This window comes from Schistocerca americana, chromosome 6 (assembly GCF_021461395.2).
Source record: "Schistocerca americana isolate TAMUIC-IGC-003095 chromosome 6, iqSchAmer2.1, whole genome shotgun sequence".
Lineage (NCBI taxonomy): Eukaryota > Metazoa > Arthropoda > Insecta > Orthoptera > Acrididae > Schistocerca > Schistocerca americana.
The window spans coordinates 568,768,159-568,912,337 of NC_060124.1; the positions used below are offsets into that span (position 1 = coordinate 568,768,159).

The 144,179-nt window shown below is 43.6% G+C and overlaps 1 non-coding gene across 1 annotated transcript; it reads right to left on the reverse strand.

Moving 5' to 3' along the window:
* Window positions 1-89,645: 89,645 nt before the first annotated feature.
* Trnas-cga lies at window positions 89,646-89,720 on the reverse strand. Its single transcript has one exon. It is a non-coding gene; the product is annotated as a tRNA-Ser (tRNA).
* Between the last annotated feature and the right edge of the window lie 54,459 nt (window positions 89,721-144,179).

Consider the following 144,179-nt stretch of genomic DNA (forward strand, 5'->3'; position numbering starts at 1 on the left):
TGAATTCATTGTCCCAGGAAGGGAAAACTTTATTGACACATTCCTGGGGTCAGATACATCACATGATCACACTGACAGAACCACAGGCACATAGACACAGGCAACAGAGCATGCACAATGTCGGCACTAGTACAGTGTATATCCACCTTTCGCAGCAATGCAAGCTGCTATTCTCCCATGGAGACGATCGTAGAGATGCTGGATGTAGTCCTGTGGAACGGCTTGCCATGCCATTTCCACCTGGCGCCTCAGTTGGACCAGCGTTCGTGCTGGACGTGCAGACCGCCTGAGACGACGCTTCATCCAGTCCCAAACATGCTCAATGGGGGACAGATCCGGAGATCTTGCTGGCCAGGGTAGTTGACTTACACCTTCTAGAGCAAGTTGGATGGCACGGGATACATGCGGACGTGCATTGTCCTGTTGGAACAGCAAGTTCCCTTGCCGGTCTAGGAATGGTAGAACGATGGGTTCGCTGACGGTTTGGATGTACCGTGCACTATTCAGTGTCCCCTCGACGATCACCAGTGGTGTACGGCCAGTGTAGGAGATCGCTCCCCACACCATGACGCCGGGTGTTGGCCCTGTGTGCCTCGGTCGTATGCAGTCCTGATTGTGACGCTCACCTGCACGGCGCCAAACACGCATACGACCATCATTGGCACCAAGGCAGAAGCGACTCTCATCGCTGAAGACGACACGTCTCCATTCGTCCCTCCATTCACGCCTGTCGCGACACCACAGGAGGCGGGCTGCACGATGTTGGGGCGTGAGCGGAAGACGGCCTAACGGTGTGCGGGACCGTAGCCCAGCTTCATGGAGACGGTTGCGAATGGTCCTCGCCGATAGCCCAGGAGCAACAGTGCCCCTAATTTGCTGGGAAGTGGCGGTGCGGTCCCCTACGGCACCGCGTAGGATCCTACGGTCTTGGCGTGCATCCGTGCGTCGCTGCGGTCCGGTCCCAGGTCGACGGGCACGTGCACCTTCCGCCGACCACTGGCGACAACATCGATGTACTGTGGAGACCTCACGCCCCACGTGTTGAGCAATTCGGCGGTACGTCCACCCGGCCTCCCGCATGCCCACTATACGCCCTCGCTCAAAGTCCGTCAACTTCACATACGGTTCACGTCCACGCTGTCGCGGCATGCTACCAGTGTTAAAGACTGCGATGGAGCTCCGTATGCCACGGCAAACTGGCTGACACTGACGGCGGCGGTGCACAAATGCTGCGCAGCTAGCGCCATTCGACGGCCAACACCGCGGTTCCTGGTGTGTCCGCTGTGCCGTGCGTGTGATCATTGCTTGTACAGCCCTCTCGCAGTGTCCGGAGCAAGTATGGTGGGTCTGACACACCGGTGTCAATGTGTTCTTTTTTCCATTTCCAGGAGTGTAGTTATCAGGCTAATATACTGACTAAAGTGGATACTGTTTGTTTTCGTGAAACGCGTGTTAGCCTTTGCAGTGTGTAGAGCATTACTAATATGCGAGGACCCTGAATCTGTTATAGCTTTATTCAGTTATTGTGTCATATTTTCAAGTGCACAAATGTTTTCAGAATAATTAACAGGCTTTGCACAAACTTTCACTGTAAAATTACTAAACCACTGACTCAACATAGGGAGTGCCCAGAAACTGTTCTGACTCAATTTTGGACTAAAACTTTTAACATGACAGATAAGCACAAACACACGAACAAAAGCGCTATTACAGACGTGTTGTGTAAATAACGTAGCTATAGACTTTTGAACTGTTATGGCCTATACTTGGTTTTTGTAACCACTGTTTTACTATGCAAAACTTAGCACCAATCTTAAAAATATTGAAATTCATCATTTTATTTCAGAATAGCTTTAAACGCTTGTTCTTTTGCTGTACTTTGACTTAGGGACTTTGATAACGACGTTGAGCACTTCACATATAAAGGTAGTCAACCAATTGAGGGAATTACTATTACAAGAATTTAGCAAAACTTTTAAACAATATTGATTATCCAGTACATCGGCTTTACAAAAAAACTCGGAATAGATCAGTAACTAGAAAAAGACTGTAAAAAGGAAAACGATTAATGACCAATCTGGCTTCACGACATAAAATTAAAACTGCAAAACTTATTATTTAAGAATTGGGAAAACTTCTGGTCCATGCACGAAAACATAAAGTTAGTATTTACTTCACCTGAAGGTGGTTGCACTGGTGCTTTTATGCGACATGAAAACAAAAACCATGTTTGTAATAATGGGTGTCGATATAACATGCTCTGCGAAATAACTTTTTGCCGTCGGGGTTCACGTTTTGGAGCAAATTAATAAATACTATAAATTCTACTGCAGTCCTTGTCTCACGTAGCACTCAGTATGTAAGCTCGTTGTATTATGGCCACAGACCATTACTGCCACAAAGTCCACTTGCACCACTTCGCACCAGACCACCTTCTACACCCCCGCCGATGGGTTTTAGTTGCAGCATTTACATAATCTACAATCCTACAGTCCTTAAGCACGAACCAGCTCTACATATGATAATTTAGTACATACATATGAAAAGAATACAGTTTTGAAAAAGACATTTACGAAATATTATGGTTGCATTTACAGGGAATGAAAAATTATTTCTATACGTTTCAAGTCGGAGAATTTGCATGACATAGATATTACAGTATCCATACAAGACATAGATGTCACATAAAGGTGTCATAACTGGTATCACAAATAAGTGTTACATATCTTCCCGACGACCACTTCTTTATCGATTACTCCACATTTTTTTTACAGCCATTTCGCCATGGCTTTCCTATATTTCCTATTTATTTGATTCTTTACTCATATTGCTCCATTCCTGTCGTTCCTTCTTTCGTCGGTGAATTCATGTATTTCTCCTGTTACCCAGAAGTTCTTTGCAGTTACATTTTATGCCTTTTACGCAGATAATATTCCCATACTTCCTCTTAGATTACCGCGACGAAGCGGCTTTGATTACTGCTCGCAACACGTTTGACCTTTCCACTCAACGCTCCGGCAGACCCCACACAAAACCAGTGATTCCAGCATCTGCCACTGCAGCACACAGCTATATGGCTGCTTTCACGTTTGACCTACACATTCGGTTAATTAATATTATATTGAACACGTTTGTGACGTCGCAGAGTCTAGAGGTACGGCGGATTTTAAGTTCCGAAGTTTCCTCTTCTCTCCTTCAGAAAACTCCGAAAGGAAAACTGGCTTACAACACGGTTTAACGTGGCTTTTGCGCTTCTTGGCATACAAATGTTGCTGGTTTGAGATCAGTCGCATTAAGTGCCCCTTCTGCGGAAGCCTACTCTCATAAGTTTTGCTCGGCGATATAGGAACACAATCATAGGAAACCTTCGTTCCTTGCTACAATATTCACATGATTCAGCAACTTTCTTCATCTGCAGTGTTTTTCTGTTTCGCCAGTGCTAGACGTTGTGTAACGCGTTTTGTGCACAGCTGGAACGTACCCCAGACTAATGAGATAAAATGTATTTATAAGGACACTTCTTTTTCAAAAAAACTGCACTTAGTTTACAAATATATCTATATCTAATTCTGCATTACTTTACTTTCTCATCACATTTCTGTGTTGGCACTCTTCGTAATTGATACATGAATCCTATATCAAATAAGGTAGAGAAATCAGATTCTTTGTGATCGTCGACACATGTATACGTAAGTATGAGCTCCTGTTACAGTATTATGGCTCAAAAGAAACAATATTTTTAAGCTGGTAACATTAAACTCGTTGTTATTGAACTAGCGTGAGTAGTGTCTCTGTTTGTATGTCTGTGAAGGACAATATCAATTTACAGAGCGACGTCGACTAATTACTCCACAGCGTACGTAATTTCGTACACGTAGACAAGTTGCTCTCGTGGTGTAGAAGCAGCTGCCGACACCGACGGTCGCCCGTAATATTCCTGAAATGCAAGAGAAAGAAAACTTCCATAGGATCTTCTCGAACTGGGATACTGCCATTCGCATTTGGCCATTCGATGACTTTATGCGAGTGACATGAGTTCGTTTTAGAAAACTTTCTCTATGCTTTTGACCATGTTACTGAAGAAACTGCAAAAAGGTGGGAATATAAGGAGATGGGACCTGGATAAACTAAAAGAACCAGAGGTTGTACAAGTCGTTCTCTTATCTCTAAAGGTCTCTTTAATTTTCCTGTAGGCGGTACCTATCTTACCCGTAGTGAGATAGGCCTCTACATCCTTACATTTGTCCTCTAGCCATTCCTGCTTAGCCATTTTGCACTTCCTGTCGATCTCATTTTTGAGACGTTTGTATTCCTTTTTGCCTGCTTCACTTACTGCATTTTTATATTTTCTCCTTTCATCAATTAAATTCAATATTTCTTCTGTTACCCAAGGATTTCTACTAGCCCTCGTCTTTTTACCTACTTGATCCTCTGCTGCCTTCACTACTTCATCCCTCAGAGCTACACATTCTTCTTCTACTGTATTTCTTTCCCCCATTCCTGTCAATTGCTCCCTTATGCTCTCCCTGAATCTCTGTACGGAATCCCAGTAGGTACTGGGAGATGAAAAGCTTGCACAGGATAGAGTAGCATGGAAAGCTGCATCAAACCAGTCTCAGAACTGAAGACCACAACAACAACAACTGAAGCAGGCTCTGAAGCAAACAACGGCCACCAAATGTTCGAATTCCTGTATAAGCATGTCGTACATTACAGTTGATCAGAGAATCTTTTGATCAAAAATAAATGCGCGAAATTACTTTTGAAATGCCCCAGACTGTAATAGCTGTTACTAAACTCCACATTAACGTTACATATCCTGTGAATATCGAAAAACACAAATTATACAATATGGCGACTAGCAATGAGTATTTCATTGCACACACTTCTTACACATCCTCTCGTTATCCTGTCTCGAAACGAAGTCCGGTCACATACCGATTTTCTTACATTTCTTCGCTCCCCGTTGAACACCGATAAGTCAAGGAATAAATATTTCGTTCGCGCAGCGAAACGCGCCACCTCGTTATATATTAACTGCCCAATCGTTGAACCGATCGATTTACGACTCCTAATCGGTAGTTCAGGCTGAGGCATGCTGTATGTGGGTGATAATAAATCAATATATTTGACAAATTGCAGCATGTCATACAACAGGAAATAACGTTATGAAACAGCATGTACAAATAATGCAGTCCACAAACAATGTCTTCGAATTTTTTCGGCGACAACGTTGAAAGGAAACACAAACGAAGCATTGTATGAAGTGTTACAAAGTTGTTCTGCTCGGTCGACAGCAAAAGGTAGCGGAGTGTTCCATGCGGCGACCACACGTGTCCGTCTTCAGATAGGCGAAATGCAGGTACAACGACTAGTATGGCTTGTCAGTCTACGACGTACTGAGGTGAGCAATGATGAACAAAGATGAGGCTGCAATGCAGAGAGGCAGTGACGGGTCTACGACAGACACTCCTGGAAATTGAAATAAGAACACCGCGAATTCATTGTCCCAGGAAGGGGAAACTTTATTGACACATTCCTGGGGTCAGATACATCACATGATCACACTGACAGAACCACAGGCACATAGACACAGGCAACAGAGCATGCACAATGTCGGCACTAGTACAGTGTATATCCACCTTTCGCAGCAATGCAGACTGCTATTCTCCCATGGAGACGATCGTAGAGATGCTGGATGTAGTCCTGTGGAACGGCTTGCCATGCCATTTCCACCTGGCGCCTCAGTTGGACCAGCGTTCGTGCTGGACGTGCAGACTGCGTGAGACGACGCTTCATCCAGTCCCGAACATGCTCAATGGGGGACAGATCCGGAGATCTTGCTGGCCAGGGTAGTTGACTTACACCTTCTAGAGCACGTTGGGTGATACGGGATACATGCGGACGTGCATTGTCCTGTTGGAACAGCAAGTTCCCTTGCCGGTCTAGGAATGGTAGAACGATGGGTTCGATGACGGTTTGGATGTACCGTGCACTATTCAGTGTCCCCTCGACGATCACTAGTGGTGTACGCCCAGTGTAGGAGATCGCTCCCCACACCATGATGCCGGGTGTTGGCCCTGTGTGCCTCGGTCGTATGCAGTCCTGATTGTGGCGCTCACCTGCACGGCGCCAAACACGCATACGACCATCATTGGCACCAAGGCAGAAGCGACTCTCATCGCTGAAGACGACACGTCTCCATTCGTCCCTCCATTCACGCCTGTCGCGACACCACTGGAGGCGGGCTGCACGATGTTGGGGCGTGAGCGGAAGACGGCCTAACGGTGTGCGGGACCGTAGCCCAGCTTCATGGAGACGGTTGCGAATGGTCCTCGCCGATACCCCAGGAGCAACAGTGTCCCTAATTTGCTGGGAAGTGGCGGTGCGGTCCCCTACGGCACTGCGTAGGATCCTACGGTCTTGGCGTGCATCCGTGCGTCGCTGCGGTCCGGTCCCAGGTCGACGGGCACGTGCACCTTCCGCCGACCACTGGCGACAACATCGATGTACTGTGGAGACCTCACGCCCCACGTGTTGAGCAATTCGGCGGTACGTCCACCCGGCCTCCCGCATGCCCACTATACGCCCTCGCTCAAAGTCCGTCAACTGCACATACGGTTCACGTCCACGCTGTCGCGGCATGCTACCAGTGTTAAAGACTGCGATGGAGCTCCGTATGCCACGGCAAACTGGCTGACACTGACGGCAGCGGTGCACAAATGCTGCGCAGCTAGCGCCATTCGACGGCCAACACCGCGGTTCCTGGTGTGTCCGCTGTACCGTGCGTGTGATCATTGCTTGTACAGCCCTGTCGCAGTGTCCGGAGCAAGTACGGTGGGTCTGACACACCGGTGTCAATGTGTTCTTTTTTCCATTTCCAGGAGTGTATATAAGACTGAGCATCCAGTGGAACCGTATTCGTCCGCCTAGGTTGACGGCCGAATCAATGCCATTAACACAACGTCCATTGCACACAACCAAATTACCCGCATACGGCTGTACACGGCCAACTGACGAACGGATTGCAGGGAAGTGGGATTGGTCGGACGTAGTTAGTGGAAACGATCGCTTATTGCTGTTTGTGACTGGGTGTTTCTTGCGCTGAATTGCCGACAAAGGACGTAGAGAAGCTTATTAAGTTCTGTGAATGAGAAATGAACATGACATTGACGCAAAGGAAACAGTTTCTACGGCAACTACGGTTGTGCACCTTTCAAATTTCGCCAACAGTGGAGATTCATGAAACAAACGTTTCACCTGATCCGTATGAAATACGTACAAATACTGCAATGAGCACTCCACTGTTAAATACTTTGCGTAAACTGTTTTGTAATACTCCTCAGGAACAAGAGTAACACTGTACAGTTTGTAAGTAGCCTGTTTAGGTTTTTATGTTGGTGACGCCATGTAGCGCTCTGTATGAAAATCACTGACTGTGCTGTGTGCAGTCTGTGGCTGGTTGGCATTGTTGGAATATTTGCTATTGTAGTGTTTGGCAGTTGGATGTGAACAGCGCGTAGCGTTGCGCAGTTGGAGGCGAGCCGCCAGCAGTGGTGGATGTGGGGAGTGAGATGGCGGAGTTTTGAGAGCAGACGATCTGGACGTGTGTCCGTCAGAAAAAGGAAATTTGTAAGACTGGATGTCATGAAGTAACTTTTGAAGACTATTAGGGTAAATACATTGTTTGTTCTCCATCAAAATCTTTCATTTGCTAACTATGTCTATCAGTAGTTAGTGCCTTCAGTAGTTAGGATCTTTTATTTAGCTCGCAGTATTGGCGCTCGCTGTATTGCAGTAGTTCGAGTAACGAAGATCATTGTTAGTCAGGGCCATTCTTTTGTAGGGATTATTGAAAGTCAGATTGCGTTGGCTAAAAATATTGTGTCTCAGTGTAGTGTTGATCAGAGTAAGTAAAGAGAGAAATGTCTGAGTACGTTCAGTTTGCTCAGCTGTTTGAAAATCAAATAAAGTAAGAGGTTTATCAGCACAGTAATTTATAAATTTTTCCAAGGGGATGTTTCAAGTTTTAAAATCACTACACATTACGACCACCTACTTAATAGCCTTTTTGTCCTTCTTTGGAACAAAATGTATCACTGATTCTGCGTACCAGTTCGTCGGTAGGTTTTTGGGGCTTTGTAGCATTAGATGTCCACCCACAGGTCGTTTAATTCTCGTAAATAACGAGCTCCCTTTTCGCATACGCGCTGATGGCGCCCGATAGCGACCCAGATTGTTTCCATAGGGCTTCAATCAGGCGAATTTGGCCTCCGAGACATCAACGTTAGTTCACTATAATGTTCGTCAAACAGCTGTTGCACGGTTCCGATTCCGAGACACGGACAATTTTGCTGCTGAAAGATGACATCGCCGGCGGGGAAGACATCAAGCATGAAGTGATACAGGCGGTTCGCAGCTGTCGACGTGTCTTCGGTTACTACCATAGGTCCCACGCAAGCGCAGTAGAATGTCTCGGATAGCATAATATTTCTCCCATCAGCCTACATTCGTGGCGCGCTGCACCTTTCCGGCTCTCGTTCAACCTCGATGACGGCGTTTGTCGAGACAATTAGAGATTTAGTGTAGGGAAAACATGATTCATCCGAAGAGCCCACACGTTTCTACCGATCGACGGTCGAATCTCGATGGTCCCGTACCCACTGCTGTCGTAATTGACGATGTCGTTGGGCCAACATGTGAACAAGTAGGGGTGGTCTGCTAGGGAGTTCCACGTTAAACAATGTACGATGAACGGTGTCCTCCGAAACACTTGTGCGTGCACCGGGCGAAAGCGGCAGAGATGCCACAGATCACCATCTCTCCTACATTGCAGAGCAGACAAGCTTTCGAACCACATACTCTATTAAGAGACCTGGACGTCCAACGATTTAGCGCCTAGAGGCAGTTTCACTGTTGTTCTACCTCTTTCCGTAGATGCTCACGCAGTAGCAGGTGAGGCGGCCGCCGTGGCCGAGTGGTTCAAGGCGCTTCGGTCCGGACCCACGCTGCTTCTACGGTCGCAGGTTCGAATCCTGCCTCGGGCGTGGATGTGTATGTTGTTATTAGACTAGTTAGGTTTAAGTAGTTCTAAGTACAGGGGACTGATGACCTCTGACGTTAAGTCCCATAGTGCTTAGAGCCATCTGAATCATTTGGTAGCAGGTGAACATTCGACCAGCTTCGCCGTTTTCGAGAAACGCGTTCACATGCTCTGCGTAATAATAATCTGCTCCTTGCCGAAGTCGCTTATCTCAATGGATTTCTCCGTTTGGAGCCCATATCCTAGCTATGGTGATCCGCCGTCCGTGTCTGCTCCTCTAACACAATTTTGTTACCGCGTCAGCCGCCCGCGCCGAGTGGTCTAGGGCGCTGCAGTCATGGACTGTGCGGCTGGTCCCGGCGAAGGTTTGAGTCCTCCCTCGGGCATGGGTGTGTGTGTTTGTCCTTAGGATAATTTAGGTTAAGTAGTGTGTAAGCTTAGGGACTGATGGCCTTAGCAGTTAAGTCCCATTAGATTTGACCCGCATTACTGAACAGCTGCCTGCCACCAGGCGGCACCCTACGTCAGTGTGAGGAATGGTCATGATGTTTTGGCTCATTAGTGTATGTGTGCAAATTACCTCAGCGTTAAATCCAAATGTCCGTAACAGTGTTTAATTTTCTCTAAAATTCGACCATCTGATAACACTAGTCAACAACCATTTTGCATCTAGGATGTGCTACATCAAATAAGTTTTAGTGTGTAGAATCCGAATATACCTTTCAAAATGTACTAGCACGTACCATTTTTGAGTTTTTAAAGGTATTTTACTTTTCCTACTCAGTATTTCGCTTTTTGCTGTTCTTCTGTTCTGATGTTTAATTGTTTGTTATTGATTTGCGGAGGAGAGTTTGAAGATCTACAAATCGTCAGTAAATGGTTGGTGTGATAATCCAGTGGTGTGAAAGAGATCCTCAGTGAGTGATTCCTATGAAAGATAATGCAAATTTTTGTGTTTAAAACTTACACTAAGAAAAATGGCAACTAGTAAATCTCGTTGATGTCTAAACCACCCCGACAACTTTTGTTATGTGTGTGGGAAATTCACGCCAAAAGCCCAAAGAAAACCAATCACTGATTTGGTTAAGAAGGCATGTAAACTGTATTTTGATTGTCCTGTTGGTGATCAAGATAATGTGGTTGAAAGGAAAAGGCCGAGCCAGGCCCTTCGCTGTTCCGATGATGTGGTGTGAGTTTCTAATGACCATTACTCAGACTGTTACTCCGTCTTACAAATATTTTGGGGCATTCAAGCAAAAGTAGACATAAAATAAAGTGATGTGGGGTTGCTTGTTCATGTCTGTAACTTGAAAGCCACGGTATCACACCATATCAAGGGAATCAAAACATACTGAACATATAGAGGAGAATTGCTTTCAATATCATGACACCTCGCCTCAGCTCTTTAATCAAAAGGAACTGAACGATTTGTTTCGCTATCTAAAACTTTCGAAACAGCACGTTGAACTCTTGAGGCCGAGACTGCAACAACGGTCAAAGCTCCACGGACGAAAATATCACGCTTCGGGTCAAAAGGTGCTTCCTTCGCTCAATATTACGATATGCAGAATTCAATGTGTATACGTAGAGATGTCAATGGTCTGATAATGCAGCTAGGTGTACTACATAATCCACAGGAGTGGAGACTATTTATTGACTCCAGTAAAACCAGCTTGAAAGCAGTACTACTACATAATGGCAATGCATTTCCATCGATACCTTTGGCTTTCGCAGTAGACATGAAAGAAGCTTATGAAACCATAGCTTTACTGCTAGAGGCAATCAAAGATAAGGATCATGAATGGCAGCTTTGCTGTAATTTAAAAGATGTTGCACACCCTACAGGTTTACAGGCTGGATTGGCGAAATACTGCTGCTTGTTATGCCTTTGGGATAGCCGTGACAGTCCGCGTCTCGTGGTCGTGCTGTAGCGTTCTCGCTTCCCACGCCCGGGTTCCCGGGTTTGATTCCCGGGGGGGTCAGAGATTTTCTCTGCCTCGTGATGACTGGGTGTTCTGTGCTGTTCTTAGGTTAGTTATGTTTAAGTAGTTCTAAGTTTTAGGGGACTGATGATCATAGATGTTAAGTCCCATAGTGCTCAGAGCCTTTTTTTGATAGCCGTCACACCAGGAACCACTATACAGTGAAGGAATGGCCTAAAGGAAGTCAAATGTTCCTGGAAACGTAAATGTGAACACTACCCCATTGGTTGAGCCCGATAAAATCATTTTGCCCCCTCTTGATGTCAAGTTGACTTTATCAAGAAATTTGTAAAAGCTCTGGTTAAAGAAGATGAGGCCTCCAATCACTTAAAATAAAAGTTTCCCCAATTAAGTGAGGGAAAGCTGAAAGAGGGTATATTTGTTGGACCATAAATAAGAAAATTGATGAAAGATCCAAACTTTGATAACAAAGTCAGAGATATGCAATTAGCTGCTTGGTCTTCTTTTAAAGCGATTTGAAGGGTTTTTTGGGTAACAGAAAAGACAAAAACTGTCACCATTGTGAATGATCTGTTGGACAACTATAATAACATGGGGTGTAGACTGTCGCTTAAAATTCACTATTTACATTTTCACCTAGATTTGTTCCCCCCTTTGCCGGCTGGTGTGGCCGTGCGGTTAAAGGCGCTTCAGTCTGGAACCGCATGACCGCTACGGTCGCAGGTTCGAATCCTGCCTCGGGCATGGATGTGTGTGATGTCCTTAGGTTAGTTAGGTTTAATTAGTTCTAAGTTCTAGGCGACTGATGACCTCAACAGTTGAGTCCCATAGTGCTCAGAGCCATCTGAACCATTTGAACCATGTCGAATAGGTGTAGAGATTACTGAAACGTTTCCGTGCTGAATGGCTGTAAGGATATACTGAAATGTTTCCATGTTCATGCTGTAGTAGTAGAAACATTTTCCCACGTCTCTCTTCAGATCTCCAAGCAAGTGTTGAAATTCTCGCAGTCTGCTTCGTTTGCGTAATATAGGAATGACGAAGAACTCCCTAAGCTACAGTTTGGTTCTTTGCTTAGTGAGGTATGCCCGTGCACTTCCTAGAAGGTTCAGATCACCGCCCCTTGCCCGATCAACCAGTTCAGTTGCCTCGGGACTCATTGATTGCCAGTCGCGAGTCGGATGTTACTTCCTAGTAGTGGACGGGCTTAGCATTGTGTCGTGGCCGTACGACGAAGCGTGGGACGAATACAGGGCCAGTGGACGTCCGGGCTAGGGTTGCAGCCGCGGACGTTGGCACAGCTGACTGCGTGCTGGTTGGCGACTCCAGCGGTGCGACTTTTCTGAACAACCCAGCTGTGAGGTGCGGTAGGTGGATACACGGCGAGGCGACACGATAGAGCCACAGGAAATTTGCTTGCAACTGTCTTCCTCGTGGTGATTTTTTCCACCATTGATAAACTCTAGGGATTGACCGATGACAGAATACGGAACGAAACAGTTCTAATGAACTTAAGACCGGAAATGCATGGTTTCCTTGCTAGTGACCGTTTATTCAAACATACTTTATTAGAGAGACTGCGGCCTAACACGAGCTGTGCCACGAAGCCACAGTTACAATGTGCGTGGTTTCCTCCTACAGGGTGGTACTGTTCCTCATACGTCATTCCACAGAGCCCTCTCCTGCCTTAGTCATTGGTAATGTTGTGTCCGATCCACTTCTGTTGAAGACTCAACTTGTAGCGGATGTGATACAGCATTGTACACAGTGGTTCCGTATTCGAATCCAGAGCTTGCCGACCTGGTGTTTACTTACGGAAAAGCGAATGGCAACGGGCAGCGGGCAACATGGTTGTATCAGGAGGCCAATCCCCTCCGACAACAACCACGGCATTCAGCGTTTGCAACAGTGTTTCGCCGTTTGTGTGCGACACGTTCGTTTCAGGAAGCAGGAAGTCATGAAGGACGTGCCCGAAATATTCGGACACCTGGTCTGGAGGAAAATAAGATTAGCACTGTGGAAAACGACCACCGTGTCAGTACCAGGCAGTTGGCCCGCTGGTCCAAGGTAAGCCAGACGACCGTGTGGAACATTCTCCATGACAAGTGTTACTACCTTTATCACTTACAGCGTGTGTAGAGCTTACTAACGACACACTAGGGTACTTGTATGACTGGTTTCTTCACTGGACAACAATGATTTCGTGATTCGTGTCATCCATCCTATTCACAAATGAGGCCATCTTTACGCGAAGTGGTATCTTCAACTTTCATAACAGTCATATGTGGAGAAGTATCCAGAACCCCCAGGGTATGGTGACTGCAAATCATCAGCATCGGTGCAACCGGAATGTGTGGGACAGGATAATTGGCGACCATGTCTTACTACCATTTTTCCTTCCACGTCACCTAATAAGGCGGAACTATCGGAGTTTTTTGCGGCTGACTTCGCCTCCCCTGCTGGAATAAGTACCATTGATAATTGCAGAGGTTATGTGGCTGATACATGAAGGTGTTCCAGTGCATTTCACCGTTTACGTCCGGACGCACCTCACTCGAGTCTTCCATGGTCAATGGAACGGACAAGGGGTCCATCTGCATGGCCTGCTCGTTCACCGGATCTCAACCTGCGCGGTTTCTGGTTATGGGGCCATCTCAAAACTATCGTGTATGCAGAACCCATCCCAGATGTGGAGTCACTGGAGGACCGTATTCATGCTGCGTTTGACATTGTTCGGATGCAGCCTGGCGGATGTAAAACAGTGCGACAGAACGCATGCTTTGAGCCTCGCGGAAACTACAGTACTGGCCTTTAAAATTGCTACACAAAGAAGAAATGCAGATGATAAACGGGTACTCATTCCACAAATATATTATACTAGAACTGACATGTAATTATATTTTCACGCAATCTGGGTGCATAGATCCTGAGAAATCAGTACCCAGAACAACCACCTCTGGCCGTAATAACGACCTTTATACGCCTGGGCATTGAGTCAAACAGAGCTTGGATGGCGTGTACAGGTACAGCTGCCCATGCAGCTTCAACACGATACCACAGTTCATCAAGAATAGTGACATGCGTATAGTGACGAGCCAGTTGCTCGGCCACTATTGACCAGACGTTTTCAATTGTTGACGGATCTGGAGAATGTGCTGGACAGGGCAGCAGTCGAACATTTTCTGTATCCAGAAAGGCCGTCCAGGACATGCAACTTACGGTCGTGCATTATCCCGCTGAAATGTGGGGTTTGGCAGGGATGGAATGAAGGGTAGAGCCACGGGTCGTAACACATCTGAAATGTAACGTCCACTGTTCAAAGTGCCGTCAATGCGAACAACAGGTGACTGAGACGTGTAACCAATGACGCCCCATACCATCACGCCGGGTGATGCGCCAGTATGGCGACTACGAATACACGCTTCCAATGTGCGTTGACCGCGATGTCGCCAAACACGGATGCGACCATCATGATGCTGTAAACAGAACCTAGAGTGATCCATTCGTGCACCCAGGTTCGTCGTTGAGTACACCATCGCAGGCGCTCCTGTCTGTGATGCAGCGTAAAGGGTAACAGCAGCCACGGTCTCCGAGCTGATAGTCCATGCTACTGCAAACGTCGTCGAACTGTTCATGCAGATGGTTGTTGTCTTGCAAACGCCCCGATCTGTTTACTCAGTGATCGAGACGTGGCTGCACGATCCGTTACAGCCATGCGGATAAGATGCCTGTCGTCTCGATTGCTAGTGAGAGGAGGCCGTTGGGATCCAGGACGGCGCTCCGTATTACCATCCTGAACTCACCGATTCCATAGTCTGGAAACAGTCTTTGGATCTCGACCAACGCGAGCAGCAATGTCGCGATACGAAAACGGCAATCGCGATAGGCTACAATCAGACCTTTATCAAAGTCTGAAACGTGATGGGACGCATTTCTCCTCCTTAGACGAGGCATCACAGCAACGTTTCACCAGGCAACGCCGGTCAACTGCTGTTTGTGTATGAGAAATCGGTTGGCAACTTACCTCATGTCAGCACGTTGTAGGTGTTGCCACCGGCGCCAACCTTGTGTGAATGCTCTGAAAAGCTAATTATTTGCGTATCACAGCATCTTCTTCTTGTCGGCTAAATTTCGCGTCTGTAGCACGTCATCTTCGTGGTGTTGTAATTTTAATGGCCAGTAGTGTATTTTCAACACATACTGTAACTGTGGCTGCATGGTATAGTGCGCTTCAGGTTGCAGTCTTTGTAGCAATGTGTGATTGAATTAATGCTCTCTAGCATGGAAACCAAGCACTTCCGATCAAAAGTTCATCAGATCTTTTTTGTTGTGCATCCTCTCATTGATCAATCCCTAGAGTTTGTACACGGTGGACAAAAATTACTCTATAGCCAGTGCTGTCCATCTGAGACTAACTGCGAATGAATATGTTCCGTAAGACAGCGTCGATTTGCCCAGTGGTTCTGCGAATACAGACAGTTAAAGGACAGAAAAAGGGTTCAGGTATCCACTTAAGTAGACTTATATGCGAAGTGTGCGAAAGAATGGTTAAAGGCCACTTTGAGGACAGTAGAAAATGAAAATAGAACCTCGAGATTCTGTGTCTGACACCATTTTGTACAGGATGGCAAGTGGGATGTGGGCACCGCAGGAACAGCTGGTTGTCAGGGGTGAATGGAGGTCATAAATACAACAGTTTCTGTTTACAATGGGATCCTCCATAAAGAAAATGATAAAACCTCGACAGTCTCATAAACCCAAGGCTGTGTGGCCAAATTTAAGGTGTGACTTATAGCTAAGTAAGAGGCCTGTGAACATTTCGTGAAATTATAAATTTTAAACAGAGTTATTATCGTATGGTCGCTGGAGAAAAAAGTTTTAGTAGTCACTTGATGTTCAGGAACTCAATTTTATTGTCACTTATCGAGTAAACTCAGTAATTAATTTCATGTTACAATTCATATTACAGAAGGAAACGTGATTCACACATGAGGCCATACGGGGTGTATTAGCACCTTGCCTACATCGATATTCTGAATATGAGTTCAGTCGAAACGCGTAAATTAAATTGATTTCCTGAACATCGAGTGACTGAAAATTTTTTCTCCGGCGAACGTAATAGCAGTGTTTAAAATTTATAACCAGCGCGGTCATTTTTAAAAGGCATTTGAAAGGAATTGTAATATTCAAGGGTAATAATTGAAGTAGAGGTAGGCACACGGTATCGAGTCGTTGTAATTAAAGTGCACCTACTCACAGAGGCCCATTGGGGCCTGCAATTATCGTTGGCACCGGAACTTGGTAGGTACAGTAATGCACTAAAGCGGAACCGAATTACACTGGAAAAAATTAGCTCCAATTCTGACCAACAGGCGCAGATCTGGCACTGTACATTGTACGATATCCACGATGTCATTTGATTAGCCGTAACGTGAGTGAACAATATGGCTATCGAAATGAGAGACTGTGCGCTGTTAGTTCAGCTCTTTTATGTGAGCGGCAGCCATTACACATCTGCATTTGGAGATTATCGCCGAATGAAAGGTCCGAAGAGAGGCATGATGTCATTCAATGATTTAAAGACGATGATAAGGTAATTTTAAAACACGGGTGATCTTGGCGTCGCAACTGGAGGAGGAAGGGGTCTTATCCCGGTGGAAGTAACTGACGAAGTTGCTGCTGCTGCAACTGATCCTACACCACGTGACCCTGGAAGTACTAATGCTCGTGCTGTGCCACGAGAATTTTCCATCCCATGACCAACAGTACGGAAAGTTTTGTCGTCTGTTTTACACTGGTACCAGCGCAAGATCCAGACGGTGCAGTGACTGGAACCTCATGATACGACGCAACGTTCTGAATTTGCTCTTCAGTTTCTGGCACGGATCAAAGCTGTTGACATGTGGCCGGTGTATATTCTACGGTATGGAGTGGCGAGGCAAATTTTACACAATGGAGTGCACTGGATACACACAAGTGCCGAACGTCGGGTACTGTTAAAGCGGGTGATGTGCACCAGGAAGCATTGCGCTCGTCGTATATGAAGGTTGCATCGGGGTTTAATTATATAAATATGAAATGCAAATACTTTTAATTTTTTTTAGTAGCTGTATGTCCGTAAACGGTTGGCCCTGACTAGTTTTAGTACGCAATCTGACTGCATAGAATAACAACAAAGAATGAAAGAAAATTTCCGTTAACACAATTAATTAATTAAGTCCCCAGCAACTATAAAACGTAAAAAACCAAAGCACAAGTGTAACTGTTCTGTGTGTGGGAGTGTGATTCAACGTACACATCTGGCACGGTTATTCTTCAACAAGACAAGAAATTTTAAATACCATTTATACTGAAGTAATTAAAAAAAATAGAAATACTTTAATTGCGTAAGGAAACCAGAATTACACTCTAATACAAGAACACGAGCCACATGGTTTGTTGACTGAACCTGTAATGACGCATTATTTAAGACACTGAAATAATAAAAAAGGGAATTTTTTTACCTTCATATATATTGACGAAAAGCACTCTGATCATTGCAATATCTCCATTCGAACAACATCTGCTGTCTAGCCCATCAAACAACTGCATAAAACATGGAACAAGCACTCCCTACTACAACATCTCAACACCGACTCACTACTACCACATCTCAACAAGCACTCTCCACCACGACTTCTCGACAAGAATTGCCAGTGGAGGCGGCTGAATAATACTCTTTGGCGCAATCTCTGGCGCTGTGGCTCAGTGTAGCCACCTTTCAAGGTGTGGTGCCTACATCTCTCTGTCCCTCTTGTAACACATCTGTCTATATCTCAGACATTACTTTCCCTTTATTGCAATTTTTTGTACTGTTGAACGATCAAATGAATCTACACCAGTGAAACTCTTTCGGCAGGCACGTCATAAGGGAAGTGAAAAACCTATAACATTTGTTTAAGCGTTTTGCAACACGCTTCATGATAGTAAATTCTGTACGGTGTGCACATTTATGATCTGCAATCGACCTTACACTGTGAAAGATAAGGTACTTCGCGTACCAATACTACGTCTCACGTGTATTGTTCAGTTTACAAATACACACATCAAAAAAAGTTTTGCATCACCTCGGTTCGGAGAGTTCCGGAACATGTACAGAAAACTGGAATAGAGGTCAACATAAACATCATTTCTGCCCTTTTTATTCCTCATGAAAACCACAATTGCATGTTGTACCACCATACAGCGTGACCTTTAGAGGTGGTGGTCCAGATTGCTGTACACACCAGTACCTCTAATACCCAGCACCACGTACTCTTGCATTGATGCATGCCTGTATTCGTCGTAGCATACTATACAGAAGTTCTTCAAAGCACTGTTGGTCCAGATTGTCCCACTCCTCAACGGCGATTCGGCGTAGATCCTTCAGAGTGGTTCGTGGGTTACGTCGTCCATAAACAGCCCTTTTCAGTCCATCCCAGTCACTATCGATAGGGTACATGTCTAGAGAACAAGGTCGCCACTTTAGTCGAGAGATGTCGTTATCCTGAAGGAAGTCATTCACAAGATGCTCGCGATAGGGGAGCGAACTGCCGTCCATGAAGACGACTGCCTCGCCAATATGTTGCCGATTTGGGTGCACTATCAGTCGGAGGATGGAATTCTCGTATCATATAGCCGTTACGACGCCTTCCATGACCACCAGTGGCGTAGGTCAGCCACACATAATGCCACCCCAAAACACCAGGGAACCTCCACCTTGCTGCTCTCGCTGGACAGTGTGTCTAAGGCGTTCAGCATGACCAGGTTGCCTCCAAACACGACTCCGACGATTGTCTGGTTGAAAACATATGCGACACTCATCAGTGAAGAGAACGAGATGTCAATGCTGAGCAGTCCATTTGGCATGTTGTTGGGTCCATGTGTACCTCGCTGCATGGTGTCGTGGTTGCAAAGATGGACCTCGCCAAGGACGTCGGGAGTGAAGTTGCGCATCATGCAGCCTGTTGCACACAATTTGAGTCGTAATACGACGTCCTGTGGCTGCACGAAAAGCATTCTTCAGCATGGTGGTGTTGCTGTCAGGGTTCCTCCGAGCCATAATCCGTATGTAGTTGTCATCCACTGCAGTAGTAGTTCTTGGGCGGCCTGAGAGAGGCGTGTTATGGACATTTCCTCTCTCTCTGTATCTCCTCCATGTCCGAACAACATAACTTTGGTTCACTCCGAGACGCCTGGACACTTCCCTTGTTGGGAGCCCTTCCTGGCACATCGTAAAAATGCGGACGCGGTCGAACCGCGATATTGGCCGTCTAGGCATGGTTGAACAACAGACAACACGAGCCGTGTACCTCCTTCCTGGTGAAATGACTGGAACTGATCGGAAGTCTGACCCCTCCGTCTATTAGGTGCTGCTCATGGATGATTGTTTACATCTTTGGGAAGGTTTAGTGACATCTCTGCATAGTCAAAGGGACTGTGTCTGTGATACAATATCCACAGTCAACGTCCATCTTCAGAGTTCTGGGAAGGGGGTGAGGCAAAACTTTTTTTGATGTGTGAAGTATGTATTATTAACTACACTACGTGAACCACTATATGAGCTCTAATTTCTCTTCTGGTACCGTCACGAACAGTTCGAGAAATATGTGTAGAAGTGAAATGTTGCTAGTCTCTCTTGGAATGTACAGTCTAGAGATTTTAACAATAAGCTGTCTTACAGCGTCCGCCAATGGAAGTGCAAGTGTTCCCCTGTTGTTCAAATGGTTCAAATGGCTCTGAGCACTATGGGACTCAACTGCTGAGGTCATTAGTCCCCTAGAACTTAGAACTAGTTAAACCTAACTAACCTAAGGACATCACAAACATCCATGCCCGAGGCAGGATTCGAACCTGCGACCGTAGCGGTCTTGCGGTTCCAGACTGCAGCGCCTTTAACCGCACGGCCACTTCGGCCGGCTGTTCCCCTGTTGTACTCTTGAATTTACGTTATGGAAGCCTGTCGCAATACTCTGTTCTTGGTTTGATATTCTCTAATTACCTAAAAATCCTACCTAAATAATGTGTCAGACGCTCGAGCAATATTATGAAGTCTGTATAACGTAGTTAACGTCTTTCGTAGGTGCATTACATCTGTTTGCTGTCCTTCGTGTCAATCTTAGTCCGCCTTCTGCTGTCCTTAAAACTCGATTTACTTAGTATCTCCGTTTTCAGTCGATATGTGTGCATACTTATAAGCATTTGACGATTGTGGCTTTCGTGTAGTAAAACAACATTGCTTTGTTCCAACTATTTATTCTCAGTAAACGTTTTTTATGCAGAGGGTCAATAAAAGTTATTTTTATTTTTTTTGTTTTATTGTGACCTCTGGGCATCAGTCACTCAGGCAGCCTCCATATATATGTTACAATCCTGCCACATTCATCACACATACATAACAAACAATCATATAGAATATTTACAATGGTTTTTTACATCATAGGTAAACCACGGTGCATTCAACTGCCAAAAATGACGATGATACATCATGCATTGCGAATAGTGACTTCACATAACTGTCGCCTGGTATCTGCATCTACATTCACAGCCCACAAGCCACCTGTACCACAGCTAGTCGCATCCCCTCTGTTCCTCTCGCAAAAAGAGCCAGGGAAAAACGAGTATCTATATGGCTCCGTATGAGCCCTAATTTCTCGTATCTTATCTTCGCAAGATGTATATCGGAGGCAACAGAATCGTTTTCCTGTCTCCTTCAGATGCCGGTTCTCTAAATTTTGCGTAGTACAGTTCCTCGAAAACAACGCCTCCTTCCCACAAGGGATTCTCGTTTGAGTTCCCGAAGCATTTCTGTAAAACTTACGTGTTGTTCGGACCTACCGGTATAAATATAACAGCCCGCCTCTGTATTGCTTTGATGTTTTCCTTTAATCCGACCTGGTGCAGCTCCCAAACACTCGAGCAGTAGTCAAGAATAGGCCGCACTAGCATTCTAAATGCGGCCTCCTTTGCAGATGAAGCACATTTTTCTAAACCCAAGACGGCCATTCGCCTTGCCTAACAGAATCCTCACATACTTGTTCCATTTCATATCGCTATGCAACCTAACGCGCAGATATTTAAGCAACGCGATTTTGTCCAGCAGGACACTACTAATCCTGTGTCGGTACATTAAGGCTTTGTTTTTCCTATTCATCCGAAATAACGTATCACATTTTTCTACATTTTAAGTCGGCTGCCATTCAGCACGCAAATTAGAAACTTTCCCTAAGTCATCCTACAGCCACTCATCTTCGACATATTCCCGTACAGCACAGAATCATCACAAAACATCCGCAGATTGCTGCCTACCTTGCCCGCCGGTTCATTTACGTGAGTAAAAAATAATAGCTGTCCTGTCACACTTACCTGTGGCACTCCTGACGATAACCATGTCTACGATGAACATTCGCCGTCGTTCTACATTCTGAGTCCTATTACTTAAGAAGTGTTCTAACGACTCTCATATCTGGGAGCCTGTTCCGTACGTATACCCGTGGACTACGTGTGGTATCGATAGCTAGGATGCCATGGCGTAGCTGCCAGTTAAGTTGGCACTACGATAGACAGCGACGACAGCACACTCCAGCAGGCGCTGTTCAGCTCTACGAGCACTACTGCAGATTCCGCCCTTTTGATCAAGAGCAGACGGCCGCGACACTTTGCTTCAGCTTCGCACCTCAGGGCAAAGTTACGTATTACTCTTGTTGCTAAAGTAAAGGTGATTTTAATTCACACTGCAGTACCGAGAGATTTTCACCTTTTCCTGCTCCTACCCACACGCCGCCTTCCAGGCGGGATACAAAACTACGGGTATCGTCTTAGACTAGTAATCGAAACGTCCTCAGTGCCGGGTTCGAATCTCGCCACTGCTTGAACTTTGAATAAAAATGATCATCAATGGCAACGGATAACTTCCGGCATAGACGCCTTGTCAAAGAGGGCGGAGCAGTGGACAAGGTTCTTGCCCTTGGTGTATGAGACTCCCCCTAAAGGTGGAAGAATCAGCAATGATGACGTGCATAAGGATGCAGAAGGCATGTCTGTCCATAGGATGAAAAGTGTCATGATGATATCTCCACTGGAAAAGGTTTCCGGAATAGTCTCCTATTCGAATCTCCGTGAGGGGACTGCCGATTAGGAGTGGTCGTGAGAAAAAGTATCGAATAACCAACGAAACGATAATGTTCTTTGAGTTGAGGGGTGGAATGTCAGAAGTCTGAACGTGGCATAGAAGTTAGAAAATCTGAAAATGGGAATTCTAAGGCTCAATCTAGACTTTGTGAGGGTCAGTGAATTTAAATGGAAAGAATACAAGGATTTCTGGTCAGACGAGTATAGGATAATATCAACAGCCGCAGAAAATTGTATAACGGGACTAGGATTCGTTATGAATAGGAAGGTAGGGCAGAGATTGAACTACTGCGAACAGTTCAGTGACCTACACCTACAAATACATAGATAGTACGCAAGCCAAAGCACGATGCGTACATGCCATTTCGTTTCCCGTTCCACTCACAAATAGAGGGAGAGGAATACGACTGTCTATATGCCTCCGTATGACCCCTAATTTCTCAAATTTTGTCTTCGTGATAGGGTTGTTCTCATCAGAACTAACCACAAATCAACTACGACAGCAATGGTTCAAGTATACATGCTGACGTCCCAAGCAGAGGATGAAGAGAGAGAGAACGTACATGAGGATACTGAACTGGTAATTCGGTACGTAAAGGGAGATGAAAATCTAATAGCTATTGGGGATTCGAATCCGATTGTAGGGGAGGGAGTAGAAGAAATGATTACGGGAGAATACGAGCTTGATATAAGGAACGAGAGAGTAGGAAGACTAATTGAGTTCTGCAACAAATATCAATCAGCTACAGCGAATAGTCTGTTCAAGAATGACAAGAGGAAGAGATCTATTAGGAAAAGGCTGAGAAATACTGAAAGATTAGGCAGAGGTTCCGAAATCAGATACTGAATTGTAAGGCGTACCCAGGAGCGTACATAGACTCAGATCACTATTTAGTAATGACGAACAGCTGGCTGAGGATTGAGAGATCAGTTAGGAAGAATCTTTGCGAAAAGAAGTGGATATGAAGAAATAAGGAATGATGAGACGCATTTGAATTTCTCCGATGCTAAAGATACTGCGGTAATGAATAGCTCAGTAGGCAATTCAGATGAAGAAGAATGGACCACTCCAGAAAGGGCAATCACAGAAGCTTGTAGAGAAGCTTTATGCACAAAGAATTTAACTGCGAAGAAACCGTGGATCTGTATCTACGTATACATGGATAGTCTGCAAATCACAATTAAGCGCCTGGCACAAGGTTAATCAACTCACAATAATTCTCTATTATTCCAAAGTCTTACAGCGCTAAAAAAGCGAACACCTATATCTTTCTGTGGGGGCTCTGATTTCCCTTATTTTATTATGATGATAGTTTCCCCCTATGTAGGTCAGCGCCAACAAAATATTTTCGCATTAGGAAAAGCAAATTGGTGACCGAAATTACGTGAGAGTATTTTGCCGTAACGTGAAACGCCTTCGTTTTAATGATGTCCACCCCAAATCCTGTATTATTTCAGTGGCACTCTCTCCCCTATTTCGCGATAGTAAATAACGTGCTGACCTTCTCTGAACTTTTTCGTTGCATTCCGTCAATCTCATCTGGTAAGGATCCCACACCGCGCAGCAGTATTCCAAAAGAGGACGGACAATTGTAGTGCAGGCAGTCTCTTTAGTAGATCTATTACATTTTCCAAGTGCCTTGAAAATAAAACGTAGTCTTTGGTTAGCCTTCCCCACAAAATTTTCTATGTGTTTCTTCCAATTTAAGTTGTCCGTAATTGTAATTCATAGGTATTTAGTTGAAATTACGATCTTTAGATTTGATTTATTTATCGTGTAACCGAAGTTTGACTGATTCCTTTTAGCGCTCATGTGGATGACATCACACTTTTAGTTATTTACAGTCAATTGCCAGTTCATGCACCATACACATCTTTTCTAAATCGTTTTGCAACTTGTTTCGATCTTCTGATGATCTTAGTAGATGATAAACGACAGCATCATCTGCAAATAACCTATGACAGCTGCTCAGATTGTCTCCTAAATCGTTTATACAGACAACAAATGAAATACTTCAGCTTTCGATGACAGAAGGAGGTACAAAAATATTCATGGAAATTGAGGAATGGAGGAATACAAGTCATTTAGGAACGAAATAAATGGTAAGAGAGGGACGTTAAGGCAAAATAGGTGCAAGAAAAATATGTACAAATAGAAACAGAAATGATTGTTGTAAGGAGCAACTGAGTGCATAGAAAAGTCTGAATAACGTATGGTTAAATTAAAAGCAACGGAGGTCACATTAAGAGCAGAATAGAAATTCCATTGTTCAGTGCAGAAGAGAGAGAGAGAGAGAGAGAGAGAGAGAGAGAGAGAGAGGGGGGGGGTTAGGTAGAAGGAGTACGTTGATGGCCTCTATGAGGGGGTGGGTGTGGGGTGGGGGATGGAGGATACTTGATGACGTGATAGAAGAAGAAACAGAAATTGACGGTGAGGAGTCAGGGGATTCAGTATTGGAGTCAGAATTTAAAAGAGCTTTGGAAGACTTAAGATCGAATAAGACGAAGCATAGATAACATTTCATCGGAGTTTCTAAAATCATTGAGGGAAAGCAGCGGCAAAGTATCAGACTGGTGATATACCAGCATATTTTCGGAACAGTATCATCCACACATTTCTGAAGATAGCAAGAGCCGAGAAGTGCGAGAATTATCGCACAATCAGCTTAATAGCTCACAAATCCAAGTTGCTGACAAGAATAATATTCAGAAGAATGGGGAAGAAAATTGATGGCGTGTGAGAGGACGATGTGCTTGCCTTTAGGAAAGACAAAGATACCAGAGAGTCAGTTCTGACATTGCGGTTGATAACGGAAGGAAGACTGAAGGAAGATCGCGACACGTGCACTGAATTTGTTGACCTCGAAAATACGTTCGCTATGTAAAATATTGCAAAATGTTCGATAAACTGAGGAAAAATAGGTGAAAAATATTGGGGAAGACGGGTAATATACAATAGGTACAAGTGGCAAGAGGGGAAATAAGACTGGAATTTCAAGAAAGAAGGGTTCTCATTAAAAAGTATGTATGACAGGGATGTAGTCTTTCGCCTCTGCTGTACAATCTATACACCGAACAAGCAATGACGGAAATAAAAGAAAGATTTAAGAGTGAGAGTAAAAGTAAGGGTGAAAGGAATCAATGATAAGATTCGCTGATGGTGTTGCTATCCTCAATGAAAGTGAAGAAGAATGACAGGATTTGTTGAATGGAATGTACCGTATCACGAGAACAGAATATGGCCTGAGAGTAAATCGAAGAGAGACTAAAGCAACGAGAAGCAGCAGAAAGGAGAATAGTGAGAAATTCAACATCAGACAATTTATCATCAGAACTGTGGATCACGAAGTACCTTGGCAGCAAAATAACCCATGACTGACATAGCAATGAGGACGTGAACAGCTGACTAGCACTGGCAAAAAGGGCATTCCTGGCCAAAAGAAGTCTTCTAGTGTCATATACACGGCTTAATTTGGGTAAGAAATTTCTGAAAATGTAAGTTAGCACACCACTGAATGGTGGTGAGATATTGAATGACTGGGGGAAAACTGACACAAGAGAGAATCGTTGCCTCTTAGATGTTGTGCTACAGACGAATGTTGGAAGTCGGGTGGAGTGATAAGGTAAGGAATGAGGAAGTTCTCCGTAGAATGGATGAGGAAAGACACAAATATAAAACACTGACAACAACCAGGGACAGGCTGATAAGCTTGATAGGACATCTGTTAAGACATCAGGGAATGACTTCTATGGTACTAGATAAAGGGTAAGGACTGTAGAGCAAGAAAGAGGTTGGCATATATCGACCACATAATTGAGGGGGTAAGTGATACTCTGAGATTAAAAGGCTGGCAGAGAAGAGGAATTCGTGGCGGGCTGCATCAAACCATTTAGAAGACCACCGACGCAAAAAAAAAAAAAAAAAAAAAAAAAAAAAAAGGACTGATTCGTGGACATAAACTTTTCGGTCTCCAGGAAATTTATTGATTGCATTGGAACTCATAATATGTTCTAGAATTTTTCAGCAAACCTATGTTAAGAATGTTGGTCTTTAACTTTCCAAGCTCATCCTTTGGCCATTCTTACAGCGCAGTGGGCAGGCAAAAATGATGTGGTCTATGTCCCCCTCTGCTCCGCAATGACACAGGGGTTAACTGTCAATTATAGTCGACAGAGGTGCTACCGGAAACGTTCATGGTTAAAGCGGAAGCGGAACATAGGAACTACAAACTTTCTGTGATACACACCAAGGGAGTTCCGTGGTTGTGCAGGGATATGTGGATCCTCTTTGTTGGTACGATAAACGCCACTCGCTGTTCGACAAGGCTGTGATCGGTTGCCGTACGTCTTTCAGTACGCCTTTGTTACGAACACAGTCGTACGCCTTAGTCCCGTGATGGATGGCAGTCTTAGCGAGATCGAGACTTTAATTTCATTGCCGCTGGTACCGTGGTGCCCCCTTACCTACAGCACGTAGGTTTTTCTGTTAGACGCAGTAGTGCTGCGATACTGTTTATGATCTGGTACACCAAGTAATTGTTCGTGTCCCACATGAACAGTAACTCTGATCTCGAGTCTGACGGAATAATGATTATATCAATTACAAGCCATCAGCATGTTTAAGACCCTCTACAATTGCGGTGAGCTCCACTGAAGTATCAAGGCTTCCGGAGGGAGCTGGAATTGGGCACTGTGTTGGGTCTTTCGTCATAATATGCGCTCCCAACGATATTTACAGTGCCTGACCGTGCACATGTTACCAATCAAGAATAACAACTTCGGGCTCATATGAGATTGAATATGTGGTGTATTCGTTCGAATGTCTAAATGTGTTATCGGATAATTCTAATTTGTCATAAAATTGAAAGGTGTGTGAGTGTTGCCATTCTGTGACACAGTGGTGAAACATCATAAAACACACAGTACTGTATATCTTCATAACCCAATATCTACAGTGGTGGAAATTAGTATAAAGGAACATGGTCATTTGTGGGCACACATCTTTATTTACGTATTTGGTACTGCACTCATTTTTCCCGTACTGTTTATAACAAAAACGTAAAACAAAATATATTCTCATTTTGCAATTGGCATTGGTAAAGAAATTTGTGGAAACAAGACAACTGTATGGGTAGAAATTGATATAAAGGCTCATAAAATTGTAAGAATAGATCACAACTACGAGTTTTTATCCAGCCGACCCTAGACGACTGCGAAAATCGTCCTAGGCATTGCTGTATAAGGGTAGTGATCTTTTCGTCTGACATTGAGATCCACCCCTTTGGATTTGCATTTTTCAGCTCGACCACAGTCACAAACTGTCGTCCACTGCGATAAACACGTCTTGCTAGGATACCGCATAGATTCTCCATGCGATTTAAATACAGACCTCTGCATGGCCACATCAGAAGTCGGATTCCTTCGTCCTGAAACCACGACTTCCACTTGGTAAACCTGTGAACTCCAGCGGTATCGTGTGGAATAGTAAATCATTGTCGTCAGTATATATAATACATACGAACCAATTCAATTTCCGACGTTCCTGTAGAATCATCGGCTTTTATTTTCGGGTGCGGCCTCGCTATGCTGGATGTGCCATTAGCACAAAATTCTGCCCATATCATAACGCCAAAGTTTCTACTCATTCTAACGTGCTTAAAATCACCTGTCCCATTCAAATTAAACTTCTACTCATAAATGAAAATTGCTTTGTTCCATTCTATCGCCTACCTCACGTTTTCTGGAAACTTTTGTGGAGCCTCCTTATGCGCATTGTTCAAATGTGGCGTACGGAGCCGTTTCTTGACTGCCTGATTCGCTTCCTAAGCCAGGATTTGTCTAATGCCTCTGGAAGTGACTGATAACTGCAGATCAACCCTGATTTGAGCGGAGCACAAGCGGTCGACTTTTTCTTTATGCAGAATCAAACGTTTATCTGATGCCGACAGTTTTCGTGTCTGGCCATATTTGCCATTTTTACCACATTGAGCACCCAGAATTATCGTTAACACAACTGGAACGCCCTAATTTCTTGACAATATGGGGATGAGAAGGGCCCATTTCTTTGAACGCCTAAATTCTTGCTTGTTCTTCACCGGACAGCAGCTTTTCACGCGACATGATCACAATAACTGCCGTACCATAGTAGTAAAGGTTACGAACTTGATATTCACCAATGTGCACATCACCTAGCGGATCTGCCTAACCAAAAGACCGTCGTTTTTTAAATTTTTAAGAAAAAAAAACACTCTGCCTTCAGGCCACGAGTGGCTTACTTGGACCATCCGACCGCCGTGTCATCCTAGGTGGACGATGCGGATAGGAGGGGCGTGGGGTCAGCACACCGCACTCCCGGTCGTAAGATGTTATTCTTGACCTAACCCATTACTAGTCTGTCGAGTAGCTCCTCAATTGGCATCACGAGGCTGAGTACACCCCAATTTTTAAGTACTCGGTCTAATTCTAAGGATGAAATGAGAATGTATTTTCTTTTGCTTTGTCGTAAATTTTACGGGGAAAACGCGTGCAATACGTTATAGGTAAATAAACATGTTTTATTCCACAAATAAGCATGTACCTTTATACTACTTTCCCCGTCTACCCCAGTAAATTATCTCTCTGGCAAGACTCAAATTTTCGAAAACAAAGGATATTGTCCAAATGGTGGGAGTTCGAGTAGATATTTAGTTTGTTAGCTTCGAGAAGAAGCTCATTCGTAGGGGTTAACTAAAGAGCATTCAAGCAGTAACGGATAGCTTTATGCTGGCATCTGTGAAGCGTTGATAAGGCAGAATCAGTGGCCGAACCTAGCAAAGGCAACTATAGTCCAGATAAGGCCGAACCAATGTACGTTATAAAGTCATACATACTACAGGGTCGACACCTCACCAATCTCCAGTAATTGAATGAATAATATTAATTGCCTTTGCACTTTTCTGTATGATGTACTTTCCATGCGTGGACCAAGTAAGCTTCCAGTCGAAGAAGAGGTCAAGGTATTTAACAACTTGTTAGACTGGTGTTCAAAAAGGACCCTTTAACATCGATCGTGGTGCTTTTCGCATAGACGGTTCAAAAAGAACAGTATGACGAGCGACCTACTGTCAATATAAACCCGTCCAGGCGATAGCAGCGCCACCTGGCTAGGAATGACTGCTAGCCAGACACACGCACAGGGCATGTAGTATCAGTGAGCATGCTGTCCGTGTGTAGAATGGTAGGCGCGCGGTCTGACTGACTTTGACCGAGGGCAGACTATGATGGCTCGGAGGCTCGGCATGAGCATTAAGGAATCAGCACGACTTGTTGGAGGTTAGCGGAGAGCTGTGGTGAGTGGCGAGTGACGAGTGGCGAAAACAAGGTGAGTCCACGTCAAGAGGTCGTTGAGATGGGCGGCCACCCCTCGTAACAGACGTCGGACGTCGTTGGCTGAGCGGACTCGTAAAACAGCAAAGGCGACGAACTTTAGCGGAATTAACATCAGACTTCAGTGCTCGGCAGAGTACTTGTGTCTCTGAACACACAGTGCACCAAACACTCCTAACGATGGGCATCCGCAGTCAACGAATCAAACATACGTTAATGTTAACACCACGACATCGACAACTATGACTGGAATTGGCACGTGATCATCGACACTGGATATTGGCGCAGTGGCACAGCGTTTCATACATATCCTCTATGGTCTATGCCAATGGGAGGGTCTTATTCCTTTTACTGGCGTCACTAACTTCCTGCCTTACATGCCCGTGAGTGGCAGCGGCAGCGGGTATCGATAAGTACACTGTCGTACCATCTCTGCAACGACCGAGATTATTTCCGGGTCGTCGTGTGCCTGGCAGTCAGTTGGAGACGGACCAGGAGAGCAGTCGGAACGCAGCAGCATTGAAGTCGGGGACGGAGCGCCGGTGAGGCGCCGAAAGCTTGTGCTCGCCGACCGCTGCCGACACACATGAACTGTCTGACGGTGGGAGATTGGAGCCGGACGACCGTTGGTTGGTCGTCTCATCGGCTGACGTATATTTGGTCCTTTCACCATTTCTGGGCCTTGGGTTGGTCGGTTGGCATGGCGCAGCGAGGAAATCTCCACGGCGCGTGGTTTGGCCGGGCCCGCTGGCGGCCTCTATGCAATGTCGGAGTGTGTGGTGCTGTTCCCATTGCTACGAGGTTCGTGGCTCACCGATCCTGGGCATGGAAGTTGATTTTTAACCTAAGTCACGACGGTTCACATTGTGTCGTTTGGAGTTCGTTGTTGGCTGCTGGGATATTCCCGCAAGCGACAACATGTGTTTTCAAATTGGCAAATTTTAGCCACCCGCCAGTGGAGTTTAACTGTACTTGGTTATTTGAATTGAAGTGCACCAGCAGAATCTTCTGCCTTGTGGCCGTTAACGTTCCGGTTACCTGTCCTAGCCATTGACGTAAATTCAGGTAGTGTATTTTCCTCATCGTGTTGTCGGTGTCCAGCATGGTGCGTACTTTGACAGCTCAATGTATAATTCTTTGTGGGAACCAATACCTTCACTGTTGTTTCATTGAACTCCATGTTGTGTGTTGGTCGGGTGTAGTGGAGGTTATCTTGGTGGGTCCATTGACTGTCTGCCGGTTGGGTTGTCGTCTGATCGACAGCGGTTGGGCCGACTCACCTAAGCGAGCGTTAGTGTCTGAATTTCAGGCCAAACCTCGGAACTTCTGAGTGCCCTTTGGTGTACTGCCTCTGTTGTTTGGTCCGCAGCTCGTGGTCGTGCGGTAGCGTTCTCGCTTCCCCCGCCCGGGTTCCCGGGTTCGATTCCCGGCGGTGTCAGGGATTTTCTCTGCCTCGTGATGACTGGGTGCTGTGTGCTGTCCTTAGGTTAGTTAGGTTTAAGTAGTTCTAAGTTCTAGGGGACTGATGACCATAGCTGTTAAGTCCCATAGTGCTCAGAGCCATTCTGTTGTTTGTTCTTGCACTTTGTACTTGTTTGGCTTCTAGCCTATTATTAGATTAAGGTTGTTTTGCCCTTAAGGCGTCAGATGGTTTCGGCCTTCAGCCTAATTTAAGAACTGTTTTACGTAAAGCCTTTGGCATTTTTAAAATCAATGTTATTGAGTCTTAAGTTTTGGGTCTTCAGCTGATTTTGAATTTAAGTTGTTTGCTCTTAAAGTGTCAGATTCTTTGGGCCTTCAGCCTAATTAAGGAACTGTTTTAAGATAAGGCTTTGCATTTTAATTTTCTGATTTTGGTTGTGCTTAACGTTATTGGCTTTCAGCCGTTTCTAAATTAAAGCGGTCTTGCCCTTAAGGCATGAGATTGTACGGCGCATTCAGCTGCTAATTAAGTTCCAAAAATAAAGCTGTGTTTTTTTTTTCTTGGCACTTGTAATGCTTGCTCAAATAAAAGGTTGTATGTTCGAGTGTAACCGACAGCCGCCTACTTTGGCCCCTTTACACAATTTAAACTACCTTTCCTGTCCTGCGGGTTTTGCAGGGCGTCTCACCATGGATTTTTTGGCGATATTTCCAAGGAATTCGGAAACAACCAACGTTGAAGTTTTTCTATAGAGAGACATCTGAAGTTTACATTCAGTGAGGTTCATGCTTCTAGTGTAGAGGCAGAAGTGATCTTGCATATTGTATCACTCTGACATTGGCAGAAGTGAATGGTGATCCGCATCATATAGAGGTGATAAGACCGAATCCTACGGCGAACCTTTGTTAGCATGCTGGGACAACAGGTCTTATAATTAACTCTCTGTTGTCAAATAAATTGATACAGATTGCAGATAAACACAGTAGGCATGCCAAGGTTCTTCAACTATAGCCATAACCGTGGGAGCAGAACACAAGCCAGTATAATCTACCAAAAGATACTTGTTGTGACTAAGTGAAATCTGTGTGTCACTAACAAAATGATAAGGCCATCAGAGGTGCCTCGACCTTATCTAATACCGTAGCGTCCGTTTGGAAGAAGATTCTAATGTTTTACCTAGCGTTCCAATCTGTGTTTAACCATGCATTCTAAACTTCTGTAAAAGCATGGCAATAATATTATTGGTCTATATAATATGGTCTCTTCCGGCTGCTTCTCACTCTTTTAAATAGGGAAAATGCGACCAGTATGAGTTAAACATACTGAATAATATAATCTGAACAGCAGCCTTTTGTTCAACCCCTAGAAGCAGCCGGATCGTAGTGTAGGATATGTTATCCGATCCGGTGGTGGTATTCATATCCCGCGCTACTGGTTCATTGAGAAAATGAGGTAGGTCATCCTCTGGTTGGACGTCTTCCGTATCGTTTGTAAAGTGGTGATATTTTACGACTTACATACCGCGTTTACATCCAATACGACATAAGTAAGCCCCTTCAGTGATAGAAAAGACAGGTTTGTGCCCTTTCATTAAAAACATGTGTGTGACTGACATCGTCCAGTACACTTAATTTATTGTATAATGTCTGCATGATGCGTAACTGCGGAACAAGCAGAGCTCTGAAACTCGTGGCAGAACGGAAGGACACAGGAAGCGCTCACATTCCTTCGGACAATAGGACGGCACAGCCGCTTGCGGCGCTAATCCCGGGACCCGCCCGTGAGCTGGACCACCTGCAATAGGGGAACGTGTGTCCGGCGGGCAGGCGTGAAAAGGTGATCTGGTCGCCCAAAAACACATGGCAGCATTTATTCACGTACTTTCCTAAGGACATAGAAAGAACTTCCATAAACTTCGATCTGGATTCTAAACTGCGATTGGTCAGTGTTCACAAACGAGCGCTTTCCGGAAAGATGATTCGCCACCCAAGTTTAAGGGGGAAAATAGACTGAGCAGCGAAAAGAGGAGAAAAAAAAAGAGGATTTTTTGTGGGGTTGTGGAGCCGCAGAGTCGTCTTGGAGGTCCGCGGCAGTCGACGGACGTCTTCGGCTGTAATTTTGGTGAAGTAGAACTTTGCTATTATCTCGTTGAGGCGAGAAGTTCTGTGGTTATAGCTTCTTATCATTACGGTGATCTTGCTTGTGCACCGGCGTGTAGGAAAGTGAATTTACATTGGTGAATCATGTGTTCCGCTCCGTTCCGCACCGGGGTTTCACACTGCTCATTGAGATAGTAGTTCCTTCTTGCTATTTAGTACAATAGGGGATGTCAGTTAATCACTAATCACTGATAGCGACTAAATTATAAGGCAGAGCCAGATAGTTTAAGGGCCAGTAAATAACGGAGCACCTGAGAATGGTAATCATTGTTTAGTCTCTTTAAAATGCGTTTATGATGAATAAATGTGTTAAAATCACGGCATTTATTCTTTAATAGATAGTATTTTCCTGTACCAGTTACGAATCCTGCCTCGGCATGGATATCTGTGATATCCATAGGTTGGTTAGGTTTAAGTAGTTCTAAGTTCTAGGGGACTGATGACCTCAGAAGTTAAGTCCCATAGTGCTCAGAGCCATTTGAACCATTTGAGCCTGTACCAGTTAATCTTGTCTCTTGTGTACATTTTATAACTTATTCGGTAAAAGGGGGGCTGGATTTTGTCGGCTTATCCTGACATTTTATCGTATCCACAGGATACGATTACGAAACGGGTACGTTATCACATGACAGTTTACATAATTAATGAGAATAACGTACTCCTACTGTGGGAAGTGTAAGTGTAAGGGCGACTTCAGTAGCGTTAAAATATTTATTGTGGAAATTATCGCTTGTACGTACTCATGGCAGGTCTCCGCCATCAGTAGCCAGTAGAAGAAGTGAAGGAACGTTAGACGTTTTCCAATGAGTCCTGCGCAACCCAATGTAAACTGGCAGTCAGAACGTGCCGTGAGTGTGTGAAGAATATTTCCGACCTGATGAGCGCTCTGCGGATATTATTTATATTATTCTAAATTCAGGTCATTGTTGTGGCTTAGTTGAGACTGCTGATGGAAACTTTTCGGGGTATAAGGTCGTGGTGCACGGAACTTTTCTGTTCCTAACGTTTTGTCCTGAACTGAGCTGGACATCTTTGGAGGCGTTGCTCCTCCGTCGAGTCTCCTTGAGACTGTGTTCTTGAGACTGTCAGAAAGAATTTTCCAGCTGGCCCTTTCTGTTCTTTTCAATGGGCGCTTCTGTTTCGCCTGTACACGATTGAATTGCATGAAATGTTCAAATTTTATGCGTCGCCAATAGCATTTCTGCAATAGCGGAAGCACACTTTTCGTCCCACCAAATTGGTAAACGTGCACTTCCCGGACCGAACACCGTACAGCGGTTCTCGGTATTTGCTGCGTGTTCCACCATTTGAAGTAATGTAATATTGTCTCCCCAGGCATCGTTACGTTCAGCACAGTCGGTCAGTTCCCACTGAATCTTGCTTTACAGTCGGCTTATATGGTATTCCATTTGCAAATGGGAGAGTGTTTTTTATCAGCACGTCCGTAATATGGCAGCGATATCAAAATTAGTAGGTGGTCCGAACCAAGGGGTACCTGTAGTACCTGCCACGTGGCGGCTATCGCAGTGTTAGGCGATGAGAAACAACTCTCCAGAGTACTGGCACGTTGTCGTGGTCTGGTGGGCTAATTATGTGTACCATCATTCACTATTCTAATATCGTCCTGTTCTGTTACGTCTGTTAGTAGTCTTACTATCCCGTCAGTACGTGGCAGATCCCAAGCCCAATTATGCGCACTTACAGTAGATTACCTATGATTATCTCTTGGTTATCGACAACGCAGACCAGTTCACGCAATTGTTCACAAGTTATATTCTTGTCTGGTGCTCTGCATACTGATAAGATGTTTATATTACATCCTGAAACCTTTGAAGTCAAAACTATCGCATCAGCAGTCTTCGCACTGAGACCTAAATGCAGCAGCGTGTAGACAGGTCCATATTTAGTCGAGATAATAGCAACTCCGCAGCCATTATCGCAATCTGTTCGCAGGAGGTGATAGCTCGGAACTGTCATATGCTGAGTCGGATGTAACCAAGTCTCTTCATCAACTGAGGCTCATACGTCTGGCCAAGCAAACTCTCTTTATCTAACCTCAGCGAACGATCATCCGACTGTAATTTTTGTTTAACAACGTTAGCCATTATGGACAGAGAATGAAGTGAGAGCTGAAAGAGTGAGTTCTTTGATATCAGTACCAAATGTGGACGATAACTGTAGCGGTGGGCTAACCTGCCGAAGTATCGTGAATAACGTGTCATAAATTTGATCAACCAGTGAATCTAGAATGGTGTCATCGTCCGGGAATCTGTGGTATTTTGGCGGGAAGGGATTACCGGAAACGAGTGTGGCATCACACTGGCTTGGCATCCAGTGGCTTTGGGCAGAGGAGAGAGCTGCGTCCTCGTTGCTGGCCGCTGTGGCTCCCTGCAGCTGCACTCCGCTCCAGGTGTGCCGCTGGGTGTTTGATGGGGCAGCGGCTGACGCTGAGGGGCAGGTGTGATGCACGTGGCTCCGTGAGCTGAAATGTCAGTAGCGTTCGATGCAGTCTGCATGTTCTCTGTCCAGCATGCTGCAACTGCTGTCGGAAGGGGTTCGAATAAGCTATTTTCCTGTGTTAAAAATTCGGTTCGGATTCTTTTTATCCCGATTGATAGAAATATTTAAACAGCATTTACGGTCAACATTCTCACAAAATATCTGTTATTTTAATGTAATGTAAGCTTAAAAACATTAAATATCAAGCTCTGGTCACGTGATCGAAAACGCTCTGTTCTACATCTACATCTACATTTATACTCCGCAAGCCACCCAACGGTGTGGGGTGGAGGGCACTTTATGTGCCACTGTCATTACCTCCCTTTCCTGTTCCAGTCAAGTGTGTTTTGCGGGAAGAACGACTGCCGGACATTCTCCGTGCGCGCTCGAATCTCTCTAATTTTACATTCGTAATCTCCTCGGGAGGTATAAGTAGAGGGAAGCAACATATTCGATACCTCATCCAGAAACGCACCCTCTCGAAACCTGGACAGCAAGCTACACCGCAATGCAGAGCGCCTCTCTTGGAGAGTCTGCCACGTGAGTTTGCTAAACATCTCCGTAACGCTATCACGCTTACCAAATAACCCTGTGACGAAACGCGCCGCTCTTCTTTGGATCTTCTCCATCTCCTCGGTCAACCCGACCTGGTACGGATCCCACACTGATGAGCAATACTCAAGTATAGGTCGAACGAGTGTTTTGTAAGCCACCTTCTTTGTTGATGGACTACATTCTCTAAGGACTTTCCCAATTAATCTCAACCTGGCACCCACCTTACCAACAATTAATTTTATATGATCATTTCACTTTAAATCGTTCCGCACGCATACTCCCAGATATTTTACAGAAGTAGCTGCTACCAGTGTTTGTTCCGCTATCATATAATCATACAATAAAGGATCCTTCTTTCTGTGTATTCGCAATACATTACGTTTGTCTATGTAAAGGGTCAGCTGCCACTCCCTGCACCAAGTGCCTAACCGCTGCAGATCTTCCTTCATTTCGCTGCAATTTTCTAACGCTGCAACTTCTCTGTATACTAGAGCATCTTCAGCGAAATGCCGCATGGAACTTCCGACACTATCTACTAGGTCATTTATATATATTGTGAAAAGCAATGGTCCCATAACACTCCCCTGTGGCACGCCAGAGGTTACCTTAACGCCGGCCGCAGTGGCCGCGCGGTTCTGGCGCTGCAGTCTGGAACCGCGAGACCGCTACGGTCGCAGGTTCGAATCCTGCCTCGGGCATGGATGTGTGTGATGTCCTTAGGTTAGTTAGGTTTAACTAGTTCTAAGTTCTAGGGGACTAATGACCTCAGCAGTTGAGTCCCATAGTGCTCAGAGCCATTTGAACCATTTTTTTTCTTTTTTTTTTTTGTTACTTCAACGTCTGTAGACACCTCTCCATTGAGAACAACGTGCTGTGTTCTGTTTGCTAAAAACTCTTCAATGCAGTCACACAGCTGGTCTGATATTCCGTAGGCTCTTACTTTGTTTATCAGGTTAAAGTGCGGAACTGTATCGAACGCCTTCCGGAAGTCAAGGAAAATAGCATCTACCTGGAAGCCTGTATCTAATATTTTCTGGGTCTCATGAACAAATACAGCGAGTTGGGTCTCACACGATCGCTGTTTCCGGAATCTATTTTGATTCCTACATAGTAGATTCTGGGTTTCCAGAAGTGACAGGATACGCGAACAAAAAACATGTTCTAAAATACTACAACTGTTATTGGCTGATGCTGCGATGACGTCACAGGCTAGGAGTGAGACGAAGCTATGACTGTGTTACAGGACCGTTAGCAGGAGTTACGAGGTTTTTACGTACTTTTACTCCAAACGGTTTAGCTATTTAGTGATGGAAAACGCAATTATAACTTTTAAGTAACAATAGAAAGGAGTTTTGTGAACGGTGATAGTGGAAGCCTTGGGAAAGCTGATGCGTCATATACAGCGGCGATATGTCCAATGACGGACAATCTTTTTCCTGCCCCCTGTAACATCATCAGACTCACTCAAAACCAAGGAACTGTAGAAAATTAGCAAATAGGTTCGTATTTATAACTAGATTGTCGACTGTAAGTCATGAGCTACGACGCAAAGCACAACAAAATTATTCTTGGTAAAACTTAGTGCTGATTTCCTATCAAGAAGACACTCAGCCATACACTCTATACAGAAAGCATTCGGTGGTGCAATGGATAGCGCACCCGACTACGGAAAAAAAGGTCACATTTTCGAATCCTGGAATAGTCATACATTTTAATAGTTTCACACGAAATACGTAAATAGCGTTAGCAAGAACTGACTGTAGCTGTTGTTTAGATTGTGGGATGTACTATATATAGCTTTACATTAATCTTAGTCTGAGACACGAACCACAAAGGATAAATTGATTTATTTTGCGAACAAACAATTCACTTTTTTGGAAAGCATTGCTACTAGTGAAGTCCACAGTACAACGAGGTGTAGGCCGATTAAGCTATGCCGGCCGAAGTGGCCAAGCGGTTCTAGGCGCTTCAGTCTGGAACCGCGCGACCGCTACGGTCGCAGGTTCGAATCCTGCCTCGGGCATGGATGTGTGTGATGTCCTTAGGTTAGTTAGGCTTAAGTAGTTCTAAGTCTGGGAGACTGATGACCTCAGATGTTAAGTCCCATAGTGCTCAGAGCCATTTGAGCCCTTTTTGATTAGGTTATACGGAGAGACATAAGGTGTGTACAACATGCAGATGACACAAACGTATGGGCTGTAATGTTTGTCAGTGTGAACTAACGTTAGTGCCTGAAGCAGACTTATCTTTATGTGAGATCATGAACTGCAAAAGTTTAAACAATAAGGATCATACCTAGACAGTAGGAAGATAACAAAATTGTTTCTAATAAAAAACGGGTGTCGTCACATTAACTAGAAAATATTTTTTTTTAATTATTCGTAAGAACAGCGATTGTAAATGTAAACGCATGTGAACAGCAAGGAATACACAGTAATATTACGTTTCTGATCGGTGTGGTGAAGTTTTGTAATTGTGATTTAGTTTTCATACGAGAGGACTCTCGAGTCGTTTTGCAAATAAGTTCAAATGTTCTTTCGGGTTATATTCGTAACAGCAATCTGTGGACATCGCGTTATAAAATTCGACGGTTTACCCCTGTAACAGCTACCGAATAACGGAGGTGTATTTAGGTGAAAATACAATTCTCGCTAGGAGTTTAATTTACGCTGAATGACGCTATCCTTCATTGTAACACTGGGAGAGCATATCTCGGAGATGAGTTAATGTTAACTCCGCAGTGCAAGACCCTGGTGACATCCATTCGTTATGGTTTTTCCAACTTTGCCGCTAGGGTATGATAACCAGACCTCCCGATCCTCACAATAGCTCCTCAGGCAACCATATAGCGGCCCTGGACACTCTTTCTCTGGCAAGCAGGAGAAGAGCGAAGGCCACCACAGATTGTCGAAGGCGCCACTGATGTCCACCATGATGGCAACAAAGTACTTGTACGGGGCTGAGCCACAGACCTCAGCCGCCAGGGCGATTGCATTAGTTGCAAATCGCCCAGGCCTGAAGCCGAACTGCTTGCTGCTCATCCCACACAGCACTCGGCGTGCAGTCAGTCTGTCAGCTAGCAATTTCTCTAGGAGTTTTCCAAACACTTCTAATAAACAAATGGGTCTATATGATTTAGCTTCAGCTGGGTATTTGTCAGGGCCTTTCTTAATAATTACCACGTTAGCGAATTTCCAGATTTTCGGGAATCTTTCTTGCCTGAAGCATTCATTGAATAGGTGGGTAAGTGGTGTTACCAGCTGAGGGGCTAAGAACTGCACCACCTCCGCCACAATGGCGCCTGGCCCGGGGGCTTTCCTTCTCTTTGGAGATTTGATGTTGGCTGCCACCTCCTCTTCAGAAAAGGGGTAGACTGGCCCATCATTAGCGTGTCTGTCGAGATCTTCATTCCGTAATTGGTGCTGATCTTCATCAGGCAGCAGGGACCGGAGGAAGACCTCAGCAGTCTCGTGCCAGGATTCCGTCATCCCGTCCCTATGCCTGATCGTTGATATCATCATTGGGGGGCGGATCTTTTCCCTAACTAGCTTGTATGGTACTCCCCATGGGTCCAAAGCTAATTGATTCAGCACAAAACACTCCCAGCCTTGTATCCCGACCGCCCCCGTTATTGCGCGCAACGTTGCTGAATTTCTCTTATTGTCAGTTTCAGCTTTGCAGCAACTTGATTATCTGTTTCTCTGTCTGAATCGTATCGCGGTTAATTTGTTGTTAAGATTTCTGATTGTTGCAAGTGAACTCAAAATAACAAAGAGGAAGTGTTCAATCCAAGGAAAATATTCAGAAGGTTAGTTTTTCATAAAATGACAGAAAAGTGACTATGAAGTAGTTGTGTAATTCTTAATTGTTATGTCTTCACCCACTACGTATGGGGAAAGAGCAAATACTAAGGGTCACTGCACTCAGAAATGGACTATTTTGTTTCAAATTCATTTAAATGGGACAAATTATTAACAGTAGAGGAATTAGCAACTGCTATCATACCGTTAAACCTCATATCTCTTTGAAATGCGTACGTCTAAGCTAGCTTCAAAGTTTTTAATGATTCTGAAGCAGCAAAAAATGTGACGCTGAGCAGAATAAAATCAACAGCAATTGCGAAATCAGTCTTAGCGTCCAACACTCTCAAACAAATATGCGATGATTTTTCAAAGATCCATTAATTTGATTTCGTAGCTACAGACGTTAGTAACCACGAAGCCGACAAAATATGTCCGTTAATTGTTCAGTAGTTTACACCGAAAAATAGCGTTCGAGTGAAATTTACTAAATTGACTTCTCTGGCAAACGAAATTGCCCCTTTAATAAGTAAGTTTTGCATCACTACCTTAGATGAGAGTGAAACTGATAAAAGCACGTTTCATCGTGACAGTGCCAACAGTAAGTTTGGAGGACTGCAACGAACTGGTACAAAGATGTCCTCACGAAAATGAAGAGTAAAGTTAACGAAAACCTTCTAGGAATTGAATGTCCCGTACACATATTACACAGTGCTGCAAAGACAGCCGCTGACTTGATGAGTATTGATGTGGAAATATTTTCAGGTTTCGGTTACTTCTTCATGTACACAGTACGAACGGAGCGACTAAAAGAATTGTGTTGGTATATTGACGTACAGTATCATGAATCGTTGTCACAAACGAGAACGAAGTGGTTGTGTTTCAAATGGTTCAAATGGCTCTAAGCACTATGGGACAACATCTGACGTTATCAGTCCCCTAGACTTTGAACTACTTAAACCTAACTAAGGACGTCAAATGGTTCAAATGGCTCTGAGCACTATGGGATGTAACTTCTGAGGTCATCAGTCCCCTAGAACTTAGAACTACTTAAACCTAACTAACCTAAGGACATCACACACATCCATGTCCGAGGCAGGATTACAACCTGCGACCGTTGCAGCAGTGCGGTTCCGGACTGAAGCGCCTAGAACCGCTCGGTCGCAGCAGCTGGCGTGGTTGTCCTTGTTTGTAGCTGTAGAGGAAATACTAAAACTGTATGATGCTCTTAAGACTCTCGGAAGAAAAAAAAAACACCCCATTTAATGACAACTCTCTTTGAGAATCCGCTGACTGAGCCATATTTATGGTTTCACCCTTGTCAGATGATTGTATTTCAGAGACAAATTCTTAAACTCGAGGATGCAAATACCAGATTGTAACAGCTACGATTTTGGAAGATGTCGGAGTGATGCGACGGCTTGAAGAGGAAAAATATGTACCATCTATCTTGGAGAAAATAGAGGCTTAATCAGAAATTTAATTCTGATACTGAACAGTTTTATGACACATGTGTACATTATTTTAAAATATTGTCAATGTAGTTGAAAGCCTTTTCCGTTTTCAAACCGATGTTGCTGGTTTCAGAGGCTGTTTGGAATGATGTGACAAGGACAATAATATTTCTGCAAGATAAAGGATTATCAAAAGACGGTAGTGCATCGTTCGACCAGTTCTGCTTCCTCAACCACTTTACTGCATCACAACGCAGAAAGAATAGCAAGAACTGATGTAGTAAATAGTGTAAGCAGAAACGCATCAATTTCTTTGAACGGTGTCTGCTGGTAGAGCAATACTCGCAATTATTTGGTTTGTGTGGGTTCATCTTTCGTGGCCCAGGATCCAATTCTAACGTGGAACAATATGATCTCTCATGAATGTCCAGTGGATTGAGGAACGAAATGCAGGGTGTTTCAAAAGGAATCTACGGGTTTTAAGGCTTTCTAGCATATATTACATTCACCCTACGATTATAAGTAATACCCCAAATGAAAGAGAAACACAGTTTTTCTGCCGGCCGCGGTGGTCTAGCAGATCTAGGCGCTCAGTCCGGAACTGCGCGACTGCTACGGTCGCAGGTTCGAATCCTGCCTCGGGCATGGATGTGTGTGATGTCCTTAGGTTAGTTAGGTTTAAGTAGTTCTAAGTTCTAGGGGACTGATGACCAAAGCCGTTAAGTCCCATAGTGCTCAGAGCCATTTGAAACATTTTTGAACAGTTTTTCTTATAGTTATTCAGTGTGAACACCGATCACACAGCGAGTCGATAGACGAGCTTTTCCGCAACCTTGAGCAATGTGTCAGGAGTAACTGTTGCATTAACACTGTTTCTGAAGTCGGATACATCAGCTGGTATCGGAGGCACATGCACATGGTCGCGTCAGAACGTGTGTGAATGTGGAGGTGATGCATAAAATGCTGTGTCAGCCGGCCCCTTGTGGCCAATCAGCCGGTAGCCTACAACATCGCTTAGCCAGTCTTGTACTGAGTTATGCCAGTGAGGCGGGAACCATCTTGCTTCCAAATAAACATGTGTTGTTTAGCTTCTCTCCATTGAGGCCCAGGCCATAGCTGTGACACATCAAGATAAGAGATACCAGTTACAGTTGATTCACCAAAAAAAGAAGTCCCATAAACTTTCCGCAGGGATATTTCTTGCGGCTAAGCGTGAATATCAAATACCGGCCTTACTTTGAGGAAGAAATTTCTGAGGATGTACGTCTGGAGTACAGCATTGTATGGTAGTGAAACATGGACTGTGGGAAAACCGGAACAGAAGAGAATCGAACCATTTGAGATGTGGTGATATAGACGAATGTTGAAAATTAGGTGGACTGATAAGGTAAGGAATGAGGAGGTTCTACGCAGAATCGGAGAGGAAAGGAATATGTGGAAAACACTGATAAGGAGACGGGACAGGATGATAGGACATCTGCTAAGACATGAGGGAATGAGTTCCATGGTACTAGAGGGAGTTGTAGAGGGCAAAAACTGTAGAGGAAGACAGAGATTGGAATACGTCAAGCAAATAATTGAGGACGTAGATTGCTAGTGCTACTCTGAGATGAAGAGGTTAACACAGGAAAGGAATTCGTGGCGGGCCGCATCAAACCAGTCAGTAGACTGATGACCAAAAAAAAAAAACAAAAAAAAAAGCGTGAAAGATCTGCACTGGTTCAACACGTTCCTCAGTCACTCTTTGTCATTCTGTACTCTTCCCATTGCACACAGGAGTACACACAAAATTGTTTGAGTTGCTCCTCATTTGGTGAACGTGTAGTGTAGTGGCAACTTCTGACACTGAATGTAACAGCAACACCAAATGTAGTGGGAAGAGGTAGAAGGCATGGTATTAAGACTCGTCCGAGCTTTCAAAGTGATTTATTGTTTCCAACTACAGTGCCACCATTCCTCTTGGTCTGCATCACCAGTTCCTGCAGTACTGAGGACAGCCCTTCACTGTCTGCGAAATGGCTTGGCACTGAATGGCTGCCTAAGCAACCCGTGCAACGCCCTGCGGTGTGTCGGTCTTGTACGGCTGCGGAGTTGTGTCGACATCAGGACGCCAGCAGTCGATTCAGCGGTCTTCTCCCCTGACGCCTCAGCGTCACTTGCTGGGACCCGCTGCATGCTTCTTTGCCACCCTGACTAAGATCGCAGTAACAACAAGCGCCCGTGATCGAATCTGTGGCACTCATCTCAGGATACCTCCAGAGTGTGTTGGGAGCCAACAAGACTGCCCGCAGTAGCGAGCCATGGCGTGGCCCACTGCTGGCTGGCTGCAGACCCTGTGTTGCCCTCAGAGGTTAGAATCAGCGACCCACCGTGGACTGGAACGCTGGCGCCCCATCTGCTGCTGCAGGTGGTCGGTAGTGTGACACGCCCCGCCACCCAGGAGAGCTGTCACACTTGAATGTCCCGTGTTGGCCTCAGAGAGTCGAACAGTGACTCGCCATGGACTGGAACGCTGGCGCCCCATCTGTTGCTGTGTGTAGCCGGTGGTGTGGTACGCCCCACCGTCCAGGAGAGTTACCACACTTGAATGCTTCGTTACTGAACCAGCACCTATTTATATGCGACTGTGCGCCTCTATTTTGCTAAACGCGCTGCACCGCGTCACGTACTCATAACACTTAGGTTGGCCAGTGGGTCCCTTCTGCCTGTGAATTGCGCCATGCAAGCCGCTGTGTGTACTTTTTCCAGAGGTTCTAGGCCCTTGAGGCCTCTGTTTTACTTGCAACTGCTGGTGAGAGTAACTCACTGTAAACAGGGCCGCGCCTGTCTGTAATTTCTGCACTCAGAAATATTGCACCAAAACTGACTTTTCCTATCCCAAACGGTAGCGCCGCTACAAACGTAATAAATGCTACAATGACTTAAAATCGGTATGTTCATTTTGAAACACAATGTAGAATACAAATATCAACAGATGAGGCAACGGTGTCTTTAATTAGGAAGTGAGCTGCTGTGACTTTTATGATTACCTCATTTAGCGGCAGGATTTTCTTTTTGAAGCTTAGAACTCTGATAAAAAACCAAGAGTAGAAGGATCAGAAGTTTTAAAATGGAATTTTGTTAGTTGTTTACAACCAAACCTCTGCATATCAACAAATTTAAATATTTCATGTTGTGTCTCATAACAGCAAGGCGTTAAAACAAAGTAACTCTGTGATTTATTATGTTATCAGAGGTTATTATAATGGTCTGTCTTTGATTTTATAACATTTATAATACGTAATATTAAGTGTTATTTATTTATTTTAGTAAACCAAGTAAAAGCACCTTTTGGTCTTTCACGCTAGAGAATGCTCGCCGGCTGCAGTTGGCGAAAGCGATTGTCAGTACACTGAATGGAACGGTAGCGTTCAGACCAGCGTGCATCAGGCAGTGCTTTGGCTCTGCAGCTGACTTCTCAGCTGTAAAACGAATCGCCTGACACTCGCATTACACCCGACGAACGAACTTGTAATCGACTGGTCACAAGTTGCAGTGGCCATCTGTCGTGTGAGATGGCTCACTAGTATGAACGCGCTGGCACGGAACAGCAGTAATTCCGAAAATATAAGAATAGTGCTAGTTCTAATTTCCGTGCTGCTGGGATAACAGACAAGTGTCTGCACTGCTTATTTACATCCATATTGAAATCAGAAAGTGTTGCCTACTGATTAGTTGGATGCCATCTGGTTTTTTGGAAAATGATTGGAAAAATACATGTAGGCCTACGAGCTTCCCTGAACAATTTTAAATTCGTGTATCGCAAGTTTGAGTGCTTCCAAGTGCAATTGACCGGCAAAACAATAAGTGTGAAGATTTTGACCCTTTTATTCAGCTAGATCCTTTTTTTTTTTTTTTTAAAAAAAATATCCTCCTCACTACAGCTACAACAGCGGCTACTTGCTGCCCCTCAAACACAGTATGACTCACTGACTGAAGGGCAGCTGTTACCTGAGGTGCCAGGGCAGAGGCCCTACTCGTGTCAGTCACTTCTCTCCTACCGTGAACGGCTCTTGCAACGGTTCGCAATCTGCCAGCTAATAGGGAATAATTACTCGCATCATTGACTTTTTTTAATCTTAAGAAAAGTGTCCCAGCCTGTCCCGGTTTCTGCTACGACCATTATTAATCATTTTAAGAGAACTGTTCCAGTTTGTCAGACAGAAGTTATGGAAAACCAAGTCCCGCTGCAACACCGAGAGAGCTGCGCGACGTCGACGGATGGGCGTTTAGTGATAGATGACATCATTACTGCTTGGGATCCCTCATTACTCAACAGTGAGTCGTAATCTGGAATTGATGATAGTGATGGCTCACTATGCAGACAACGTCATCAGAATGGGCAACGTCCATTCGTGCCTCATTACGCAATGAGCGATGGTGACACGTGCGACAGTGTCTGCCTACAGATATGTCCACATTTACGTCTATATGTAATGCATTGGTTGTAAGTAAGTACCAATATTGAGCATGTTAAGATGTAAACGTATGCTTGTCCGAAACTTCTCTTTGCTTATTTCCAGTGTAATTTGAGCATTTCATTATTATTATAACTACATTACATTACTATCTTTCCGTAAAACTGGTTAATAGCCTGCATTCCGTAACATGATACTCAGAAGTGGTGGAAACAATTTTAAACCCATAAATCTTGCTACAGCAGAATGAGTGTAATGGACAATCCTGAGCAACAATTTGTTCACTGGTTTGCGACACTAAAATCAGAACTGTTTGCTTACAGCAAAACAAACGCGTGTCGAAGAGTTAATTCTATGTTGCAAGAGAACGTTAATCGACCCTTCGCTCAATCATGGAAAAAATTCCTAGTGCCAGTTCATTAATATTTCCAGCCCTTAAGTAATTACTGCGTAGAATTTCAAATATGTTCATGAAATCGAGTTCAAGCGGTATAATATTTAATGACACATTTAGCACTAATACTTGTATACGAAATCAATTGTACATTATATCTTCACGAAAAAATGTTTATTTTGAGTCCTGATACATTTTTCCAGTAGGCTGCAGTTTGTTCATTAACAGAACTGGATTTATCCATCCTGAAAATCGAAGCAGAAACTGCTGAATAAAATAAGAAAACTCGTTGTCAAATTGTTACAGAACTTCAAAGTCGCCTTAGTTTCAGTGTCTTCGCCTACAGCGTTGCTTTAAAACACCATATATAGCAACAGCTATGGTCGTACGTCAACATATACGTCTATGGCAGCTCTCATCGTCTTGTGTATTTATTCACGTATCACAAACAGAAATAACATATGCCGGAACTATTACCACAAATTTTAATGTTTTTCAGTTCCTTTTACTATTAAATTTACTGAAATTATACACTCTCACTAACATTTAGCATCTATATAGACCAGAGACCTTCCGATTGAAAGCTGGAGCTGAAATCAATCTACTAGCAGAATTAATATCAATCTTCTAGCAATCAAATGTTCACACTTCATTGAATGAACAGCTTCAAATAGTTCTTTATTTCTCAGTGAGTTAATGTCTCTGAGACAAGTCTGCAACATACACGCCACATGCTATTTCGACTTGTCGTAAGAAAGGCAAAACCATAACAGTCATTTATATCAGACGCTAATGTTCATGATGTCCTTTTAATATTATTTGACGTACAGTTCCTCACTTACATACGTGATCGAACAGTTTATTAAAATTTTCAGAACAACGGGAGTGCGTCGTTCATCTTTGAAAACTTGATTCCTACTCTCAAATAATTATTCTATGTAATCAGTCAAAAGTTTCCAGAAAGTGGAGACATGCTACTTTTTCACTGTGAGTGGCCAATGAGCATATTTACTGCGGTTGTATAATCAGGTACTTCCCTGTCCATACAATCATAAGCCGCCAATTAATTTTAATTTTCTTCCGGATTACAGCCTGAAATAAAACCAGATGAACTTTAAATGTTCATAGGCTATAATTTTATAGTAGTTTGTTAATATTTCTGCGCATTTGATTCACGTCTTAATTTTACGTTTTTGTTTGTTATATATTTCTGTTTGCTACCGTACAGTAAACAATAAAGTAGTTAGTTGTCACAGACTTATTTCTTTTGTCGAAAGCTGATTATCATTGCATAATGTTCAGGATTACTTACGGAAACTCGTTCGCGAACACAAGCGAAAATCCTGAAAAAAAATGTCAGTTTTGTAAATAGTGCAGCTCAAAGATACCGTCTTTTTAAGATATTTTGGGGACATTTTAATTTAATTGGTCTCACACTTTTTTTCCATAATTGTCTTTTGCGTTGCAATTGAAATAAAGCACGGTTATTATTTGTGTGTAGAATTGGTACACATACCTCAAAATAAAAACAATGTAAAAGCTAATTTTTTGTGGAAGTTATTTGTACTATTACGTTTAAAGTAGACTTTAAAAAAGATATTGCTGTCTCAAATTATGGTTACAATTTTCTTTAATAATGATTATCAAAGATTTCGGTAATTAACCCACAGTTTTTGTTTAAAAAAGTCTATGATTTTCAAATTAAAATCATAACAATAGTCTCCTTTTTAGTTAAGTGTGTTTTAAGACAGCATATAGCCCTGTGTGTTTCACAATTTTTCAACAATGCTTTCTATAACATCATAAAAATCAACTTTTCGCAAATTCAAGTAGAAGATAAAACTTGTTTCTTTATCTAACCTGCAAAACACTAATGTATGTCAGGTCCTTATTCATCTTGTTTCTAGCGTTATTCTTCTTCAAACTTCTTGTTCTTGATTCTTAAATGCCTTATTTCTCTGCTTCGAAGCGCCGCCTGCCGTCATTGGCCATTAAAGCCCTTCGTGTATTTAGTTCAAGAGGTACTTCCATCAATTCCATAACATTAAACCTTGACACTGCACCTTCACTGAAACATAGTAGAGCATCCTCCACACCTATTTTCAAAATATTACCCAACTAAAACATTTTCTTGTATCCGTTCCCGTACAAAGTTGTCAAAGTCTTATTTGGGTCTTTAGTCCTGCTTCCCTAATAATATATATAGGGCTTACACCTTCCATTACAGCAAATGGCAAAGAATGCTTATGGTTGTAGATCATAACTTGAATAATAGCCACCTGGCAGCCAAACCATGACTCACTGCCAGATGGGCAGAGTACATGACACGCGTAATCTGTGGGTGTTTTATGAAAGAACGTAGCCCATACTGCCTTTCTCAAAGGATATATTTTGATAGGTTTTGAAAGATTTCCAACTAATTCCACAAATAGTGGCAAAATAATGACTAAACACTCTGTATACACAAACGTAAAGCAAACATGATATTCTCACAGGTTAGTCAACATTAAAGACCAAAAATACATAAAAAACAATCAAGCGATGACCAAATTCTGTTCTTAAAATAGCTGTGTCGATATCGGAAATCGTCATATGAGTAGCCACTTACAAAATTCCACTAATTTTCGGACTTCCTTGGGTGCAACATCCTCAAAGTAAACATCGTCTTGTTCAGGAAGCTGCCGAGAATTTTTAAGATAAAAGTTTAAAAACAGCTTTTTTGACAGCAATTAAACAGGAAGTAAGAAAATTTAGGGTGTAATTTTCAGTTGACAGCGGAGTAAAATAAGGGATTGCTGGACAAGGACATGGAAGACAATCAGCTACTTCCTTCTCAAGTAGCCTAGCAGCCACATTAATTCATGAAGGAATACCACTGACTGCCTATGTCTGAACGGCCAATTCGGGATTTGGAGTCTCTTAAAGCCCTTAGCATGTCCTTACCTTACCTCTTGCACTACATGAGACGGCTAGTCCTTTCGACTGATACCAATAAACACACTACGATAATATCCTCATCATTTGAATGGGTTCGCCGGCCGAAGTGGCCGTGCGGTTAAAGGCGCTGCAGTCTGGAACCCCAAGACCGCTACGGTCGCAGGTTCGAATCCTGCCTCGGGCATGGATGTTTGTGATGTCCTTAGGTTAGTTAGGTTTAACTAGTTCTAAGTTCTAGGGGACTAATAACCTCAGCAGTTGAGTCCCATAGTACTCAGAGCCATTTGAACCATTTTTTTGAATGGGTTCATAATCGGGCTGTTTTTAAAAATTTCGCTACTGCTGACACTTACCAGCTTCAATCAGCTACTCAGTGCAGTTATATTTGTTATCTTCGTGCTTTATGCACACAACTGACGAAGTGATATTCAGTTTTGTTTCACTGTCACTAGTTCTTCGAAATGTGCGTTGCTTCGAATGGGAAATAAGCAACAATCGCTGAGACAATCTGACTTGAAAAAGTGGATGAGGGACAAGAAATTAACTGACTCCTCGTCGCTTTCTGTTATTAGAGTCTCATGATGAGCAGCTTTTTATTTAACCTGAAGGAGATAACTGTTGTCTTGAAAATGAAACGTGTGACATGGTGAGAATCGCGTGAATGCGGAATATACAAACATGACTTTTGGGATCGGAAATTCGGAAGTAGGGACTGCAAAGACGATGACATCTATGTATAACAATAACCAGGACGTGTAACTATGAACAAAATTTTATAATAAGAAGCAGATTTTGTTTCTTAGTAAACACAGAGAGGATAGATATAGAACTTGTCATCGGGAACGTTTAACCACAGCACTGATACTCGTGTCCCTGAGATTTCTTTTATATGAGCATAAAATACGACCGATAGCAACCAAAAAATAAAAATAATGCTATTTGAGCAGCGAAAGGTATAGGACAAGAAACACAGTCTTCTTCTGCTGATTACATTTTGCTGAGAAACTAGTCGTTGCTCATCAAACGATACTCAAATATGCAAGTTACAGCATGACCTAAAATATTTCAAGTGCAGAAAACTTGGGAACAGATCTATCTACGACTAAAAATTCTGTCTTGGAGTCGTATTTTGGAATATACCAACCACAAGAATAAGGCATCGACGTGAGGAATATAGCTACCTCTTTTTTTATAAGTAATTTACATTGTAACTTGCAATGAATAATTTGCATGGTATTAAACAGAGCCGTAGGAGATAAGCATCGAAGGGTCAGAAATAAATTAGTTCAAGGAACACGTAATTGAGCCCATTGAGTGTAGGTACTGCTCGTGTAGAAACTGGCTCGTGAAAGAACATCGTATAGGTTGCATAAAACGTTCCAGAAGACTGCTGATCCGAAATATGGAGACTAAACTTCAATGTTGGATGAAGGATTCGATGGAGTGTTGCGAAAAGGGATTTTCGAAAAGCTGGTGTTGCAGTTACCGTAGGAGGGAATGATGGCGCCTTATTTACGCGAAAAAACATTACAAACGTTGCGCTGGCTAAACGGAATACTGTATTTCAGTGTTGATCGTTGTTGTTAAGTAAAACAACAGGCGAAAGCTGAATGTGTGCTACAGTTCAACTCTTTACTTTCCGTTGGTCACACGGAACATCTTATAGACTGAGACAGTTGTTCTGCCATGGGAATAAACATTTACCAAAAGTTGAAATTTATTAAAAATGGCCAATCGATGTAAACAATTTTTAACGTTTAAGGTCTCAGTAGGATCATACTCTTCCATTCGTAAGCAACATTAATACAAGTTGAGTGCTTGCCTCATATCATTTAATTCATATTTAACACCAGAGCTTTGGGAAAGTAAGGTCCGATGGGGTGCGAAGTGGAAACCACAGTGAAAATCCGATGAAGCTTTGCACAGATGTGTTGGGCAGTGTCTCTAGCACGCTCGTCGATCGTATCACGTCGCTCTTTTCAGTTCTGTGCACACAGTGAGCACGTAAAGATGCTTAGAACAATAGGGTCTCCAAAAAACTACGAAGGCCTGGCGTGAGATTTCGCCTGATATCATGCAGTCCACATAACATAACTGCCATACGTTTCCTTCTGCTTGACAATTCTTGGCCACACTCTGAAGGGGCAATGAAGATGCTCGTGCAGTGTGGTCGATGGGAAGTGTTTGATCACACACAATAGAGCCCGTAGTTGACTCTCCCTCAGTTTCATCTCTGCTATGTTCTGGCACAGACAGCGAGGTGTAGACCAGCGTTGAGAATTGTCAGGAAGCACAGGCGGCTTCCTTCTATGACGAGGGTATTGGAAAGTTGGTACAACGCTACGACAGATGTCTAAATCTGAGTGGCGTCTATGTGGAGTAGTAGCTGGAAGGTGTAGCTAACAGTTACAAATACAAATTTGTGATTTTCACAATGGTTTTCATTTTGCGACCGATCCGACCATACTTTCCGTATGGGCAGCGCACGTTTAATACCTGTTTGTTTCTTATAAATTCTCTAACAATGTAACCAATGGCCCTTCTCAGGGATTTCATTTCTGTTTATTCCATAGATATTTCGTTCCTTCCTCTTCAGAATTTAGTTTTCACAAACGTAACACAGCGTAGACTGTATCGTCACACTATAAAATTTTGCTTGTATGTACTTTCTTGTGTGGCTGGTGAGCGTTTTGCGTAAAGTTCAACTCATTAATTGCAGTTTAGCATTAAAAAAAAGACGCACCACAAATGTGTTATCCGAATGTGATGTACATGTGTACACACACATACACGAGTTATTACAGTTCAGCAACAAGGATGATTTATTCAAGAGAAACAGCTTCGCAAACGGAGCTATTGAGCAACACGTTCGTCCACCTCTCCTCCTCATGCAGGCCGTTATACGGTTTGGAACTGACTGTTAGAGTTGTTGGATGTCCTCCTGAGGGATACTGTGCCAAATTCTGTCCAATTGGTGCCTTATATCTTCAAATCCGAAGGTGGTTGGAGGGTCCTGCCCATTGTGTTTCAAACGTTTTCAATTGGGGAGGGATCCGCCGAACTTGCTGGCCAAGGTAGGGTTTGGTATGCACGGAGACAAGCATTAGAAACTCTCGTCCTCTGAGGGCAGGTATTATTCTGTTGAAATGTAAGCCCAGGGTCGCTTGCCATGAAGGGCAACAATAGGAGTGTAGCATATTGTCGACGTACCCGTGTGCTGTAAGGGTTCTGCGGATGACAACCGAGGAAGTCCTGCTACGAAATGAAATGAAACCTAAGACAATTCGGGCCGTATGGCGGGCGACAAACAGGTTGGTATCATAGGGCAGTCTGGGGCGTCTACAGACATGTCTTCACTGGTCACTGAGGTTCGTTCGAAGTGGGACTCATCACTGAAGACAATTCTATTCCAGCCACTGAGATTCCTGGCGGAACACTTACAGCGCAGTGGACGTCGGCAGTATTCTACGCCCCGTTTTATTGCCCTTCAGGGAAAGCTATCCAGGGCTCACATTTCAGCTACATAATGCCCACCCGCACATGGCGGAAGTTTTACTGTTTGTCTTCGTGCTTTCCAAACCCTACTTTAGTCAGCAAGGTTAACGGTTCCCTCCCATAGATAAGGACGTTTCGAGGATCTTGGGCACAGCCCTCCAACCATCTCAGAATTCTATCTAACGTACCAACTCCACAGAATTTAACGCAACATCCCACAGGAGTACATCCAACGAGACTAATAATCAATGGCAAGCCGAATAACTGCTTGGATAAGGGGCAGACGTGGACCAACGCATTACTGACTTACTCAATTTGAGAAGTTCTTTCTCCTGAATAAATCATCCAGTTTTTTCTGAAATTGGTTTGTCTGTACAGGAACATCACATCTAAGGATTTCCATCCCGTTTAGAAAATTCGTTTGAGGTGTGTCGATTTTTTTTTAGTCTTAGAGTGTATCTCACTTATTTCTCAAATCTGCGTCTATATCACAGAAAATTAAGCATCTGCTAATTTCATATATTATTGTTAGTCACAAGCTTTCTACGCAGTGACATTTCCCCTTTGCAACCTGTGCGCATCCGCATGGTCCCTGCATTGCTACGAACGGCGCAAGCGGCTTCGTCATTAGACGAGATACTATCGGATATCTTCGAAAATTTCAATCAGCTATGTGGAGACCATTCGCCACAGCTGCACGAACGCCAAGCGGATGAGGCACGCGCTTTGCAGTGCCCAACACCCCGCCCAAGTCTTGAACTCCTCCTTCCGAGAGACGGAATGAACCGAATGGAATGCACTGCAGTATTTAGAAACAAGAATCCGGCTGAGCTTGACGCAGCTGAAGTTTGGTAAGTGTTTTCGCATTAGCACACTGCACGCCTAGATGAACTCAGAATGGTTTTTACCGAAGAATGAAGCAGACTTGAGCGCAACATCTCGATCGCAATACCGACAGAATGAAGTGAGGGATCGAAGCCTGTTAGAAAATATTCATAGGATGATTTTTATTATCGTTTAAAAACATCCGAAGCGACGTAGACGCTGTTACCACAAGTAATTAAATATAAAATTCTTGGAGCCGACAATGTCGGAAAATACGCCAGAAGTGTATGACAAATGCTGAACATGTGACATCGCCAGATGAAGTACCTCGCCGCACGGGCAGCCGTTCGGCTTGTGTATCCTACACTCGCCGGTAGAGGGCAACGCTACACATTGCTACAAAACGGGGCATATTTCGAACACCTTTTGTAAATGTAATCTGTAGCACAAGCAAAAGTTACAAAATTACTGTCCTCGCTATAATCAAGCAAAAGCTGTTCTTATCTTGTGTTTCTTTCCTTTTGTCGATTGCCTTTTTGTTTACAGACGTTAATTAGTAAAGAAAGTTTGCGTCATTTACTGGTAATGATGAAATTCTAAAGCTTATACTCGTTTAACTGTGACGCAATATGGCAGGTTTCTACTGTAGGGCACTTTTCAATAAACAACTTGAGACCGTCAGACCGGTTGATAAAATAATAAACCTTACCCCAAGGTAAACACACAATTGCCAAACGCAGTTAAAGTGTCCTGCTTGCCAGACGCAAGACATGAATCCTGATCACCAGACGCTAAAGTCGCGCACGGCGATGTGAGTACTTGGATTGGGATGATGAGGTGCGACAAATAAGAATCACCCTTTACATTGCCCACTGTGATCTCGGTCTTCGTAGATTTCATTGTTGTTGTTGTGTCCTTCAGTCGTAGGACTCGCTCGATGCAGCTGGCATGCAGGTCTTCCTGCATACGTCTCTTCATCTCTGACCTACAGCCATTTGAACCTGCTTAATGTATTCAAGCCTTCGTCATCTCTATAATTTTTACTACCCTCACTTCCCTCCATTACGAGTCTGTCCAGCTCTTGACGTCTCAGCCTGTGTCCTATGAACCGATCCCTCCGTTCTATTTGCGAGTGGAACAGGAAAGGAATGATTACTAGTGATACAGGCTATCTACCGCCACGCACTATATGATGGCTCGAAGAGCGTCTATGTAGTTGTAGATGTAGATCTTATCATTTGTAAAAAAAATTTTTTAAGATCCTCGTACACTGAAAGTGTACAACTTGCTAGGCACTCTGGGTTTGCCACCAACTTGGTGACCACACAGCATGACTGAATCTTGGCTTTCAGCAGAAGCATATTTATGGTCTGCGTACCATGGTCCCGTCAGAGGTGTTAAGTCTTCTGATACATTGCTAGCCGTACCACTTTTCAGAAACAGAATTAAAAGAAGCACTGCTACTCAGATCTACAATCATTGGTATGAAATTTAATTGTGTGCATACTTTCATGCTGAGTTAGTGACTGAAATGTGTTGGGTATTCTCATCTGAATAATGGTTTACTAGTAAGCTTACAGAGCAGTTTGGTAAAACTGTTCCAGAACACTTAGTTGTCACTGACAGAATTATAATGTCTTCGGCAAAACTCCAAATATTAATTTATGCTCCCTGAACTTCAACACTTTTTCAACATTTCTGCTTTGTCTCCTTCTCTGCTTACAAACGTACAGATTACGTAACATTGGGAATAGGTTACAAGCATGGCCCAGTCCCATTTAAATTACTCTTTCAATAAAATTGACTCTTACAAACTGCTAAATTGTAAATACTCTTTCAGGCCACGTATTTTAAATCTACTAATTTCAGAGTATTCACACATGACAGCGTCTGTCTTCTTCAGAATTGAAATTAATGCCTCATCCTTGGAGTATGATGGTATTTCGCTTGTCTCGTCTATCTTCAATGCATATAGTTTTGTCATGGCTGACTCTCCCAGTGATCTAAATAATTCCTAGGAAATGTTGTCTGCTACACGAGTTTTGTTACCACTTTCGCTTTTCACTATCATGTCAAATTATTCTCTCAGCGTCATATCTCCAATCTCATTTGTAATAACTTCCTTTTCTCTTTCACGAGGCTCACTACTCATGAGAACTATTTATTCAGTCTACGTTCATTTTGTATTTCAGTCCACAAACGTTGACCTTATTATGGCATAAAGCCAAGCGCCGGCACGCCAGTCGGAAACGAAAGGGAAGAGAAGGCTGCGAAAAGAAGTCAGCCAATCGCACGCAGACCGACCTCCCTTCCAGGACGACAACGCGACAGCAGCGGCCCCTATGTGAAGAGGACACACGCACCGTACCCGACTGGTCGGACCCCACTTGGACAGCAGGTTCAGTGTTAGGCACTTCGTTAGCAGCGTCAACATCAGTGACTTCATTAGCTAGCTCTACGTAGCACATCTTGTATGGCTGTTCTGAAGAAGACTGAATTATATTTTATGTCACCCTTGCTAACGACACATCTAGCAAAGTTAAGTGTTGTAATTTTGCAATGAAACACATTAATACGAGTTGTTTGATTGTTTATCTAGCGAAGTGATTAGGCAGGACTCTTAACACAACAAGATTGATGACGAGGCTGGTCGAAAAGATTGGCGATGATGTGAACGAATACCATAGCGACAATCCAGAGACCAGCTGTCAGATTTTGTTTTGACATGTGCTTTCGTGTTTTACTGGCGCCTTAGTCCTACTCTTTCTTTTCCATGCAGGGGTGTGTTTACATGTTTCAAAAGTGTTCCTTACATTTTTTTCTCTATTCACTGTTTTTAGGTGGGTGTTCCAGAAATTTTTTTGCTCATGTGCTTATTTTTATTGCTGGCATTGTCTATTTATTGCATTTGCCTATTCCAAAATGAGCAGCCCATCTGTCCTATCCCTGCTCAGGCGCTTCAGCTGCAAGCGATAGATGCAACGCAGCTAACACAGATGTTTCAGTCTCAGACGCAGCAGATTGCAACCCTGCTAAATATGGTACAGCAGTTACTGGCGGACCAAACACCTAATGCAGCGCAACATGCAACAACTGTAGCTCCGAATGCCATACCCAGTGTTGTGTTGGCAGAAGAGCCAACACCGTGTTCCTCGTGGAGTCCGAAATCCACGCGTTTTAGCTCACGCAGGCTGGCGTGAGGAGGGAAGGACTATACTGGCGTGAGGTCTGGAACAAGGAATTAGAATTCAGAAAGCGGACGTAATTAGTTTGATACTTAACTTTAATCCAATAATGATGAACGTCGCTCTTGACTGTACATGATTCACAATATTATCTGTTCAGATTATAGTAACTGAATATGGCGCCTTGCTAGGTCGTAGCAAATGACGCAGCTGAAGGCTACGCTAAACTGTCGTCTCTGCAAATTAGAGCGTATGTAGACAGTGAACCATCGCTAGCAAAGTCGGCTGTCCAACTGGGGCGAGTGCTAGGGAGTTTCTCTAGACTAGACTTGCCGTGTGGCGGCGCTCGGTATGCAATCACGGATAGTGGCGACACGCGGGTCCAACGTATACTAACGGATCACGGCCGATTTAAAGGCTACCACCTAGCAAGTGTGGTGTCTGGCGGTGACACCACACCCAGTTTTCTCCAGTTTAACGAAAAAGTAGTGGAATGGCTCGAGTCACTGCCAGTATGAAGCCCACATCATTGCTCACAAAGTATCAGGCACTTCACTTTTTGTCAATGGTAGGAAGTGCAGTCTTTCCCCTCATTCAGAAATTGTTCCCTAAAGCCATTCCGAGTGAACATTCCTATGATCAGGTTGTAGATTCCCTAACTAACCATTATGACCAACAAGTGAGTGTGGTGACAGCTAGGTGCCAATTCTTTCATTGCAAGTTAAGGTCAGAACAAACTTATTAAGAGTGTGTAACAGAATCGCAGGGTATGACGAGGAAATGGAACTTCAGATGTGCTTGAGGTGCTTCATATCCCGATGTTATCTTGCATGATGCAATCGTGTACAATATAACAGATGTCAGATTTAGAGGACACATTTTGAAACAGCCGGATCCGTCACTTCATCACGTAAAGCAAATTCTGGATCAGTATGACGCGGGTGCCGTAGCTGCCTATAAATCTGAGTAACCACAAATTTTTCAGGTTGAGTCGGCTCTTGCTCACAACTGGCCCATTGGGAAGCAACAGCATGTGCATGCCAAGCTGCATAAACAGTTCTCTAAACAGGCGGCTACATCGATGAACAGAATTAAGCCATGCCCTCAGTGCTGTTCACGGCACAAATGCCATGACTTCCCCGATCAGACAAGCACAGTGTTATGCTTGTTGCAAGTAAGATCACATACAATCCATTGCGATGGAACAAACATAATAATTTTACCCATTCACAAAAACCTAGTCACAAGGCCCATGTCATCAATGCAGTGTATTCAAAGCCTGCTGCAGGTATTAGCAATACTAACAAGCAAACAGTTTCTTCAGTGCTACGCCAGTCCTACAAACTTTTCGATCATTTGCATCTTGATGGACATGGGTGCCTCTGTTACAATGTTGAATCGTATAATATATGAACTGTGAGGCTCCCCACACCTGTCTAAAACTAGCTAGCTTGCTGAAAGAACTCCCTGAACTTTTTTCTGGAGGTTTAGGCAAAGCTAACAATTTTGTTACACATATTACTATGATAGACAATGCTCACCCGAAATTTTGCCGGGCCAGAACTGTTCCCAGTGCATTACGGGACAAAGTGGCTGCTGAACGTAAAGAATTGTAAGACAGCAGAGCTATTGCGCCCTTACAAGCTAGTCAATGGTGCCGTCCACTGATTTTGCTTCCCAAATCTTCAGGTCGCATTCGCCTCTGTGTTGACTTTAAGTCCACATGAAACCACAAACTGTGACTGGTACTTATTTATTGCCACTCCCAGATGATCTCGTGGACAGATTACCTTCTGGTTGCTACTTTTCAGAAATTGATTTGCATGATGGACATCTGCAAATACCACTAGATTAAGAATCTCAAACCGTGTTTGTTCTGAACACTCATTTGGGAGTGTTTAAATATTTGAGTTTGCCTTTTGGCAGTGCTTCAGCATTCGCCATTTTCCAACGGCATTTCGAACAGCTGACTGATCAAGTACCAAATTGTTCAGACTATTTGGACGATATTATCGTAGCTGGTCGTATACCTGAATAACACATTGCTAATTTTCGTGCTTTGTTTCGTGTGTTATCTGATGCTGGACTAAAGTGTAGACTGGAAAAGTGTGATGTTTTTAAACCAGAGTAGCAGTATCTTGGTCATGTCATAAACAGTCAAGGTGTACATCCTCTTCAGTTACATTTGTTAGCCATACGCGCCCTGTCAGTTCCTCGCTATGTACTAGAATTGCAGTCTGTCTTAGGGAAAATAAACTATTATTTTCCGTTCATACCGAACGATGCACAAATCGCAGATCCATTGCATCGCTTGCGTCGCAAGAACGTCCCCATTTTTGGGCAGATGAGCGCCAAGAAGCTTTTCAAAAACATAAAAATACATTGCCCAGTGATCGACGCTTGGTACACTTTGATCCTGACAAACCAGTTGTGTTGCAAGGTGACGCTTCCTCTTACGGAATCGGTGCAGTGATTTCACACAGATTTGGTACTAATTGGTCCAAAGCTCAGTGTAATATTCACAAATACAGAAAGAAGCATTGTGTATGGTGTCACCAAATTCCACCACTGTCTGTATGGTAGAAAATTCTACTTAGTAACGGATCACAAACCATTGCAGTCCTTGTTTCATCCGATGAGTCTGGTTAAGGTACGAACTGCCCAAAAATTGCAAAGATGGACTTTGTTGTTTTGTCAATACCAGTACGAGATTGAGTACCGTCCGACAGCTCAATATGGTAATGCGGACGCTCCTTTACGTCTTCCGATTGGGCCTGATACGGACTTTGACGCTTCTGCTGCATCTTATTGTCACATCGATGCTCAGAATTAAAATTGCTTCAATCCTTTCCTCTGAACTATAGGAAAATTGCACAGGCCACGGAATGTGATTCAGATCTGAACGTTTTGCTAAAATACATTCGCACCTCTTGGCCCCGTTTATAGCGTAGCATGAAGAACTCTGTACTGCGCCGATACTTTGCACCTCGGCATGGCCTCGCTATACAAGAAGGTACGATTCTTGTTCAGAATGACAGTGGACAGTCACGTGTGTTGATTCCCAAAGGTTTGCAAAAAGGAATGTTGCAGTTACTTCACCAAGTGCACTGGGGGATTGCTCGTACGAAACAGTTTGCTCGTTGGCGCTGTACTTTACAGAGTATGTACACCCAAATAGAGCTGATTTCATCACAGTATCACGCATATGCGGAAAATCAGTCCGCAGTGCCACACAAATTCTCTGCTTGGAGTTGGTCACTATCACCATGGCAACGTGTGCACATAGACTTTTTTGGACCTTTTTGTAACAGTCGTTGGTTGATTGTTGTAGACTCTTATAGCAGGTTTCCTTTTGCTGTGCTCATGAACTCGACAACGCTACGTTGCACAGTTCAAGCGTTATCCTCTATTTTTTGTCTCGAAGATTTGCCTGAAGTCATAGTTTCGGACAACTACCCTCGGTTCACGTCGAGTGAATCTGAAACATTCTATGTACGCAATGGCATACAGCATCTAACTAGTGCACCGTTCCATCCACAGTCAAACGGTGAAGCTGAACATTTCGTCAGAACCTCCAAGCAGCAGATGGCCAAACTTCATACTGCCTCGTATCGTTCGCACCTACGAAATTGACCATCGCCGGCGGAATTGCTTCATGGCCGACACCATTGGACAATACTCCACCTGCTCCACCCACCTCAACATCCGGCGCCGAAGGAAGGCCGCAAGTACTGCCTCGTGCGTCATGATACTGTGTTTTTCAGAATTTTTAGCGGCAGCAGCCGAGACATCCTTTATCGACTTTGCGAATTCATGTATATCATTTGAGGCCCAGACAGACTGCAGAGCCGATATCACAATCAAATTGGCCACTGTCATGTGTATCGGTGATACTTCTGTATCTCTTCTTCCGGATATACGAATCCCGAGGATAGAGCGGCCACAGCAGCCGCCAGAAGGTGTCAGCTGTGTCTGCAGGGGACGTCAGAATTCCAGTCATACCCTGCCATCCAGCCATCACTCTGGTGGAAATGCAAGGCCGAGAAGCGTATGTGTCCACCTCTTGAGGACCATACCATGATGTGGAAGGTGTCGACCACTGTGGCGTGGGCGCGTCCTGCTCCATCGGTAGGACGAGAGAAGGCGGAAGAGCCGAAGGCTCCATTTGGTCACCCCTGCAGGACGACCCCATGGAGAGGCGGAAGAGGTGAAGGCTCCGTTTCCATGGGGTCGTCCCGCAGGGGTGACCAAATGGAGCCTTCGCCTCTTCCGCCTCCTCTCGTCCTACCGTTGGAGAAGGACGCGCCCACGCCACAGTGGTCGACACCTTCCACATCGTGGTAAGGTCCTCAGAAGGTTGACACATACCCTTCTCGCGTTGCGTTTCCACCAGAGCGAAGGCTGAATGGCAGGTTATGACTGGAAGTCTGACGTCCCCTGCAGACACAGCTTCCGGTCCATCAGAGCGCTCAAGCTCCTGCTTTCCCTCCCACTCCCCCCTGCCGTGCTCCGTATACGACGGCGGTCCGTTGCTTGGGGGGGGGGGGGGGGATGTTACGGCGTAAAGCCAAGCGCCGGCATGCCAGTCAGGAAAGAAAGGAAAGAGAAGACTGTGAGAAAGCCAATGGCTTGCTGACCGACCTCCCTTCCCAGATGACAACACGACAGCAGTGGCCCTACGTGAAGAGGACATAAGCGCCGTGTCCGACCGCTGGGACCCTACCTGGATAGCAGCTTCAACTTCAGACACTTTGATATCAGTGTCAACATTAACGACTTTGTTAGCCAGCTCTACGTATCACAGACCTGAATTTGTCTATTCTGAAGAAGACTGGATTATTTTGTATGCCGCCCTAGCTAGCGACACATCTAGCAAAGTTAAGTATTGAAATTTTGTTTTTGTAATAAAACTCGTTAATACGAGTTGTTTGATTGATTGTCTAGCCAACCGAGTAGGCAGGATTCCTAGACACAACGAGATTCACGACGAGACCGGTCCAAAAGACGGATGACGCAAAACCTATTTGGGCAGTTTATGTAGAAACGCAATGCATCAGAAGTTACTAACAAGGGAAACTCCCCATCCCACCCCCCTCAGATTTAGTGGTAAGATGGCCCAGTCGACAGCCGGTCAACAACCGAACACAGATCAAGCATGAAAACAGGAAGAAGTTGTACTGAACCGTGAAAGAAAAAGCAAAATGGAAACAGTGAACAGTCCAAGGACAAAAAAATGCAATATAAGGCAGCCTGAAAGAGCAGGGGCGTTGTGGTTTAGTGGTCACAATGTTGGACCGCCACACGGCCGGGGCGTTCCCAAACCTTCCTCGTGTCAACTTCGGTGTTCACCGTATTCAGATTTGTCGTGGTGTTTGATGATGATAATGTTTTGTTTGTGGGGCGGTCAACTGAACAGTCCTCTGCGTCCGTACAATGTCCTAATGTATCAACAGTCCAATTCTTTATACAGTCCAATCGAGCCACTATCACGAATGATGATGACGATGATGAAATGAGGACAACACAAACACCTAGTCTCCTGGCAGAGAAAATCCCCAACCCGGCCGAGAATCAAACCCGGCGATCCCGTGATCCAGAGGCAGCGACGCTAGCCGCTACACCACGACATGCCGACGTGTAGTGGTGTATCGTCCGTTTGCAACAGTGAGGTGTAAGGAAGGAACCCATGATGACAGTTGATTCTGCACAACTACTTTATCAGCAGCCGAAAGGAAGTGGCTTTCGAATGAAAACCGCAAGCATTTGATGACAAGGGGACAAGTCAACCAAATCATCCATCTGAAAAAGTGGCTGGTGTGTCATACACGACGTTAGTGACAGTACATTTGTCATATGTTAGGAATCTCTTATCGACGCACCTAATTTGTACGCTTGGTGAGTGAGTGAGATATGCCTCCTTGCCCGATTTAAGTGTTCGTATAAATGTGAATGCGATCAGTCCCAAGGAAATGATGAAAAGATAATAGTTTGTCACATAAGCTGCAAGAAATGAACACAACAGTTTCACAATGACACAGTTTCCCTCCTGCTTCAAAACATATGTTTTTATCGTTTTTGAAGTTGCATTTCGTTGCGGAAGTTTTGACTCTCGAGTTCCTTTGCTCTAACGTAGTTTATTTATTGTTTCAATTTCTGTGATAAGTCTGTGCGGTATCTCGCCTGCTCTCACTATTCACCACGTTTACTTGCAACAGTAACGTATTCTTACCACATGACTTATATTCTATAACCAATGTATAGTATGACAGCTGCCAAGACTGCACAAAGAGATCAAACATTTCAATGACCAAACAGACAGTTCATAATGTTATGAAAAATAAATAAATAAAAACAAATGACACGAGGGAGTTTTGAACAAGGCTCGTCCGCCTCACAGCAATGCAGTGACCACTTTTGTTATTTATTTCTATTTATTTATTTTTGTACTTTGTGTTTCTTTGGAGTGACAGTCAGCTACAGGTTGGAGGAGACTAAGGGCGCAGGGGTGGAATCCGGAGGCCTGGCCACGATGCCTTTCCCTTCCCAGTGCCGTGCTGCAGCCACAAATTGCGCGTATTTATTTAATTTATTTATTTATTCATTTCCGTTTTTGTGGACATATATACAGAGGAAAAGTAAAGCTAGTCCACCTATCCGGAACCCTGGAAATCCCGCAAGGTTGTAAAGGAAGGTGATAAAGGGTTGCGGCGGGTCGAATCCAAGGTGTAAGCTGCGTCGTGTTTCACTCCGAATCGGGTTGGTGCTTACGAGGCAGGGAACACGCCAACAAAGTGGAAGCGTGGTAAAAACGCTACTAAAATTATTGGCAAAATACGCGCGAAAACGGGAACTGCGCGCAACCTCTGCCTTTTCGAGTATCGCCAAAAATCTAGACGCGAATGATGAACATCATACAAATATGCCAAAGTCCAGCCCTTTATCCAGGAAACCGCCCCAGACGTTCTTGCAGGAAAATATTCCACCGCTGGGTAGGGAAAGGACTCGAGGTCAATAGTACGCGGCGCACTCGTTGACAACACTCGACCATTTGTTGCCTCAGCTACCAGACATCCGTAACGGCTACACATTTGAATCGTTGGTGATCATCGCCGACACAACGACAGACGGCGCAGAGGGAAGAGTCCGCCACTTCTACGGCACGGAGCCGCTGATTAGATGTATTCTTCCCGCACGTCGCATAGTACCAAGTCGATCTAATATGTGCCGGAAAGAAGCTGTGATGAATGTGGCGCAAAAATCACAGTCCACCGCAACAATGGGAACTTGTTTCCTACGACGTTACGGGCAACGCCACGCAGGAAAAGGACGTAGAGAAGCTTCGCCCGCAGCAGGTGCGTTTGTGGGATTTCGGCGCGAGCGTAACAGAGTTCCACAATGAAGTCCGCGATGTGTGCAAACGCGGGCCCGATGCTACCGACCGGGACAGCCAGGGACAGGGATACTTGCTCGGCAGGTAAATGCTGCGTAATGAAGGCCTGGACAGTACGCCATTGTTTACGCATCGTAGTCATGTGAAGTTCTGCCGCACAACAGCAGACGCGCGTAAGACCGAGCCCTCCTACACGAGGAGGGGGGGAGTATGTCACAGCGTACTTTGAAGATGCACCCGGCCATCAGAAAATTCTGAATACCGCTTGAATACAACATCCTATCTTAACCGGCAGCTGTAGAATATGCGCAATGTGAACCATTCTGGATGCTACTATAGGCATTCAGATATCTTAACCGCGACGCTGGTTATTGCATTTGTTAAGCTTGCATCGTTCACTGTTTCTATTTTGCTGTTCTTCACAATTCAGTAAACCTTGTTTCTGTTTTCATGCTTCATCTGTGTTGAGTTTTTGACGGGCTCCTCACTGGGTCATCTTATCACCAAATCTGAGTGGGGTGCGATGGGCAGTTTAGAGAAATAAATTTATCTGCAGAAGATGAAAGCCCTAAGAAACATCTTTCATTCATTTTATCACTACGTGAGTTACAAGTCACTAGCATGCCTCAAGGATCACGTATCCACTGTTTTTGCCTGCTGTGGGGCTCACATCTCTGGTTCTACGCTTTCCTATACTGTATTTTGACAGCAGAACCATGCCGGTTAATCAGATGACGGTTAGGACTCGTATTTACATGGTACAAGTTGACGCAGGGGAACATACTTCCAGTTTCGGTGTTTCTGAAGCCGTATGCTCACGCTTGGCAATGCTACAGTTCTTCACATGTTCGGCGACTGCTGCAACTCCCTTGTCCCACGCGTTAAATTCAGGCTGAAGGCTTTTGACACTGTAACACACAAGCAGCTCGTAGTGAAATTGCGTGCTTATCGAATAACGTCTCAGTTATGTGACTGGATCTGCGATTTACTGTCAGAGAGGTCACAGTTCGTAGTAATTGACGGAAAGCCATCGAGTAAAACAGAAGTGATTTCTGGCGTTCCTCAAGGTAGTGTTATAGGCCCTTTGCTGTTCCTTATCTATATAAACGATTTGGGAGACAATCTGAGCACCCGTCTTCGGTTGTTTGCAGATGACGCTGTTGTTTATAGACTAATGAACTCATCATAAGATCTAAACAAACTGCAAAACGATTTAGAAAAGATATCTGAATGGTGCGAAAAGTGGCAGTTGATCCTAAATAACGAAAAGTGTGAGGTCACCCACATGAGTGCTAAAACGAACTCGTTATACTTCGGTTACACGATAAATCAGTCTAATCTAAAAGCCGTAAATTCAGCTAAATACCTGGGTATTACAATTACGAACAACTTAAATTGGAAAGAACACATAGAAAATGTTGTGGGGAAGGCTAGCCAAAGACTGCGTTTTATTGGCAGGACACTTAGAAAATGTAACAGACCTACTAAGGAGACTGCCTACACTATGCTTGTCCGTACTCTTTTAGAATATTGCTGCGCGGTGTGGGATCCTTACCAGATAGGACTGACGGAGTACATCGAAAAAGTTCAAAGAAAGGCAGCACAATTTGTATTATCGCGAAATATGGGAGAGAGTGTCACGGAAATGATACAGGAATTGGGATGGACATCATTAAAAGAAAGGCATTTTTCCTTGCGACAGAATCTTCTCACAAAATTCCCATCATCAACTTTCTCTTCCGAATGCGAAAATATTTTGTTGACACCGACCTACATAGGGAGGAACGATCACTAAGATAAAATAAGGGAAATCAGAGCTGGTACGGAAAGATATAGCTGTTCATTCCTTCCGCGCGCTATACGAGATTGAAATAATAGAGAATTGTGAACGTGGTTCGATGAATCCTCTGCCAGGCACTTAAATGTGATTTGCAGAGCATCCATGTAGATGTAGACGTAGCGCTTTGGGCATTTCTGAAGCGGGCATTTCTAAGTTACAGAATACAGGATTGATGGTGAGCACGTTGCTTGCTAGCGTTACACGGGCGTAATTCTGTATTTGTTGCTTTACAGATGTGTCCTCGTTGTTTGTGAGATTAGATCTGGCCAACACACAGGGATCAGTATCAGTCTGTCACTAACCGGTCCATGAATTTCGAACGTGTCTTAAGCTGCTTTTCCACTCATTTCTCATCTCATAATACTACAGCGATTAGAGAATGCACAGTGCGAAGAAAAAGTGCAACACATGGGGATTGGCACACGATAATTCATCCCAGTTCAAGCCAAAACTGTATGTACCAAAACCTAGTCCCACAAATAGGTTCGACAGAAATTAGATTTACAAAATGAGGCTCTGACAACGCTATAAATGCGTGCAGCGTGGCATGAACTCTGCACTGTGACAGAGCTGTAGAATTAGAACAGTATGTCGGGTTCTCACATTATGTTTTCCGCCGTGGTAAATAATTCAGCTTTCCTCTACTGGGACAGAGATGAATGAGCGCGCTGCACGAGTAGTGGATAAGATCCTTGACTCTGTGTTTAGTTGTATCTGTGGCTCTCTTGATCGTCTGTCAGTTGTGCAGCGCTGGGCATTATTATTTGAGGCACTGTAGTGAGCAGTTCAGTTTTTAGAGAAGGAGATTTGATATTTGTGAATATGAGGGAAATCATCTAGAATACTTTTTTTAGGGAGATGAAAACTTGTCTGTAAACATATGATATTGATTCCATTGATGGAGAAGTTTCAGAATAAGCAGTGCATCTGCAAGAATGAAAGGTTTGTTTGTCAGAACTATGAATGGAAGGAAATCTTTGTGCCTCAGATAAGTAATAATATTCGTGATTAGTGTTAATTTCATCTGTTTGTTTTCATTATGCCAAAAAAAAACCTATTGGTTGGAAAAGTTTGTAGTTTTTGCATTGAGAGAATTTCGTATTGATAGGGACTTCTTCTGCTGTACAGAATTTTCTGACAATAACGGGAGTATAATTTTTCAAGAGCGACGTTTTTTAAAATAAAACGCTTCTCCATCATTCTTAGTAGAGTTTTGAACATTTTGTCGTGTGTGCGTTGCATCTTATGCCACACGAAGACACAGAATTTCTATGACAAGCAAAAAACAAATTTTGTACTGAGTAGTTTATTATTTCTTTAGCTGCTGCATCTGCTGATTTCTATTTGCTTTCGAGAAAGTCTGTGTACCAGACACAAAACAACATGCTGGGCAAGAAGTAAGTAACTTTTATTTCAGGGCAGATCTCATTTGGCATTCTTATGAGGAAAAATTTCGTAGTAAGAATTATCAGGTGTCGATGCTAAGTAAGCAGATTGGTTTACAGTGAACACTGTAGGTAATATCAAACAGTTACTTTTCTTCTGAGTAGAAAGAAATGGCTCTAAGCACTATGGGACTTAACATCTGTGTTCATCATTCAACTTAGAACTACTCAAGCCTAACTAACCTAAGGACATCACAGACATCCATGCCCGAGGCAGGATTCGAACCTGCGACCGTAGCGGTCACGCGGTTCCAGACTGAAGCGGCTAGAACCGAACGGCAACACCGGCCGGCCCTTCTGAGTAGAGCAGTATTTTATTTTTGTGGAAATTTCAAGTCACCAAATGCGCTTCATGTCACGCAACTGTCATAATGGACTTCAGTGTTGAGTTTCATTGAAATAGTTTTCACTGAGTGCACGATTAGCTGTTTTTGACATTTAATAAGATTAGTTATTATTGTTTCAAATTCAGTATTTCACTAACTTCAAAGTTTTGTTCCACAACACTCTTCACAGGCGAAATACAGGGCCAACCAACACTCAGCATTGACCACCAACTGAGTACAATAGCTAAAGCACATGTTACACGAGGAGATAGTATTTGAAGAACATTTAGTGTTTTCAGTTACAGATAAAATTTTATAGAAAGCTTATAGAGAGATGAGGAAATGCCGTGGAGAACAGATATGTAGATTGGCCGATGCTGGAGTTGCGTTCGTGCCATTCCTTTTTTTTTCAGTTAAAGCATCAAATTGAATCCAGTTTACACCACCACAATTAGGTATCTTGCACATTTCTATCTATTATTGTTACCTTTATTCAAACATTACAGACATAACATGAACTTCTCCCAGACCTAAACGACCACATTTTTCCTTCATGACACAAATAAAGCCACTAGAAAATAATATTATATGGATACAGTAACACCATCGGTATCCACTGAGGTGCAACGAGCGCAATAGGTAGGCTACATGAGACGGCACATTTTGCTACCCACAGCAACTCCAATTTGTGCCTCTGACGACCGGGCTTATCTCCACAGAGCCTGTGCATAAACGTAAGAACTACGTTAACTTTACAGAATATCAGCTTGCATCTGCAAACACTTCGCCACATGCCTGATCGCACTTTTATAGACCTTACGCTGTACACCTGCTTCCACCACTGCTGCAGTGGCATGCACGCGAGCTCTTAGGTCGTCTATGGTTCAAATGGCTCTGGGCACTATGCGATTCAACTTCTGAGGTCATTGGTCGCCTAGAACTAATTAAACCCAACTAACCTAAGGACACCATACACATCCACGCCCGAGGCACGTCTATGCATCCATGGGTGGAGTACTATAGACTTGTTCCCTTAAGCGTCCCCACAAATAAATATCTGGTGGATTAAGATCCGGGAGACGTGGAGGCCAGAACACCCTACCTCCACGACCAATCCATTTCGCTGGAAACACTTTATTTGAAAAGTTACGCACATTCATTGCAAAGTGTGGCGGCGCACCATCATGCTGAAGCCATAGGTGTAGCCGAAAGACCAAGTGGAACGTTTTCTAACGTATCGGAGAAAGTATTGAAAAGAAATGTACGATACAAGGGCGGATTTATACCACAACGTGCCTGAAAGCCACATTCAGGTGTAACATGTTGGTTGTGCCGCGACCAATAATGGCTGCTGTGGAGGTTGAAAATACATTTACGAGTGAAGCTAGATTCATCAGTCCATATCACGTCATTTATGAAATGTTCGTTATCTTCCACTTGGTGCAAAAACTATTCACAAAACTGTACTCGTCGAATGCGGTCTTCTGGCCACTGCTGTTGAGTTAACGTGTTGATATGAATGCCGTTACTCATCATGCAACGCTTCATCAACGAGTCTCTGAGATATCGAAACTGCCTTGCAATATCACTGGTACTTCGCCGAGGTGACTGGTGAACTGTTTCAAGAACAGTGTTCTCTGTTTGTAGAGTCCCGGGATGGCACCTCTGGGATACTGTGCAGCATATGCACGAGCAGCAGCATGGTTATTCGATGCACCCAACACCAGAAGCATATCGATGTATTCGTCGCTTGTTTAGGGAGGGAACAGTAGATGAACAGAGAATCAGTTACAGTTGTGCACTTCTTGTTTAGTAGACACTTCTTGGTTAGTAGACGCAGTTCAGTGTGATAGGCCATTATGTGAAAACATGATGCCTCACTTACAAACGCTACTAAGTTGGGAACGGACGTCTAAAAAATAAGGAAGAAACGTGGCGGGGATTTGAACCGTAGTCCCTTAATGGATGTGGGTTTAATGTCCCAGTAGTCTTGTCAGTAAGCTATGATGTCTGATATGCTTGTATGGGGTGATAGATGTTTCCCTGTACATTCCGATGTGCTGCATGATGTCACACTGTTGTCAGCTCCTCGTTTTCATATGCGTGTTTTCAAAATGGACCCAATTGATTTTGCTACATAAACTGTTGTCTTGAATCTGGATGAGGAAACGCATGCCGAGCTCAAATTGCGGCATTATTTCTTCTCCCTGTATATCTTTTTTCCAATTTGGTACTGTTTGTGATGCTGTACTTCCACGTAAATATTTTCATATTTATTACACTCGTACTCAATTATATGTTCTGGTTTGTGCTTTGACGCCGTTCGTAGTTAATGCATGGCCATCGACTCGTTGAAAAGATATGTGTCTTCAGCAGAATTAATACAATGAAAACTGCTTCTAGCTAATAACACACTGATCAGCCAGAACATTTCGACCACCGACCTACTATCGATATAAACTCGTCCAGGCTATAGCAGCGACACCTGGTGAGAAGTGACTGCTAGTCAGACACACGCACGGTGCTTGTGGTATTAGTAACCTTGCTGTCCGTGTGTAAGATGGGGAAGGCGCGCCAACGATCTGAGTTTGACCGAGGGCAGATTGTGATGGCTCGGAGGCTGGGGCACGAGCATTTCGGATCCTGCACGACTTTTTGGGCGACGGAACCAAGGTGAAACCACGTCCAGATGTTGTGGGGTCTGGCAGCCACCCATCAATACAGCTGTCGGGCGTCGTAGGCAGGAGAAACTGGTAAAACAGGACATGCCGCCAACTGTGGCGTAACTAACATCAGACTTAAATGCTGGGCAGACTAAAAGTGTGTATGAACACACATTGCACAGGCTGCTCCTAATGATGGGCCTCTGCAGCCGACGACCCATGCATCTGCCAATGTCAACACCACTACATCGGTAACGACGACTGAAAGAGGCACGTGACTATCGGCACTGGATGTTGGCGCAGTGGCACAGCGCTGCGTGGTCTGACGAATCATCATGTCGATGGGAGGGTGCGAATCCGTCGTCCTCCAGGGGATCAGCTCCTTGATACCTCTACTGCGTGACGGAGACAAGCTGGCGGCGGGACGATTACGCTCTGGAGAACATTCACATCGGCATTCATGGGTTCATTGGAGCTCGTAACAGGCACCATAAGGAGCAAGAAGTACCGCATACTAGTTGCAGACCGCGTATACCCCTTCACGACGAGCATGTTCCCCGGTGGCAGAGGCATTCTTCAACAAGATAATGCGCCATGTCACATGGCCAGTAGTGTGATGGTTCGAAGAACACAGTGGTGAGTTACAGTTGATGAGTTGGCCGCCCAATACGCCAGATCTGAACTCTATCAAACCGATGTGGTGCCAACTCCCTCCAGCGACCTATCAAAGCCTTATTGCTTCCATGTCCGCCCCCGGTAGCAGAATGGTCAGCGTGACGGATTGTCCAACCTCTTGGCCTGGGTTCGATTACCAGCTGGGTCGGGGAATTTTCTCCGCCCAGCGACTGGTTGGTGTGCTGTCCTCATCACGATCCTATCATCCTCATCGACTGCAGGTCGCCGAAGTGGCGTCAAATTGAAAGACCGGCACCCGGCAAACGGTCTGCCCGACGGGGGGCCATAGCCATACGAATAAATAAATTGCTTCCATGATAGACACGTTGCCACTGTTTTCAGTGCCAAAGGTGGACGTACCGGCTGTTCGGTAGATGGTCATAATCTACTGACTGATCAGTGTACATCTTTCTCCTTTCCATGCAGTTTTGTGGAAATATAAGGTGGGTTTGACCTGCTGAGAAATTTGATACCCATTCTATAGCTCTAGATACTTCAAGATTTATGTTATTTTGTTGTTCATGACTCCCAGTATTAGGGTTCATCAACAGAAAGAGCTCTTCTGCTTAGCACGGGTTTCCTCTTTAAGAAAAAAAAATGGTTCAAATGGCTCTGAGCACTATGGGACTTAACATCTATGGTCATCAGTCCCCTAGAACTTAGAACTTCTTAAACCTAACCAAACTAAGGACGTCACACAACACCCAGTCATCACGAGGCAGAGAAAATCCCTGACCCCGTCGGGAATCGAACCCGGGAGCCCGGGCGTGCCTCTTTAAGAGAAGACGCATGTGCACATATAGGTCGTGTTAGAATAACTGAATATCTTGAAACTTCCTGGCAGATTAAAACTGTGTGCTGGACCCGGACTGGAACTCGGGACATTTGTCTACCGCGGGCAAGTGCTCTACCGACTGAGCTACCCAAGCACGACTCGCGACCCGTTCTCACAGCTTCAAATTGTGCCAGTACCACGCCTCCTACCTTCCAGACTTCACAGAAGCTCTCCTACGAAGCTTGCAGAGCTACCACTCCGCTGCAGAGTGAAAATTTCATTCTGGAAGCACCCCACAGGCTAGGGCCGAGCCATGTTGGCACAATATGCTTTCTTCCAGCACTGCTAGTTCTGCAAGGTTCGCAGGTGAGCTTCTGTGAAGTTTAGAAGGTAGGAGACGAGGTACTGGCAGAATTTAAAGCTCTGAAGACGGGTCCTGTGTCGTCCTTGGGTAGCTCAGTGTCGTTAGAGCACTTGCCCGCGAAAGGCAAAAGTCCCGAGTTCGAGTCTCGCTCCGGCATACGGTTTTAAACTGCCAGGAAGTCTCACATCAGCATCCACTCCGCTGCAGAGTGAAAATTTCATACTGAATATCTTGCTTCGAATTCCACATTACTTTAACACATGTTGGTGGCTCCTTTACGCATTTCATTTTGCTATGGAAGTCCTCATGCTACCTAATCTATCATCAACAGAAGTCAGATAATGTTGCTATTAATTCATGAACCGAAGTATTATAAAGAAGCGGAATATTGTGAGGATATTAACACCTAAGTAAGTGTACGATAAACAGGTAGTTTGACGGCTTGCGGAGATGTTTACTTAAAGGTTGAGGATCACCCGTGAGCGAACACTGTGACGCGAAGGGGGTAACTATCGGAAGAGCAGCTTCGCCGCCCACCTGCGCGCTGCCGCTCACATATCGGCTTCGGCAAAATCCGGCATCTGCGGCAGGCAGACAGCCGCGGCCTGGAGTGGAGAGGAGTGGAGCGGTCGGTAACTCGGGCCGACAAGTAGCGTCCCAAGTCCTGCTAGCGTAATGACGGCAGTCGGCCGCCGAACGCTGCAGATATATTTTCCACAGGCCGGGCCGGGCCTAAGCAGCTTTGCCAAGTTGCCGGCAACTTTTCTCTCTGGCGGCGGCTGCAGAGTTGGCGATCCCCGGCCACCAGCCCGCCTTTGCCTGACCGACGACTCCGTTTCTCCCTAGAGTGCGCCGTCGCGTCATTCACCGATAAGAGAGAGGGCCGATGGAGTCACTGGGAAAGAGGTGCGGGCCAAAGCTACATGAAAAGCAGAGGTTCCAAATATTACGCGCAAGAGTCTCATATTCTCTCGCTTGCTACGTGCAAACTATTAGTAGAAAATTTAATGTAGTTAAATCTGTGACAAGAAGTCATCCAATCGCACTCTGACCGGACCTTCCTCCAGGACGACAACGCCTCAGCAGCGGCCCCTATGTGGAGAGGACATAAGCGCCCCGACAGACTGGCGACGCCCAGTTCAATAGCAGCTTCGAGATTAACGACTTGGATTGCAGCGTCAACGCTACTCACTTCGCTTGTACTCTCTATGTAGCACGGATTTCAGATTATCTATACTGAACAAGACTGATTATGTGAAACCACCCCTTAGAAAAATTTATAAATGACAGTGCTGCAAAACCTCTAGGTTATTTGATTTTGATTTTCAAACAGCTGAGCAAAACTGAACGTACTCAGACATTTCTCTCTTTACTTATTCTGATAAACACTAAACTGATACACATTTTTTTTATTTTTTTTATTTTTTTATTTTTTTAGTGCTACGCACTCTGACTTTCAATAATTCCTACAAAAGAATTGCCCTAACTGACAATAATCTATACCTTTCATGAATCGCTTACCTCACAAAAATCTTCGTTACTCAAACTACTGCAATACAGCGAGCGCCAATACTGGCAGGTAAAGAAAAGATTCTAACTACCGAGGGCACTAACTACTGATAGGCACAGTTAGCAAATGAAAGATTTTGATGGAGAACAAACAATGTATTTACCTTAATAGTGTTTAAAAGTCATAATATATATATCAGTTCATGACATCCAGTCTTACAAATTGCCTATTTCTGACGGACACACATCCAGATCGTCCGCTCTCAAAACTCTGTCATCTCAATCCCCACATCCACCACTGCTGGCGGCTCACCTCCAACTGCGCAACGCTACGCGCTGTTAACAGCCAACTGCCCAACACTACAATAGAGAATATTCCAACAATGCAAACCAGCCACAGACTGCACACAGCAGTGATATTCATACAGAGCGCTACGTGGTGTTACCAATATAAAAACCTGAACAGCCTACTTAGATATTTTGTATGTCGCCATTTGCTTGCGACACATTTGTGTCATGCCAAAGTCAAGTATTGTAGTTTTCTTGTTTGTAATAAAACTCATTAATACGACATGTTTGATTGGTTTTCTAGCAAACCGAGTATGCAGGTTTTCTAGACATTACATTTTCTACTGGGATAGCTTTTCACTAGAGGCTGCAGTCTTCAAAATATTCAAGAAAGACGTACAAAAGCGACCTAGAGCGCAAACGTATCTCTCTACAAAATGTAACTACATTACGTTTAATACAAAGAAGGTGCTGTTCATTTTTTTTCTGTGTGGCTAATGGTTTGCGCATAGCAAGGGAGAGAATATGAAAATCTCGTACGTCGTTTCTGAGGGCGTTGTGTGTTGCGTAAGACCTAGCGGTAGGGGCAACTGTATCAACCTGTGTTTAACAGGATACTAAAATTTTCATGCTGTATATGCTTCCCTTCCGCTTATAGACTATTTTCGTTCATTTTTAGCTCTCTCGGTTTCCCAGTCACACTTAACCTTTTGTACAAAGTAAACGAAACATTTCTGCTTGTTTCACAAAATTTTATCACCGTACAACCTAGGTCAGATTGTAAGCTTATTATATGGTACACAGCTTGCTCGAAAGATAATCAATCAATGATAAGCATATATCACCTACACTGAAGACCATAGAACTGGTACACCTGCCTAATATCGTGCAGGAATCCCGCGAGTACGCAGAAGTGCCGCAACATTACGTGGCAAGGACTCGACTAATATCTGAAGTGGTGCTGGAGGGAACTGAAACCATCAATCCTGCAGGGCTGTCCATAAATACGTACGACTACTAGGGACGTCCTCTGAGATGCATGTTGTAAGGAATCCCAGATATGCTCAATAATGTTCGTGTCTGGACAGTTTGGTGGCCAGCGGAAGTGTTGAAACTCAGAAGAGTGTCCCTGGAGCCACTCTATAACAATTCCGTATGTGTAGGGTGTCGCAATGTCCTGCTGGAATTGTCCAAGTCCGTCGGAGGGCACAACAGACATTAATGGATGCAGGTGATCAGACAGGATGTTTACGTATATGTCACCTGTCAGAGTCGTATCTAGACGTATCAGGGGTCCCATATCATTCCAACTGCACACGCCCCACATCATTGCAGAGACTTGAACTGTCCCCTGTTGACTTGCAGTGCCCATGGTTTCATGAGGTTGTCTGCATACCCGTAGACGACCATATGCTCGATACATTCTGAAACGAGACTCGCCCAACCAGCCAATGTGTTTCTAGTCACCAACAGTCCAATGTCGGTGTTGACGGGCCCAGGGGGACGTAAAGCTTTGTGTTGTGCAGTCGTCAAAGGTACACGAGTGGGCCTTCGGTTCCGAAAGCCCATATCGAAGATGTTTCGTTAAATAGTTCGCAAGCTGACACTTGTTGATGGCCCAGCATTAAAATCTGCAGTAGCCTGCGGAAGGGTTGCACTTCCAACACGTAGAAGAATTTTCTTTAGTCGACATTGGTCCCGTTCCTGCAGGAGCTATGTCCGGCTACAGCGATGTCGGAGATTTGATGTTTTACCGGATTCCTGACATTCAAGGTACACTCGTGAAATGGTCGTACGGGAAAATCCCTACTTCGTCGCTACCCTGGAGATGCTGTGTGCTGGCCGTTGTGGCCGTGCGGTTCTAGGCGCTTCAGTCTGGAACTGCAAGACCGCTACGGCCGCAGGTTCGAATCCTGTCTCGGGCATGGATGTGTGTGATGTCCTTAGGTTAGTTAGGTTTAAGTAGTTCTAAGTTCTAGGGGACTGATGACCATAGATGTTAAGTCCCTTAGTGCTCACAGCGATTTGAACCATTTTTTGATGTTGTGTCCCACATAAAAAGCCACGTTCAAACTCATTTAAATCAGGATAACCTGCCATTGTGGCAGCAGCAACCGATCTAGGAACTGAGTCAGACAGCTTTTGTCTTATATAGGCGTTGCCGACTGCAGAGCCGTATTCTTCCTGTTTCCATGTCTCTGTATTTGGATACGCATGCCTATACCAGTTTCTTTGTACATCTACTCCTTAATCTGTTGCTTCTTCACTAACACTATTAAAGTTATCTGATTTATGAGACAGTTGCCTGTGTATTTTACAACTACATACCATTTGTCAAGATATCATTCACTCTAACTGTTACCAAACATTCAATGGAGTAAAGCCATGTGCACAGGAATCGCTGGTTGTGTGATTAACTACTTAGGAATCAAAGCACTAAGGTTTCGAACCAGTTATTAGCTTCTTTTCTGTGTCGATGCGAAACCTGTAAAAACAGATGAATAATTGCATTGTGTCCCCTAGGTCAGAAGTAAGTGTACACATGTCTGTTGCTTAATGTCTGATATTTGTTAATCAGTTTAACATTCTGTCCATGAGGTGTAGGACTTGTACATTCGTTACATACTTGTGCTTGTGGTCTAACCAATAATATTCAAGAATGGACGTATTAGACTTAATCACCAGCTTCTGTGGGCTATGCGAGACTAGTCTAGATTGACCGCCCCTTTTCTTTCTTTGATTTAGTGTTGTGAATATTTTTCGTCATTGTATAGTGGCGACGGAGCTACACTCTGGGAATCCGCTGGGTCGTACCTGCTCTGGGTCGTCTAGGAGTTCCTGTTTCAGGATTTCTTTGTGGAACTGTTGGAGAGAAATCCTTTCTCATATTTCGGAACTGCATCGCAATTATTGGAATTGAAGAATTTGTTCAGGATCTCATTAGTAAACGATGTTTCTGGATAATATTGTAGTAAAGAAATTTAATTGTGGCTAATCACGTAAGAGTAATCGAAATTTATGTAAACTGAGTTTAGAATGTTGCTTCAGAAGCGTTTTGGAATGTATATGGGCAACAGAGTGTTCTATTAATGAATCTTAGCTGCTGTATGCTTACTGCTGTTTAGAGTAAATTAAATAATAGTGAAGGAGGAGACCGGTAGAACCAGACATGAAGAGGAAAATATAGCATTAAGAGTAAATGATACATTGGTGACAGATGTATATTGTGTTACAGAACTTCTTAACAAACATTTTATAACTGTTATTGCAAAGATGGGGTTGTCAGGTCCGGTAGATGCTGCTATAGAATACCTCAGACCAGACATTTCAAGTAACTTCCATAATATGAATTTGACCATCACTACCCCAGCAGAAATAATGTCCATCATAAAATCTTTAAAATCAAAAACATCTAGTGGGTATGATGAAATATCAACAAAGTTAATTAAAGAATGTGATTCTGAGCAAAGTCACATATTAAGCTATCTGTGTAACCAGTCGTTTGTCAGTGGAATACTTCCTGAATGGTTGAAATATGCTGAAGTTAAGCCACTGTTTGAGAAGGGAGATAAAGAAATTGCATCAAATTTCCATCCAATTTCACTGTTGCCAGCATTCTCAAAAATTTTAGAAAAAGTAAATTACAGTCGGCTTTGTAACCATCTTATCTCAAATAACATACTGTCAAAGTCACAATTTGGATTTCTAAAGTGTTCTGATACTGAGAAGGCTGTCTACACTTACAGTGAAAATGTGCTTAATTCGTTAGACAAAAAATTGCAGGCAACTGGTATATTTTGTTATCTGTCAAAGGCATTTGACTGTGTAAATCGCAACATCCTTTTAAGTAAATTAGACTATTATAGTGTAACAGGAAATGCTGCAAAATGATTCAAATCTTATATCTCTGGCAGGAAAGAAAGGGTGTTATTAGGAAAGAGACATGTATCAAGCTATCAGGCATCACCCAACTGGGAACTAACTACATGTGGGGTCCCACAAGGTTCCATTTTGGGGCCTTTACTTTTTCTTGTGTATATTAATGACCTTTCATCAGTAACATTACCAGAAGCCAAGTTCGTTTTGTTTGCCAATGATACAAACATTGCAATAAATAGCAAATCAAGTGTAGTCTTAGAAATATCAGCTAATAAAATATTTGTGGACCTTAATCACTGGTTCCTAGCCCTTTGTCACTAAACTTTGAAAAAACACATTACATGCTGTTCAGAACTTGTAAGGGGTGCCCCACGAGTATACGTCTTACATACAATGACAAGAAGGTAGAAGAAGTGGACAGTGTTAAATTCTTGGGATTACAGCTTGATAATAAATTCAACTGGGAGGAGCACACAACAGAACTGCTGAATCATCTTAACAAATCTCTATTTGCAATGCGAATTGTGTGAGACATAGGGATATAAATCTTTGTTCTTGAGCAAAATTGCTATAAAATTAACGTTTAGGAGAACATTACCAACTACAGATTTTAAATCACGTTGAATGTCTCTCTGTCGTAAGAATGACAGTTATAGTGTTAATAATGTCATGCATCCTTACGGGTGCCTCGAATTTTGACGACCACAAAACAGAAGAAACGTCACCGAAAACTCCAAGGACCTGCGGAACACTGTGCCATCGCAGCCTGTGCAGACGGGCATATACAGAGCTGTACCTTTCTCCCCAAAAAATGTATGTCAGTTATGTACTTATACCTAACGTTAGACACATATTTTTGAATCTTAACCCCCCAGTGTACAAAGTCATATTGACTAAAGGTTCCATGAAAACGTGTACCCTACTGCTAGAACAAAAATGCCCATTTTCTCATTAAAACAGCGAGTTTTGTGTTTTACATTTTGAAGTATACACTTGGTCCCGGAGAACAGCGAAGTATGACAGTCAGCTAGAGAAACTGATTAACTGACGGGACCACAGAGAAAACTGCTAGTGAAATGTCCATTCCCAACATATATAGTTCGAGCAGTTGCAATAATATAACAGCTGCCATATACCATGTGAATCATTGTTAATTTTTATCTCGAACAAGCTGTGTTACATGAAAACCCAAGTGCCCTTTACGTTTTGCTGTCGTTCAGGTTTTCCACAACCGTCATACATATCATACTTTCACAACTACTTGTACGAATACTTCGAATTTTATATTTCAAGTCTCCATTCCATTTTTTGTTTCATTCTCTACTTCGCAGAGTCATACGCGGGAAACATATTCCTGCATGTGTGCCACAGTGAGAAAGCGCAACACATACAAGAAAGTCAATCAGAAAATTGAATGATTAACTATATCTATTGAAGACATTGCGAGGTATCGGGTATTCTGTTGGATATCAGTGTCGTTCTTGCACGACATTTCGTCAACGTGTGTCGTTATTTTCATTAGTCTGTGGCATATCTGCCCTATACAGGATCTATTTCTGTCAAAACCAGCAGGATTCTCAAGAAGCACAACATCAACTATAAGAGGGCTCTGGGAAATGTATAAGACGACCTGGAACTACCTTACCGACGAGGCATGTCATACATTGGCCAAAGAAATAGGACAAAGGACATCAGATGCTAAGGACATCAGGGGCGCACTCGATTAACACAGGAACTAAATTAGCCATTGCCGAGTACTGTCTGGAACTCATTCCATGAACTATGATGAAACGAGGATTCTGGCACAGAGTCCAGATGTTGGGACAGTATTATTAGGGAATCTATAGAGATAAAGGTGACGGAAAACTGCATAAATCTGGGCACTGGACACCAGATCATTAGAGACTGGCTCCTTGCACTAGAGTTGCTGAAACGACGGGGGAAGAAGCATAACACCACAAAAAGATGGTGATGGTGACATTTGGTTTGTGGCGCGCTCAACTGCGCGGTTATCAGTGCCCGTGCAAATTTCCAGTCTTTCCGCTGTCCAGTCTCACTTCTTTCGCGAATAATGATGAAATGATGCTGTCAACACAGCCATCCAGTACCGGGGCGGAGAAAATCCCCGTCCCGACCGGGAATCCAGAGGCGGCAACTAGACCACGAGCTGCGGACTCGACAAAAAGAAGAACTGGGGGTGTGGATATGGGAAACGAACCCCAGACAGAGCGCCGGGCGCACAGGACCCACGAGGGAACGACGCAAATCACTTCTAATGGAGCGGATCCTAAAGGGAGCACAACCGCAGCGGATCGAAAATGGAACGTCAGCACGCAGTTTGGTGCGTAGGACCGAAGACGAAAGACAAGCGCTCGGCCGGTAGCACCAAACCGAAGACGGAACGCTTAAAGGACGCTGCTAGCTGGACTGGACCGCAGGTGCAGCGCCTGGAACTGACAATGAAGGGGGGGGGGGGGGGGGGGGGAGAGCATAGTAAAAACACCGCACACGTTCCACTCGACGAGCAGCCTCACTTAGCAGTTGAGGAAGGTAACGACTCATGTTGTCGAAATTATTGTGCCAGAAAGATTCTGATATCCACAAGAATACCCGACACCTCAAGATGTCATGGCATGATGCGATACGCGTGGTTAGCTGCCAAGGTGTGTGATGAGAGAGAACCTTATAATAATGTAATCTAAGTCTTTTTCTTTACAGAAATTTTAAAATAATCATGTTATTTTTAAAAATTGCGGTGTTGGTAACGTGCGAAAGATTCCGGTGTAGAATACCAACGTGATTGTCACCCGTCATACGGCCTGACGGGCAGAGTGATGCTCTGGAGTGGCATTTCATTTCATAGCAGGGTCTCTCTTGTTGTCACCTGCTTCACCCTTATAGCACAGCGGTACGTCGACGATGTTCTGCGACCCGTTCTGTTCCCCTCATGGCAAGCGTCCTGGGCTTAAATTCGAGCAAAATAATGCGCGCCAGCGCTCGGAGAGAGTTTCTACTGCTTGTCTTTGTGCTTCCCAACCCTACCTTCCTCTCTGAAAACGTTTGGAGGATTATGGGCAGGGCCCTCCAATCATCTTGGTATTTTGACGATCTAAGGTGCCAATTAGACATAATGTGAAACGATATCTCTTAGAAGGGCATGGCACAATTCTGCCAATAACTGCTGACGTAAGGGCCAGAGGTGCATCAATGAGTTAATGACTTCCTCAATTCGTGAAGCAGATTTTCTTGAATCATTCATCCAATATTTTTGTTTGTCTGCACATGTACAACACCTCTACCGATTTTCGATACATTTAGATAATACCTCCGTGTTGCGTCGGTTATTTATTTATTTTTGTTTTAGGGTGTACAGGTATCGTGTCAGTTATGACACTCTATCGCTGAAACAAGTGTTCTTGTTGCTGATAGCATAACGTATCAGACTTGTTATGTAGCTGAGAGTGTCAAATGCGATAATCGCACCTAATTTGCCCGCTTTATCTATACATGCTAAGTAAAAAAAATGTTTTATTTGTACTTCCATTACTATCTTTCTAGCGTAAGGACTTTTTTCTTGTATTATGTCCTCCGTTTGATGTTGGCCATGCAAGACGGCAGCTGTACCACGTACACCACGAGGAAGTTCCTGCCGACCCATGGAAATTGCCGATAGACCAGCGCGCAGATTCAGTCTGTGATCGCGTGAAGATGGACATCGATTGACTGTTTCAACGGTGGAAGTTATTGCCAAAGTTATTAATTACTTAAATGGAAATAATAGTTTTAGTATGACACATTTTAAATCGGAATAAAAAGTGTAAAATAGTTTATTCTAGCCTTATACAGATTCCTAACACCTTTGAGACAGTTCTGAGAGTTCGTGATTGTGAGATTTTAATAGCTACGAAAATTTTTGAAGACTTTTAACGAAAAACGTGGATCGCATCCAGAAATAATAGTAAGGGGTGAACTATTCGTGCATCAATTAGGTATCATACGTGCATGTTAAATTAAAATTTTATTTCATTGTCTTTTCATCTGATAGTATCTGACATAGAATAGTACACTACTGGCCATTAAAATTGCTACACCACGAAGATGACGTGCTACAGACGCGAAATTTAACCGACAGGAAGAAGATGCTGTGATATGCAAATGATTCGCCTTTCCGAGCATTCACACAAAGTTGGCGCCGGTGGTGACACCTACAACGTGCTGACATGAGGAACGTTTCCAAACGATTTCTCATACACAAACAGAAGTTGACCGGCGTTGCCTGGTGAAACGTTGTTGTTATGCCTCGTGTAAGGAGAAGAAATGCGTACCATCACGTTTCCGACTTTGATAAATGTCGGATTGCAGCCCATCGCCATTGCAGTTTATCGTATCACGACATTCCTGCACGCGTTGGCCGAGATCCAATGACTGTTAGCAGAATATGGAATCGGTGGTTTCAGGAGAGTAATATGGAACGCCGTGCTGGATCCCAACGGCCTCGTATCTCTTGCAGTCGAGATGACAGGCATCTTATCCGCATGGCTGTAACGGATCATGCAGTCACGTCTCGATCCCTGAGTCAACAGATGGGTACCTTTGCAAGAGAATAACCATCTGCACGAACAGTTCGACGACGTTTGCAACAGCATGGACTGTCACCTCGGAGACAATGGCTGCGGTTACCCTTGACGCTGTATCACAGACAGGAGCGCCTGAGATAGTGTACGCAACGACGAACCTGGGTGCACGAATGGCAAAACGTCATTTTTTCGGATGAAGCCAGGTTCTTTTTACAGCATCATGATGGTTGCATCCGTGTTTGGCGACATCGAAGTGAACGCACATTGGAAGCGTGTATTCGTCATCGCCATACTGGAGTATCACCCGGCGTGATGGTATGGGGTGCCATTGGTTACACATCTCGGTTACCTCTTGTTCGCATTGACGGCACTTTGAACAGTGCACGTTACATTTCAGATGTGTTACGACCCGTGGCTCTACCCTTCATTCGATCCCTGCAAAACCCTACATTTCAGCAGGATAATGCACGACCGTATGTTGCAGGTGCTGTACGGGCCTTTCTGGACACGGAAAATGTTCGACTGCTACCCTGGCCAGCACATTCTCCTGATCTGTCACCAATTGAAAACGTCTGGTCAATGGTGGCCGAGCTACTGGCTCGTCACAATACGCCAGTCACTACTCTTAATGAACTGTGGTATCGTGTTGAAGCTGCATGGGCAAATGTACCTGTACACGCCTTCCAAGTTCTGTTTGTCTCAATGCCTAGGCGTATCCAGGCCGTTATTACGGTCAGAGGTGGTTGTTCTGGGTACTGATTTCTCAGGATCTATGCACCCATATTGCGAGAAAATGTAATCACATGTCAGTTCTAGTATAATATACCTGTCCAATGAATACCCGTTTATTATCTGCATTTCTTCTTCGTGTAGCAATTTTAATGGCCAGTAGTGCATTATACCTACCAGCTAATAATCTGTGTACTCGTTGTTTCCCTAAAACAGTAAACAAAGAAGCAAGAAAAATTAATTTGTATGAGTTTTATTTTCATTGTTGGAAGATCTTGCGTCCGGAGTCTGAAAAGGATTTGGAACGACACAAAGAACCATTAGATACTTGCTGAGCAAGCAGAGGCCATCAACAGTGGCTAACTGAGTGTCAACACGAAAAAAACAACAAAAGGAAAATTGACAATGGAAATGACACAACAGGATGACAAATTTAAAACATCCAAAATCGAAAACATACGTGTAGCGAAATCTGAGACCAAACCAGTGATGTGTGATGAGAATGGTAGGATAATGAAATGAATGCACAACTGGTGCAGAGCTGCTGTGTGGATAGCTGTATAGTGCGGCTGTCAACACTAATTGCCTGCCAAGTTGGGCGTGGACCTGAAGCGCAGCAGAGCCAGCGCTGTCGAGGCGGTATTAGCGCTCACAGATGTAGCAGTGCTGTCTAGCGGCCGTCATCGAGTTCCTCACGTCCTGCATGGCAGGCACTCCAATGCTACCTGCGCAACACGCCGATCTTGCAGAGCAGCCGAGACGTCACGCGTTACCAAACAATTTCACTCCCACCCTTCAAGAAACCTAGGTGGATGAGACGGAGAAGAAATCGAGTTAAATCGCACTGTCATTCAGTTCTTAGCTCATTGGGAAGTTACTTTAAAATCAACTGAAAAATTTGTAGCAAACAAAACACAAGAAAGTTACCAAACAAAAAGCGACTTAAAAATCATTGTAATTGAAATACTTAGTTTTGAGTCGTTGTTGTGCATTCTTCACAGTAACATTTACACCTGAACTCTGTACAAAGTAACGTAAAGGGTGTTTTGTGACGATACCGCTAATGCATGAACAGTGTGGTACTACATACAAAATAAACTTTATATTCACTACATTTGATTGAGTTAAGCAGAAAGTGTGTCTTAAATTGGATTACCTCAACGTGTGTCACTGCAGTGAAAAGGTGTGTAAATCATATCTTATCCATTTAGAAACTATTTTATAATGTGAAAACCCTTACTGCAGAAAACTTGATTCGGGTTTACTAAGTTGGCAGCATTCAGAATATTGGAATAATGGTTTATCGAAAATCTCGACCTCCCCTCTCATTAACTGAAAGAACAGGAACTGCCAAGAACAGTTTAACAACACTGAAAGTAATTAAAATAAAATTGTGTAGAAATATGCAAGCCTGTTTCAAAATTGAAAGAGGAATATATTCCTGAGTTTCACAGACTCTCTGAAACGTTACCATAGATTGCTGTGTGTACTTTATACATGACTCAAAACTGAATGAAGATTTTATATTACATGCATTAAAAATTAGCGGAAAGAGGTGACAGTTATTAAAATCTATTTACAATATTATGAGGTTGTTTGGCGTATAAAGAAGGGTCGTACTGCGTAATGATGGAAGCATTGTTGAATTAACAAAGCAACAACTATTAAACGCGTATTGTGTCATCAAGACAGTGCCTGTACTTTGATGGATTATGAAAATTTCAATATTAGACTGGCACAGCGCATGTGTAGAAGCACATGTTCCCTCACAGGAACTACTCATTCACCAGCTCTGGATGTGTTGTCTGTTCTGTAGAATTCACAACCAAGCATTTATTTATTTTCAATTATCGGCCTTGAAAAACTTGAGATTTTACTGAATTTATTACAGGGGACAGTACTTCGTAATTTGTGCAAGACACGGAGCAGTCAATCCGAGTTGACTTAGTCGCACTGAATACAGTAATTTTAATTCAGAGGCGAAATTTGAGTAATGTGGAAAATAATAAATGAATGTGAAGACGAAGAAAAAATGAGGAAGAAGAAAAAGAAGGAGAAAAAGTGTGCGAAAGAACGTATGAGACTGTCATCAACAGAAGCTAAAACGGCACAGACTGTGATAATTTAGATACATTAATTTCTCTCCTTCTCTCTTCTCTGCTCTCTCTCTTTCTCTCTCTCTCTCTCTCTCTCTCTCTCTCTCTCTCCCTCTCTCTTCCTCTCTCTTTCGTCGCGATGGTAACACATTCGAGCGGTGTTCGAGAGGACGATGATTCACGCTGCCACCTGACCATCTGGATTTAAGTTTTTCGTTTTTTTTTTAATCTCCCTCTCTCTTTTAGCTATTGAGGTAGCACCGTGATAAGACACTGGAGCTGTACTAGAGAGGACAAGGGTTCACACAGCCATTTGGCCTAAATCGCTTGAGTAGAAGAGTGCTCTGACGATTTCTTTTCCATTTCTTTTTTTTACCTTTTTTCCTTTATTAAAACAACCATATATGTACATAAGCACAAAAACAAAATATCGAAGTGCTGGAACTGATTCAACACGAATTGTATTCTACAATAGACTGAAGAACACATTTCAATATAGTGCCATTTGTAAGCTTACAAAATAGCTTTTTCGGAGCTTAGGCAACGTCCTTTGGGACGTCGTCAGTGATGGAACACTACACACTGCCGCTCGTAACTTCTCCATCCGCTTCATCTTTCTCTGTGTGATTCCGCTGCACTTTCAACGGTGCAGCTTTTATGACGATGCGAGGTAAGTATGGTTACCATGATCCTCTTCTAGAATAGAAAACGAAGATTTAATGAAAGCAAATGATGTGTTACAGGAAACCAGTATCTTCTTTGTATTCAGTCTTTCGACTGGTTAGTGGCTCACGCCCTGCAACTGTTAGATGGTAATATTTTTCTGTACTGCATAATCAGAAAACCCTTTATAAAGTACAGCTCGTTCTAACGATGCCATTTGCTGTCTTCTTCGACCCATCTTCCTTTGTGATGATCCTTCTAGGTCGTTTACAAGGAACTGTCTGTGTCGTTTTATGTAGTCAGTCCATTCGTGTCTTCTTCGCTCTGTTGTTTCCCTGACTAAACTTTCATTGCAAGTTCTTTGCAGTACTTCCTGATGAGTGGTTTTCTCTGTCCAGTTTAATAAGCGTCTCCAGTACCGTACCATAAATGCTTCAAGAGACGACATTTCATGTTTGCCTACTGGCAATGTTTAACAATGTAAGATGCCCCACTTTTACCAAACCTCCAGAAACGTCTCATTTTAGTCCGTGAGTCCACAGAGGATGGTTTAAGAGCCGAACAGTTGACTGGCCATGCTTTCCGATCAGAATTTTGCGGAGATTAAAACAATATGTCCTTGGACTATCTCACAGAGTCAACGTGTAGGACTCTTTCTACCTGTTTTGCCGAGAAGCTCTTGAACTTTATGTCGCTGTCAGAAGCCGTCGGATTCTCTGTAAAGTGCAGGACTATCTTAAGTGATTCTAAATGATGAAACGGCAAGCTGTCTCATTCGGAATAGCGTTCAAAAGGAATCCCATTGTGATGTATTTATTTACTGAAAACCATAAATTGATAATATCTACACAGTTAATAATGGTTAACTGAAAACAACAATTACCTGAGAGTATGGTCGTATGACAGAATTAGATCGGAAGGAGCCCTATCAGCGACTGACGGTTATTACGCGCACCCTTTACCTCGTACCTACACTCAAGACAATTCGTAGCCGTTGGCACATTATCATTAGCTTGGAGATTATCCATTTATTTATTAAGATAACCCTTCTCTCACATTATGATATTGTCGTAAGAAAGTACTTAGGAACTGTAGGCTTGTCGTTGTATCAGTTTTGGAGAGGGGGCCTTTTATTAACAAATTTTTATTGAGCAGGAAGATTACTTGCTTCGCGCTTTCGTAAGCACCTCACTGCTGACCTAACAGACGTTATCACTTTTAGCCACAGCGCACCACCGTCCAGTGGCAATGCCATACGCTCCATAGGCTCTTTCAGCCAGCGAGAGACCTGAAATCTTACTCCCGACTGCGTGCGTTCTGCAGTACTGTTTCACTCAGTGAATGCTGCCGTGAAGTCTGCAGACCCAATACAGAATTGTAAAACCTTAAAATAAGGAAATTAAATGTGGCTTGAACATAATTGGTACCTTACAACAGCTATACAGTGCTACCGAGAAAATTCAGCTCTTTCTCCTTATTTCGATGGTTTTGTTATTTGAAGAAGGTTTTTTTTTCTTTTACTCATGAACATTGATTTCGCTTCTCTGATACTTTGTCTCAGTCTTCCTTGCTTCTTCCATCTTCAGTTAGCTTACTTTGTGAATAATTGTATGATCTTGTGTTGTTGTTGTTGTTGTTGTGGTCTCCAGTCCTGAGACTGGTTTGATCCAGCTCTCCATGCTACTCTATCCTGTGCAAGTTTCTTCATCTCCCAGTAACTACTGCAAACTACATCCTTCTGAATCTGCTTAGTGTATTCATCTCTTGCTCTCCGATTTTTACCCTCCACGCTGCCCTCAAATACTAACTTTCTGATCCCGAGATGCCTGAGAACATGTCCTACCAACCGATCCCTTCTTATAGTCAAGTTGTGCCACAAACTCCTCTTCTCCCCAATTCTGTTCAATACCTCCTCATTAGTTATGTGATCTACCCATCTAATCTTCAGCATTCTTCTGTAGCACCACATTTCAAAAGCTTCTATTCTCTTCTTGTCCAAACTATTTATCGTCCATGTTTCACTTCCATACATCGCTACACTCCATACAAATACTTTCAGAGACGACTTAAATCTATACTCGATGTTAACAAATTTCTCTTGTTCAGAGACGCTTTCCTTGCCATTGCCAGTCTACATTTTATATCCTCTCTACTTCGACCATCATCAGTTATTTTGCTCCCCAAATAGCAAAACTCCATTACTACTTTAAGTGTCTCATTTCCTAATCTAATTCCCTCTTGTGTATTTGTTTTTATTTTCAGTAATTTTGTTGCTTATTTTTTCTGATTCCTTAGAGCACAATAGGATTCCTGTGGTTTTCGAGTTAATTTGTTTTTATGACTTAATTCGTATTTAATGTGCATTATTCTACAACTAAATCCTTAAGACAGCACTCGCAGAAGAGGTGATTGGTAGTAAACAAGACGAGATTAAAAATAGAGCAAGGGCCAGTAATATTATAGAATAAAATGTGTAGTAGATGCTTTAAGTGCCACACTTTTCGTTCGTACGTAACTGCGGCGCCCACAGAAAAAAACTTGATTTTCCAATATTTTTAGTGGATCTCTCACGAGGAGAAACCGGGAGAGCAGCGGCTGCAAGAGACACTCTTGGAAAAAAAAACTGGAGCAAAAAGTACGAAGAAGCTAATCTTGGGAATTTATTGAGATTGAAACTGGGATAGCCTGAGGTTGGTGTTGCCGTAAGAAATGGGATAACTTGCGTGAAGAGAGGGGAGGGGAGGAAGAGTGGAGAGGAGTAGGAGGAGGAGGAGGGGAGATATTAAAACTCGTCGTGGAGACGAGGCGGCTCGGCTGGCCGAGTTCCTGCTTAAGAGAATTAGCCGGCGCGGTCGCTTAGCGTCTTTAATTCGCCGAGTGCGTTCCGCGGGGGTGCGCCCGGGACGCAGGCGTCGTTGGTATGGAAAACATGGCCTCCGCCCCCGGGGAAGAGGATGGGGGGAATGGGGGTGGAAGAGCGCGGGTAAATAAAATTATAAAGTTGGAATTAGGGACAACTTAATTAAAATACTAATCTATTTTAGAAGCTAACTAACGAATATGCCAGAAGAAAATGCTTCTCGGCTGAGAGTTGCCCGCTGCCACGCGCAGCAAGTGGGAGGTGGCGCCCCGGTTTGTGGGCGGGGTGCGGCGGTTCGCTGTGGGGCAGTCAGGGGCGTATTTTTAGAGGCTAACCCTCGAGACGAGGCGTCCCGGCGTCGTAAATGTTGTTCGGACGCTAACGAGAAGGGCGCCCGCCGGTGGTTAAAGGCCGAGAGAACTTGGCCGCGCCGCGGATGCTGCGCTATCTCGGCGAGAATCCCTAACAAGGCAGCGCTTTTAATCCGACCCTCCAGCGCGCCCGCTCTCTGAGGCCGAACCCAACTCTTGGAGCGGAGGGCGGAGTGAAGTTTTGTACAGTATATTGTGTGGAGAACTCTCTCACTAAATATCCCGCTCTGTAGCGGCCGTCATTTGCGTTCGGTTCGATGTGCACCTACACGGAAGACGTAAAGAAACTGGTACACCTGGCGAATGTCGTGTAGGACCCCGGCGAGCACGCAGAAGTGCCGCAACACGACGTGGCATCGACTCGACTAATGTCTGAAATGGTGCTGGAGGGAACTGGCAGGGCTGTCCATAAATCCGTAAGAGTACCAGGGGTTGGAGATCTCTTCTAAACAGCACGTTGCAAGGCTTCCCAGATATGTTCAGTAATGAAACTTCCTGGCAGATTAAAACTGTGTGCCGGACCGAGACTCGAACTCGGGGCCTTTGCCTTTCGAGGGCAAGTGCTCTACCATCTGAGCTATCCAAGCACGACTCACGCCCCGTCCTCACAACTTTACTTCTGCCAGTATCTAGTCTCCTACCTTCCAAGCTCTCCTGCGAACTAGCACTCATGAAAGAAAGAATACTGCGGAGACAAGGCTTAGCCACAGCCTGGGAGATGTTTCCAAGAGTGCTAGTTCTGCAAGGTTCGTCGGAGAGCTTCTGTAAAGTTTGGAACGTAGGAGACGAGATACTGGCAGAAGTAAAGCTGTGAGGACGGGGCGTGAGTCGTCCTTCGGTAGCTCAGATGGTACAGCACTTCGAGTCTCGGTCCGTCACACAGTTTTCATCTGCCAGGAAGTTTCATATCAGCGCACACTCCACTGCAGAGTGAAAATCTCACTCATGTTCAATAATATTCATGTCTGGGGAGTTTCTGACCCGTGGAAGCGTTTCATTTCTGTTCCTGGAGCCACTCTGTAGGAATTCTGAACATGTGGGGTATCTCTTTGTCCTGCTGGCATCGTCCAAGTCCTTCCGAATGCACAATAGACATGACTGGATGCAGGTGATCAGACAGGACGCTTAAGTACGTGCCACCTGTCAGAATCGTATCTAGACGTATCACCGGCCTCATAGCACCCCAAATGCACACGCCCCACACCATTACAGAGCCTACAACAGCTTGAATAGTCCCCTGCTAACATGCAGTGTCCATGGATTCATGAGGTTGTCTCCATACCCGTACACGTCCATCCGCTCGATACAATTTGAAACGAGACTCGTCCGAACACGCAACATGTTCCCAGTCATCAGTCGTCCAATATCGGTGTTGACTGGCCCAGGCAAGGAGGAAAGCTTTGTGTCGTGCAGTCATCTGGGGTACAGGAGTGGGCCTTCGGCTTCGGAAGCCCATATCGATGATGTTACGTTGAATGGTTCGCACGCCAACACTTGTTGGTGGCCCAGCATTGAAATCTGCAGCAAGTTGCGGGAGAGCTGTCGTTCTGTCTCGTTAAACGATTTTCTTCAGTCGTCGTTGGTCCCGTTCTTAGAGGATCTTTTTCTGGCTGTAGCGATGCCGGAGGTTTGATGTTTTACCGGATTCCTGATATTCACGGTACACTCCTGAAATGGTCGTACGGGAAAATCCCCACTACGTCGCTACCTCGGAGAAGCTGTGTCCCATCGCTCGTGCGCCGATTTCAACACCACGTTCAGACTCACTTAAATCTTGATAACCTGCCACTGTAGCATGTAACAACTGGGCCAGACACTTGTTGGCTTATATAGGCGTTGCCAAAGTCAGTGCCGTATTGTGCCTGTTTACATATCTATGTATTTGAATACGCATGCCTATACGAGGTTCTTTTGCTCTTCAGTGAATTAGGTTTCATTCCTCGCGTTGTCACTGATTTTCGATAACAGTACAGGGCTATTCACAAGTACCTCTCGGGTGTCATAAAAAGACTGCGCGAAAACGACAAGACATATGGAAAGAATACACATGGGAGTGTGTAGAGCATCTGTCAAAGTCTCGATTCGTAATACGCAGGGCGTGTCTATAGGAGTGACATTGCTCAGAAATCGTTTCTCACTCACAAAGAAACATCGACAACTTGAGCTCATATTTTAAGGTGAAAACGGCACAAATGTAAGATACCAGCCACAGCAATTGATCTCGCCCGAAAATTTGGGCTATAATTGTAACTGTATGCTGTTATGACCTTATGAAAGAATAGCTTTCAAACTTAAGCGAGCTGCATTTGTTTGTCACTCGCTCTGCCCCCCTGCAGCCGGATAACGGTCGAGCAAAAGTTGTGTACATCGTTGTGAGTAGGAAGTTTGTGAAATACTATTTTGACATTGTTAACACGGTTTGTCCATTGCGCCAAACTGCGCGGTTTCCGACCCGTAGCTGCTGCCAGAGATTTCGTTGCGTTAAACATTTTTAAGTAGCGATTCCCAAATTGCAGCGTAAATGAATGACACGAATGAAAGTGACGTCATACAAGTATCGAAGGACTATTTAACTATTAACATTGCTGTTGTGCTTTCTTTTATTTTAAATCTGCCACTGTTGAAGTGAATTACATTTGCAGGAGATTTGTTATCCTTCAGCGTGATGGACATGATTAAATTGTAAATTAAAAGTCATTAACTCCGTTTCTTAATAATTTTTCGGTTCCGTGTGTTTATTCATCTTGATTTGTAGGCAAGGCAAGTAATCTATATGTCGTGGCCCAGAGAAAGACACCGAAAACGCTTAGTATGTTGTGTGGGAAGGTAAATTGATCGGTTTGCGCACTAGAGGGCGTCGAACTTTGAGGACGGACGGCTGTGACGATTTGTTCCGATCTTCTGTTTTGGTGTCTAAATGCGGAGGGTATACCGAGCAAGTTGGTGCAGTGGTTAGCACACTGGACTCGCATTCGGGAGGACGACGTTTCAATCCCGCGTCCGGCCATCCTGATTTAGGTTTTCCATGATTTCCCTAAATCGCTCCAGGCAAATGCCGGGATGGTTTGTTTGAAAAGGCACCGCCGATTTCCTTCTCCGTCCTTCCCTAATCTTATGAGACCGATGACCTCGCTGTCTGGTCTCCTTCCTTTAGTCATCTATGTGTTACCTAATAGCATTCCTACGCATGCGCTACATTTCTCCATACAGCCTGTCGGCTCATCCCGCTGCGGATCTCGTGTGGTCTGCCAGTGAAATAACGTTGTCGATAACAGAGCGACATGTACCAGCACACGGCTGCGGAAATGACCAACGCGGTTCTTGCGTACGGCAAAGCGGATAGCAATGGAAGGGCTGCAGTAAGGCTGTATGCGGAACGTTTTTCAAGCTGACGTGCCCCACACCATTCCACGTCGCGGTGATGAAGAGGCACCTCAAAGAAGGCGGAAATTTGCACGTATGTATTTTCTGCCTGAAGTGTGTACATCGTACAGTAAAGTAGCAGCACTTTGAGCTTGGTATTTGCGAATGCTGTCCCCAGTCTGCAGTTTCTCCTCGAGTAGGTGCCTACACGTGATTGAGGGTCGTCCATGCTCGGCCCGGAGGAGGACGTGCTGACAATATTTTGAAGAGTCTCCAGCCACCAGCACTGGTGAATTTCGTGAAAAGATCGCTTCACAGCGAAAACCATTTTAGTTTTAGCGATCTCTACCCAGTCCCGCGTACCGTATGCGTGACATCAACTCCCCTGTTTCGCGATAACACAAAAGGAACTGCCCTTCTTTGAACTTTTTCGACGTCGTCGCCATTGCTACCTGGTAAGGATCCCAAACCACGGAACAGCACCCGTTTGGTAGATTGGTTGCATCTTCTAAATTTTCTGCCAATAAAATGCTGTTTTTGATCAGTCTTCCGTACTTAATTTTCTATTTGATGGTTCTAATTTAAGTATTTTTTTAAAGGAACGCTTGCTATTTTTCCCACCATACAGATGTCGGATCAAAATCATTTTTCAGTTCGTTTTGATCTTTGATGATTTTTCTATACCGTAAATTACAGAATCATCCGCAAACCATCTGAGAGAACGCCACGTATCACTTCGGTTGAAATGCGTGATTTGCCATATATTACCACCAGCCGTGAGGTTTCTGACAGGAATCAGAAATCCAGTGCAGCAAATGAGACGATCGTCCGTAGCCACGCAGTTTGGTTAGGAGCTGCTTGTGGTGAAAAGTGTCGGCAGTCTTCTAGAGCCGGCCGGAGTGGCCGTGTGGTTCTAGGCGGTACAGTCTGCAACCGAGCGACCGCTACGGTAACAGGTTCGAATCCTGCCTCGGGCATGGATATGTATGATGTCCTTAGGTTAGTTAGGTTTAATTAGTTCTAAGTTCTAGGCGACTGATGATCTCAGAAGTTAAGTCGCATAGTGCTCAGAGCCATTTGAACCAGTCTTCTAGAAATATGAAATCTACCTGAGATACCTTTTTGGTACCAGTCATTGATCTGTGAGAATAAGAGCCAGTTGCGCTTCACGTAAGAACGATATTTTTTTGAATCCGAGCTGGTTATGCGTCAATAGATATTTTCGCCGAGACATTTAACAGTGTTCGAACACAGTATGTGTTCCAACTCCCGCTGCAAATCGACGTCTGTGAAATGGATTTACAATTAAGGGGACTACTTCTATTTCCACTCTTGTGTATTGGTGTTTCCCAAGCAACTATACAGTCTTCAGATACAGGTTTCCCGTCAAGGAACCGCTTGTAAATGGTTGCTAGAAATGTTGTTCTTTCTTCAGAATACACCGAAAGGAACTTTCATCAGGTATAGTCAACATCTGTATACTTCATTTGGATTCTGATGTACTGCATCTTCTTTGGGAAAACCATCAGTAGTAAATATGTTTAATGGCGCTCTCATCGCTAATATTGCCAATGCCATCACAAAGTCAGGCAGTATAATACCACGAACAGCGAAAATTATGTAAGCATAAAACTTTTTTCTTATAACCATTTTTTGGGGAGTGCAAGTGATAAATTTTTCAAATTATATGTAAAGTTAATTGCAAGTCATTAAGTGCTCTCTCATAATACTGGGTGAGTGAATTTTGGGTATGCGTACGTCATGGCCTACACGTCTTTTTCATCCCCACCATTACTACGCCTTTGATAGGTAGGTGTGTTCAGACACACAGAGAAAAAAATTTTAGTACAACTTTAATTTACGGTATCCTTTTTTACGTGATCTGGCTCCGATGAATTAAAGCTCTCAAGCTTTGCTCAGTTTACCTGGAAAAACCCTGTGAAATTTCGTCCGCTTGCTTTGACATTAGCGCTTGCAAATAAAACAGACAGACGCAACAGCTGTACAAATTTGTCATCGGAGTAGATTATCTTTATGTTTGTTAGAAACTGCCTTTGTAAGCAACTTGAGAGCTGGTGTTCAAGGAAGGCAGGATTCGGGATTCGGTTACGATTGTGGACGGGGCCGTAGTCAGCTACTATTGGTTCGATTTTCTTTTAATCACACACAAATTATTTAAAATCAACAACAAATTAAACAATGTTAATAATTTAAGAATTGTTACTTACAAGTACAGTTACATTTATTAAAATGTCCGCTCCCAGTAGCTGAATGGTCATTGCGACAGACTGTCAATCCTAAGGGCCCGCGTTCGATTCCCGGCTGGGTCTGAGATTTTCTATGCTCAGGGACTGAGTGTTGTGTTGTCCTCATCATCATCATTTCGTCCCCATCGACGCACAAGTTCGAAAAACTTGCACCCTGCGTACTGTCTACACGACGGAAGGCCATAGTCACACGACATTTACATAGTTATTAAAATGTAAAAGGCAAGTGACCAAGGTCATAAAGCTCGATGCAATAATACAATTACCAAATTAAAATTTTAAGACAAGTAACGACATTCACGGCTGAAGGCCTTAATGGCAATAAATTAAAAATCATTTCACGGTTGAAGGAATTAGTGGCAATAGATTAAGAATTGTTTAACTTGTTGCCACTTACAAAATGGTTCAAATAGCTCTAATCCCTATGGAACTTAACATCTGAGGTCATCAGTCCCCTAGACTTACAACTACTTAAACCTAACTAACCTAAGGACATCACACACATCCATGCCTGAGGCAGGATTCGAATCTGCGACCATAGTAGCAGCGCGGTTCTGGGCTGAAGCGCCTAGAACCGCTCGACCACGCAACTTACAAGCTACAGTTATTAATATATTGAAAACAAATCACCAAGGTCTTAAAGGTTAACTGCCCAAATACAATTCCCACATTAGAGTTTTAAGACAAGTGGCGACAGTCACGGCTGAAGGGCGGTAACGCCAAGAATGGCAATTATTAAAGAAATTAACAAACATACTGTCAAACAGCAAGGCAATAGCAAAAGTTAATTTAAAAGACAGGCAACTGATCACCAAAGAGGTGAGACAAAATGATAGTAAACTTGGTAGCACAACTTGAAACTTGCTGTAAAGCCAAGAATGGCAATTATATTAAAAAGAAATGTAGAAACGTAAACTAAAACAGCAAATATAATAACAAGGCTAATTCAAAAGGACAAGCATCTGGCCGCAAACAAGTGAGGCAAATGATGGTAACTTGGTAATACAATAACACAATAATAAAACACTAGTGCTAGTCACAGACGGTGCTCCAGGAAAGGACCTCTGACTAGGTTAGGGTGAAAACATTTTTCCGAGCGATGAAAAAGGCAGCCAAGAGTTGCATTCACTTCACAAGATAATTACTCAGACTAGTGGCAGTCTAACGAATGACTAATGATAATCTGCTGAAGCTAACAAGGGAACCTCCCCATCGCGACCCCCTCAGATTTGGTTATAAGTTGGCACAGTGGATATGCCTTGAAAAACTGAACACAGATCAACCGAGAAAACAGGAAGAAGTTGTGTGGAACTATGAAAAAAATAAGCAAAATAAACATACTGAGTAGTCCATGGCAAGATAGGCAACTTCAACGACGGAATGAGTTCAGTAGTGCCGTGGTCCCCTGGTTAGCGTGAGCAGCTGCGAAGCGAGAGGTCATTGGTTGAAGTCTTCCCTCGAGAGAAAAGTTTAATTTTTTTATTTTCAGACAATTGTTATCTGACAAACTCTTATGTTTTCATCAGTTTTTGGGAGTGATTATCACATACACAAGAAAACCTAAATCAGGCAAGGTAGAAGAATCCCTTTACCCATTCGCCAAGTGTGCAAGCTAGGTGGGTCGACAACATATTCCTGTCATGTGATGCACGTGCCGTCACCAGTGTCGTATAGAATATATCAGACGTGTTTTTCTGTGGAGGAATCGGTTGACCTATGACCTTGCGATCAAATGTTTTCGGTTCCCATTGGAGAGGCACGTCCTTTCGTCTACTAATCGCACGGTTTTGCGGTGCGGTCGCAAAACACAGACACTAAACTTATTACAGTGAACAGAGACGTCAATGAACGAACGGACAGATCATAACTTCGCGAAAATAAAAAAATTAAAATTTTCACTCGAGGGAAGACTTGAATCAAGTGCCCCTCGTTCCACATCTGCTCACTCTAACCACGGAACCAAGGCGCTCCTATGATCACATGATCCTCAATGTTGCCTATCTTGCCCATGGACTACTCAGTTTGTATATTTTGCATATTTTTTTCATAGTTCCACACAACTTCTTCCTGTTTTCTCGATTGATCTGTGTTCAGTTTTTCAAGGCCTATCCACTGTGCCAACTTATAACTAAATCTGAGGGGGGTGCGATGGGGAGGTTCCCTTGTAAGTAACGTCCGATAGCCAATGCAGCGATGGAACACCACGCCAATGCCGGTCAGCACTACGTCCTCAGAAAGCTGTGTTTAGAGCGTCCGAAAGAAGAAAGGAACCACTACTACCAGAGTAGAAGAAACACTAACCGACCTAAAAAATAAGGAAACTGTCAAAACTACAAGCCTTATCGATCAGCAGCGTGAAGGCGACAAAACGTACACTGCTGTTACAAACGCTAACCTCCAGGGCAGGTCTCTGGCCACGAGGCTGAAAAAATACCGCTGGTTGAACTTAGCATATAGTAACACATAGAATGCAACAATTAGCAACAAGAGGTCGAGGAAAGCTAATTAGATCCACCTTCCCCAAGCACTCCACTCGCTGCTCTTCGTCTCGACGACACAGCTAGTAGCAACACGAACCCAAGTCACTGCAGAATCGCGATATCTCACAATGGTAGAGGTTTCACTACTAGGAATGAATTCCCCTTAACTTAAAGCTTGCTGGATCCGGATGACGACTAGGTCGTGTATCCTCGCGACCACCGCCCTTCCATCCAGCAGTGCATACGTGCCGCCAGTGGTCCCGGCGTGTTCGTGCATTGCCTTCTAGGCTCTTCCAGAGTCCACAACCGAACTGCTCACTCGCACGACCCAGAAGAACAACAACGTCACGCTAAAGATAGGGCCACAGTTACTACGTCGATAACGCCGCTGCTGCCACTAGCGGACAGGCAACGCTTGCGAAACCAAGTGGCCCCAGTCAACACAAGAAGAATACAACCAACCGCAACCATGTCAACTAAACGATACAGTCTGGCCTCCAACAGAGAACGGAAACCTACATCAGCACCAACGCGAGCCGCAGCACGGCTCACAACTGTTTGCAAAATAGCTATAGTAGGTTCTTTTTCTAGTAGCTGTATTTTCTAATCACCATCAGATTATCTCATATAGGCCTCTTTCCACCACCGGTTTTACCACTCATCCAATAACAGGTTCCTGGCAAACTGGGAACAGATAGGAAAACTCATTCCAATCCATCTGACTGCAGTCCTTTTAAACTCGAGTATCCCCCTCTTTGCTATCTCATCCTTCACACAGAATCGTAATAACTAAAAAAATTACACATTTTCAATATTTATCCATCATCAAGAGCCTTTCCTACTATACTTACTGTAACATTTCTGTAATGGTCTCATATCTGAAGCTATCACCTTTTGTTTCACAGCCGTGATTGGGGGAAAAATTGCTGATGGTGGCTGTTCACTAGCGCAACGGAGCAAAAGCTCTGACAGAGCTGTGGTGAAGAAAATCACGGTGACCATCCTGATCGCCGCAGGAGTCGGTGTTTACCTGCTCTTCTGTACTTTGACGGAGAGTAGTATGTTAGAGTCTTACTTATCTGACCACCCAGACAAATAGAGTTTCACGTAGCACATTAACTACACATAAGGGAGTAATATTTTTTAATCGGGAATGGTTTACGTCTGTTACCAGTCCCAGTCAGGAAATATTTCTATCTGAAGGCATTGTTCCTGGATTAAGCAAAATATCTTTCTCCTACTTTAATATAGCAGTAGTGTATAATATTAGGTCGTCTTTGTTAGAGTCTTTGTTAAGAATCTCCACGTTGTTTACATGTAAATTGTTAAAACCATAGGCACACAGAGCACATTTTATAATCTTTTCTCAGGCTTGATTGTCTGGAAGTTTTACCAGCGCGCTTGTCAATTTTCAGGCTTACCTGTCAGCCCACTGAACAAATTATGGAAAATTGTTAATCACCACACAGCAGGTGTTCTGTAAGTTATTCCGTAACTGATATCACATGGTAGTGATTGGCACTGCATACAGCGCAACAGATTTTAAGTATTACGTATTAGCGTTTAAAATAATTACAGTATACAGTCTTGAGCAGGGTTAAACACACGATCCGTTTTCTGTGGTTGGATATTGTAGCCTCCAGCCTGGTAATCCCATAGTCATTGGGCAAGGAGGGCGTCAAAATTTCACATAAATGTGAGCCGTGGCTCATACTGTCAATATTCTTCTTTCTGCCTCTAAATAAAATTGTAACAAAATATTTCGAGGGTGCTTTTCTGCTTATAAATTTTAAATCTGTTTTGAAAAAACTTTTATGAATAAAATTCCCATTTGTTAAAGGTAATATCATTTTCATCAGTTATTCCCTGGTAACTACTTCCACGCTCACCTAGTGTGATTAAATGTGTTAATGTTCTTGATGAATCGCTAGAAAATAAAGTAAATTCTTTAATAAAAGATTTTGAAAGTAAATTCACAGTTCAAGATGCTTGTCGGGAAAATTTATGTACACAGTCGGAGCTCATCCACGTTAAACAGACAATACCAATGATCTTCAATCACAGCACTGTTTTCCTGGCAGTCCCCTTCAATATAGAAGTCTTGTTTTCGCATTAGGGAGTCACAGATTTCTGTCTGATTAAAACTCTCAACAAAATCTTGTGCTACATCCAGGTCCACTAGGTAATAATCATCTACACGAAGCTGTTGCAATATCTCAGGCAGCTCTTCCATTACAACATCCACTTAAGCGTCAGAGAGTTCTGTGAGAAAGCTACATTTTTGTAGTTACTCGATGCTTTCAGTGCATCCCTGACAATTTTTTCCAACTTTTCTCTTGCTGCCACAAGTGTCCATGTAATAGAAACGGCAGCTTCACCTTGATGCCAGCCTTGGAAAGATGAATTTGGAAAATGTTCCTCACGGATAGCTGTTGAGTCCACCACAAATGCATTTTCAAGAAACTTTTACGTCTTCCTTGGCTGAAGAACATGGTATTACCGGGCTGGGGGCTACGAAATACAGTTCCAGAATGGATCGTGAGTTTGACCCAGTGCCGGATTGTGTAAGTGATTTAAACGGTAATAAACAGTACTTACAATGTGCTTCACGGTACTCTGAGCCAATCATTTGCATATGATGTCAGCTAAATATAACTTACGGAACGGCCACTGTGTGGTAGTTAACAGTGGTATGTAATCTGTTTACCAGCGTTCTAAGAAAACCTGAAAATTGACTGGCGTGCAGGTAAACCCTCCAGATTTCAAGACTGGAAAAACATTATAAATATGCTCTCTACGTCTATGGTTTTAATGTTTCACCTGTAAACAAATTTGAGACTCTTAAAACACACCCCAAAAAAGATAACAGAAGTATCATACAGGAGCGCCATATTAAAGCAGCAGAAATACATATTTTTCTCAATCAAGAACATTGTTCTCCTCACTATCGTCAGATACAGATATTTCTCAATTGAGACTGGTTCTTATGAATATTGTGATTCCACAGTTCTTAAGTAAATGAACCACTCCATCGAACCGACTTAATCCATTGCTAGTTTTTAAAAAATATTCCCTTAATGGGAGATAATGTGTTATGAGTACGAAAAATGAAGCTGGAAATGGATGTGTCTGAATCCAGAAAAATGAAAACTAGAGTTAATGGAGAAAACAATTATAGTGAAGGGCGAATATAAACATCAACTGAAAAAAGAGAAAGCTATTGCTGATGTGCATCAAAGACTTACATACTACTTTAAACACAGTGGATGGAAAAATGTGGATACAATTTGAGAATATAAAATATTAATTTTAAATGTAAACAGCAGTGGTAAGTGGCGATACAATGGAGTACTGAACGAAAACGTCGTAATCGTGGATGTTTACAACATTGAAGGACACACGGAACATTTGATTATAAAGCTCCATTGCCATCTGGATCTGCTTAAGAAGGATGTTTACATTGTACCTAAATATGGAGGACTACACATTGTGCATCTAGCAACAGAAGAACAGTTTCCAGATCGTAAACCAATACAATAACAACATTTAATTAGTTTACATGCATAAAGATCTACCTGGGACTTCTGCAGGACTCTGGAGCGGAAAAATTGCTAACGTATACGCAGGTAGATGTGGAGTTTCTCAACACTACTGTTATTCAGGACGAAAAAGGTAAAATTAAAATCCCCAAATTCTCTCATATAGAGGTGTTTCAGGAATAAACAGGGTTCATTTTTGAAACCACAAAGGAGATATTTTATTGTAAAAAATTTAGGTACGCATTGGAGTTCGAAAAAATACCTTCTTTGTACTTGTTAAAAACTGGCTGCAGAAAGCACTACATGATTCAAATGTAGTTTTAAGCTATAAGTTAAAGCTAAACTAGTATTTATTAAAACTGCAGTTAACAGAAATTAAGAAAGAGATTTTATCTTTGTGTAAATTTCTATGTAGACATTAATAAAGACTTAGCACCAGAAAATTCGTTTTCTTGTTCTCTACCTAAAACAAGTCCCGTCTTTCTGATGATCTATGTTTGTGTATGGTAAGTGGATCGTTGAGTGACATTGTAAAGGAGTTGAAACTAGCTAGGAGAAAGTGCAATAACCATCGTTTCTAACTGATATGAAGGACTAGTTACGGTGGAGACGGCTAATAATTCAGTGGAGTCACGAAATCATTCTATATCGTTATGTGTACTCTGGACCTCTCCAAACTCAACATGTACTGACTTCACCATGACCTTGCGAAGCCAAACATTCCTCATCTCATGCTACTTCATTTGGGTACAGACAGTGTCATATACAGAGTGAAACACAATGACCGTTACACAATCCTCATGCATTTGACTTGTCTGGATATGCAGCTGATAATCCTTATTACATAACATCTAAGAACAAGAAAGTTATGTGTCTGATTAAGGACAAGCTGACTGGATCGCGGACAGTGGTGTTTGTAGGATTCAGATATAAAATTTATGCATACCATATAGATGCAGGTGCCATCCAAAGGCGGGCTAAAATTGTGCAAAGCGCAGCCTCAGAGTCTCTCGTGATTCAGAATTGCCTGCTCAAGAGCAGTGGCAGTGCTTGGCATATGGTTTTCCATTTGACTGCGAGGTCATCTGGTACATACTACGTTGCAAACTGAAAGTTGACATCTTGCATCATGATGTCAAATGTTTTATCTGTGCAGATGGGATTAGTAGCCTCTGAGTCTCACAATGTTTGCTTGGGTGATTCAGAGTGTGTGTGTATACTTATTTGTAAACAGCAGTTGTGTGTGAGAGCGTATGCGGAACAGGTGGTTGAGCCATTTGACCTAAGTGTATATGCATGTGTGAATGACTGTACACTGTGAATATGTGTATGTTACATGTACTATGGACACAACTGTACATTGTATATGCATGTATATATGTATTTGTGGTTTTCATTCACTTTCTACTGATAGTCTACCCACTACCCATGTACTCTAAATATTTCATATAGGGAGAAAAATTTTAATAGTATAATGATTCAATGGAAAATATAGTATACATAGATTCTTTATCAGTTTTTGTGTAAATACATTGTATCTCCGTAGCTGCTAGAATTGTTCTGACTACAATGTATGTAGTTGCCCTTAAAGTACAAGAAAAGTAATTCAAAATAACTTTGCAGCATCTGAATATCTTGGCATCATATGTGTTAGGCCAAATTGTACCACCGATTAGTGACATGTGAAAATTTGTACTCGTTGAGACTGGAAGCCACAGTTCCTATTCATCGTGACTGGCTATCCGTGAAAGCCTCCCACACATATTCAAACTTCCACACATCACATTGTCTATATTCCAATACCATTGCCCCCTACATTCAGCACCTAACGCCAGCAACCTTACACTGCATTTCAACACCAGTGAGAACGAGACTGTCAGTAATCGAGATACATGATTGTATCTTGTGCCTGCCTTGGCCTGTAATATTTACTTGGATGTCCAGGTGAACAGACATTAATGACGATTGACAGCCATCCATTATTAATTCAAAATAAATTCACTAAGTGCGAATACCTTGGCATCAGCTGTGTTACGTATAGATGCACCACCTGTTAGTGACATATGAAAACTTTAGCCAGACGGGGATTAGAAACTGGCTTTCCTGCTTATCCTGAGTGGTCGCCTTAATCACTTCAGCTATCCATGCATGCCTCCTGGGCCGGATTACATGCCGAGATAGGCACAGGACGGTAGTATCAGGGCCGTCGGTTCGTCATATTCTCACTGGAGGAGGAATACAGAGGCAATCTAGGAGTGTTCTGTGATGAATTTAGGGGAGTGTGGTATAGTGATGTAGACAGTGTGATATACTGAAGTTTGGGTTAGTCTGGGAGGCGTGCATGGATAGTCACACAATGGTTAAGGCGACAACGCGCGATCAGTGGGGAATCTTGGTCTATATCCCTGTTTGTTACAAATTTTCAGATATCACTAATAGGTAGTATATCTATACCTTAAACAAATGATGCCAAGGTTTTTGCATTTGGGAAATTTATGTCGAATCGATTTGGAATGACTATCAATCGTCATTAAAGTGTGTTCATCCAGACATCCGAGTAAATACAAAAAAACTTGTACAAAGTGATATTTCACTGTTGTATAGATCTGTATAAGCCATCTTTAAAGAATAAAGAAAGATACTGCTGAAAATTATATTCTGTGTATATGATTATCTAAATTGTCCTTTAAAGTAAATACGAGAGATAGTTGAAAATTACTGCTCACAAAAATTTTTATTGTTAATAAACCTTTATTTTTTGCTATACCGATGTTATTATTTATAACAGAGCCCGAGCCCTTCTATAATGACTGCAAAACATTACACCCGCACATTTGCTCAACGTAGGATGGACGATTGGGTTTAGCGTTCCGCCGAGATCGAGGTAATTAGAGACGGAGCATTTGCTCGAAAGGAGGAGTTCGGATTAAATTTTTACAGAAAATTGTACGTGCTGAAATATGAAGGCACACATCCAGCGTCAGATAGCTAATTACTTACAAAGTGCAGTTACATCTCCAACGCACGTGTCGTTTTCGACAGCAGCGGACGCATTTACACATGGAACAGGTGTAAACCCACATAAAGTGTTGTGAGATGATGTGCGACATGCATTTGACGTGTGCGTGACATTTGGGTGACATGCATGTGACGTCGTTACGACATGCATGCAACATAAGTACGACGTGTGTGCAACATCAGTAAGATGTGCATGTGATGTTGGTATGGCATGCGCGTGATGCAGAACAGGATGAAGTATTCAATTTTTGGATACATACATCTGCCTTTTTTACATACCCTGCTAATTTTACAAACATGTTATCAAATTATTTACCTTCCCCTCACAAGAGAGCAAAGACCTAGAATGTATGGCATATTGCCCAAAACAGTGGGGCCCTGAGGTGATTGGCTCACAGAAAAATGGAATGTGGAGAAGTTAATAACATTGAATGCAACAAGCACAGTTGCCTCAGTACCGGGAAAGCTGACTCCAGAATGTGCTGACATGGCCCGTTTCCGGATTGCTGACACTGAAAAGTCCTGATATCATTGCAGTTCCTGGAATGTTGGCGCCAAGAAGTGGTCACACCATCGGCTTTTGTGCCAGAACCGGTACTCCTCTCCTATTTCAGAAAACGTTAAAGATTATTTCTCTGGTCAAAATCTGGTATAAAAGGAACATATGTTGTTGGCATTTTACTGAAGTCACATATTCTCATGTTCTTAGTTAAGTCAAACAGAAAGGTCCGAGTGTTGCAAGTTCAATACATAAGTGTTGGTGTTGCTAAATTCAGTTATTACGTTACTGTTTACACCAGAATTCAACACTTCCGCTGGTAATCGATATTAAAAACACTGTCGTCTCTAAAAGTAATAATTTTCCGCTTAGTACAACGGCTGATGCGCGTAGGTGGAGGTATCGCTTCTGTAAATGATGACAAACTCGTAACTGTGCACCAATAACTGTGCCATAATATTTCCTGGGTGTTCTTAAATACTTTGACTCCAATAGTTGTTCACAGTTATGTGTAGGGTGTTTCTTCCGCCAGGTTTAACTTTTCTCCGCACGTTGGGCTGCAGCAGAATCTTCGCATTTGTAAAAACCAGAGGACTGCCGCCAAATAAACCCTAATGCACCAACCCCCTGAACATTCCTCAGCACGAACGATGTCGTAGATACTGGAAGTGAGGAGCTTCGTTAATCGATAGTAAGGTTGTCGACAACAGTACGTTTACAGACCTTTCACTCCTAAGTTCCCTGCTGAAAATCTAGAAGTAAGTAAATAGCTTTCTTCCTTAGTCGATAAAGATCTTGTGAAATGAAAGAACTAAGTTTACAGCTACCGACGACTGAGGTGCGTAATCGTCCCCTCATTAGACTCCAGCGGAGTAATGGCGAGAGCAATTTGTTGGCTGCACCCAGTCCTACACTTTAGCGCTCCTTTCGTATCCGCGTGTATGCAAAATCTCCGTCTAGATCTAATAACGAGGCCTGGAAGTTAACGACTGGTCCGAAGGCTTCTGGAGCGTTTCCAAATTGGCTGCAGTAAAGTTAAGGCGTAGCTGATCGAGCTTACGGAAAACTTCTTCCCGGCATTATCGGCCTCCGATAAATACGCCGGCGTTAAAGAGTGATATTTCAGCAGCCCGCTCTGAAAGTGACATTGCTGCAGACGACGCCACGAGCGGCCTGAAAACTACGGATGTTGCCACATAGGTTTTACGCGACGAGGACCGACCTCCACAAGTTCAACAGTTCCTACCAACACACGTCAACTGTGAAGTGTTACTTAGCATCTGTTTGAAGAATTCTTAAACGAAAGCATGAAAGTGCTACAGTCATGTTGCGACCTAGTGATCCCTTTCAGCAGCTTCAATATAAACTCAAAGCAAGATAGACAATTATTACATTGCATTTCGAAGCTCTCAGCAAGTACCTGTCTGACAGTAACTCTGGTGATCTAGGAAAGATAAAGAGACAGTAGTTCCGTAACTGAATGGGGAACTCGAAAAATTTAACTTTTGACTGGAGCATATAGTGGAACCATCGCGAGAGGCACATATGAAGATTGGTATCATGTAAACACAGTAGAACAGTGCATGATCTGAGGAACATATCTGGTATTCTTTCGCTGCAAAGTAATTGGAAAGAAACAGCGGTTACTGCATAATGGTGTAAAACAAAGGGCTTTAGTTGGGGAAATGCAGAATAAAATGCATTTGCCGTTATAAGGTCAGTGGCTATAGAAGCAGAACTTTATCGTAAGCCCTCCCACAAAACCCAAAGACATTCTTATCATGTATATTAAGGGGAGTGAAATGAAAACGAGATATATGGAAAAGAGTAAGCGAATCGCCGTAACTGCTAATACATTCATCCCCCTGTGAGCTGGTCACAACGTCTCCACGGAAAAATGTTTGAGGTTTCCTTCGGAAATATAATTGGCATGCACCTCTTTGTCCGAGGCAAATCGAGGGCTGTGTTTGTCCTTCTTAAGGGCTTCAAAAATATGAGAGTGATATTTCAGCAGCCCGCTCGGGTCGTGACATTGCTACAGACGACGCCCACGAGCGGTTTGAAAATTACGGATGTTGCCAAATAGTTTTTGTTGTGGCGTAACAAGACAGCTACGCCACACTGAAGTAGCCGAAAGGCACGCGTAATCTCACGTATGCTAGATAGAGGTCTGAAACAGGATACGTAATGAATGGTAGCAAGAAAAGTACGTAGCTGCTATTATACTTAACTTTTAATCCTTGTTGTATACATCGTTCTTGATGAGACATTTCATACGATAACTATCAAACTTTGTAAGGCTAATGGCGCCTTGCTAGGTCGTAGCCATGGACTTAGCTGAAGGCTATTCTAACTGTCTCTCGGCAAATGAGAGAAAGGCTTCGTCAGTGTAGTCGCTAGCAAAGTCGTCGTACAACTGGGGCAAGTGCTATTCCGTATCTCGAGACCTGCCTTGTGGTGGCGCTCGGTCTGCGATCACACAGTGGCGACACGCGGGTCCGACATGTACTATATGGACCGCGGCCGATTTAAGCTACCACCTAGCAAGTGTGGTGTCTGGCGGTGACACCACAGTTTTCACGCGACGAGGATCGGCATTCACAAACTCAACAGTTCCCACCAGCATGTAGTAACTACAAAGTTATCTGGGCTGTAGGGAACATGCGTAAGGGCTTCCCAACAAAATTTCTGCAACGTACACTTTCATGATCTCTCTCCATGCGATTTCCATATTTTCCGAGCCCTGAAGAAAGACATTCGTAGACGTCGATTTGCTTCAGACCAAGAGGTTCACGCTGGGATACAATCACGATTCTACAGGCAAGCGCAAACATTTTTCACTGAAAACACTGACCAGCTTGTCTCACTGTGGGTTAAATTTATTAACAGTTATGGCGATTACTTTTGAAACGATAAACAGTTCACTGACTTTATTCCATCTGTCTCGTTTTCATTTGACTGCCCGTTGTAAATGCTCTCAGTCGCTACAAAGTTAGTGTCAAGTCACTCACGAATGACGCAGTAACTCAAATACGAGCTAGCAAACCTGGTCCCTCTGCGAACAAAAAAAGAAAAAAATTGTAAATCCACATAACTGTCTTCAAAGTGTGTGTGGTCTACGTTCTGTTCCCACTTCTTATCCTTCGTGGACAGTTACCAAATAAGGTGGCTGCGTCATGTGACTCTCCTGTGGACCTCACTAAAATGATCATTTGCACATAAGTTGACGCTTTCCTTATCATGGCTTCCCCCCCCCCCCCCCCCCCTCTATTTTCTTTTTTGCTTCTGAGATGTATGAAGCTACGTGAACCAAATACTTCACATTTCTAATTCAATGAGATATGGAAATGAGCGTATGGGGTCAGTGGCCAGGAGCTCCCAGGCCGAAAGCTCGGCCGCCAAGTGCAGGTCTTACTGAGTGCGTCGCCACACTGGCCGTTTTGCGCGTCGACAATGGGGATGAAATCGTGATGAGGACAGCACAACACCCAGTCCCTGCGGGGAGAAAATCTCCCGCCCCAGCCGGGAATCGAACCAGGGCACCAGTGCGTGGCATTAAAACGCGCTGACCATTCAGCTAATTGGGCGGACGCAATGAGATACAATACAGTGATCAGTCATTGCGGGCATAACGGTGTTCATTTCTGCACTACATTAAATTCTGCGCCTTCCATGGGAAAGAAACCGTTTTATACCTGCTCCTGGTCGACCTATGATTCCGTCCTTTGTTTCGTGTGGTCAGAACTAATGGCGCGCTGCACTCAGTGTGCGATAAACGACGTCTGTAGCGAGAGACAGACAGAGCAATAGTGCGATCGGCTTGCACACTCACTGAGACGTGGGACGTTTACAGATCTCTCGCACATCAGCAACAACAAGGTCAGAGCACTATCCTTGTGGGGACCAAGCACTTTAGGCTCGAGTAATACGAGCTCCCATGGCGCGGATACATCAAAACACCAACGAAAAAACAAGAAATAAGAGAAAAACACAGGTATAGATCCTCAGTAGCCTGGCCACGCACACTCTCACAAAACGGAATACCAACCACGCCGACTAGAAGCGAAAAACGACAAAGTCTAGTCCTTTGAGCTCGTATCGAATAATACGCACATCCCTGGCGTAGACACAACCGAAGGCACCAACGCCTCAGTGGCGTGGCCAAACGCAGCCATGCGAAAGGAACACAGCGTTGTCTCTACAACCAAGGCAAGGCACCTAAACGGTTTGGAATATGGAATGTGGATCACAGCAACAAATTATCTCATGCAGCACGAAATGTGAGCAAAATGTAATAGTCCACCCCACTTTCCTGAATCATCTCTCTAGAAAAATAACCAGAATGTTGTCTCATTCTGATTTCTGCAACCTAACTGTTTCTGTTCTCTACATACAGTGGACGACCTAGTTAGCCACAATTGACATCTACAGTGCTGAAATTAGTGCACTGGATGAATACACAATTCATTAATGACACACTTGCATGCTGTCATCCTTAGTGCAGTGAAAAGGAATCTCATTTTTTTTTATCTGATACAAGCTTACAAAACAATAATCTACACTAGAACATACCTTAAAAATATTCATCCTTTTGCCTTGGCCTTCATTCTGTGAAATGTTTTATGTGACTTACACGGTGGACGCCGATCGATTTCCTGGGTTTCAGTGTTTCAGGGTCAACAGCCTTGTAGAGCGCAGTTATTTTGATGCCTACTGTTCCACTGTAGACAGTAAGGAATTTGTGACACAGCTGGTTGTGCTTGCTGGAAGGGCGATACGCTTTAATGAAATCTTTTTGACCAGAGAAAAATTGTCGCTCTCGGGCTTTCCTGTCAGAGCGTTCCTTCCTTCTGCTTCCTGCAATCTGTATCTCGCGCACTGTATCCTCTACTATCTACTTGTGCTGTTCTCGGGTTCCTGGGTGGGAGGGGTGGGGAGGGGGGGGGGAAAGTCTACGATTTCTCGTAAGAGGTCCTTAGTGCTGACGATTCTTAAGTACAGTAACGGGGGACATCATTGTTATTCCATGGGGTGCATTGTTCACTTATCTTGAAAATTTTTCAGGAAGATATCCCACAACGTGTGTTGTCTTGCGCAATACATCCGACATAGTTTTCCCAATTCCTTCGTCACGCGTTCTGCTAGGTTTGAGCTCAGGTGAGGTGATGATACATAGATCGAGTCGATCCGATGTCTTTTCAGCATCACCTATCACGTCTTGGTTCGATATTGTGGATCGCCGTCGGAATTATGCTGTCCATATGCCCTACCTCAGACAAGATATCTTTTCTTAAAGCCTTTGCCACCGTTAGTCTCGTTGCCCTCTTCAGAGCAGTCAGTGTGGCATACTTGAATGTCAGGTCGGCGACTACCATAATGCAGCAGAATCCCTGTCGGTTCTTAGGCAGGGGTCCCACCAACACCGTCACTGCTAACACTTTTAATTCTTTAGGCATTATCGGATGCTGTGGGAGATGTAACCTCACTGTGTTGTGCTTTGCCTTCTGGCAAGACTTACGTATTGACAGTACCTTTCTCATCGTTCTTTCCACGTTGTAGAAACAACATGGAGTCAGCAGCTTCAGGTAACACGTTCTTGGCCAGAAATGGCCATGGCTGAGATGCGTATGTCAAGTAACTTTGCTTATCTACTCCTCTAGTATACGTAGTCGCCAAACCGAGTCGTCAACGTTGCTCCGTTGGAACAAAACTCCATTCCTCAAAAGGTAAAACTGCCGGGTTGTGGCTTGAGTCTTGTCCTTACACTTTCGTTTCAATGCTAGCAACGCAAAGTCTCTGTCCTGCTCATTCTTGTTATCGTTCATGCTCTTAATCACATAGTTCTCAAATGAAACTTTCCGAAAATAGTACTGACTAAAATGATTTCCTTTTGCGTCATCACTGCCGTTTACTACAAGGCCAACAGGCGAACGAGACACTGCATCCGAAGCTAAGCTGCTTTTGTCCGGTATATACGTGATAGTGATGTCGAATTCCTGGGGCACGAGAATCCACCTGGCCAACCTCCCATGTGTTAATTTCGCAATGAGAAGGAATTCCAACGCCTTGTAATGGGCATATACTTTTGTTTTTCTCCCGAATAAAAACAATCGAGATTTCTGAAAGGCCCAAACGACTGCACCGCTTTCAGTTCGTTTACCGAGTAGTTCTGTGATTTCGTCAGAACTCTGCTGCCGAATGCGATCGTTTTCTGTGCGATGGTCCCTTCGTCTTCGAAATCTTGGAACAATTCCGAGTCCCGAATAGGTGCCATCCTATTCCATACTAAATTCTTGGAAAAGGCTTTGAGAGACAAACTAGCGTTCTTCATCTTTGCCTCAGATCCAAGGGGCTTTGTTCTCCGTTATTATTTTCCACGCCACACCTATTCTCTTTTGCAGTTTGGGATTTATAGGTTTACTCCAGCCTTTGGAGAATACCTTTAAACGCCTCTGTGTTGTCTCCGCCTCTACCTTCTACAACCTGCTGGCACTCGATGGGGGACTTCATATAACAGAATCGTATAATGTCATTTGAGCTCCATAGTGAATCTATGACTCTTCTTTATCATTGACTCAAAGTTTCATTAGGCTTTGGAATCCTGATGGCTCCAGGTACCTGTAAATCATTATATCCTGTTTGAACTTATCCTGCATCTGTTTCGACCAGTATATAACAGGTTACGCTGCTCTGAATTCGTCATACGATCGACAGGTGACCGCTGTACGTCATAGTAGCCGCCACCGAACCCTCCAAGTGTCCGGAAATAAATTCAAGCTTGTAGCTTAACGGCCAAGCAGGATGCAAAGATTTGCTGTTTTGAGCTATCCAAGCTTTGGGATACAGGGTGTCTCCACTATCCTGATCGTTCTGAAAATTTTGCACGGATATAAAATGTTTCTTGTCGAAACCCATGTCTTCAGTTTCATGTGCAAACAGTCCTGACTCTCATACGTTCGATGTTCTGTGAAACATCGTCCCGACGACTGTTACGCCAGTGCGCTTCACTGCTCCCATCATACATTTGCGCTCTGGACCCCCTAATTGGCACGCAATTAGGCGACTGGTCCGCTACTGTGACGAGGCCTGCCGTTTGCGTTGCTCGCGCTAGTGGTGAACAGTCATAAGCAGATCTCTGCTTGATAGGAAATGCGTTAGAGGTGGTCGAATTACGCATTACGTTTGTAAGAGGTCCGAGCAGATATAATTTCGATGTATTGCTCATGCGCTGCCTGCGATATGCAAGGTATAAGAGAATCGCTGACCAGAGAGCAGTGTTGACTCAGTAGGAACTGTGTAGCTGTAGCAGTAAGTTGTTGCTAGTCTGTGTCTGGTCTGGAGTCTGCTCTGGTCTGGTATAGTGTATCATGTTGGCTGGGCCGGTCGCGGTGCAGCGATGCCGGAGCCTGAGTATTATTGCATAAGGTAAAAAGCAGCCTCGCGCATATCTAGTAATGTTATGTGAACTCCCATGTAAATCTTTTAAAAATGTCCTAATAATAATCTTTGTCATATAAAGTAATTTCCAACAAGCATTCATTTCAATTTAAAGAATTTACTAATTTCTCCAATCCTTGATCATTCCGATTGTTGCAAAAGAAAAATCAGTTGCTTCCTTTCATAAATGACAAATCTATCGGCCAGCATTGCACAGAGCTGTGCCGGAAAAAGTTATTGTAAGAGCAGATAGTTGGCGACTTTATTGAGGTAAGAATTTTTGCTTTTTATTCAGAACGATCTTACAGGGCCATGACGCAGCACTGCTGTCGTCCAAAATTTACCAGGTTACTGAATTTATTTTTTACTACGAGGTTTAGGAATTTTTCTGTCTCGAGCTTACATTACATGAGAAAAGAATTTTGTGCGTACAAATTTTGTGTGGAGGTTAAATGTGAATGAATTTCTGTAGGGAGGTTATAAATGGGAACCAATTTTGTTCTGAGGTTACACAAAAAAATAGAATCATATTATTATTATTATAATTTATAAAATTTTGTGGGGAGGTTACACTAAATGTGAATATTATTATTATTATTATTTATTAAATTTAGTGGGGAGGTTACACGTTATACAGCTACTGACCTGGTACAAAGCTTAAGAAATGGTTGGCGAATGGTGATAAGGGAATTTGTCTGCTTAATGACGCGTGTTTGGAACATTTTATTGCAAATGCAGCAAAGAATGATCTCCCCGGATATCATGCTGCAGATGGAATTTTGCCTGATAAGGTCAAAGGGAATACGTGCGAGAAGGGATATTGCCATAGGACAGAGCAATGCATGTGGAACTGGAAAAAACTTTCCCTTCTGAAATTAAGTTGCGCTTGGGTATGAATCTGAAGCTAGTTACAGTATGAACAACGCACGTCGCACGCTAAGGAAGAAGAATAATAATAAAATGAGGAAGAAGAAAAAGAAGAGGAGGCTTCAGGCATGTTTAAAAACTCTATCCTGACAGTGGTGTACACAACTCAGTGCTACCTGAAACTGATTTAGTCGCCCAGTGTCTACATCTATATCTACACAGATATTCAGCAAGCAACCGCGCGGTGCTTGGAGTGGGGTACCCTGTTCCATTATTTGTGATTCCCCCTCCTGTTCTACTCGCAAATACAGCGAGGGTAAGACGACTGTCTGTACTCGTCCATATGAGTCCACGGGTAATGTATGTTGGCGACAGTAGAATCGTTCGGCAGTCAGTTAGTTTAAACTGCCTGTTCTTTGAATTTTCTCAATAACGCTTCTCGAAAAGAGTCCCTCCAGGGACTCCCATTTGAGTTCCCGAAACATCCCCGCAACACTTAGCAGGCCAGGGCGGCCGAGCGGTTCTAGGCGCTACAGTCTGGAACCGCGTGACCGCTACGGTCGCAGGTTCGAATCCTGCCTCGTGCGTAGATTTGTGTGATGTCCTTAGGTTAGTTAGGTTTAAGTAGTTCTAAGTTCTAGGGGACTGATGACCTCAGAAGTTAAGTCCCATAGTGCTCAGAGCCATTTTTCAACCCGTAATACTTAAGTGTTGTTCGAACTTACCGGTAACAACAAAACCCTCCTCTGAATTGATTCGACGTCTACCTTCAGTCCGACCTGGTACGGATCCCAAATACTCGAGCATTACTCAAGAATAGATGGCACCAGCTTCCTATATGCGGTCTCCTTCAAAGGTGAACCATTCTTTCCCAAAATTCTCCCAATAAACCGAAGTCGACGATTTGTCTTCCCTACCACAGATCTCACATGATCGTTCCAGCTCATTCGACTTTTTAACTTTACGCCCTGCTATTTAAACGACATGACTGCGTAAAGGGACACGAATAATATTGTATCTGAACATTACAGGTTTGATCTTACTACTCATTCGCGTTAACTTACGTTTGTCCACATTTTTTTCTTCTTCCGTGTCCGGATGCACCAATTATATCTTCCCTTCCCAGTAATTAGCAACATAGATTGCTTTGTCATTGACTTTCAAAATATCATCTTTAGTGCATGTTATAGACATATTTGGGCAAATCAGTAAGTGGTTCAAGTCCTGTATTGCTCCGCATTCACACCTATCGCTATCACTGTAACCCCATTTAAATAGGTTTGATTTGCACCCAGTTACTCCAGTGCGCAGCCGGTTTAATGACCTCCAAGTTGTAAAAGGTAGTTGAAATCCTGCAGATCCCTCCTCAAGTAGTTCCATTGTGGAGTGTGGCACCATTTCTTCCCAGAGAGATAGCCGCCTTGCGACGGGCTTGGTGGCGAGCTCTTCAGTAGTTTCCATGAAACTCCTGCGGGATTTCAGCCGGACACGTTGTTTTCGGTGCATATACATCGAGTGTCGAGGATCATTCTTTTGTTTTGATCTTTCGATCTCGGCGGCTACTTGTCTGCGGATAGTGGGTGGTGCTATGCCTATGATGGGGTAAATGATGTCTGTGGGAGTTGGTTTGAGGCATCCTGTGGCAATACGTACAGTTTCGTTTACGGCGACGTCAACTTGCTTAGCGTGGGCAGAGTTCCTCCAAACTGGCGCCGCATATTCCGCAGCTGAGATACTCAGCACCAGACCTGTGGTGCGCAAAACATGTGGTTGAGCTCCCCACGATGAACCTGTTAGCTTCCGCAGTATGTTGTTCCTGGCACAGACCTTCTTTTTAGTGTTGTGACAGTGCTGCTTAAAAGTAAGTGCTCTGTCCAATGTTACTCCCAGGTATTTTGGGCTGTTTGTATGTTTCAGCTCTTCCCCTTGCCACATGACTCGGAGTTTCCGTTTGGCTTGTTTCCTCCTGAGATGGAAGGCGGATACTTGAGATTTACTGGGGTTTGGTTTGAGATTATTGCCGTCGTAATAGGTAGCAAGTTCTTTTAAGGCTCCTGTGAGATTCTCCTCCACTTGTTCAAAGGTTTTATCCTGTGTGGCCACTGCTGCATCATCAGCATATATGAACATTCGTGTCTGGTGGCTGATAGGAAAATCATTGGTATAGATGTTAAATAATATTGGAGCCAAGACACTGCCCTGTGCAAGTCCATTTTTCTGTGTCCTCCATCGGCTGCTTTTAGATTGTAAGGTTACATAGTAGCGTCTGTTCTGTAGCATACATTGCACGAACATGGAAAGGGTGTAGTGCTTAGTGACATTATACACTTTCTGGGTAAGCAACTTATGGTTAACTGTGTCATATGCAGCACTGAGATCCAGAAATGCGACCCCAGTTACTTCTCCCCTCTGATAGCCGTCTTCAATGAACTGTGTGAGATTAAGGATTTTGCCACAGAATGATTTTCCTGGTCGGAATCCAGCTTGTTCGTTAATGAGGGCTTTGTCCACATAATCAGCTATGCGTTTGAGGATCATTCGCTCCAGCACTTTAAACAAATGACAAAGTAGTGAGACAGGCCGGAAATTTTTAGCTTCAGCTGGGTCTTTCCCTGGTTTTAGTAACGCAATAACCCGAGCTTTCCTCCACAGTTTAGGAATTTGCATTGTTGTAATACAGTTATTCATTAGCTCTAGGATCCATGCTTGTACTCCCGGTCCAAAATGTTTAATCTGCTCAGATCTCAGATCGTCGAGGCCAGCGGCCTTATTGTTTTTCAAATCTTTGATGGCATCTTGTAACTCCTGAATGGAGAACGGGTGAGCTAGGAAGCTAATCTCCTCGTTCAATTTTCTTTTAATTTTGCCATTCCTGATCTTCCTTTTAGTTTTTCCGTTCATGAGTAGTTGGTGAGCTATCTGATCAGGTGTAACTTCACTGTAATTTGGTTGTGGTTCTGTTGGGTCGTTGTTGAGACTTTTGACCAGATTCCATGCCTTCCTACTGCTGTGTTTCATGTTCGTCTCTTGTAGGAGGTTACACCACTTTTCCTTTCTCGCTTCGGAGATACCAGACATCAGTACCTCACCTGCCTGGATCGTTTCCTCTGAGAAGGGGTCCTTATTGTACAGTTCTTCATACTTTTTCAGAGCTTCCTTGCTGCTACCATTGAGTCCAGCGATATACTGGGTGCGGCACCCTCTAGGTATGCGCCGACGAGAGATTTTCTTGACAAGGTCTATAAAAGTTTCATATGTTTGTATCTCTGGTTTAATTTACGGAGCCTGGAAATTTCCATTCATTTCTCCACATGTGTGGATAGGTGTCATTCATCGCACCAACTGGAAATTTTGGCTACGTCGTGTTGTACCTTCCTGCAAACACTCAATTTCGACACCTTACCGTACACCACGGCATCATCAGCAAACAACCGGAGATTGCTGCCCACCCTGTCCGCCAAATCATTTATGTATGTAGAGAACAAGAGAGGTCCTGTCACATTTCTCTTGGGCACTCGTGACGATAGCCGCGCGGCGTAGCCGTGCGGTTTAAGGCGCGTTGCCACGATTCGCGTGGCTTCCCCCGCCGGAGGTTCGAGTCCTCCCTTGGGCATGGGTGTGTGTGTTGTTCTTAGTGTAACTTAGATTAAGTTAGATTAAGTAGTGCGTAAGCCTAAGGACCGATGACCTCAGCAGTTTGGTCCCATAAGACCTTACCACAAATTTCCAATTTACTCCTGACGATACCCTTGTCTCTGATGAACTCTCGCCGTCGAGGACCACATACTGTGTTCTAGTACTTAAGAACTCTTCAAGCCACTCACATATCTCTGAACTTATCTTATATGGTTGCCCCTTCCATAACAGCCCGCAATGGGGTCCCATGTCAAATGCTTACCGGAAATCTATAAATGTGGCATCTTCCTGCTGCCCTTCAACCATACCATCTAAGTACATCAAGTGAGAGAAGGGCAAGCTGAGTTTCGCACGAGCGATGCTTTCTGAAACCATGTTGACTCGTGGACATGAGCTTCTCAGTCATCATAAAGTTTATTATACTCGAACTGAGAATATGTTCAAGGATTCTGCAACAAATAGAAGTTAAGGATATCGGTCGGTAATTTTGTGGGTCCGTTCTTTTACCTTTCTTATGTACTAGTCACCTGCGCTTTTTTCCAGTCGCTTCGGACTTTGCCCTGGGCGAGAGGTTCACTATAAGTGCAAGCTACGTAACGGGCCGATGCCGTGCTCTTTGTAAAATCGAACTGGGATTCCATCCGGATGAGTTGATTTATCTATTTTCAAACCTTTCAGTTGTTTCTGTGCGGCATCTATCCTTATTTCTATGTCGTCTATATTGGAGTTGGTCCGATGACGAAATGACGATATGCTTGTACGTTTCTTTAACGTGAAATTGAAAACTTCAGCTTTCGTTTTTCCATCTTCAACTGCCACACCTGACGGGGGACTGAATGGAACCCTCAGGTTCGCTTAGCGATTTTACATACTACCAGATTTTTCTCGAGTCCTCTGCCAGATCTTTTGCTAAAGTGTGATGGCGGTAGTTTTTCATGCTTCTTGCATAGATCTTTTCGCACGAGTCTCTACTAACCTTCGCTTGTCGTCGTTTATGCGTTTCCTTTTGAACAGAGAGTGCAACAGCCTCTGATTCCATAGCATCATCCGTATTTAGTTATTAAAGCATGGTGGGTCGTTTCCATCCTTTATCCCCCTACACTTCAGACCGCGATTTACAGTCTGCTTAAACTTTGACCATAATTCCTCTACATCCATCTTACTGGAACTAAACGATGCAAGTTCACTGTCTGACATATTAACAACTGCTTATCTGCTCTGTGTAACAGAAACATTCTCCTAACCTTTTGACTTATTAACTTTCGTTGCTATGATGGCACCATGATCAGTAATCCCCGTTTCTATACTGTCAGCATCCGAGACGTCCGATGGAATTATGCCCTTTCTCATTCCAGCCCTCGCAAGTCTCTCAGCAGTGGGTTCACTGGCTGCAGCTATTCTCAGGACAGTTAAGAATGCACAGAATTCCCACGAGCAACTAGAAAAGGAGGATGGGTTAACCGCAAGGTGGAAGCAGTGGACGTCGGGAAGGGACTATATCTGAAATCCTACAAGAAAGGACTAGCCCCTTACCCATCCCACTGGATAGGGCGCCAATAAATACACGTATTTTTAAGTTTGTTAGTAAAAAAAATCAATATTCTAACATTCTGTGATGTGTTTATGCAGGATACATTACCGAAGACTATATGGAAATCCATAGAATGTGGCCTTGCCAATTTAGATGCTGGCCGTGGCTAAGCCATGTCTCCGCAATATCCTTTCTTCCAGGAGTACTAGTTCTACAAGGTTCGCAAGAGAGCTTCTGTGAAGTTTGGAAGGTAGGAGAAAAGGTACTGGCGGAATTACAGCTGCGAGGAGGGGGCTACTTGGGTAGCTCAGATGGTAGAGCATTTGCAAAGTTCCCGAGTTCGAGTCTCGGTTTTTAATGTGCCAGGAAGTTTCAATTTAGATGTTGCTGAAGGACCCGGAACCCACTGTGTGGCATATGTTAAAAAGTACGAATAGCATAGTTTTGACTGATTTGGTAACCTGAAACCTCCGAAAGAATTATAGTGATACGTCAACAGCAGAAAAGGTTCTCCAATTTTCAACGCCATCAAGACTTTAATACACACCTTGTGGTCGTCTATGCATCATGTTCTTCCTGACGTTTATGTGGAAGGAGGAAAGTTGTGTTACGAAATTTTAACCCTGGATAGCTGATGCCAGTAGGAATAAAAATTACTAATGTTGTGTAGGTCTATAACGCACAAATTTTTTTACTACGGAAAGTTGGCGCCATGTGCTCCGATTGGCAGCGGGGTTGCCCTGTTGCCGGATGCTCTGGACAACGCATGACCGCCAATGCTTTGCCTGCCGAAGATCGGCCCGCACGCTAGGTAGTAGCGTGCCAGCCTTCCACTCTGGGAGCCTGGGGGCGAATCCGCGGGGGTAGTTTCTTGATAAGAAGTACCTGGAACAAATCCGTCAACAACTGTTAGTCTGAATACAGGCAGTCTTTTACAAATTGTGTGTACCCTGAAAAAGGCCATTTTTGTAGCTAGGACATTGCTTACATAGAGCAGGTGCTAGAACTGGCGACCCTCTGATGCGAAACAAACTTGGTAACGTTGAACGGCGTTTTGCCGAACTCATTCAAAGATTCCTGGCATTGCCCTGATGTGATTGGCGGCATGTTGACTGCGATCCATTAATTCCTCTTCGTTTGTAGGTGGTTCGCGTCCGAGCGGGTTAACCAGAACCTTGAAGGAACCCCACAGGAAAAAGTTCGGTGGCGTAAGGTCTGGTGATCGCGGGGGCCATGTCGTACGAGCACCTCCACCAATTACCCAGCCGTCGAAGAGTTCATTTAAATATCCGAGCACACCACGACTGCTATGTGCTGCCACCCCATCATGCTGCAACCACATGCATATGTGTGAACCGACCACCAAAGCATTGTCTGTCAATCGACGAACGGCAACAGGGCAATCCCACGGCCAATCGAAGCGCGTGGCGTCAAGTTTCCGTACTTTAAAAATGGTGCGTTGTCGACCGACTCAACATCAGTAATTTTGGTTCCTACTGGCATCAGCTATCCAGGGTTAAAATTTCGTGACAATTTTAGGGAGGTGCATTAAGCATCCATTCACCAGTTGAGGCTCAGAACAGTGTCATATACTTTGACTTTAAAAGAATAATCACCAACAATGCATCCAAGTTACTTCTTGTTTAAACTGCAAACAATGCATCTGCGAAATAATACGAAAATGAATGTAGGTAAAGGTTTTTAACAAGGTTTTGTGAGTAGACTTGAAGTCTTCTGGCTTAGAGCAGCTGAATCCACGAGCTTGTAGCAGCAGCAAGTTTTAGCAAGATCCAAGCTGGCAAATTCTATGGCGAACTAGGTGAGCTGAAAGTCAAGTCTAAATTTATGAACATTACCAGTTAATTACAACCTATTGCTATAAAAATGTCATTTTTTAACATATTGCACAACATAGTTTTGGCCAGACGCCGCAGAGGGCGCTCATAGCGGACCGTATCATGCTTCCGCCATACATAACTGACGTAGTCCTATCCATCCGCCACATTTATGGTCCAGTGGCTTAAAGGACACAAAAAGCTCGGACTACAACATGCTTCTGCTAGATGTCAGTCAAACATTTCGCAAATGAACATTCACTCGCTAACTGCGGATTTAAGGGGGGATGTAGGAGAAAATGGACTTGCTTACGTAATCGAACGCAGTGTTTGGTATTTGAAAGATAACAGAACCAAATTTTGCATGTGAAGTAAATATGTTATGGGCTACATTCTGGAATTTTTTCAATAATTTTTATCAAAAAATTTGATCATGACATTGTTGTAAATTTTCGCAGCACATGCTATCACACACGGAACATTTTTCCAAAAATTACTTTACTTACAACTTTCACGTTGTGGTAGGTAATTCTTAATAATCAGAAAGGCCAATATGTGGAACAGTTTTTTAATATCAGTTTTAGAGCTCTTACAATTTATTTAAAAAATTATGCGTATGAAACAAAACAATTTCAGTTTCACAGAAAAGTATATAATACTGACAGAAATACACTTAGAAAAAATTTGTACCACAGGAAGATGTGTTACACGAGTATTATGAACAAGGTCTGCAGAAAATTTCACTTTTCTATCTCCAATGGCTCAGGGGAAAATGTTCCTTGTACACTGAAAAATGTAAGTTCTGGGAAACGCAAAAAAAAAAAAAGATTTTTATAACAATTTACATCATAAACTAGTAACTTAATGTTGACGATAGCCACACATTTGGTCTTCATGCTCTTTGTGTACCTGTTTCCCTTTTATCTGATGTTTCTGGCGTGCATTTTACCTATATCCTCCACAGACAGTTCAGAAAGTACAACACGCGCAGTGTCTTTCTTCTTCAATAGCTTCTCAGGGAAGCAACCTGCAACAAATCCTAGTCCAGTACGGGTCCTTATTCTTCCAATGTTACCATCATTAAACACTAGACATGCATCATATGTGGTAATTTTAACAACAGATGAGCTAAAATGTATCTTTGGGCATCTCTCCCAAATGATACTGTTGAAGCTCTCATACAGGTTTTGTGTTTCACCACGTGTACATTTCTTTAACAAATCTGGATGAACTAGAAAATGGAATATTGGCTTTATGGTGTTCAATGTTGTTTCAGGAAGACTGTGTTTATGGCTCTGAGCACTATGGGACTTAACTGCTGAGGTCATCCGTCCCCTAGAACTTAGAACTACTTAAACCTAACTAACCTAAGGGCATCACACACATCGATGCCTGAGGCAGGACTCGAACCTGCGACCGTAGCGGTCTCGCGGTTCCAGACGAAGCGCCTAGAACCGCTCGGCCACCCCGGCCGGCACTGTGTTTATGTGAATAGGTTTCGTTTTCTGCTTTTGCGTGCTTATATTTGCACACAATTCGTCTACTGGCTTCTCATCAGTTGACAACTTGTGAAAAAATATTGCCCACGCTGCCTTCTACATTGTCTTGAAATCTCCAGTGTTTTGCCTTACTGCTTTGCCATAATATATTTGCTAATTGTGGATCTCCTCGTCAGTCATACGTTGTGGTCCACGCAGTGGCTTGGCTTTTCATCTTTGAGTTTTACACCTTTTTGCTTTCGTTTAAGTTCCAGAAGTCTCCCACCCACCCTCTTCCGAATGTGCCCCACACACTCTAGCTACTCAATGTTGCATCAACTTCCATATAACTTGCTTCCTACAATATATTTGAAAGCACTACAATCTCCACCACCAAGGTATTTCACATATCTAACTCCATGCCTCATTTCGCTCCGATGAAATATTAATTTCATTCCTGCTGGCTCCATGCCACGACTAGAACCATCATAATTCTTGCTGCAAATTATTTTGTGTTTTGTTTGTTACTGTCTCTTTTCTTTTATATTGCCTATCGTCTTCCTCTGTGCAAAAATAGAGCAATATTTGGACATCACCTGCGAATCCAAAACTTTTTCTGTGTCAACACTTATAACTGATGAAACACTGCAAATGGAGGTGTGGCCCCTTTTCATCCATGTGCTATCACATGAAACACATAGATCTGTAGAAGGAAAATGGTCTTCTACTTCTGTCTGAATGTCTTTGATAAATAAAAAAGTGGTTCAAATGGCTCTGAGCACTGTGCGACTTAACTTCTGAGGTCATCAGTCGCCTAGAACTTAGAACTAATTAAACCTAACTAACCGAAGGACATCACACACATCCATGCCCGAGGCAGGATTCGAACCTGCGACCGTAGCTGTCCCGCGGTTCCGGACTGAGCGCCTAGAACTTTGATAAATAAAACAGCCTCTTTCACTGGTGCTGATAACCTGCTATTGCATTCTGTTTCCAAGGCGTGCAGAAGATGGTTGTTTAGTGTTGAGTACGAAGCAGACGGAGATAGCTTGCCCATTATTGCACAAAACAAATTGCTACCTGCCCTTCCAACGCCAACACATCTCATCCAATAGCAGAAACTTATGTCGGCTTGGTACACCCAATTCTTAGCAGCTGGTGTTTTGAACTGAATGTCAGTTTGACTGCTGTTAAAAAACGAGTGCCTATTACTCACAATACCATCTCTGTCATTGCTGTCATATAATCTTAAACATTTATTGCCAAAGTTACCATACGGACGCGAATTTCTATTAATAGAACACACAATTTCTAAATGAGTTACCCTAAAACCAGTATTCCCTTCGTCTTTAGGGGACTGAAAATCTGCACCAGTTCCAAGTTTCTTCTGTGAACGTTTCGTCGTCGTAGCTTCACAGTTATCTTCCTCTGAATTATCTTGACTCACTTGTAGAAACTGTTTGTTCACACGTAAATGGCGAGATTTAGCCACTTTCTTGAACACTTTAGCCATATATCTAGGCATTTTAAACGGTAAATCTTACAAAAATCTTACAATCATAATTCTGATACTAACAGAGGAACTGAAATGTTTATATTTCAGTACCACAGACAATAAGAGCCGCCAAAGATAGCTAGCGGAAGGCAAAAGTAACACGACGTAAACGGGCCTACAGCTTACTATACTCTTCCTATGATTTCATGACAGTAGGAAGTAATAAAGGAACGAAACAAGAAGAGTGTCGTCTAGAAAAGTGGGCATGGCGCTGCGCAGTGATTGAAACAAGACAACTTACAAGACACCTTTTTTATCATTTGTAAGTTCGAATTAATCTGTGAAAATAGGAGACAGTATTTCTAACATTCTACAGAACTATTTGGTGATAATTTCTTTTTATAATTTTTGACCAACTTTGCCTACGTCCCCCCTTAAGTGAACACTCATCTCCACTCAGCAGTCAGTGTCTTCGGGTCTACAATGTCTCCAGAGCCTGATCGTGTCTCGGCATCAGCCGACTATCTCAGTGTGCGTGGGTGACAACAGGGGGAGGTAGGCAGGACATACTACTAGTTTCGTCAGTGGGATAGACAAGTGTTCACAGGTGGACAATTGACAACTTTTTCATACGTCCTATTCATATTTTATTACTAATATTTCTGTTAACAAATTGTTATTCAATTTTTCTTCATGTGTGTTGCCACATATTTCTGATCACGCCTACTTTACCCGTGACGGAACTGATTCGTTGCTGTGTGCTTTACCAAGTCAACTCAGTGCCTCAACTGCTTCCTGATGGTGAATAGCTTCTTCTTGCCTCCTTTCTGATGGACACGAGACTTATTTGATGAACACCAGATAACTGGCGACGAGAGAATAGTAAATAAATAAGAATAAAAAGTAACATAGTGCGATGAACTTTGAACCATACATAGAAAGAATTCTCACAGACGTTTCTCACAGCAACAGGCCAGTATTTTCCTTTGAAAGTGATTGGAAAGTACTGTGCAAAACAACATGGCGAATTATGTTTGAACTGGTAAAAAGGCACTTTCCCAGAAGATCTTTGGAAGAAAAAATGAGAGTTAAATAGTTAAGTAGATCCTATTCCAAGTTTAAATGCAACAGGGGAAGGATGTGGTACGGTCTCTCATTATCTCAAACTATGTGAGTTGAACCAGGTAGACACCAGTTTCAAATTTCTAGAATATTTCACCGAAGTGGGCTGTAGGAAAAGGTACGAGGGTGAGTCAAATGAAAACCTTATATATTTTTGTAAATATTGTTTGTTGTGCAGAAGTGGTACAAAGCTGTGTCACTTTTCAACATAATCTCCCCCATGCTCAATGCAAGTCCTCCAGCGCTTACAAAGTGCATAAATTCCTTTAGAAAAAAATTCTTGTTCTAGTCCGCGCAACCACTCATGCACCGCGTGGAGTACCTCTTCATCAGAAAGGAACTTCTTTTCTCCCATTGCGCCTTTAAGTAGTTCAGACATATGGAAATTACTTGGGGCAAGGTCTGGTTAGTATGGTGGATGAGGAAGACACCCAAAATGCAGGTCTGTGATTGTTGCAACTGTTGTACAGGCAGTGTGGTGCCTTGCATTGTCATGTTACAAAGGGACACCTGCTGACAGCAATCCACGTCGCTTTGATTTGATTGCAGGCCGCAGATAATTTTTTAGGAGATCTGTGTGTGGTGCACTGGTGACAGTGATCCCTCTAGGCACGTAATACTCCAAAATGACGCCTTTTTCGTCCCAAAAGAGAGTCAGCATAACCTTTCCTGCTGATGGTTCTGTTCGAAATTTCTTTGGTTTTGGTGATAAGAAATGGCGCCATTCCTTGCTCGCTCTCTTCGTTTCTGGTTGGTGGAAGTGAACCCAGGTTTTGTCCGCAGTAACGATCCTTGCAAGGAAGCCATCACCTTCTCGTTCAAAGGACCGAAGAAGGTCTTTACAAGCATCAACACGTCGTTCTCCCATTTCAGGAGTCAGCTGCCGTGGCACCCATCTTGCAGACACTTTGTGAAACTGGAACACATCATGCACAGTGTGGTGTTCTGACCCATGACTAATCTGTAAACATGCTGTAATGTCATTCAGTGTCACTCAGCGGTTTTCCTTCACTATGGCTTCAACTGCTGCAGTGTTCTGTGGAGTCACAACTCGTTGAGCCTGACCTGGACGAGGAGCATCTTCCACTGGAATCACACCATTTGCAAACTTCGTACTCCATTCGTAGGCTTGCTGCTGCGAGAAACAGGCATCACCGTACTGAACCTTCATTCGTCGATGAATTTCAATGGGTTTCACACTTTCACTACGCAAAAACCGAATAACAGAACGCTGTTCTTCCCTGGTGCAAGTCGCATGTGGGGCGGCCACCTTTATACTGATACTACGACTGTACGAGTGCATATGCACTATTCTGCCACCTACAGCCGATTCAGCACCCTGTTTGTAGCATGCTTACCAACTTACAGGATAACGGCACGAAATTTCGCTTTGTTATTACAAATTTGAGATTTTCATTTCACTCACCCTCGTAAAATGGTCTCTGAAGATTTAGGAGTAGAGTATGAGGGACTTTGGAGCAATATTCGACATATCGGTGCCACAGTGCTATGGTCAAGCGCACCGGATGGCAGTTAAGCTGCCTCTGTTCAGTTCTTGCTGTTACAATAATTTTTCAAATTTTCGCAGTGTTAAACCATAAATGATAAAATTTAATATATTTAAGCAGTTCATTTAAACACATAAAATTAATTTATTCACTTCAGTGAATAATACGTTAAGTAACATAGATCGATGAAATTTGAATTCTAAAAGAATTACGCAGTGAGGAGGACAGAAACGATACTTTTATTCAAGGGCTGAAGTCACCGTGATCTGTAACATTCCATGGGCGTTATAAAATGCGAGGCATGCATATCTTATCACCACGGGTGGCAGTTCATCCTCCTCTGTAACATGCTCAAAAGCTGACTACAAGATTGGTAATGAGTTCTTGTGTAAGGGCGCACCAATACTGCGTGAGTGCCGTTGACCGCTGGTAATCGCAGCAAGTGCACGCGGACGAGTTGTAACAATCCGCACGTGTCTCCAATGCATCCCACATGTGCTCCTTGGAATTTAAGTTGGGGAAACGTGCTGGCCAGCGCATTCGCCAAAAATCCTCTATTCTCAAGAGCAGCAGCACCTGCGCTGTTGAATGAGGTATCTGGAGAAGGAGTGCAGAGTCGAAAACGACGTTGACCGGTGAGGGTATCGTTTCCAAAGATGTGGAGGCCAGAACGAACATGGGACATTATGCCTATCAACACCATAGCACTTGGTTCACCAAAACGATAATGTTCGACAGGGTTCTTTGGTGCACTACTACCTATAACTGCATAAGGATACGTCCAGAATCACTACTCAGAGTGAATCACCTCTCATGCGAGAAGAGCGTGATGCCCCACTTCTCACCGGTCCAGTTTCTATGCTCTTCACACCTTTGCAAACGGCGCCGCCGATGTGCGAGTGGTTAAATATGCTGGTCGTCGAGTAAGAAAAACGCCCCTATGTAGTCGCAGTGCTACTGAGGAGGCTGGAATTGCGTGCCTTGCAGTCCTGTTAAATGTGATCACAACTGCAGTCGCCCTTTGATTTCCCACTTCTGATCGGTCCAGTTTCTATGGTCTTCACACCAGCGCAAACGGCGCCACCGATGTGCGGGTGGCAAGATATGCTGGTAGTCGAGTAAAGAAAACCACCCCCATGTAGTCGCAATGCTACTGAGGAGGTTCGAATTGCGTGCCTTGCAATCCTGTTAAATGAGGTTACAACTGCAGCCGCCCTTTGATTTGAACCCTTCTTACGTGTTGCACATTGGAGCATTCATCTCCTGCAGTGACTGACAGCGGTCGACCACGTCCTCTCATTCGGGCAGCGCTGCCTGCGTTCCGGAACGCACTCTTCCCGCCCGCCCCCAGAACCTCCCCCTCCCCGCACCCCCACCCCACATTCCGCTCGCGCTGCAAGTGAATCAATGCAGTGCGCAATACCAAACTCCTGGTCTACTCTCGTCACACTTCGCTCTTCTTGCAGCTTCCCCATGACTTTTCCGCATTTGAAGTCATTCAGATGTTGGCTCCGAGCCTTGCTATAATGAAAAACACCATCCCAGTGCACAGTAACTGCTCGCTCATTGACAGACATTGTCTTTTTCTCGTTCCTTCAACTGCATCGTCTTTCGGGGCCAGCCTCATCTCGCGCTATCCTCACGCTGACCTCAAGCCACATGACGTCCAGCTGGAAGATCTCTGGCAACGTCGTCAAGCTCTTTCATTCATTTCCACCGTTTTGTTAATACACTGCTGGCCATTAAAATTGCTACACCAAGAAGAAATGCTGATGATAAACGGGTATTAATTGGACAGTTATATTATACTAGAACTGACATGTGATTACATTTTCACGCAGTTTGGGTGCATAGATCCTGAGAAATGAGTATCCAGAACAACCACCTCTGGCCGTAATTACGGCCTTGATACGTTGGACATTGACTCAGACAGAGCTTGGATGCCGTGTACAGGTACAGGTGCCCATGCAGCTTCAAAAAGATACCACAGTTCATCAAGAGTAGTGACTGGCGTATTGTGACGAGCCAGTTGCTCGGCCACCATTGACCAGACGTTTTCAATTGGTGAGAGATCTGGAGAATGTGCTGACCGAGGCGTGTAACCAATGGCACCCCACACCATCCCACCCGGTGATGCGCCAGTATGGCGATGGCGAATATACGCTTCCAATGTGCGTCCACCACGATGTCGCCAAACACGGATGCGACCATCATAATGCTGTAAACAGAACCTGGATGCATCCGAAAAAATTACGTTTTGCTATTCGCGCACCCATGTTCGTCGTTGAGTACACCATCGCAGGCGCTCCTGTATGTGATGCAGCGTCAAGGGTAACCGCAGCCACGGTGTCCGAGCTGATAGTCCATGCTGCTGCAAACTTAGTCGAACTGTTCGTGCATACGGTTGTTGTCTTGCAAACGTCCCCATCTACTGACTCAGGGATCGAGACGTGGCTGCACGATCCGTTACAGCCATGCAGATAAGATGCCTGTCATGTCTACTGCTAGTGATACGAGCCCGTTGGGATCCAGCACGGCGTTCCGTAATACCTTCCTGAACCCACCGATTCCATATTCTGCTAACAGTCATTGGATCTCGACCAACGCGAGCAGCAATGTCGCGATACCATAAGCCGCAATCGCGATAGGCTACAATCCGACGTTTATCAAAGTCGGCAACGTGATGGTACGCATTTCTCCTCCTTACACGAGGCACCACAACAACGTTTCACCAGGCAACGCCGGCCAACTGCTGTTTGTGTATGAGAAATCGTTTGGAAACTTTCTTCATGTGAGCACGTTGTAGGTGTCGCCACGGGCGCAAAGATTGTGTGAATGCTCTGAAAAGCTAATCATTTGCACATCACAGCATCTTGTTCCTGTCGGTTAAATTTCGCGTCTGTAGCACGTCACCTTCGTGATGTAGCAATTTTAATGGCCAGTAGTGTATGTTATTTGACTTTATCTATCTCTTCCGTATCTTTCGCATACCAGAGTAATGTAATTTCTATAAACCTCCCTGGTATCCATGAGAGTACAGGTGCCAGTTAGAAACCCTCGCACATTCAGCCAGTCGTGAAGCTGTACCCTGCGCCCTCTCGGGTCACGCAGAGCAAGGTTCACGGTGCCCCGGCGCCGGCGGCACCGCCGGGCGGTCTGCAGTCGCCGAGCCCCGCCCACTGCCCTGCGCGCCACATTTCCATCTAACGCGCGCATTTGTCTCGGCCGCGCGCGGTCCGGCGGCCCGTGTTCAACAAGGGACGTGACGCGGCGGAATGGCCCCCCAGGCTCGCTCGCCGGCCGAATGGATGGGACGCATTTCCCGTCCCCGGGCCGCCACCGTCCCCGCTAGCCCACTCAACAGCAGCGCCGGGAATGATTCAAAAGGCAGCGGCGAGGGCCCGCCGAGCCAGCCGCTGCCGCTCTCCGACACGTGACGCTGCTGCTGCTACTGCCCAACTGCCCGACTCGCAATTTTCTCACACGGCGTGCTGGAAGCTCTGGGTTAAGTCTGTCACGTAGATGCAGTAAATCTTGACTTCCGAAAGAAACATTTGATTCAGTACCACCAGATTAAAACTGTGCCGGACCGAGACTCGAACTCGGGACCTTTGCCTTTCGCGGGCAAGTGCTCTACCAACTGAGCTACCCAAGCACGGCTCACGCCCCGTACTCACAGCTTTATTTCTGCCTGTACCTCGCCTCCTACCTTCCAAAGCACTTGCCCGCGAAAGATAAAGGTCCCTAGTTCGAGTCTCGTTCCGGCACACAGTTTTAATCTGCCAGGAAATTTCATATCAGCGCACACTCCGCTGCAGAGTGAAAATCTCATTCTGGAAACATCCCCTAGGCTGTGGCTACGCCATGACTTCGCAATATCCTTTCTTTCAGGAGTGCTAGTTCTGCAAGGTTCGGAGGAGAGCGTCTGTAAAGCTTGGAATGTAGGAGGCGAGGTACTGGCAGAAATAAAGCTGTGAGGGCGGGGTGTGAGTCGTGCTTGGGTAGCTCAGTTGGTCAGTCGGCTCTCAGCCGTGGCAGCGTGCGGACGGCCTCGCGCGCCGGCCAGTGCTCCGCTGCAGGCGTCGTTTACCAGCGCGTCGTAGCTTTAAGGCTTGTGTCCGTCCACCGTGAACAACATGTCGAGCGCTTACCGCCGTGCGACCCTTAAAGTTTCCTTCCCAGCGGAACATGCGCGACCTCGTGCACATGAAGTTGAAACGTTCCTACGTGAAGAAGTTCGTTTAGATCCTAGCCACGTCCTCAGAATCCATTTTTCGATCACGACTAGTGTCGCTCATATTAAAATGACAAACACCGAGGTGTGTGAAGATGTTATTCGTCGCCATGCCAATGGAAAAAATGGGTCAAATGGCTCTGAGCACTATGGGACTCAACATCTTAGGTCATAAGTCCCCTAGAACTTAGAACTACTTAAACCTAACTAACCTAAGGACATCACACACACCCATGCCCGAGGCAGGATTCGAACCTGCGACCGTAGCAGTCCCGCGGTTCCGGACTGCAGCGCCAGAACCGCTAGACCACCGCGGCCGGCTATGCCAATGGACTTAAGTTCAAATACTCTTTTGTCACGTCGGAACTGTAACACTTGAACTCGCAGAGTACGGTCAACGCACGATTAGGGTGTTTGAACTACCGTTTGAAGTGCCGAAGGGCGAAGTTGTCTCTGCGTTACAACCATACGGTAACGTCATCGGTTACGTAGAGGAAAAATGGCAAACCTTCAGGACCTACCATGTCCTTAATGCTGTGCGTGTAACCTCCCCACCGCAATTTTTTTTATAAGAAAATATAGCAATACTTAATAGAAATGGGAGCCAAGTGTAACCTCCCCACAAAATTTTTAAAGAAAAAGACGATACTAATTAGAAATGCTGATGGACATGACTCTATGCGTAACCTGCCCACAATGAAATGTACTGACAATGGCAACAAAAATGTGAAATACGCAATCTGACTCGAATGTAAATCCTTCAAAAAAAATTAAAGTCCATTCAGTGATAAGAAAATTCAATTAAACCGAAATATCGGTCTTTGGCCCTGTGTAAAAACAATCAGAATTAAAGTCTTACCTCAGAATAAATGGATGTCACATATCTGCTCTTGTTGTTGTGCACCACTTGGAGGAACTACATTGCAAATAATAATATTCTCCTTTTTTTTGTAATTCTAGTGAAATTTTTCTTCAAAAGGAAGTGGAATGAAATGGGAAGTGCAACGAGATCTTTAGTTCAAAAAAAAATTAAACTTTTGACAAAATGCTTTTGGAATAAAAAATTATTATTGGGAGACTTGTTGGAGAATAATTACAATAAATAAAATTTTTCATTATCTAATGATTATATTAATTAACAGTATACCTTATTCCTCATCTTGACCATTGTTGCCGACCGCCTACATCACACAACCGCACTGGGCTGCTACTACTGACCGACCGCTCTGCATGACGACTACAGACTGAGTACTGCTCTCAACTAGACAGAGCTACAGACTCGCAACGACTGACTGACTGCTACTCTGCATAGCGACAACTAACTCGCAAAGACTACTACTGACTGAGAACCGCTCGCAACACTCGCGCGGTCAAGCGCATACTCTCTGGTCACAGATGCTACAATGCCTCGCCATCGCTGCTGCGTTACATACGTGTTTCATAACCCTCCACTCGGGGGGCAAAAATTTGGCAGCGATGGTGAGTCATTTGGACTTGCCAAGCGCGGCAAAATTTTTCTTTAATTAACAAAATCCTACGACTTACAGAATATTTAAATGTTGTGCACACGCACTAAGTACAAAATATATCAGACAAGGACAAAATGTGAATACTAAACATAGTAGCAAATCAGAAAAAAGTATATACAAACTTTTTGACAGATAAAGTGCACAGGCACTGAAAAAATTCTTTAGCATATGCAGAACAAATAAACAGACTGGCAAGAATAATTAGATGTAATACATAAAGTAAATGTTGTGCACACGCACTAAGTACAAAATATATCAGACAAAGACAAAATGTGAGTACAAAACATAGTAGCAAATCAGAAAAGTATATACAAATTATTTGACAGATAACAAAGTGCACAGGCACTGAAAAAATTCTTTAGCATATTCAGAACAAATAAACAGACTGGCAAAAATATTATGTTGACAAGTGTACATGTACTGAAAAATGTCTTTAGCATTTTCACAACAAATAAACATAATGGCAAAAAAAAAAAATTCATGTCCAAAGTGCACATGCACTGAAAAATGTCTTTAGTATTTTCACAACAAATAAACATAATGGCAAAAAAAAAATTCATGTCCAAAGTGCACATGCACTGAAAAATGTCTTTAGTATTTTCACAACAAATAAACATAATGGCAAACATCATGTCGACCAGTGACATAAGTGTACTCACATTGGAGTTTAGCGAATCGAAAAATGTATAACCTATGAACATAAATGATGTTACCAAAAAAATTTTTTCTTTATGTGACAAGAATCAGGATAGGAAAGGGAAGGATTGCATCATGGTTGTAGCACTTTAGATTGCACACAGCTGCTCTGAAAGTCCATATCTTTCCACAGTAGTACAACACCAAGTGACACAACTTGAAGTTCTTTTCCCATCAGAATTTATCAGTGTAGCCAAGACACTGAACTGTCGTAGTAATGTTCCATGTTTTCATTTTGGCAGTACATTAGGTACACCAAACAGTGGGACCATAATAATGTCTTCATCGCTCATGGTGGTGGACAGCATGTCGTGTCAACACCACACTCTTACAAGGCACACCAACGTAGAATTAGTGCAAAACCAAATATAGTGCTCCATGATCACTGGGATAAACAGGACAAATGGACATTGCAGTAATTCAGGGTAGTCAGCTTATGAGGTGAAGGACATCAAGTCACATAATATTGACAATTACAGTCTTCATTGATAGTTCGTGGCATTCATAGAACAGTTATTGAACATTTCTGTACCAAGTATGTAGTATTACAGAAAAATGTTCATTAATTGTTTTACATAGAATCAGTAGCCTTCTTTTCCTGGTTACAAAATATTATGAAATAATCGCATTCTTTTCAGTTACAGAGTATAATCAAGAATCATTAACCTTCTCCTAATTACAGTTAATTAATCATTTGTCTTTAATTAATCATTTGTCTAATTACAGTTAATTAATCATTTGTATAATTACAGTTAATTAATCATTTGTCGTTAATTAATCATTTGTCTAATTACAGTTAATTAATCATATGTCGTTAATTAATCATTTGTCTAATTACAGTTAATTAATTAATCATTTGTCATTTCAATATACTAAGAATTATTAGCCTTAATTAATTACAAAGCATTATTAAACAGTACCATAGTTAATTAATTATGTGTCATTCCAATCTATTAAGAATCATTAGTCTTTTCCTAATTACAAAGCATTATGAAACAGTCACATTCATTTCCAACAACAAAGTATCAACATTGGAAACAAGAGCTAATCAATGGCATAATTAATAACAATTCGTGGAGTGACATTAATTATTGGCACTCAGTGGCCAGCAAGTATTGAATAAAATCATCATTCAGTATTATTCAGATTATTACAAAGTCATTATTAAAAATCAGTTAATTACAGTCAAATCATTAGTAATCACAGGCATTACACTAAACAGTGGCAGTTATTAGCTAGTGACAAAGCATTATTTTGAATATAGTCTCATTAAGAGGTCATTACTCGAGTGACATGCTATTCAGAGTTGATCAGTATTATTCAGAATTATCATAAACTAGTGACATTATGTGGGACTGGTAATACATTTTTTTGGTAGCAATGCATTGCGTTGGGATCGATAATTAATTGCTGAGGCATAATACTTTTTTGCTTTTGACCTATTGCTGCAAATGAGGATAGGTAACGTCATTCGTCATGAGTCAGCTGTAGCAAGATTATGTAACAAGGCAGTACATGTGATCACATTTATAAATGATAAACACAAATGGGTAAAAAATATAAAAATGCAAGTACTAGAACAGGTATAATAAGTAACAGGTTTAGTAAGTGTCATGAAAAACTTCTCCTGGAAAAAATACAAAAACGGATTATTGACCTGAAAGTAGAAACGCACACTATGCTGAAAAGTAGTGAACTTCGAATTAACAAGTAGTGAAATGTGTATAAAATGTGTTCCATAGCTGTCCTTTCCAAAACTTTCCGTCATCCTACTATGCAATGTAACACCTGCTGTCAAAGCAAACCGCAACAAATACTTAAATAACTACGTGGCATAAAGAAAAAAAAAACTTCATTATCCATATCATCATAACTTCACCATTATCATCACCTGTAAAGAAAAACTTCATTATTCATAATACCATATCCTTCGTCATTATTCATCAGTATTCACTATCATCTGCAAAAAATCACTTCATTACTCATTACATAACTATTCCTTATCTCTAGCATATTTCATCACTAAAACTAAGATGTGTAGTTCTCTCTGACAGCCTGCATCAATCACCTTGTATTCTGAAAGAAAAAATTAGTTAAGACTGCTATTCTGTGATGAGTATAGTATAGTCTTGTTAATGCTTGTTAATCCTGATCCCTTTACTCTTCCTCATAAAGTTATTGCATCTCCTTTCGTTTATTCCGTAGGTGAAATTCCCATTTATGTTAAATTTATTTCTTAGAATCATCATTCCTTTCTGAAATTGATGAACAAAGATTAATGTCTTGCATTTAAACCCTATACCCACTAAATAATGACTGGTTTATGGTGACACAATTAACCATACAGCATAACATGACAGAAAACGTAATATGTCCAAGACATTGACAGTGTTCGGATGCGAAAAAATGTACACAGAATAATATAATGCAGTAGCAAAAAAAATGTGAAACAGTCACGATGTTGAGATGTCATAAGGCAAAAAAAAAATGTCAAAGTCGACTGGTGTGTGTTATATCTTAACTATTTCATAGTGCATACAAACAAAACTGGAGTACAGTCATATACACAAAAAATGGAAAATGTGCACGGTCTGATGTGTAACGACAAGAAAAGCGACCTGCTAACCTTACCTTGCCGGGCACTTGCCAAGAAAAAAAATACGATAATCATCAATAAGTAGTCACATAAATATAATTGCAGAAATAGTCGTAAATGTGTAAATTCATCTGGAAAAATATGCACGGTCTGATGTGTAACGACAAGAAAAGCGACCTGCTAACCTTACCTTGCCGGGCACTTGCCAAGAAAAAAAAAATACGATAATCATCAATAATTAGTCACGTGAATTAATTGCATTAGTAAATGGCATCATAGTGTGTTGAATCATACAGTGGTTTCACTCAATAAACGGTTTAATGTTTGAGATATGGTGATTGCCTTTCGATTTTCTGGTTCTCAAAGTTTCGACGTGTACAACATTGGGGTGAGGGATACTGCGAATCCGATACGGACCTGCGTATAGAAGTTCAAATTTACTGCACTTACCTTTTAATTTGCTGGATAAATAGTGTGTACGTACTAGTATCTTCTGTCCAACGTGAAAGTCGCGGCGTGTACTAACCTGTTTTTGCTGTCTTCTCCGGCGCTCTGCGGCACGTTTGATGTTGTTCAGCGCAATGTTAATTATTTCGTGGTGTCGTAGGCGACGACTTTTGGGTAGTTTTACTAATTCTTTAATTTTGTTTGGTGGTTCAACGTTTTTTAGTATAACAGACGGAGATAGCATAGTGGATTCATTTGGAATGGAATTAATTACATCTTGGAATGAGAGTATGTATGTATCCCAATCAATATGTCTTTTGTGGCAGTATATTCGGCACAGCTTACCAATTTCCTTCATTAATCTTTCACAAGGGTTCGAAGAAGCGTGGTACTTGGATATATAGATCGGAGAAATGTTTCTGGCTCGTAACATGCGTGTCCATACGCTACTACGAAATTGAGATCCATTATCAGAAATTACTTTCATTACATGCCCTACATGAGATAGAAAATGTTTTACAAATGCTTTAGAAACAGTTTTAGCAGTAGCTTTGCGTAATGGAGTGAAAGTAACAAATTTTGATGTGAGCTCAACAGCGACAAAGATGTAGCAAAAACCTCTGTTAGTTCTGGGAATCGGACCAAAAATATCTACAGCGGCCATGTGTCTTAATTTAACAGGTATAATGGGATATAACGGAGGAATATGTGAAGTGGTGTCTGATTTAGCTTTCTGGCAAATTTTACAAGACGCTAAAACTCGTCGTATACGTTTTTCCATGTTGGTAAAATAACAGTTCTGTCTCAGTATAAGAAAACATTTTCGTGCTCCGTAATGTGCGTAACTTAAATGAGTGTACCAAATTAGTTTGTTAACCAGTTCGTCAGGAATGCATAATAACCAAATGTTGCTGTCAGGATGAGAGCGACGAAACAGAATGTCATTGCGTACAGTGTAGTGGTTCCTAATCGTAACATTTTTCCTATCTTGCCAAAGGTGTTTAATTTCTTTCCACACATTGTCCTTATTTTGTTCTTGTGCTATGTCCTGTAATGACGATGAAATAAAATTTTCAAATGCAACCTGCTGAATGTACATGACACTGAAATTTGCTTTGCAGAAGTTGGTTGCTACGTCTTGCTGATTGTTACTGAGAGAACGCGATAGTGCGTCTGCTATAACATTTTGCGTACCGGGAATGTGAACTATTGTAAAATTAAATTCCTGTAAATATAGTTTCCATCTACTTAATCTGTCGTGAGTAAATTTAGCTGAAAGCAAAAATTGTATAGCTCTATGGTCTGTGTAAACGGTGGTATGTCTGCCATAAAGAAAGTGCCGAAATCTCGTAAAAGCCCATACAACACATAATGTTTCCAGTTCTGTAACGGAATAATTTCGTTCAGCAGGTGACAAAATGCGACTTGCAAATGCGATGTTTTTAATTACTGTAGAACCATCTTCTTCAATTTCCTGAAAAATATGTACACCTAAAGCGGTGTTAGAGCTGTCAGTGGCAATGGAAAAATTTCTGGTGAGATCTGGGTGCGATAAAAGTAGAGCATTCAATAAAGCATGTTTCAAATAACATTCTCGTGAACAAAATTCTGCGTGTCAAAAGTAATGTTTGCGTTACTGTAGTATGCAATCTGTGCTGTATCTGGTTAAATTCTATCGTTCGTCCTGTTATTTACGGGAGGATGCTGTGGCATATCCACTATATGAACTGTTCTGTTATTTCTTACTGACGTGTTACGCTATGGATGACACCTATTGTCTGTTCCATTCATGATTATTTGTTGTTGCTGATGTTGTTGCTGCTCATAAGATCGACTGTTATTAAATGTACGCTGAAAATTGTGCTCATCATTCTTTTTACGTCTGTCCTAATAATCATTCCTATACGGTGTATTGCGATAGGAATTGAAATAGAGTGTTGTCTGTACGTAGTTATTTCTTTGCTGCCATGCGTTACTATTTGTTGGAGCTGAGACTATACATGCACGCGGCGAAACATTAAAGCCTGGTTGACCTTGTAGACTGCATTGTTGGTTACGTATGCTAAGCGGCTTACTTTCATGCTGTTGTGGTGGAAAACGTCTATTGTTACCAAAAAATGCGTTTGCTGTTAATTTTACACATACTGATGATTACGATTTTTATCTGTAATTAAAATTACGGCGGTAGTTGTCATTACGGGAGTGCCTACTGAAAATTGTCACATTCGGTAAAAGTTTGTCACATCGGATATTCATTACATGTTTCTTAATACTACAAAGAGCAATAGTTAAAGAGCAGTTTGGATAGATATAAAGGATAGTAGAAGAGAAGGCAGCAGTGCAGAAAACTAAAGATGAAACAGCACTACTACAGCTCGGGGCCCTATGCTCGCTACGGCACATATTCATTAAAGCGTAATGAATCCCCTGAGGTCGATTACGCACTGCAACTAAATTTTAGCTTTTGCGTTACAGGCAATAGCGGTAAAATTTCAAAGGCAAATTGTTGTATCCGTGCTAATTCAAATTTCTTCATTACAGGCAATGCTGTTGTAAATACAAAAATAAATTGTCGCATCTGGTTCAAAGCTAGCTTTTGCATTACAGGCAATAGCGGTGAATGTACAAAGATAAATTGTCGTATACAGTGCAAATCGTGTACCTGTACGCTGTCATTATTAAATTCCTTACATTTTCTTACAAATGCAAATTGCTCGAAATCTACGTTCTCGTCACTCAGTTTGATAACACGTTCAGGTTTGTGTGAAAGTCTGTTTGTCTGTGTGATTTCGGATTTCAAGTTGCGTAGCTTTTCAGATTTTAAGTCGCGTGGCTTTTCGGATTTTAAGTCGCGTAGTTGCTGTAAATTGTTCACATTATACACGCTGCGTAAGTCTGACACATGCTCGCAACGTGGCGGGTTCTGTGACGTATTGGTGACTGAAATAATTGTTAATTCTGTTGCTTTAATATTTTCGCCAATTTGGTTGATCTGTCGTGCTAATTTCTCGTCAACTTCCATATTCGGAGTGTGTGAAACTTCCACTGACTCTAAATTAACTTCGTCGCGAATCTGTACTGCGTTTTTAGGGCATTCTTCAGTGACTGCATTAATTTCGTGTATCAATGTTGCGTTTGCCGAACATTGTTCGGTGACTGCAATAATCTCTTCTTTATGTGATTCTGTTGTGTCTACACGTGTGCTACTTAATTCTTGTGCAACAGTGCCAACTTCTTCATTACTGTTATTATCACAAGTCTTATTATCCACATGTAATTGTACTTTATTGTCCTGACATTGCACGGTAACATCTGTAATCTGTTCACTAACTTGTTTCTTCTGTTCATTAACGTTGTCGTGTTTTTTGTTCCGCTGTTTCCATTCTATAAATTCTTTGTGCTGCTCATCAAGTTTTTCATGAAGTTGTTTATACTGTTCATTAAGTTGTTTGAAACCATCATCCATTATTTCCTTCCGCTGTTTATACTGTTCAACAATTTGTAGCAATATTGCCGTAATTTGACCCAATGTAACATTATCTACTCCATTCTCTGTACCGTTTGACGGTGTATTTGGAAGTGTCGCGTTTTGCGTGACCATTTGGTCATTCTGTAATTTACAGAAAGGTTTATCAGTCGTATGTACACTGTCAGACACTATTTCGGAATTAAATAGATCCGTCGTACTTTCAGAACACTGTCCATTTACATTAGACAAATTTGTCTGTTCATTACTTGGATTTTCTAAATCGGGTGTGCTAAGCTCGGCAGCGCTCATTACAATAGAGCGTTCTGCGTCATCAATTGTCGTCAAATTAACAGACGAGACAATTGAGTTCGTTTGTTCATTATCAAGGTAAAAATCATCACTAGTGGTTGGAATACACTGATTGTTAGTGAACGCAGGATTGTCATCATTACACTGCGTGTCACATGTCCTATCGGTAAAGTTGTTTGAGTCGGTAATTTCATTCATAATATCTCGCGATACACTATTCACAGTCTTTCGCGGCATTTTTACAAAAGTCAAAATTTTTCACAAAATAAATCACCACAATGCAAAAGCAACACACAAATACAACAGAGCAACAAATTGCCGTTGACCTGTAGAAAGAAAGTCACAATATTATTAAAAGCGTTGCGCCAAATCCTAATTGTATCTAAGCAAACAAGAGCAGATATCTGACTGTCGCTCAAAAGACTCTCAACGAAATACGATCCTGGACTGGGTGTCGCCAAGTGTAACCTCCCCACCGCAATTTTTTTTATAAGAAAATATAGCAATACTTAATAGAAATGGGAGCCAAGTGTAACCTCCCCACAAAATTTTTAAAGAAAAAGACGATACTAATTAGAAATGCTGATGGACATGACTCTATGCGTAACCTGCCCACAATGAAATGTACTGACAATGGCAACAAAAATGTGAAATACGCAATCTGACTCGAATGTAAATCCTTCAAAAAAATTTAAAGTCCATTCAGTGATAAGAAAATTCAATTAAACCGAAATATCGGTCTTTGGCCCTGTGTAAAAACAATCAGAATTAAAGTCTTACCTCAGAATAAATGGATGTCACATATCTGCTCTTGTTGTTGTGCACCACTTGGAGGAACTACATTGCAAATAATAATATTCTCCTTTTTTTTGTAATTCTAGTGAAATTTTTCTTCAAAAGGAAGTGGAATGAAATGGGAAGTGCAACGAGATCTTTAGTTCAAAAAAAAATTAAACTTTTGACAAAATGCTTTTGGAATAAAAAATTATTATTGGGAGACTTGTTGGAGAATAATTACAATAAATAAAATTTTTCATTATCTAATGATTATATTAATTAACAGTATACCTTATTCCTCATCTTGACCATTGTTGCCGACCGCCTACATCACACAACCGCACTGGGCTGCTACTACTGACCGACCGCTCTGCATGACGACTACAGACTGAGTACTGCTCTCAACTAGACAGAGCTACAGACTCGCAACGACTGACTGACTGCTACTCTGCATAGCGACAACTAACTCGCAAAGACTACTACTGACTGAGAACCGCTCGCAACACTCGCGCGGTCAAGCGCATACTCTCTGGTCACAGATGCTACAATGCCTCGCCATCGCTGCTGCGTTACATACGTGTTTCATGCGTCAGGTCAAAATTGAATTGAAAAAACATATACCATCATACCTGACAATTGGCGGGGTGCGAGCCATTGTCATGTACGACGGCCAACCCCGAACATGTGCGGGTTGTGGATAAGAAGGCCACGTCGGATCCGCCTGCGTGCGACGCCGTCTGATCTAGACGCCGGTCGGCGAGGAAGCGTCCCCAGCGGTGATCACTCAGATCCCTGTCACATATGCCAAGGTTGCCCGGGAAGGTAGCACCTCTACACAGGGTCTACCTGCTCCGCTGATGTCGTCTGATCAGGTAGATGCAACCGCTACTGAGATTCCTTCTGAGGTGCCACAGACGCCAGACCTGCCGAATCATCGTAGCACTGTGACTGAAAATGCTACTGAGATGGACGTTGATCCAGGAGTGGTACCTACTTCTGCTTTCCTTCAGAATGGTCTGGAGTCAGACGAAAGCCACCCGCAATCCGACTCTGAACGACCTGTTCGAAAACAAGGGTCGACACGAAGGGGAAAGAAACGTAGCCGTACACCCCCTGATGAATCCATTCTACGGATGGATACCATGGATGCAGACCCGAAGATGGACGACAAACCGCTCTTTGATGACCAAAAGTCTGAGGCGAATGACCCGCCACAGGCGACCACTGGCAACGAACACCCTTCCTTACTTGCGCCGTCGCCCCCACAGGTCGACGTTCAAGAGAGTCTATCCGCTGAGCCGAAAACTATGTCTCCTCTCCACATGGATGATGTGCACAGCCGATGCCCTACCGCAGTATCAGTCTCCTGGGCAGACGACGTGGAGATCGAAGGGACTGGGAAGGACGGTGCTGATGATGGGGCGCCCTCATCGGTTGCGCCCGCTACCGCAAACTCTCCACAATAGCAGCCTCTTCGGCGGACCGGCAAGATCGACGACCTCTCGCTCCTGAAGAAGGAGCCCCACCTGTGCCTGTGGAACTCCAACACCAGCATTATCGTGTTGCAACGACTAACCTCGCGACCATTCGTGCGTCCCACAAACTAGCGCTGCTTCGCGATATCATTTATGATGCGGACATAGATATTGCACTTTTTCAGGAAGTGCATGTCGCCGATTTTTCACCACCACATGGCTTCACGGCGCATCGTTCTCCCGCTTAGGACACCGGTAGTGGTGTTGCCATCATCTTACGAGAAGGTCTTCCTGCCGAAGATGTCCTATACCTACCCAACGGCAGAGGTATGGCCCTTACTCTCTTTGGTGTACGCATCGTCAACATTTACGCGCCGTCGGCTACAGCTACCGTCGTGAACGCAATGCCTTCTTCGTGAATGAAGTTACACCCCTTTTTATGGGACCACACGATGACTGGGTCATGTGTGGAGACTTCAACTGCACCCAGCGACCTCAGGATCAATTGCCGCGTCACTCACCATGCGCAGCTCTGGAAACAGTCGCCACGCGGCTACAATTTGTCGGCACGTGGAGACATGTCCACGGTGATCTTTTGGGCTTTACGTACTACACTGCGCACTCCTCTAGCCGACTGGATCGCATCTACATCTCGCGATCCCTAATTCAACACACTCGACAGGCTGAAACCTGGCCTGTTGCTTTCTGAGATCATGAGGCTTACTTCTGTGACGTTGTTCTCACAAGACAGGCAGTATGGCACGGACGTGGTTTATGGAAACTGAACACGGCACTTCTTAATTCACCTGACTGTCCACTTCTAAAAGTCCAAGTGACGACTTGGATCACATGTAATAGACGCCGTCCCACGTATCCGTCTACCATATCCTGGTGGATCCAGTGTGCAAAACCTGCTCTTCGAAAAACTTTGATCCGGTATGGCAAAGATGTTGTCACCTGTAGGAAGAGCACTATGGACCTTTACCACAGGATCCTACGAGAATGCTACACGATACCAACCTCCCCTGAGCGCCATACAAGGATGAACCTTGCTAATGCCCAAATCTCCAATCTCATGCGAAGGCATTTGGAAGGAGCGATAGTACGATCTCGTACTGCTGATCGCATGCCTCATTAACATCCGTCGATGTACCACATCATCCAAGAACGCCAACATCGACGCCGAAAATTGATTCACGTCCTAACAGACCAAGAAGGGCGTCGCTACGTAACCCAATCTGCAATAGGGAATGTGCTTCACGCCCACTACCAGCAGCTCTACGCCGCAATTCCACATTCCCCAGAGTTGATCGAGGAAGTCTCACAGCTCAACTTCGGTGGTATTCCAGGAGATGCGGCGATTGACTTGATGTCAGAGGTGATTGATGATGAAGTCCGCGATGCGATCCGTGCAGGAACCATCAATCGCTCCCCAGGACCCGACGGTCTTCCCCTCGAATTTTATCGCACCTTCCGTAATTTGTTTGAGTCCACCTTCACCTCCATCTGTCGGGAACTCCGGAAGTAACTGTGCCGGACGCTTTCATGGAAGAATTATTATTTCTGTACATAAACCGCATGGTGGCAACAATAACAGTGATTATCGGCCCCTCACCCTCCTTAACAGTGATATGAAAATCTTCACTCGCCTTTTGGCGGCACGACTTAAAAACGTTGCCCAATATGTTGTGTCGCCAGACCAAGCATCTTTGGGAGGGGATAATAATATCTGCACGGCCTTATGCCGCTACAGGGTTATGATCGCCGTTTCCCAGGCACAACGCCTCTCTGGGGCACTTGCGTCAAGCTTTTGATAGGGTTGACCATTCGTTCCTTACGGCCGTTCTCCATCATATGGGTTTCCCAGTCGCCGTTATCGCGGTAGTGATGCGCCTTTTGCGGGGTGTCTCTTCCAGGATTATGTACAATGGCAGACTGACTCCTCCGATAAAAATAGGTCGATCCGTACGTCAAGGCTGCCCTCTATCAGCGATTTTGTACGCCTTTTCCTTGGAATCCTTGCTATGTGGACTCAGACAATGTATGGTAGGGTTGTCCATAGATCGCTACCGGTTCCGTTGCACGGCCTATGCTGACGATGTAGTCATCTGTTTACGTAATGCCGACGAGGTTCGAGCTGTTTTGACGTGGGTAGCGCTTATGGTGAGGCGTCGGGTAACTCTTTAAACGTACGTAAGTCACAAGTTATGTTCATTAGCACGGGACTTCCCGTGGAGTGCGTTACACCTCTCACCACCGTTGATACCATTCGCTGTTTGGGAATAGATTTTTCATCTGATCTCCGGCGTTCAGCCACCATCAACTGCCGACGCCTCCTGTTAATGATCAGAGCAGGTCTTATGGAACATCGCCTTCGATCCCTAGATATTCTCCAACGAGCTCGATATGTCAATATACATATCGCATCCCGAGTTTCCCATGTAGCACAAGTTCTACCTTTCCCGCTTACTGTGGCACGTCGCATGTTGGCAGCGATGGCATCTTTCGTCAGCTCTGGGCTGTTGTTCAAAGTTAACTATGCCATCCTTACTCTTCCCCGTGAACGAGGTAGGATAGGTCTGTTTCACGTGCCGGATAGAGCTCGCGCCCTATTTGTCAGCTCCCAGATGACGGTATGGACACGTTGCCCAACGAGCCTCACTGGTCTCCTCCTGTCGGCCTATACGCCGGTCTCACTGTCAGTCCCAGTGATGATATCGGATGTTCCAGCCCAGTTCCATTATATACAGTTGAACTCAGTTATCTACGCCTCACCTTACGAAGGCAGCTTTTACTCAAGACAAAGGCAGTATACAATGTCCTCCAATTCGGTCGTCCACCTAACCCGATTGAAGAAAAGTTCCCCCAGGTTGACTGGCGTCATGTATGGCGCGCGGTTTTCGCCTGTTACCTTGACACGAATGTTCTGTCTGGTACCTAACTGTCAGTGGTAAGCAAATCAACCAATTTCGCATTCATCGTATCCACCTCGCCCAATCACCCCTACGTTCCACGTGTGGCGTGCCAGACAATGATGAACATCGGTTTGTTTGCGGACCGGCGGCGGAGGTTTGGCACTTGATTCGTCGTATTGTGGCTTTTCTAACGCGGGACATTCCGGATCGGATTACTCCCCTTTCATTATTATTTCCGGAACGTGACTATTTTCCTCGGACAAAGACAAATGCCGTGAATGGGATTCGCGGACATGCCATTCACTACCTATTTGGACAAACTGTAGACTCTGTACTCGATTTTTGGACATACCTCAATGACCGTCAATATGTCGTTGTCCGCCACCGAAAATACAGACAATTTTTCTCGAACTTCCTTGGGAGTGCTTTCCACGACCCGCCTCGCATCTGGAATGTGTTAAGCCAAGAGAGAAGAAGGTTTCCTGTTGGAACCAATGAACATTTAGTTTAGATTAAGGTAGGTTT